General features: G+C 46.6%; 3 protein-coding genes, 1 long non-coding RNA gene and 1 pseudogene across 9 annotated transcripts; 2 read left to right on the forward strand and 3 right to left on the reverse strand.

Moving 5' to 3' along the window:
- Positions 1 to 6,328: 6,328 nt before the first annotated feature.
- On the reverse strand, positions 6,329 to 8,538 carry LOC308348599. Its single transcript, XR_013967359.1, has 3 exons — positions 8,358 to 8,538; positions 8,135 to 8,193; positions 6,329 to 6,657 (listed from the first exon to the last, which is right to left on the reverse strand). It is a non-coding gene; the product is annotated as an uncharacterized lncRNA (long non-coding RNA).
- An 18,357-nt stretch (positions 8,539 to 26,895) lies between these two features.
- Positions 26,896 to 89,102, forward strand: TMC2 (transmembrane channel like 2; the record flags this gene model as incomplete). The annotated part of the gene is made up of 20 exons (XM_080813612.1): positions 26,896 to 26,929; positions 27,446 to 27,493; positions 38,829 to 39,150; positions 42,369 to 42,521; positions 51,203 to 51,293; positions 53,362 to 53,443; positions 53,791 to 53,897; positions 55,980 to 56,078; positions 59,190 to 59,332; positions 61,410 to 61,557; positions 64,808 to 64,996; positions 67,797 to 67,976; positions 69,446 to 69,595; positions 71,649 to 71,777; positions 74,317 to 74,384; positions 75,188 to 75,427; positions 82,195 to 82,320; positions 85,163 to 85,241; positions 86,094 to 86,211; positions 88,885 to 89,102. The coding sequence occupies 20 exons, from the start codon at positions 26,896 to 26,898 to the stop codon at positions 89,100 to 89,102; spliced, it is 2,724 nt and encodes a 907-aa protein (XP_080669738.1).
- Positions 89,103 to 99,080: 9,978 nt separating this feature from the next.
- On the forward strand, positions 99,081 to 104,675 carry NOP56 (NOP56 ribonucleoprotein). 2 transcript variants are annotated; one of them, XM_080812708.1, is made up of 12 exons: positions 99,081 to 99,134; positions 99,297 to 99,386; positions 99,753 to 99,867; positions 100,776 to 100,937; positions 101,103 to 101,301; positions 101,661 to 101,848; positions 101,927 to 102,078; positions 102,253 to 102,353; positions 102,712 to 102,860; positions 103,093 to 103,214; positions 103,402 to 103,539; positions 104,214 to 104,675. In XM_080812708.1, exons 1-12 carry the CDS (start codon positions 99,132 to 99,134, stop codon positions 104,586 to 104,588), a joined length of 1,794 nt encoding a protein of 597 aa, XP_080668834.1. In that variant the 5' UTR covers positions 99,081 to 99,131; the 3' UTR covers positions 104,589 to 104,675. The 2 variants fall into 2 exon arrangements, with proteins under 2 accessions (XP_080668834.1, XP_080668835.1); XM_080812709.1 differs by having other exon boundaries at positions 103,700 to 104,417.
- Positions 104,668 to 110,100, reverse strand: IDH3B (isocitrate dehydrogenase (NAD(+)) 3 non-catalytic subunit beta). Of its 4 annotated transcripts, none has more exons than XR_013967354.1 (13): positions 110,022 to 110,093; positions 109,809 to 109,889; positions 109,602 to 109,700; positions 109,379 to 109,499; positions 107,193 to 107,253; positions 106,984 to 107,116; positions 106,746 to 106,879; positions 106,552 to 106,654; positions 106,309 to 106,455; positions 105,983 to 106,077; positions 105,796 to 105,856; positions 104,918 to 105,120; positions 104,669 to 104,802 (listed from the first exon to the last, which is right to left on the reverse strand). XR_013967354.1 is itself a non-coding variant. In XM_080812711.1 (12 exons), exons 1-12 carry the CDS (start codon positions 110,055 to 110,057, stop codon positions 104,722 to 104,724), a joined length of 1,152 nt encoding a protein of 383 aa, XP_080668837.1. In that variant the 5' UTR covers positions 110,058 to 110,100; the 3' UTR covers positions 104,668 to 104,721. The 4 variants fall into 4 exon arrangements, 2 of the variants coding, with proteins under 2 accessions (XP_080668837.1, XP_080668836.1); XR_013967355.1 differs by lacking the exon at positions 104,918 to 105,120 and adding an exon at positions 105,521 to 105,715; XM_080812711.1 differs by lacking the exon at positions 104,918 to 105,120 and having other exon boundaries at positions 104,668 to 104,802; positions 110,022 to 110,100.
- An 8,444-nt stretch (positions 110,101 to 118,544) lies between these two features.
- LOC308349071 (isoleucine--tRNA ligase, cytoplasmic-like) lies at positions 118,545 to 123,552 on the reverse strand (annotated as a pseudogene). Its single transcript has 2 exons — positions 123,545 to 123,552; positions 118,545 to 119,356 (listed from the first exon to the last, which is right to left on the reverse strand). The product of its transcript is annotated as an isoleucine--tRNA ligase, cytoplasmic-like (transcript).
- Between the last annotated feature and the right edge of the window lie 6,620 nt (positions 123,553 to 130,172).

A 130,172-nucleotide genomic window follows, 5' to 3' on the forward strand; every position in this document is an offset into this window, starting at 1 on the left:
GAAAGAAAGAAAGAAAGAAAGAAAGAAAGAAAGAAAGAAAGAAAGAAAGAAAGAAAAAGAGGCACCATGTGGTCCTATCATTGCTGTTTGCCCCCTTGTTTAAGAACCCCATGACTCAGATGAGCCTGTTCCTTTTGTCTGAATTCCAGAACCGACAGAGCTGAACCACACCTAAACTTAGACAACAGTTGGTATAAGAACATTTGCTATGACAAGCCACCAAAGTTTGAGATGGTTTGTTACCACAGAATTACTTAGTCTAAGCTAACTCAAAAACTCCCCCTAGGGGATGCCAGGGTGGCTCAGTCAGTCATTAAGCGTCTGCCTTTCCCTGGTGTGGGTGGGGGTGGGGGTCATGATCCTGGGGTCCTGGGATGGAGCCCCACAGTGGGTTCCCCCCTCCCCGGCTCAGCAGGAAGCCTGCCTCCCCCTCTCCTACCGCCCCTGCAGTTCCCTCTCTCACTGCTGCTTCTCTGTCAAATAAATAAATAAAATCTTTAAAAAAAAAAAAAAAAAAGCCCTAGGAAAGCTTTAAAGATTATTTCAGTGGAAATTGGCCCACTTATGTCTAGCAGTACCCATGAAGAAGAGACATCATAACATGAATAAGTGAAGAATGAGAGAAAAAGAAAAAGGCTGATTTTGGAAGAAAAACACTATGATCTCAACTTTTGGCAAGTCCAGGAATAAATTTGTGCTGTCTTTTAAAAAAAAAATTTTTTTTAAGATTTTATTTATTTATTTGACAGACAGAGATCACAAGTAGGCGGAGAGGCATGAGGGGTAGGGGTGGAGGAGTCTCCCCGAGTCCAATGCAGGGCTCGATCCCAGGACCCTGGGATCATGACCCGAGCTGAAGGCAGAGGCTTTAACCCACCGAGCCACCCAGGTGCCCCAATTTGTGCTGTCTTAACCTAATAGAAATATAAGCTAACTTGTGCTGTGTAATATAATAGAAATATAAAGATAAAGCAGAGGTGACAGAAAAAATGGGTTTATCATGTGATGGGCAAAATCATTAAAGTTCACAAACTGTTTAAGGGTGTGAATATAGACACAGAAAAAAAAAAAGACATATGTGACACTAAATGAGCCCACAAAAAGAGAAAGAAATAAGAGAAAAGCTCAGAAGAGCCCAGGCTGGAGAACTGTAGAATATTATGTGTTGAGCAAAATAAAGGAATCAAGGCTTTCAGTATTGAGAATAATCTAAACCAGGTCATTTCAACATTTTCCTCTGAACCCATAAAATGCATTAACATAGAGGAAGAGAATATTAGGGCAAGAGGAAAGGAAAAATAAAAATAAAGTCTAGTCAGGCTGACTAGCTAAGGCCAAATCGAAACACACAGAACCAGACTGAAATGGACGAAGCCATCCTTAGTTAGACAGAACTCAAAATAGATGGAATCAGATCAGAACACATGGGACAAGATGGAAATGGAACAACAAAAATGTGATTAATTCATATCGGGGAAATAGCTATGCCATTTGAAGGAAACGGCTGAAGAAACTTCTGCCTGAACTGGTTTATGTCTCCAAAAATGTGACTCTTCTCTCCATGATTTATCTAGAAATTTAGGAATATCCAATATGGCACGCTCTAATACGGTAGCCACTAATCACAAGAGTTTAGTTGAAAGGTGCGCTAGTCTGAATGAAGACATGCTCTCAGAGCACATTGAGATCATAGTGTTTTTCTTCCAAAATCAGCCTTTCTTCCTCTCATTCTTCACATATTCAGTGTAAAATACACACCAGATTTTCAAGACTTAGTACCAAAAAAATCAAATTAACTTTTCTATATTGATTACATGTTGAAATGATAAGATTTTTTGACATACTGTGTTAAAGAAAATGTTATTAAAATTAATTTCATCCATTTATTTTTACTTTGTAGCATGCAGTTACTAGGACATTTAAAATTCCCACCTGGCTCATAGGATATTCCTAGTGGACAGCGCTGACCTAGAACAAGGGGGCCCTCTGTTTCTGTCCACAACCTCAGAATGGTTTTTTAATTTTTAAATAGTTGGGGAAAAGTCAAAAGAATAACGATGGTGGAATTCAAAATTCAGGGTCCACAAATCAAGTCTTATTGGAACACAGCCTCACTCATTCATTTACATGTTGTCTGTGGCAATTTAGCACTCCAAGGGCCCACCCCAGAGCAGTTAGAGACCATATAGCACACAAAACCTAAAATGGTTACTATGTGGCCCTTCAGAGAAAACACTGGCCAACTCCTGATCCAGAGTAACATCCCAATTGAAAGTGTTTACCAATCTAGGTTTAAACAACCAATGTAAGCTTTTAAGTAAATGAAAAACAACAACAACAAAAAATGACTTATGAAACCCAAAAGCCATACAGGTTCTGATATGTAGTTATACCTTCTGCGCCAAAAGGCATTGTCTCCCTCCTCTCCCCCTTGCCAAATGTGCCCCCGAGCCTCACTGGCCACCTTGCAGTTCCTTATGCCTCACAGGCACATCCCTTCCAGAAGGTCTTAGCACCAACAAGTCCCTGCACCTGCAATCCTCTTTCCCCACATACCCAGAGTTCCGACTCCCTTACCACATTCTACCTTTGGTCACATGGTCCTTCCTCGTTGATTTCAAACCCCCAATTGCAAAACTCAGCCAGCCACCCACTCACACTCAACACTCCTTCATCCTGCTCTATTTTATTATGATCTTATACACTGTGGAGTTTATCACCTTCTAACATACCATGTTATGATATCCCTGCATGTGAAGCTTTTGGTTTGTTGTCTGTCACCACCTCCTAGAAAGTAAGCCCCCATGCACAGGGATGCCTATTTCCTTACTAATGTGTGCTAAGCATCTAGCACACTTTCTGGCACATAGCGGGGGGCCAATAAGTCTCTACTGAATGAATGAAGGAAAGGACACACCCTCACCCAATGAGAGCAGGCTCTCGTAATTCTCCAGCATCACTTCTTTGTAGACGCTCCTCTGCTCAGAGCTCAGCCTCTTCCATTCCGCATCCGTGAAGACCACAGCCACATCCCCGAATGTAACCAGTACCTATAAAAACAAGCGGTAAGTTAATGCACAGCAAAGCCACTGTTCACATTCCCAGTGTGAGGAGCGTTTCCGCCCTGGAGAGCCTGGACGTGTGAGAAGTTGAGCTCGTTCTCTTCAGAGTACACAGTTCTCTATGTCAGGTTCCTCTGGCCCCTCTACCCCCAGGTTTTGTGTTAAAATCTGAGGGGCGCACAGCTGATGCATAAAACCCATTCCTGGGGGGCACCTGGGTGGCTCAGTGGGTTAAGCCTCTGCCTTCGGCTCAGGTCATGATCTCGGGGTCCTGGGATCAAGCCCCGCATTGGGCTCTCTGCTCAGCAGGGAGCCTTCTTCCCCCTCTCTCTGCCTGCCTCTCTACCTACTTGTGATCTCTCTCTCTGTGTCAAATAAATAAAATCTTTAAAAAAAGGACGCCTGGGTGGCTCAGTTGGTTAAGTGGCTGCCTTCGGCTCAGGTCATGATCCCAGGGTCCTGGGATCGAGTCCCACATCGGGCTCCTTGCTCAGCAGGGAGCCTGCTTCTCCCTCTGCCTCTGCCTGCCTCTCTGTCTGCCTGCGTTCACTCTCTCTGACAAATAAATAAATAAAATCTTTAAAAAAAAAATCTTTAAAAAAAAAAACAAAAACCATTCCTGGCCCTCAGACACTTGGGATTTCACTGGAGAAATGATCTGCGACTCCATCAGCAGACCTCAAGCAATGTTCAGGAAAGTGACCTTGAGGATGCGTTCTGGAGGAATTCTGAGACGGAAGCACAGAGGAGGGGCTAGAGAAAGGAGAGAAGCACATGTACACGGGGCTTGTGCTGGGCATCAGAGGCTGGTGGAGATTCAGAGGAGAAAACGGAACAATCGTCAACTGCAGAGAAAAGACAGGGTCCACACTGAGCACTTGCGGGGGAGGCAGCTTACTAAATCTCTCTTTGCCTGGGATTTAAAAATAAAGCCCTGAACACTTCACTCGTCGGGTAGAGCAACATGTCATGTGTGCAAAACCGTTGGCAGGGGAATGGCAGGGGCATGGCAGGGGCATTTACAGATAATCTGCTCTGCTTTTAAAGCCTGACACTTTATCAAGGTATACTTTAAAATTCACTGCTTTAGAAAATTCACCCCTTTTAAGCACCGGCACTCCTTGCACAACTCTCAGTTGCCACGGTTTAGTTAAATAACATCAATCCCTGACCAAAATGGTTCAAATGTCAGTTACCGTGGTGTATTACCGGCGAATAAGTGCCTCAAGCAGTCTCTGCCGCTAGCTCTCCAGTCCGCCAATCATTGTGTAAGTGACAGGTGCGCGTCGTGGCCGGTAACCAGTGACATCACTTCTTCTGAAGTCTACCTTCCCTCAACACACTGCAGTCCCCTTTGCTATCACTAAGGCCACCGTCTCCATGTGGTCTATTTCTGGACTCTCTTCTGCTCCACTGGTCCACCTGTCTGTCCTTACACCCCACCCCACTGTGTCAATGACCAAGGCATCACGAGAGATCTTGGTATCTGATCAATTTCTCCAGCTTTGTTCTTCTTCAAGAATACCTTAGCAATGTGGGGGGCCTTTCCATATCAAAACAAACCATGATGAAAAATGAAGTACAAATACTACCGTAAATGAATCCCAGACATAATGTTGATCACCAGAAGCCAAACACAAAAGGGGACAGACTGCGTGATGACATTCGTTTAAAAAACAGGAAGTAGGAAAGTAATCTGCGATGTTAGAAGTCAGGAGTGAGTTATCCGTGGGGGAGACTCTCTGGAAGACTGGAAGGTTTACACGAGTGAAATGCTCTCTTTTGAGTGGCAGTGTTCTGTCTCTTGATCTGGGCTCTGGTTACACAGCCGTGCTCACTTCGGAGAATCTCAGTACATTTTTGAACTACTCGCTTTGTTATAGGACTATGACACCTCAATCAAATTAAAAACAAACAAAAATGCCTTAGCCTGGTCAGGTGAGAGTTCATGCTTTCCTAATATTTAAAGTACTTCTTTCCCAGAAAACTGCTTACAATTGCAATGTGTGCCCATGAGCCCTGGTATGTGATGAGGGCACTTTTTAGCTTACATGCCCGACCTCGAGAATAGTGGCAGCAGGTCAAAGGGCAAAAGGGGAAAAGGATGGGATCTACATACTTAAATACTCCATGAACTAAGTGTCCACAATTAAGATTTTTGTAACAAGAAATTCAGAGGTACTTAACTTGAAAATACTGGAGACACATTTGACCAGAATGTTCTTCCCTCCGAATGCTCCTGACATAGGGCCTGACGGGGACAGTAATGTTGGAGGCCACACACAGCGTGTCACCACTAACCGCAGACATTACAGACGGAAGCACTAAGAGGAATGAGGGGTTTGCAATGTGTCTCCCTCCTGAAACTCAGAACGGGGCGAAGACTCCATAGTCTGAAGTCTCTGTGAAGTGACTTCTTATCACCCAAGCAGTGGTGCTTTGGGATCACACGTTTGCCCAGCCTCCCTCAACTGTAAGTGTATTTTAACTGTCAATACTAGGCGGGGCGCCTGGGTGGCTCAGTCACAGTTAAGCACCTGTCTTCAGCTCAAGTCATGATCCTAGGGTCCTGGGATCGAGCCCGGAGTTGGGCTCCCTGCTCAGCGGGAAGCCTACTTCTCCCTCACCCACTCCCCCTATTTGTGTTCCCTCTCTTGCTGTGTCTTTCTCTGTCAAATAAATAGATAAATAAATAAATAATCTTTTAAAAAATCTAAAAAAAAAAAAAAAGAGAGAGAGAGAGAAAGAAAGAATGTAGCAGGTTGGTCTCATGGACAGCCAGCTTCCTCCTGACTGCTCACCACCAAAATTTCCATTGTTTTCCATGACTGAGGCTTCAACTTCCCTCTGCCCTGTTGCAAACAGAGTCAGTCCCCTGAGGGAGCACCAGGGGTGCTCAGTTCTTAGGCCTGCCTCTCCCCCTAGGCACCCAACAGCCCGTTTTTTTTCTTTTCTCCTCAGCTTGGCCCTCCTGGCCCAGGATCCCTGCCTTAGGAGCAAATTGCAGGAAATGCAAGAAGCCCTCCTGATTCTTGACCTCCTGTGCCCAGGACAGAGCTTCTACCCGGTGGAGGAAGAAGACCCCAGACCACTTGCCCACACTTGCCTGTAACACTGAGAACTGTGGGTGGCCTGCCCCTGCGGGGGAAACGTGAGGTCCCAGACTAAGAATGGGGGCGAGAGAGCCCATGTTTTTGGCTGCACCCATTGGAGTACAGGAGGAAGCAGGCCATGGGACAAATGCCACACACACTTGCTTTTCTTACTGAGATTCAGATTTTCTTGAATAAATGTTTCTCCGCTTGCTGTACATCCTTAGGACAATTTCCAGACTTTACATGGTAGTGCTTTTTGTCATTTTGGATGTTGTGCTGGGGAGAAGGTCCACGGAGCGCCTCACACCGCCGCTTCAGAAACGCTTCTGTGTCCTAGGAATTTGTCAATCCACTGCCGGGGGCTGGAGCCTGGTCTGAAAGCCTTAGGCCAGCATCTGGCCAACACCTTTGTTGTACCATCATGTAGCCATTCCAACCACGACCATAAAAATTACTGTTACAGCCATCATTGCTGGTCTTCACACATTTTTTCCAAAGACCTAAGAGGCTCGAGAACAAGAATGGTAGATTTACCTGCCTGTTGGTTGGGCCGGCAGAATCTCATCCCCATCCTCGTGAAAGAATACATTACATTTCTAGAAGAGAAGATTGCAGGATGGAAATTTGGATTGGGGGGTGAGACACTATTTCTGGGGAGAGCATTCGGTAGGAGAAATTCCTCAAATGATACAGGCCCAGTCCCAAGGACTGGAAAATATGCTCCCACATTTTGAGATGGGGATTTATGTAAGAGCAAGATGGCTATTCAATACATTAGAAGGTGCAGGAGCTGGAGAGGCAGAGAGAGCCGAGTCTAACTGCCAGCTCCACAATGTGGAAGACTAGTGTGGCTGTGCACAGATCACACACTCCTCTGGGCCAGACCTTCTCCCTCTGAAACAAAGAGCATGACCACCATCACCACACTCTTCCAGTTATTGTCAAGAATTGTGGAGAAAATGTTACCCTGTCTGAGACTTGTCTAAAATAATCCATGGAGGAAAGTGAGGCATAGAAACGACATAAGACTGGCCATTATAGGTGATTCTTGAAGCCGGATAATGGGACCTGAGGGCCTATTATTTACTCTGCTCGTACTTCTCTACATGTTCCAAAATTCCAGTGATAGATGAATGGATAAAGAAGATGTGGTGTGTAGATAAATGGCGGAATATTACGCAGCCATCAAAAAGAATGAAATCTTGCCATTTGCAATGACGTGGACGGAGCTAGAGAGTATTATGTTGAGCAAAATAAGGCAATCAGAGAAAGACAAACACCTTACGATTTTACTCCTGTGGAATTTAAGGAAAAAATCAGATGAACCCAGGGATGTGGGGGTGGGTGGGGGGGGAGAATAGAGGGAAACAAACCATAAGAGACTCTTAACTATATGGTGAGCCTGGATGATTTGGTCAGTTTAATGTCTGCCTCCAGCTGAGGTCATGGGGTCCTGGGATCAAGCCCCACGTCAGGCTCCCTGCTCAGCGAGGAGCCTGCTTCTCCCTCTGCCTGTCGCTCTCCCTGCTTGTGCCCCACTCCCCTGGCAAATAAATAAAATTAATTTTTTAAAAAGTTACTCTTAATATTAATCTTGGGTATATTTTTCTTTCTTTTTTTTTTAAGACTTTAGTTATTTATTTGACAGACAGAGATCACAGGTTCGCAGAGAGACAAGCAGAGAGAGGGAGGGAAGCAGGCTCCCTGCCGAGCAGGGAGTCCGACGCGGGGCTTGATCCCAGGACCCTGAAATCATGACCTGAGCCGAAGGCAGAGGCTTAACCCACTGAGCCATCCAGGTGCCCCAGGGTATATTTTTCAACAAAGAAAATCAAATACACAAATGACTAAGACAGTATCTGACACAGACGGGAACGACCGCCTTTCCCTTTTCAAGACAGAGAATATATGCTTATTCTCTGGGAAACAAGCCAGCATTTCAGGCAAAAAAAAAAAAGTAAAAGGAACCCAACTCACCAGCATTTGGGCCTTGCCCTCCTTACCCTGGAGCCAGTCAGTAGTGCCGGAAGGCAAACCTGGGGGAAAAGGAGCAGCTCTGAGGGGCCGGGCCGCCCATGCAGCTCACAGAGCAGCATCTCCTCTAGGCCTGGCAGGGAGAAAGGAGCCTCCGGGCACAGCTGTGCTCACTGAAACATTCTCGCTGAACCCCCGGTGCCTCCCCAGACCCACCAACTCCCACCTGCTGGGTGATTTTGAGTCTGTTCCTTCATGGTCTCCGTGTCTTCCCTGTCCTCCAGAGGCAAAACCTGCCCCCGGCCCAGCTCTCACGGGCAGAAGGACAGAGTCAGCCCAGTGTCTGCTGTGAAATTCAGCTAGAGGGGCCAGGTAGAAGTTACTTCCTCTCAAGATCAACTTCTGCCTCCCAGGGGTACTTCTTGGAGCCTGAAAGCTTGAAAGCCCATCTTGCTTCCAAGTCGGGACCTGTGTGACGGAGAGACCATTCAGTGTTGCCGGGAGCTTTACTGCGGGCCCTGAGCCCATGCCTCCTCTGCAGGGGCCCTGTCCTCTCACACCTCCTCGTTCAACATGGCGCCTCGGGCTACAGGGTCTCCTTGGATTTCTTCCCTTCATCCCTTGCCAGCCTGTATACCCTCCAAGGCTGTCCCCTGCCCCGCTTCCTTATCTCACGCAATGTACAATTCCTTCGACCCTCACCCTCAGACTCAAATTCCGTGTGTTGTGTCAGTCTCTGCTACATGGAGTCAGAGTCAGAGGGAAGACACAGCATAATGCCTGTGGAGAAAGAGGCCCAGAATGTCTCCTTCCAGACCAATCTGGGCATCCTGACTCCTCTGGCCCTAGGTCCCAGCTGCGTTCAATCCTGTGTCCCTGTCCTCTCAGGACTCGGGGTCTCAATGGAGACCTTCTTCCTTTAGGTCAGACTCCAGGCCTCACGATGACTCTGTGAGGGTAACCCCCACCTTCCTACCCACCTGGCCTTGTCAGAACTGTGCACTGGCATCTCCAGATGAACCCAAGTAAGAGTCCTTCACCCATGTGGCCCCAAAGGAGGCAGGTGGCCCTGGAGCTCAACCACCTTCAGAAGTACCTCAGACACCCTGTCCAGGATCTCAGCCCCAAGGACTGCAGTCATAGTGTTGCCAGGAACCCTTATGATGCTGGCTAGATTCCCCCAAGGAGCCCTTATGATTCATCCCCTAACTCCACAGGCAGAAGAAGAAGTCATTCCTTCTTCTGTCCAACCTGGGCATCTCACCTTACTCACAGTAGGTTGCAATTTTTCTCTTTATTTGACTATCTCTACCAGATTGAGAGCTTCTGGTAAGAAGAAATAACATCTCAGTCATTTTGCTAATCCTAATGACTAGGATGGAAGAGGCCTTTGTGGTAGATTTTACCATGGTTCCCAATTATTTATTTCTCTATAAAAAGCCTATACTTCCCTACCCCTGACATCAGGTTTGGTCGTGTGACTTGCCTTGGATGATGGGGTGTGACTGGAAGGAACAGTGCCACTTCTGAGCAATGCATGATTCCACCAACGCTCATGTTCTGAGAGAAGCATGTCCCCAAGAAGGGCTCAGGTTCTAATGTAAAAAGTCACAGTGCGGAGCTACAAAGCAACTGACAAAGGAGGAGGAATAAGACTGGGGTTAAAGTTAGATTGCTGTGGGGGCCACTGAGATCTGGGGGGGTCACATGTTACTGCACAACTTGGCCTAAGCTAGTAAATCTCTATAAATCTCTGTTCCTGGGGCGCCTGGGTGGCTCGATGGGTTGAGCCTCTGCCTTCGGCTCAGGTCATGATCTCAGGGTCCTGGGATGGAGCCCCACATCGGGCTCTCTGCTCAGCAGGGAGCCTGCTTCCCCCCTCTCTCTCTGCCTGCCTCTCTGCCTACTTGTGATCTCTGTCTGTCAAATAAATAAATAAAATCTTTAAAAAAAAAAATCTCTGTTCCTACTAATACTAACGTCTATAAAACAAGTACTATCCAGAGTTTGTGAATCATCACAACACAGCCAAGGGGCAGACACTGCTATTCTTTCCATCTCCACAAAGAGGGAAGCTAAGGCTCTAAGAGGTCAGCTGATGTATCCTTAAGACTGTAGCTATGAAGTGTTAAAGCCAAACCTAGAATCCAGAATTCTCATTCCAAAGCCCATCCCCTTCACCTCTGTCTATAGCAATGCCCAGCAAACAAAGGCCTCAATGAAAACACCGAGAGTAACCAGATATCCACAGGGTTCAGGGTTCACCTTAAAGAAGATAGGACCCTCACAGTGAAGGGGAGGAGGGGTCTGTATCAGTCAGGATGGGTCAAGTTATTCTGCTATGGTGAATACGCCCCCACAATCTCCGTAGCTTAAAGTAACAACAGTTTCCTTCTCCTTCCGGATCCCTGTCCATCATGTGTCATCTGCAACTGTGCTCCAAGCCATCTTCAGTCTGGGACCAACACAGCGGGAGCAGCGCCTGTTTGGAACATGATCAGGAGGACGGACAGAGGAAAATAAAAAACAGAGAACCATACTTACAAATTCGACCCAAAGTAATACCTGGGACCACAGCTCATTAGCGAATCAAGTCACACGGTCACTTCTGAGTTCAACAGGGTAGGGCCATATACTTAGAGGGAGAGGCCACACAGGAGCGATGCAAGATAGCCAATGACCAATGACATGGCTTTCTACTACAAGGTCAAGAAGATTCGCCCCCAGCCCCAGTCCCTGCTGTTGACTGGGACTTCGGTGTGCTAGGATCTATGGCTGTGCCCAGGACATAAAACTAAAGGACACGTGCTGGTCCCTGTGCCTGGTGCACCATGAAGAACAAGCAGGGATACTGACCAGGATGAGCGTAACTCAGCACAGAAAGACCGAGACTCTGCCGTGGGAGATCTAAAGCAGTGAACAGAACGCTGCTCTTCTGAGCCTAAGGTGGAGTCTGGACATCCAGGCAAGAAGCAGCGCTGCACAGGTAAAGGGGACAGTGCCATCAGGTGAGAGAGAGGGGGAGGGAGGGAGGAGAGATGGAAAAGACCAGAAGAAATGGGTGATTTCCTAGAAGAATAGAAATTGCCTAAAATCAGGTAAAAAAAAATGATAATGAAAATGAAAAACTGTTAACTGAAAAAGAAAACGAAAAGACAAAGACCTCTCCCAAAGGCATTGGCCTCAGACAATTAAACTGGCCAATTATAGCAAAACTTCAAGGAATAGGTCATTGTGTAAGAAAGATTAAGAGCCCCAAAGCATTAAAAGCATGCTTTCTGACTCATTCATCAAGGACACAAAAAGTAAGCAAGGGCACTCCAGAAAAAGCAAATCAAGGGTCAATTCTACTTCTAAAACTGGGTGCAAAAATCCTAAATAAAACGTTAGCAAACTGAATCCAGCTGTACCTTAAGGAAATAATAATACATCACCATCACCAAGTAGAATTTATCCCAGGACCTGGACAAGACAGTTTAACGTCAGAAAACCTACTATGGGGGCACCTGGGTGGCTCAGTTGGTTAAGCATCTGCCTTCGGCTCAGGTCATGATCCCAGGGTCCTGGGATCAAGCCCTTCATCGGGCTCCCTGCTCAGTGGGAAGCCTGTTTCTCCCTCTCCCACTCCCCCTGCTTGTGTTCCCTCTCTTGCTGTGCCTCTCTCTGTCAAGTAAATAAATAACATCTTTAAAATAAATGAATAAATAAAAGACACTTTAAAAAGACCCTTAAAAATCATAATTAGGTTTTTTGGGGTTTTTTAAGATAAAAAAGCTAAACTAGGGGTGCCTGGGTAGCTCAGTCCTTAAGCATCTGCCTTCTGCTGGGGTCATGATCCCGACGTCCCAGGATCAAGTCCCTTATCAGGCTCTCTGCTCAGTGGGACGTCTGCTTCTCCCTCTCCCACTCCCCCTGCTTGTGTTCCCTCTCTTGCTGTGTCTCTCTTTGTCAAATGAATAAATAAAATCTTTAAAAAAAAAGAAGAAGAAGAAGAAGAAAGCTAAACTATAAGGATGCATACTTAGGTCACTGACCTTAGTGAAATTCAGGAAAACGTTACTTTTGGAAGGGAGAGACAAAGGTGTTCATTGGAATCAAACAAATGGAGGAACACCTGGCAGGACCAACGAAGTTCTCCTTTTTGACCTGGGTCCTCACTTCCTTCTTAATCCACACTCTTTGGTGTGGATTTGTTTCCTGTGTTGTATTTTATAATAAAAAGGAAAGTATATAATGGCACAAAAAATAAAACTGTGGTTTAGTGCAGCAACAGACAGTAAATGGAACAGAATAGAGAGAGCAGGGGCACCTGGGTGGCTCAGTGGGTTAAAGCCTCTGCCTTCGGCTCAGGTCTTGATCTCAGGGTCCTGGGATCGAGCCCCACATCGGGCTCTCTGCTCAGCGGGGAGCCTGCTTCTGCTTCTTCCTCTCCCACTTCCCCTGCTTGTGTTCCTTCTCTCTCTGTGTCTTTCTGTCTAATAAATAAATAAAATCTTAAAAAACAAACAAACAAAAGAGTCAGATAAGCTTAACCAACTGAGGCACCCAAGTACTCCTGGAAACTTACATTTAAAAAGCATTTCCAGGGGCACCTGGGTGGCTCAGTGGGTTAAAGCCTCTGCCTTCCGCTCAGGTCATGATCCCAGGATCCTGGGATCGAGCACCACATCAGGCTCTCTGCTCGGCAGGGAGCCTGCTTCCTCCTCTCTCTCTGTCTGCCTTTCTGCCTGATTGTAATCTCTGTCTGTCAAATAATAAATAAAATCTTTTTTAAAAATTTAAAAAATAAAAGACATTTCCAAGGGCGCCTGGGTGGCTCAGTTGTTGGGCACCTGCCTTCAGCTCAGGTCATGATCCCAGGCTCCTGGGATCAAGCCCAAGGTTGGGCTCCCTGCTCAGCAGGAAGCCTGCTTCTCCCTCTCCCTCTCCCCTGGCTTGTGTTCCCTCTCTTGCTTTCTCTCTCTCTCTCTCTGTCAAATAAATAAATAAATAAAATCTTTACAAAAGGAGCGGGCACCTGGGTGGCTCAGTCGTTAGGCATCTACTTTTGGCTCAGGTGGTGATCTCAGGGTCCTGGGATCAAGCCCCACATCAGGCTCCCTGCTCAGCAGGAAGCCTGCTGCTCCCTCTCCCACTCCCCCTGCTTGTGGTCCCTCTCTTGGTGTGTCTCTCTCTGTCGAATAAATAAATAAAATCTTAAAAAAAAAAAAAAGAAATGTTAAAGGATCTCAGCTAAGAAGATACTCTTAAAAAAAAAGAAAAGAAAGCACTTCCAAAAGCATCGAGAACACAAATGCATAGGAATAAACTTACAGAGAAATGTTGCTGGGGCAAGGATGGCAGCAACCTGGTCTGGGATAATATTCTCCATAAAGGCCCCTTTCTATCAGTCCTGGGATCCCAGGGAACCAAGCAAGGCCTCTGAGTCTGACAGGACACTGCAGGACACAAGATGTCAGAATAATCAAAGGAAACACACCAGTGGTTTGGAGTTCAGAAAGCACTGCAGCCATGCCAAAGGTGAGAGGTCTGCACCGGCAAGTGGGCTCTCAGGAGCCCAGAAGTCTTTTCTTTCTCCACCCAGTCCTCTCTGGGCAAACAGGGATATAGGAGCGGGTGGCAAGGATGAAAAAAGAGACAGTGTGAGCTTCAGGACTGTCTCCTGGGCCCCAGATACCAGGCTAGAAATCCCCAAGTTCAAATGAGGGGTGCTCCTCTTCCTTTAAAGAAAAAAGAAAAAGAAAGCCTCAGATTGCTCAGAGAAGAATGTAGATAGCTTCTGAGGGACAAAGTCAGGTGTGGGCATCGGAACACGACTTGACCGGATATGCTCCTATTAAATAGGGAATTAATCATTTTTAATGCCTATGGGCCTCAAGTTGCAATATTATTAAGAATAGTTAACAATTACTAAACTTTTACTATACGCCAGAGACAATTCCAGGCACCGTACAAATTTTACCTCTCGAAGACTCCATAAGCTAGGTCTTGGGATACACTGAGGCAGTTATAAATCTTGCTCAAGTTGACAAAGCTAGAAAATTCCTAGGTTTGACTCTAGCTGTACTCTAGCCAGTTGGATCAATGGTAGTGTCAGCAGTGGTCTAGTCCTGTGGGAATGTAACAACTGTTATCCACACATAGGGTTGAGGGGATGTCTGTGAAACAAGACTGGCTGCCAATTAATAAATGTTTAATATAATGATAGGTCCACAGGTGTTCATTGTACCATTCTACCCATAGGTTAACAATTTGTCCTTAGCAAGAAACGTAAAATAAAACTGAAGTCCTGACACCTGAACCCAATCAGACGCCACAAGTGATCTGGATCTGCGGCCAACAGCCCTCAAAGGTCCCCACCCTACCTAATCCCACTAAGTCTCAAGCCAGTGGTTTGACCCCCAACACACAAGGGAAAAACAGAGAAGGGGGAATCAGCCAAACTCGCCACTCATTACAACCAAATCCAAGATCTTGGCCACAAAGCAGCATGCCAAGGCAAATCTTAGGACAACTGGTTCCAGGGAAGCAGACCTGCCCCCCAACCCCCACCCCGCCCCTGCTCAAAAGACTGCTTAGATGGGGCACCTGGGTGGCTCAGTGGGTTAAGCCTTTGCCTTTGGCTCAAGTCATGATCTCTGGGATGGAGTGCCGGGGATGGAGTCTCCCATGGGGCTCTCTGCTCAGCAGGGATACTGCTTCCCCTCTCTCTCTGCCTGTCTCTCTGGCTACTTGTGATCTCTCTCTCTCTCTGTGTGTGTCAAATAAATATGTAAAAAATCTTAAAAAAAAAAAAAAAACTGCTTAGATGCCAATCCCCAGCAGTGCAGTCCACCATCACTAGAGGATATCCGTCCCAGGACAAAACTTCCCCCACCCTAAAAACCCCCAGGGACTCCAGACACTCCGCCATAACCTCCTAAGTGTATTTCACCCACATCAAGCTCACCACCCACCCCCAACAAAATCAAGGCACAGCGGAGCCTGGGACGGTCCGCACAACCCCGATTATGGGCCCGGAGTAAGCCCCACCAAAAGCAACCAACCCAAAACTTGACCTTCACGATCAACTCTGGGTTTCCAAGCCTCACGGGGATAAAGACCCAAGTAAATGCTCCCTCGCCCAAGCACAACTGGGCATTCAGGGCCCGAGCCCCCCCACCAGGGCGATGTTTGCTGTTTGACCCTGGCTGAACTCATCCCTACTATCGAATAAACCCTGAGGTTTATCTGAGCCCGCCCCCATCCGGAAACCGTTTGGCCCAGAATATGCCCACCCCTTCAGAAATAAAAAGTTATGGAGTTCCAAGTCATTCGCCCCAGCCAGGAAAGGCAGTTCCGCGCAGCCCCCAGGAACTTAGGGATTCCGGGCTGGCTAAGGGTCCCTCGGTTCCCTCGCCCCAAACCTGCGCCCTCTCCTCCCAACATGGAAGTCCCAGCCCCCCATCCGCCGGCCTCAGCAGCCTCACTCCACACCTGCCGCAGTCTACCGGGGTCCCTGACCCTAGGCCCGCCCTTTGCCGACCCTCCTAACGCTACTGCTAGGACCTCGAGGTTGCCAAGGGCCGGGGCAGCCCTCGCTCACCGCAGCTGATGGAACCCGCCCCGCCTGCCCTTGGCCATGGCCCGTCCTCGCCAGAACTACATTTCCCAGAATCCCCGCAAGCACCGCCTCGCGTTAGCAGCCAATGTGGCCCCTCCTCAGCCGTCTTCATTTACTAGGACAATGGCTATTGTAATGACAGCCTACCCTTAAACCAGGTAGTGGTTTCTGTGTGAAATCGAGGCTCCCTCTGCCCCTTCTCTGGAAAGACTACACTCCCCAGAAACCTCTGCGGCGGCAGCTCCCTACACAACTTCTGGACTCTGATCTCCGTGGGAGGGCCAGGTCCTCCATTCCCAGGCAGTTCTGGATTGGCTTTCCGGGCTGAATTTTTGCATTTCAGTTTTGTTTTCCTCCCGTGACAGAACTAAATTCAATAGGCTTAGACTCTGCAACATACACAACACCCTCGTGAGTGCCATCATATGTAATAAATGGTACAGCAGCTTTGGAAGACAGCTTGCCAGTTATAAAACTAAACATACTCTCTAACCAAGTGACCCAGCAATTGTGGTCCTTGGCGATGAGATGTGGGCCAGGGCTACATCAAACCTAAGGTTGCTTTTTGCCTCTAGCAAAGCAGTACCATTAAGGCAGTTTTAAATTCCTTGAGGAATGTGACACTATGACTGTCTCAGGTGATGGGGTCTTAGAATATAGGTGAGGTTCGGTGGGGTGGGGTCCGGAGCCAACGACCAAGAGAGAATTCTTGAGACGTCTTTGGTGCAAAATGGTGGTTTATTAAAGCACGGGGACAGGACCCCAGGGCAGAAAGAGCTGCTGCCTTGGGGTTGTAAGGGGTGGTTGATTATATACTATGGGGCTGGGGGGGGGGTGATAAGGAAAAGGGAGGTTTTCAAAAGGATTTTCGTATGTTAAGAAGACTCAACAGGATACCAGAGGCCTTGCCACTGTCAAGTTAAAGTTGTTTTTCTCTCTAGCAAGGCATTAACAATAATATAGTTGGGAGCTTCTGAGAGGAACATTATACTCTGCCAGCTTCAAGTGTCTGTCAAAGGGCTGCAGGTGAAAGGTCCCCATAATGGGTCCGTGATCAAAGGAGCGAGACTGATACAAAGCGAAGGTCAAACAAAGCTTTATTTCGAGCCAAGCATTGAGAATCAAACCGACCAGCCAGGGCCATCTCTTACAAAGTGGCGACCCCTCCCTGCTTTACAGACTAACTTTTATAGAGCAAAGGCCATGTGGTTGGGCCTGGCCACACACAGGTGGCCAATGAGATAGTAACACACAGAGAAAGCTGCACAGTCATGCTAGGTCACACACGGGTGGCCAATTGAATTACAATTTACCCTGTAGATGTTTGAACTAGCCTATCACCTTGGTGAGAATTGGTGCCCAAAAGGCGGGACCCACACTCCTTAGCAGCTAGGGAGACAGTATGCGTGCCCCACTGAATGGATGTCTCCACCTGGCCTGACCCGCCCTTGTATTTGGGCTTTGTTACCTAGGACTGGTTTCCAGGACTTGCTTTTAAGTAAGTTCCCTGAGGAGGGGGCAGGGTCAGTTTAAGTTTTACTGCATAAACAACAAAATCACTGTTTAACCAGATGGAATCGCTCTGGCTAAATAGGCCCTTACGTAGGTTATAGGGACATTTAATTGTGACTGAAAATGATTGTCAGGGTCAAAGTAAGAGTCAGGTTTAGTGTGCAAGTCAGAGTCAGGGTCTGGGTCTAAACATGTTCTAACTCAGAATAAGAAATTTCATTTGAAATGTTCCTGGACCTGAGCCTGGACCTTAACTGAAAGTATGGTTTTCTGCCTGTTTTCAATTATTCTGCTTATTTTCATTTGGATTTTAGCTCAGTCACCATAGGAAGTTACCTTAGATATGAATGCACTTCCGTTTGGGAAGTGGGATGTAGCCTGTGGAGTAACAGGTGAACCCTAGGGCCAAAATGAGACTCAGACTCTCACCAGCAGGACATGTGGTGTGGTCTTTGCCTCTATAATGGAAAAGCAGGGTCTTAGCTTCTGGTGTGAGGAGTGGAATCTTCACTTCACTTCCCACAAATGGGAGATGGGGGCTTAGCTTCTGGAGCTGAAATCTGGGCTCAGTCTCTGGAGGGGGAAGCAGAGATGTAGATGCCGGTAGTCTCACTCAAAACCGTTTCTGTCTGGGGAAAAGAGGGGCCTTTATGCTAGACCTGAAGAGCTCCCCCTAGCAAGTGAGAGAAGCAGGAAATTTTGAGATGAATGTGTTCTGCTTGTTTGCACACATAAAGTTTTTTTTAAAATTTTATTTATTTATTTGACAGAGAGAGATCACAAGTAGGGATAGAGGCAGGCAGAGAGAGAAGGGGGAAGCAGGCTCCCCGCCAAGCAGAGAGCCCAGTGCAGGGCTTGATCCCAGGACCCTGAGATCATGACCTGAGCCAAAGGCAGAGGCTTAACCCACCGAGCCACCCAGGTGCCCCTGCACACATAAAGTTTACAAAGTACTTATGGGGGTGCCTGGGTGGCTCAGTGGGTTGGGCCTCTGCCTTTGGCTCAGGTCATGATCTCAGGGTCCTGGGATCAAGCCCCATCGGGCTCTCTGCTCAGTGGAGAACCTGCTTCCCCGCCTCTCTCTCTGCCTGCCTCTCTGCCTACTTGTGATCTCTCTCTCTGTCCAATAAATAAATAAAAAATCTTAAAAAAAAAAAAGTGCTTATGAAGCTTAAAAGATTTTTTTGAAATGATTGAATCGTTTTGAGCTTGATTTCACATAAACTCTTAGATACACTCTAAATTACTCTAAGAATGTCCTTGCAAGAATGCTTCAATGGGACTTGTGTTAATATTAACTTTTACATATGAATTATCTTTAAGGGGCAATAAGGAGTTTCATTGGAAATGAATGAGTGATTTGGAACTTGATTTCACCGAAAGTGCCTCGTATTGAATCTATTTACTCTAATTCCTCCTAACAAGGTAGATTAAGGAATGATGACATATTCCCTAATACTGCTGAGATTTATCTAAATTGGGTTTAACTCATTTTTATTTTCTCTTTGTCACCATCGGATGTTTCCTAAGAGAGAAATGTCTGATTCTTAGCTTGTTTACAGACCCATTGCTTGCTTATACACATAGTTTCATTTTATTTTCACTAACTCAACATGTTACTTTTAATTTACTTTACATATAACTGTGTGATGTAACACTGTTTTTACTTAACCTACTTGATTTGCTCGAATTTGCACTAAACTTCTGATGTGACAGTGTGTTTCTGAGCTTATCTGCACATAAAGAAATTTTTACATCGCACTTTAAAGCTCATACATTTGATCACAAATGCATGATTTTGAGCCCAATTTCACAGAGATGCAATGTATTCTAATTTCCCGTAGGAAGTTAGGTTTAGGAATACTACTTAGATTTATCTTAATTTGTTCTGACTTGCAATAAGATATTTAATTTGAGATGTGTCTTTCTGAGCTAATTTGCTAATGTGCCTTTCTGAGCTAACGTGCTCTAGCTCCTGATAAGAAGTCAATATAGCTTAGTCTTAATTTTAACATTAACTGCTTAATTACATTTATGTTTTCTCTAACTCACCATAAGAAGTGACTTTTTTTTTTTTTAATTAGAGAGAGAAAGCATAAGCAGGGGGAGTGGCAGGCAGAATGAGAAGCAGCTCTCACTATGCAAGGAGCCTGAAGCGGAACTCCGTCCCAGAACCCCAGGATCATGACCTGAGCCAAAGGCAGCCGCTCAACCGGCTGAGCCACCCAGGCATCCCAAGAAGTGACTTTTACCACAAAAACAAAACGTGATTCTGCCAGTCTGCATCAGACCTCCAACTTCCCAGCCAAAGCCTGTTCTGTGTTCTTATGTCACGACCGAAGCCATAGTAAAATGTTGATTTTATTTATTTATTTATTTATTTATTTATTTATTTATTTTTAAAGTAGGCTCCACTCCCAATGTGGAGCCCAGCATGGGGCTTGAACTCACTACCTTGAGATCAAGACTTGAACTGAGATCAAAAGTCAGACATTGGGGCACCTGGGTGCCTCAGTCATTAAGCGTCTACCTTCGGCTTCCTCTCCCTCTCCCTCAAGCCTTGAGCCCCGCCTTGAGCTGGCTGCTCCACAGGGAGCCTTATTCTGCCTCTCCAACTCCCCTTACTTGTGTTCTCTCTCTCACTGTCTCTCTCTCTCTCTGTCAAATAAATAAATAAACAACTACCAAAAAAAAAAAAAAAAAAAGCCAGACACTTAGCCGAACTGAGCCACCCAGGTGCCCCTAGAAAGTTGATTTTAGTCATCCACATAACTTGTTACTGTTCTGGGTTCTCCCTTTTGTTTTCCTATGAATTCTAAGGAAAGTATATTTGGGAAACCGGATTTCTTTGGAAATACCTAGTAATCTAGCCCAGAAATCATCAGCTGAAATAAATAATCATTGACTACAGCAGCCAATATTAATTTCAATCTCTACTAATGCCAGCTATTCTCTTATCTTGAGAAATTCTAATGTTAAGAATACAAAAAAGGAGGGGGGGGCTCCTGGCTGGCTCATTCAGAAGAGCATGCGACTTTTTATCTCAGGGTCATGAGTTCAAGCTCCATATTGGCTGTAGAGATTACTTAATAAAAACTTTAAAATAAATAAAAAGAAAAAGCTACTTTTGAGATCAAAGATCTGAGCCTCTTTTAAATTATACTGCTCAGAATCATCTAAAGTTGCCCTAACAAGAAATGCTGATCTTGGCAAACAATTGTGTGATTTTGAGGCTGTTTTCACACATGCCGGTTAGTATCTACCAGTGCCGCAGCTCGCTCGGTCCCTCCAGGCCCCTTCTGGAGGCTGGTTCTGGTCCTGGGTGCAGGTCTGTCCCCGCGGCGCGCCCCTGCCCCTGAACCCTGAGGTCTGCGCAATAGCCAAGTCCCGGCTTGGCCGACAGGGGGCGCCCGACGGCCCAGCCTGGACCCAGGCAGGCCTACAGCTTCCCCTCCCAGTTCTCACGTCGCGGGGGGGGGGGGGGTCGGGCGGGTGGTAGAGGGGCCGGATTGGCTGGAAGCCCCAGGTGCAGGGCGAGACCCCACCCGGCTGCCCCGCTGGGTCGACAGAGCCCTCCCCTCTCTGGTCCTTTCCTGGCCTGAGGCCGAGGCGGGGAAGATGGAAGGCGGTGGGGGGCCTTTAGGGAGCACTTTCCTTACAGCTGGTCAGGGAGGCCAACTTTCCCAATCTCCATTCAGAAGCTGAGTCCCTTGCTCAAAGTCCACCTGGATCCCTGCCGGCCGCCCCCAGTGCAACATCCAAAAAGTGAGGACTTAAGAGCGCTTACCCAAGTGACTAAGAGAGCTCAATGACGTCCCTGACAAACATATGCATCTCATCTGAAGTCCCTCGGCGTCCTTTCCTGCTTTCTTTGCCGTGGTCCATGCTCACCATGCAGCATTTCAGCCAACTGGTCCGGTGGTTTCCCGGGGATCTTAAAAGGGAGAATTTCCTGCTCAGTATAAGGACTTTTTCTCGACGTCAACCTGTGCATAATTACCCTGCCCGTCCTAGCTTATCAGACCAGCCTGTCTCGCTGGCAAGAGGGAGCTCTAGAAACGAAGTGGCAGAAGAAAACATCTGCAGGATGGGGGCATTCCTGTGGCACAAGTGGCCAGGAATCTTCAAGCTGTTAATTCCTCCCGGTTTAGGGTTTCCTGCCCTGGGCTCTGCTATAACCCCAACCAGTGACTGTCAAGTTGTGGATGAGAGTAGTTACACCCCAGAGCCTGGGCTTACTCTGCTCTGTGGAATAGAGTAGAAATTGCTCCCCTGCAGAGCCAAACGAGCTGGAGGAAGCAGAGCAGGCGCAGAGAGAGATAGAGCGAGTTTGACCCTTCTGCCACTGTAGCCACCATTCTGTGAAGTAGTTGCACACAGTAAAGGGCTTTGCGGCAGGTGCATAAAGGAGCAGAGGAAAAGGGGCGGGTCTGTGCCTCATAGAAGTGGGGCCCGCCATCCATCACGGGTCCACCTAATGGGGTTTGGAATATAGGTGTGGAGTCTGGAGCTGACAGCCAAAAAAGAATTCTTGAGATGTCTTTGGTGCAGAATGGTTTATTAAAGCACAGGGACAGGACCCCAGGCCAGAAAGCGCTGCTGCCTTGAGGTTGTGAGTGGTGGCTGATTATATACTATGGGGTTGGAGGAGGGGATAAGGAAAGGGAAGGTTTCAAAAGGATTTTCACACGTTAAAGAACACTCACAGGAGGGATGCCTGGGTGGCTCGGTGGGTTAAAGCCTCTGCCTTCAGCTCAGGTCATGATCCCAGGGCTCTCTGCCTGGTGGGGAGCCTGCTTCCCCCACCCCCCCACCCCCCCGCCTGCCTCTCTGCCTGCTTGTGGTCTCTGTCTGTCAAATAAATAAATAAATATCTTTAAAAAAAAAAAAAACTCACAGGATACCGGAGGCCTTACCTTTGTCAAGTTAAGGTTGTTTTTCCTTCTAATAAGGCAGTAACAGATATTTGGGATCTTCCTGGAGGAACATTACACTTGGCCCACTTCAAGTATCTGTCCTTGGGCTGCAGATTATTAGGACATTTAATTGTATCTACATTTCCTCCTGGAAGCTAGGTGATTAATAGAAATGCTTTGTTCTTGTAGATCACTAAGATATTTGTAAATGGAGGGAGACTCCCCTCCTGCAGGATTGTGATCTCTGTAAGTTTAACTATTTGTTTTTCCTTTCCTTAGCTTTAGGGCAGCCCAGGATGCTTGGAGGAATGTCATGTATATCCCACCTGATGGGGAGGAGGGTTGTGGGGTGTCAGCTTCTGCTTTGTCCTCAGCTTGCCTTCTGTTCCCTCATCCCACGCTCTGCAGCTGTGAGCCAAGTGATGGCCAAGTGCCGGTGGACAGGCATTCCAGAGACCCCTCTGAACTCCTCAGGGCGTCAAGATGTTCTGTCTGTAACCCTGTCATCTCCCTCTATGCCCAAAGGACCCTTGTAGGAATTGTAGCAGAATTACCTCCACCCATCAGTATATGTGCTGCCGAAGCGAGCACTACCTCCACCCATCAGGTGAAGAAAAGGAGGGTATAGAAATCTTCAGTACCTTGCTTATGACCTACACCTGGTAGAGGGCTGAAAGAGGATTTGTCACCATCTGTAAATGGGGTTTGGCTTTTGTCATTTAACACATTTGCTTGTGAGAGTTTTCTGGTGGTTAACCGCCCTTATGGCTATAGGCAGAAGTAACAGAGCCCCGGAATCCTGGATCCCAGCTCTCTTTCCCTGACTCTGTCTCCCGGGGTGGAGGCAGGAAGAAGCAGACACATAGAATCCGAGGCCCATAGGCCCCACCTGGCAGCGGTTTTCTTCACGGGCTGTGTAGGAGGTGTCTAGCTAGGGCTCTCTCTCTCTGGCTGGCTTTAACCTGGCAGGAATCACCCCTGCCCTGGGACAAATGTCTCTCAGATTACAAACACCCAGGTGTGAATCTCCCTTCCAAACTAAGAGCCCGAAATGGCAGAGACAACTCTCCCAGTTCCTTGCAAACAAGACCCTTCTGCCCCATCTTCAGTCCTCACTGAGAAAAGTCCAAGAATTGAAAAATACTCTGTTCAAAATATATGCCCCCAAATCTTGGAATGGGGTGGGGGGCATGTGGCCACTGGCCAGATCTTCTACAGCTTCTCTGCTCCCCCGCACCACACGCAAGCCCAGCGTGGGTCTTTGCGGCAGGTTAGCAGGTGGACGGCTGTGCCTGGCAGCCAATGCGCGCTCACACTATCCGGAAAGGGCATTACCGCCCGTCACCAGAGCCTCCACCGCATTGCTCTGCTTTACAGCATCCACAAGCAACACTGGAGATTTGATAAGCAGATACCCAAAGCTAATCCTATTTTTTAAATTAATTAATTTTTATTATTATTTATATTATATATAATAATATTGTTTTATTTTTAATTTAGTATTTATTTATATATTATATATTTTTATTTTTATTTATTTACTTATTTATTTTTTAAGATTTTACTTATTTATTTGACAGACAGAGATCACAAGTAGGCAGAGAGGCAGGCAGAGAGAGAGAGGGAAGCAGGGTGCCAGCTGAGCAGAGAGCCCTATGCAGGGCTCGATCCCAGGACCCTAAGATCATGACCTGAGCCGAAGGCAGAGGCTTAACCCCCTGAGCCACCCAGGCGTTCCTTATTTATTTATTTATTTTTTCGATGAGAGAGAGAAAGCAACAAGATGGCTCAAGAAGCTTCCCAATTAACAAAGCCTTTTGAGACAAAATCACCACTGGATTTAGACGCCCTGCAACTTTTAGTTGAAATTGTGCATTATTTTTGTGGTTGTCATACTGGATTTGAGGGTTTTATTTCCCGATGAAATATTAGGAGCCGCTCCAATATCACTACCCTTCAGAACAATGTTTATTTATTTTTTTAATTTTTAAAAACTTTTTTGCTTTTATTGTTTATTTTTTTATTTTTTTCTACTTTTACATTTTTTTAATTTTTAAAAAAGATTTTATTTATTATTTGACAGAGAGAGAGCACAAGTAGACAGAGCAGCAGGCAGAGGAAGAAGAAGGCTCCCTGCTCAGGGAGCCAGATGCGGGGCTCGATCCCAGGACCCCGGGATCATGACCTGAGCTGAAGGCAGCCACTTAACTGACTGAGCCACCCAGGCACCCCCTGGGTCATATTTTTAAATGTCGAATGGCCAGTGTGCTGCAGCGGCCTTCAGAGTTGTGTTCCAGGCAGAAAGGACAGTAGAAGCAAAAGCGAAAGGAAAGCATAGTCCCAGCCCCAGAGCAAGGTGCATTGGTAGGTTGGAATGAGACTGAAATGCAGAGGCAGAAGGGAGCTGGAGAGGCCCGGAGCTCTTGGCGTGGGGGGTGGGGGAGTGCTTAACTGGCAGGGTAGGGAGTCTGAGGCTGTGGGGTTCCGGGGCATGGTGTTAATGCGGGTCAAAATGTGGTCAGACTTCTGTTTGGGGGCTCCCCCCGCTGCCATGCAGGAGAGAGGTGGAAGGGGCAGGGCCAGAAGCCCGGGGGCCCAGGTAGGAGGTAAACGCAGGGATCTTTCGAGGGAAGGATGTGGTGTGGTCCAGATTTTTCCTGAGAGGTGAAGTGTGTGGAGGATAGAACCCTGGCCTAGGAGTGAGAGCCGTCACCAGTGCTGGTCTCTGTTCCTGGGGACTTTGGGGACATGTTACTTATCTTAACCTCAGGTTCCTCATCTGTTTGAAAAAAAAAAAAAAAGGAAGAAGAAGAAGAAGAAGGTAAAGGAGGAGGAGGAGAAAACGAGACTATGAGCTTCAGGTGGTTGCGGTGATACATCAGTAGTTTAAAGGGCTTGGCAAATGCCTGACAGAAAGGAAACGAGAAACGTTTCAGAGAGATCCCAGCGCCATACAACACACGTGCGACATGAATAAGAGTTATGAAATATTAATGTCATCTCTTTCTGTCACTCCTTGAGCGAGTGGCTCAAACCCAGGTCCCTGTGCCTCACAAGCGCTGGCTTCCCCACCCCCTGCTGCTGCCACCCTGTGGTGGGGGGTGAGGGGGGACTTGGAGATGAGGACAGACTCCCCTTCCTCCTTTCCTCAGGGCAGGATGATAGCCGAGGCGGTGTTTACCTCAGGAGTATTGATGTGAGTGGTGAGCCACCAATAAAGCAGAATACTCAGTGTTTTTCTTGACTCCCAAACTTGGACTTTGAATTCTCGAGCAAGAGTTGTCACAGGCTTTGTTGGGAGAGAGGGGACATTTCCGAATTTCCAGCTTTCCCCTTGAGACGCCAAGGCCTCCCTCGCGCAGCAGAGACAGCAGAAATAGCCTCCCCCCTGCAAGGCAGAGGTCTCTGCTTTAGTCACTGGTGATTCCCCCATGCCTAGAACTGAGTCAAGCCCTCGTGGGTGCTTGCCATGCTCTGTGGGAAGCAGAGAAGTGGTGTTTTCGCTCGTGTAGACGGGCCAGGTGCTGGCCTACAAGGGCATTTCCCTCAGGCGGTGAAGGTGGTGTAGAAAGCCTTCGTTGCAACTTTTGTATCAACATGGACGGGACTGGAAGAGATTATGCTGAATGAAATAAGTCAAGCAGAGAGAGTCAATTATCATATGGTTTCACTTATTTGTGGAGCATAAGGAATAACACAGAGGACATGGGGAGATGGAGAGGAGAAGGGAGTTGGGGGAAATTGGAGGCGGAGACAAACCATGAGAGACTGTGGACTCTGAGAAACAATCTGAAGGTTTTGGAGGGGAGAAGGGTGGGAGGTTGGGTGAGCCTGGTGGTGGGTATTATGGAGGGCACGTATTGCATGGAGTATTGGGTGTGGTGCATAAACAATGAATTCTGGAACACTGAAAAGAAATCTTAAAAATAAATAAAAATTTAAAAAAAAGAAAGAAAGAAAGCCTTCCTCCTCAGAAAATAGAGAACCAGGAAGGGCTGTCAAAGGAGGCGGGCAGGTGAGCGGGGAGCACCTTCAGCTAGGGGAGGGGAGGATGGCAGGTTGCTACAGTGGGCACAGCCAGATTTGCCCTTTGGGGAGACGGGCAACAGTGGGAAGAGCGAAGTAAGAGACAGGTGGCAGGACGGGGAGCAGCTCATCAGAGGAGACCCAGGACTCGGCATCAGGACACCGGGTGTAGATTCCTCGGGCACTGCCCAGACCTACTGATTTGAATGCCCCATGTCAGTCCTGGGAATCTGTATTTTAAACAGAAGCCCCCGTGATTGATTTTCACCAATATCCTAGGATTTCCCTGGTGCCTTGTCCCAACTAGGGACTCAAGGTAGAGGGAAAGAGCCCTAGGAATGTTCCTCACATCTCCCGGGGCAGGTGGCGTCATGGCTGGGAGGTGAGCTGCCAGCTCCCAGCCCCTCCAGGGCCCCTCCGTGTGTAAGTGATGCCTGAAACGTGAGGCCACGCTACCTCTTTGCTGGGGAACCTGAGCGGAGGAGTGTGTGGCCGGATTGAAGGGCTGGGAACTCCCCGCCTCTTGCCCGCCTCTCTCCCAACCTTCCCCCTCCTCGGGTTCAGTCTCTAACAAGCCCAGGAGCCCTGGCAGCTGGTGGGGCCCAGAAAGAGAGCCTGGCCACCATGAGGGAGGAAAGGCATCCCCAGCTGAAGGTGTGTGTGGACCAGCAAGCCGTGTGAGCAGCGCGCGGAGAGCCCTGCTGACCATGAGCCACCAGCTGAAGGGCCGAGGGGAAGAAGGTGAGTGGTCCTCATCTCTGAGGGGGGTACCCACTGGGTTCCTGGGCAGCAGTAGGGGACCAGGCAAAGCAGAGGGGGACTCTCGAGGCACAGGGACCGGGCTTGAGTCCAGGGCCTGCCACTTGCTCCCTGAGTGACCCCAGTCTGCTTAGCCAGCATCTCTTGGCCTCAGCACCCATCCTGGGGTCGAGTGGCGGTGACCCTCAGAGCACACAGGGACCTTCAGCCTCCTGCTCTCTCCGTTAAAATCACCTTTCCTCAGCAATCCCCGCAGCAGACTTGTCTGTCTGTCTGTCTGTCTGTCTGGGGCAGCAGGATGTGGGACGTTCTGACCTCATGTCTGCTGCAGGGTGTCAGAGCTACATCAGGACTGGGGATGCTGGTTAGTAAAATAGTCAGGGCCAGGTCCTGGTCTGAGGCAGCAGCCCCCAGCTGAGGGTTCCCACTGTGAAACGGGGTGACCCAGGCAGGGGGACTCCCAGAAGTCAGCCACTCCTCATGCGCCATCTCTTCCAGCAGACGGTGGAGCCAGAAGGCGGGCGAGGAGCGGCTCTCCGGGCACAGGTGAGGCGGGATGGCGCTTGAGGTGGTGTGTGTGTGAGATGGGGTGGTGTATTCCCGGTCCAGCCACCATCCAGAGTTCTCTTCCATCCTCCTTCCTCTCTCCCTTCTTCTGTCCCTCCCTCCCTCACATGTAAGGAGTCCTGGGGGTGGGTGGTTCAACCTGGGGGGGAGGCCCAGAGAGGGCCTGCCCACAGCCCATAGTTGAGCGACACTGAGTTGAGCCTCGGGAAGCAGTGACCGTTCATTGGCCTGGGGGGCAGGGAAGCTTGTGGGGCCAGGACACACACCCAGGCCACAGGACTCCAGACGGTACACTCTTCACCTCCGCAAAGCACCAGCAGGAGGGGGGCTAGGCCACCTTCCCATTAGGAATGTGGCCACGGCTCTTCTGTGAGGCAGAGAGGGATTTACCTCTCTGAGGTAAAGTGGGGAGACCCCACACAGTGGGCCCACCTGCTCCAGGAGGAGCTAGAGGAAGTCACATGCAGGAGACAAGACCCTCCACCGCCATGAGGTAGGCAGGAGCCATGCCCATAGGTCAGGCTATCCTACACTTCAAGTCCTGAGACAGGATGGAGATAGGACGCCATTTTCTCCTTCTTGAATCACAGGCGGGTCCGGCACACCCGCCAGAAGTGAGGAAGGAGACTCTCAGGAAAGAATGGACTTCCGGGTTGGGGGTGGAAGAGAGTCCCCCTGGACAATTCCGAGGGGGAGGGACTTGTCCAGCCCCCACTCAGGTACACTGAGGTATGCGGGGGAGCTGACGAGGATCAGCCCTCCTCTGCCAAGCCCTTCCCTCTTGTCATCCACTGCTCCCCCACTGCCAGGGGCCTGAGTCCCTGCTGAGGCAGGTCTGTGACAGACGGGGAGACCCAGGAGCAAGACTGGTGGGGAAGCCAGGATCCTGGGCAGGAAGAAGGCCCACAGGGAGGCACCACTGGCATCTCAATACCCCTTCCTACCCCCAGAGCTGCCCCTCAGTCATGTCTGTCCTCCCCACCGCACCCACCATCCCGTCATTCTTTCCCTCCAGACATGGGGACGAGAGTTCAAAAGTGTGCCTGAGTGTGACTGGATGAGAAAACCCTTCCTCATGGGAGGGTTGGTGCTCTTGGTGACAGTTGTCCAGACATAGGACGCTCAGATCTGGTTCTCCACATTCCATTCTCCTTATAGTCCTCCAGTTGCTGTCCCTTCTGGACCCAACCTTGCTCCCCTCTGCCCCAGCCAAAGATGCTACTCTTGGGGGGTCACCTGTGGGCACATGGTCCTTTAAGCAGGACTGAAATGGAAAGTCATTCTGCCTAAAATACAAACCTTTTCTTCCTGAAATATGCCACTCAGAGCCCCACCCTTAAAGAAAAAAGAATTTTCATTTCAGGGGTCCAGATGGTCAGGAAATACAGCAAAGTTAAATATTGGGAATCCACTAAATGAACTGAAATCCAATTACATAAAGATTTCCATTTTTTTAAAAGATTTTATTTATTTATTTGACAGACAGATCACAAGTAGGCAGAGAGGCAGGCAGAGAGAGACGGGAGGAAGCAGGCTCCCTGCTGAGCAGAGAGCCCTATGCAGGGCTCGATCCCAGGACGCTGGATGCTGGACGCTGGGATCATGACCTGAGCCGAAGGCAGCGGCTTTAACCCACTGAGCCACCCAGGTGCCCCAAGATTTCCATTTTAAATCTCTTCTGGAGTCACCCCTGAGGGGACCTGATAGCTTATTCCTTCAGCTTATGGTCTACAAGGAGAAAAAAAAAAGTCTGAGAATACAAAGTTATTTTTCAAAATAATTACAATTTGTTATTCTACTAGTTGACAGAAAGGGTCAGAACTCTTCCTCCCTCCAGATCATTTGCTAAATGTACTTAACAGGTTAAAATCACCAAGTTGGAGGGCGAGCCAGATTCACTGGGTCTTCCAGCTTCTCCTCAGCCTATTCGAACCTTAGGTCATGTGCATACGCATGAGGAGGCCTATGACGTGTGAGGGAGAGTATGCTGGGCTTGGAGGTCTTCCTAATGGAGCAGCTGCTTTTCTGGCTCCTAAATTATTCATTACATGGAGTCCATGGAAAACTGGCTGCAAAGAAAAAAAAAAAAAAACTAAAAAAATAGCTCATTTTCTGTTGCTCTCCAAGTTCCATATGAATTTCATTCAGATGGGAAATAAGATTAAAACGGAAATCACAGCCTATAAAAAATGCATGAACCCCCAACTTCTACCTACAGTGTTTAAAAGAACGCCTGGTACAGCTCATTACCAAAAAGAAGACTATTTGTTAGTTGATTGAGAACACACAGTGCTCAGAAGAAGACGCAGACAGATGTTGACATTCTTACTCAGTTCTTCCAAGCAATATGGTGCTGGTAGTGTATGCGGGCCTAGAAGATCCTTCTCCTTCACCACTGGCACGTGCTCTTTGCTCTTCTGTCCTCTCTCTCAATTCTAGAACTTTCCTAGGGGTCATGGCAGCAGTGACACACACTTTCTCACACTTGCTCCTGGGTCTTTGGAGGGAGTGCGTTTGTTTCTGTCTCCATCCCTCCTCCAAGATGGGAGCTGAAACCTCCAGAGCCATGGGGAAGAACATCTAGAGGACAAACCCACCTCTCATTGGCTGATACTGACCAGCTGCCTAACTTGGATGAGTTCTCATTATACTCAAATAATCCTGCTTTACATTTTCTGACTGAGACCAGGGCTGGTGTGGGCCAAGAAAACCTGTCCCCACCCCTCCCCCCACACACAATCACTTCTCTTTCCATCCACAAACAGCACTTGCTGCTTTTCAATGTGCTTGCGACCAGTTAGCTCAAGCAGTAATTGCCCCAATGAGAACCGAGCCCCAGAGATTGTTAATGGTGGAGTCAGACCCTTGCTTGGTGTCCTTTTGTGCAATCACAGTGGGTGAAGCAGCCACAGCAAACACACTTGCACTTGTGGGGGGAAGGGGGCATTTCTCTGCAGTGACTGGGAGCTGGCGTCCATGTTCCACGACAGCCTCTGCCTTGTTGTTAGCATGATCCTTGGGTGCAGACCACATCCTGCAAAACAGGCTGCACTATCACACCCTCACCCTCCAGATTTCAACCCAGCTGCCCCACAAGTATAGCTCTCTGGACGACCACCCCGTAGCACACTCGCCATCCCCAGCGACCAGATCCCACCTGAGACTCAGCTCTATCTCCGACCTCTTGCATTTCCACTGGGGCCCCTCAGTCCCCTGTTTCCTCTGCCTAGAATCCCCTCACCCTGCTAGCACCACCCTCCTCCCCTTCTTCTCTTGGCAAAATCCTGTTCATCCGCAGCAATCAGAGTAAACATCTGTTCCAATTATACCCTGTCCCACTCTCTCTGTATTCCCATGGCTTTTTTTTTTTTATCCACCATTTGTTCCCTTTTTTTTTCCCTAAAGATTTTATTTATTTATTTGACAGACAGAGATCACAATTAGGCAGAGAGGCAGGCAGAGAGAGGAAGGGATACAGGTTCCCCGCCGAGCAGAGAGCCCGATGTGGGGCTCCATCCCAGGACCCTGGGATCATGACCTGAGGCGAAGGCAGAGGCTTTTCAACCCACTGAGCCACCCAGGTGCCCCTGTTCCCTTTTTTTAAAAACAAAAATATGTTTATCTGAGTTATTGTCAAAAACTGGCTTCCTAAGTATCACCAACCCATCTTATCGATAATACAAAGCTGCCTTGTTGCTTACAGTAGGCAAGGTCTCAGAAAGGGGAAGGTAAGGTCGGAATTTCTTGAGAATTGAGAGTTTGATTTAAGGCAGGACTTCCAAAGTGGGGGGCTTGACTGGGATTGGGTAAGAATTACTGTACAACAGTCCACAATAAACAGCAAGGCCAGGGTTTTGAGGCAAAGCATTCAAGGAAACTTAGGGTGCAAATTGTCTGTGATGCTTTCCATTGAAGAGCTGATGAGTCTTTGGGGAAATCCTGCAATGGCCAGTCAAGCCACTTGCCTGGGCAGGAGACTTCTAGAAAAATAAAGTCATGCCAATGAAGACAGAGATATAGCACAAAGTCCATCTTAATGAAGACACGATGGTGTAGGTTGGGTTCTCCATGTCTAGGATGAATGTGGGATAGATGGTTTCAGTTCTCAGTTGGTCTTTGGGTCATTATTTAGCCCAGACTGAAGAATGCCAATCTAGATCTTCACCACTGTTTGAGGAATCCTAATTGAATGTCAGTTAGGATAACTGTTTGGAATTCCAGATTTCCGGGGTAAATTGTTCCAACCTGCGTGTGAAGTTTTCCAGCTCTTTCTTCTGGATGACCCTTTGCTAAATCATTTGACACACAGCAGCTGTACAACAGCATTGAAAACTCTGGGGATCACCCGTCTGAACGCTGGTACACAGACAAATGCGAAGAGGATTATGACCGGACTTTTTATGGTTCCATTTTCCGCCAGGAGCCAAGAATGTCCAGACTAAATAAAAGAACAAAACTCCTGCCCAATCAGAAAAGTCCATAGAACCAAAGGCCAACATATATCTAAAGCAGCTCTGTTCTAGGGGCACCTGACTGGCTCAGTGGGAGGAACCTGGGACTCTTGATCCCAGGGTCATGAGTTTAAGCCCCACATTGGGTGTAGAGATTACTTAAATAAATAAAACTTGAAAAAATAAGGCAGCTCCATTCTAAGTCATCACCTGTCCAATTTCATAAACCTCTCAGGATATGTGTTCTCGGTGGTATTGTCCACCTACCTGCTATTCTCTTAATCATAACATATAAGATTCACTTCACTCTCCAGACCTCTTATAATGTGCGGAAATACAAGTCCTGAATTTCACAATTCTCCTAGAGTAGTTAGGGTTCTTGAATCAGGGCACAATTTTTCTCCTTCCATTAAACTGTCTAGTTATCCAGTTTTCCTAAAGGACAAACTAATGGGCCAAAATAGATCCTGGGAGATGTCACAGGCAATCCTGAGAGTAGGTATTAACATATTAATGTTAATTAATTATTCAGTATTAATTATTACTTTTTACCAAAGTAATAATTTCCTGTCTGACTTGTGAGTAACTGTAGACTTCTGTACCATATCCAATACCAGTCATTGGGGGCCACAGAGTGATCTGGTTTTGGCCAAAATACTCCTTTGCAAAGGAGTATTGTAAAGGAACGCTGTAATCTTTTGGCACTGTTCATCAAGAGTAGTTTGGTGTAGCGAATTTTCTAGTATGGAGATCATTAGGTGGGACTAAAGGAAAAGAAGAGTAACATGTCTTACTTGTAGATCTGTGAAAGTGAGACATGTCCAAAAATATACCATAGGTTCCCTGATCTCCTCCCAAATTCTCTTTCAGTGAAAGTTCAAAGTTGGGACATCTTTGTCAATTTTTGACAAATACATCTCTGTATTTGACAATACATCTCTGAAGTATTGCTTCAGAGAGTCAAGACCCTCCTAGGAAGTGATGGCAGTTTTGGATTTCTCACCAGCTGGCCTGCTGTGGAATTTCTCATCTAATACGTCGCCCAAAGGTGGAGTCCAGTTACTCAGGAAACCAACTGATCTCTTATAAGAAACTGGGACCAAAGAAAGCTGACTGGGAAATAAGTACTTTAGTCAGTTCATTAATGAATTGTAACTGGGTATTGGATTCATCCCAAGGAGCAATTAAGGATGCAAACAGCAATATTAGAAATAGAGGCTTATGAGTAACACAATTAAAAATAACCTTAAGTTAGTGCAGGATAGAATTAGGTTAAAGAATAGAAAACAGAGGAATACAGGTTACAAAGTGACAATCTGTGGTCTTGTTCCAATGGATTTTGAGCACAGCTTTCTATATCCAAAGGCTGTCTGCTTTAACCCTCAAACCAAGGTCACTAGTAGGGATGGATGGTCTTCCAGTAATTTGAGGATGGTGATGTCTTTTCAGTTGAAGGACATGAATCCAAGAATCAATCCCTTGACAGTTATACTACTGTGCTAGTTAGCAGTACCCACTAGAGTCCTTCCAGTCAGGGTTCCAAGACAGTCCGGTGGTTGAAGACAAAAACGCTGGTCTACAGTTGAGGTTTCAAGGAACTTTGAGGGTACAACATGTAACATCCGTGTGAGAGAGACTTAAAATGGCAATGGTAACTTATTACTGATAACTTTCAAAAGTGAAACGTTATTCATAGCAATAGTGAAACCGACCAGGAAATTTGGTCATTCCTATAGGATGCAAAACAAACATTAATAAGTCAGTCTGAAAGTTTTGGGCAAAATGTTTTTAATGATTAAACATGTTTTTACAGACAAGGAACATTATTTCTGACTTACAAAGATGGTTTAACCTAGTCTTTACAGAGAAAAATATCTTGAGGTATAATGTATAATTAGATAAAGACATATACGCAATATAACAAAAATATAACAAACATATAAGAAAAAGAGATCAAGAATATTAAGTAAAGAGATTCAGTGAGTCCAGAGTAGGTCCTAAGCATGTGTGGTTTTTTTTGAGAGAAAGAGTGAGCGAGGGGAGAGGCAGAGGGAGAGAGAGAGAGAGAGATTGGTTCTCAAAGAGGCTTCATGCTCAGTGCAGAGGCTGACATGGGGCTCAATCCCAGGACCCCGAGATCATGACCTGAGCCAAAATCAAGAGCCACACACTTAACGGACTGAGCCACCCAGGCTCCCCTGAGCATGTATATTTTAATAAAACTCCATAGGTAAATCTGATCTGTATTTCCAGCTAAAAAGCACTGACCTAAAAGATGCCAGATTCAAATTAAAGACTTGATACCAAGTAAACATTTTAAATGATAACTGAACTTTGATTATTACACTGTTGCCTAACATTAGGCAAAGCACCTTCAGGACTCTGATTAATGGAAACAGGTCATGGACAGCAAGGGCAATGACAAATCTCTAGGAACTGCCCACAGAGCATTCAGTTGCTGAAATATTTAAACATTCGACCTAAACCAACTTAACCTAGAAAAGGCTGAGCGTCTCTTCTGATCTGACAGCTCTTCTCATGAAATTCCAACAGTAACATCAAATAATCCTGATTGTTTCTGGTACCTCTCTTTTTCATAAGGTGGAAGATGAAGTTTTTGTGATTTTCCAGGACCTTCCGGGAAATCTCAAAGATAGTTTTAGACACAAAAGATATCCTAAAAGTTATTTTACTTTATTTTACACTTAGGAGTCAGTCTTGGAAAGAAGAAATCAAAAGTTGTCAGATATGAACACTTAAGATCATGGGGGGACACCTGGGTGGCTCCATCAGTTAGGCATCTGCCTTTGGCTCAGGTCATGATCTCAGGGTCCTGGGAATGAGTCCTGCATTGGGCTCCTTGCTCAGAAGGGAGGCTGCTTCTCCTTCTGCCTGCTGTCCCCCTGCTTGTGCTCTCTCTCTCTTTCTCTGTGTCAAATAAATAAATAAAGCTTTAAAAAATGTTAAAAAAAAAAAAAAAGATAGGATTGTGGGTGCCTTAGAAACAATATTTGGCTACTCATTTGTTTTATAGGCCAGAATGTAGTCTGTCCTGGTGAATGTTCCATGTGGGCTCAAGTAGAAGGTGTATTCTGCTGTGGTTGGATTAAGTGTTCTAGAAACATCAATTAGATCCAGTTGCTTGACCGTGCTTTCCATTTAACTATGTCCTTATTGACTTTGTGCCTGCTGGATCTCTTGATTACTGACAGAGGGGCCTGGACTCTCCAGCTGTAATTATGGATTTGCCCATTTCTCCCTGCAGTTCTACCAGCTATCGGTGTTCTGTTGTTAGGCGTATGCATATTAAGAAATGTTATGCCTTTCTGGAGAACTGATCTCTTTATCATTATGCAATGTGATGCTCTACGTTTTCCGTGATAATTTTCCCTGCTCTAAAATCTGCTTCGTCTGAAATTAGTACAGTTACTCCAGCTTTCTTTTGGTTCATGTTAGCATGGCATATTCTCCTCCACCCTTTCCCTTGTCATCTGAATTTTTCTTCCTATTTAAAGTGGATTTCTTGTAGACAATTTCTTTTTGGGCCTTTTTTGCTCTCAACTCTGACAATCTCTTTCTTTAACTGGTGTAGTTAGACCGTTGCTGTTAAAGTGATTGTTGATATAGTTGGATTAATATTTGCCATAGTTGATGCTGTTTTCTAATCATTGCCCTTGTTCTTTGTTCCTATTTTTGTCTTCCACTCTCCTACCTCTTGTGGTTTTGACTGAGCATTTCATATGATTCCAGCTTTTTAGCATATCAGTTATAGTTCTTTTTTTTTTTCACTTTTCTTAGTGTTTTCACTAGAGTTGGCAGTATCAGTTTACAATTAATCCAAGTCCACTTCCAAAGAACACCATGCCATTCCATGGGTAGTGCAAGTGCATTATAACAGCCTGCTCCCAGTTCCTTCTTCGTGGCCCTTGAACACCATTGCCATTCATTTCACTTTTCCATAAGCTACAGTCATCCAATACATTTTTGCTAGCATTATTTTAAACAAACTCTTATCTATTGGATCAGTTAAGAATAAGATCTCAGGATGACTGAATGGCTCAGTCTGTTAAGCATCTGCCTTCGGCTCCGGTCATGATCCAAGGGTCCTGGGATGAAGTCCCACATCAGGCTCTTTGTGCAGCTGGGAGCTTGCTTCTCCCTCTGCCTCTCTCCCTGCTTGTGCTCTTTCTCTCTCACTGTCTCTTTCCATCAAATAAATTAATTAATTAAAATCTTTTTAAAAAAAAAGTTCTCAGATCTCAGCTTAAAAGTTTCTTCCTTTGGGGGCGGCTGGGTGGCTCAGTTGATCAAACATCTGACATTTGATTTCAGCTCAGGTCATGATCTCAGGGTGGTGGGATCAAGCCCTGCCACATCGGGCGTGGAGCCTGCTTAAGAGTCTCTCTCTCCCTTTCCCTCTGCCTCTCCCCTTGCCTTGCTTGAAGTCTGGGTCAAGCCCACCCTTGTGCTTCTTGAATCATAGAACCGATCACATTGCCTCTCCACTAACTCAAAACGTGCTGAGGGGCAGAATCTTGTCAGTCTCATTTGCTGCTCTGGCCTCCGTAGCATCTAATCAATGATCAATAAATGTTTTGGTTTGGGTGAGTGAATTAGCGAATAAAAGGCCTTTGAGTTCTTGGCCAGCCCAGTTGGCCAGGCAGCCAGGCACCTTGTCCATATGAATGTGTCACCAATATCCTAGTTTGAAACCCAGAAAGAGAACTTGGACCAGTTTCTCCCTGAACCTCAATGCAAATCCCATTCACAAATCTAGCACGCTCCAGCTTCCATCACACTTGGACAGATGTTATCTCGATTGGATTTCCCTACCACACTTTGAGATAGGTGCCTATGGACCGGTCTGGTTCCCTGGAAGCAGAGCCTGAGATAGGGATTCTTGAGCATGTAATTTTATCAAGGGTGGCTCTCCGGAGGTAAGAAGTGAGGGAAGTAGGGCAGGGCAAGAGAAGGACAAGAGAAGCAAGGATGTGGCCCAGGTGGAGTCTAGCCAAGGCCTGATCCTGTAGGAAGCTCAAGAGTATGAATGAGCCACAGACTTGCCCAGCCTTGAGGCAGAGGACTGGATTTTGTGCCTCTGTATCAGTTAGTAATTAGCTATGGGCTGACTCAAGGAGAGGAGTGGTCTGTAAATTTCCAGGCATTTTCCAGCAAGATAGTTCCCATCAACCAAGAAGGGAGAACCTGTGAGCTGTTAGAGCCACCACACACGGCAGCTAGGGGAGGACGCAGTGGCCAGGTAATGGGAATCTGCGTAGACCACCACCGGCACTTACTAGATTACCTACAAGAAAGCTGACTCGGAAACAATAAGCAACCTGCCCAGAGTTACCCAGACAAAAACCATCAGAACCAGACGTCAAGCCCAGACGTCCAGACTCTGAATCCCCAGATCCAGCCCCACTTACCATGGACTAATTCTGGTTGCTGTTTGACCAGCTGGCTTGCTTCTCAGAGTATAAAATCTCAAGGGTCAGAGAAGCAGAGAGGAAAGGTCTCTGGGGCCACCGCAGTGAACGCACAACTTTGAGGGGCTAGATAAGGAGGAGGGTAGAGTTGAGAATTTGGGAACCTGGGACTCCACATTCCCAGACTCTATCGCTGCTGCTGGGAATGGCAGGTGGCAAACTTCTCCTCTGCTTTGCCCCAAGTTGGGCCTTTGGCAATGCAGCTGGGGAAATCTGCCTGCCCGTGGCAGAAAAGGCTGAATGGGGGCCCATGTGGACAATGGGAACAAGTGCCCTACAGAAGACTGTTTCCAGGCACTGCCCACTCGGACGCAAGGGCTCAGAACACAAGAGTGGCAAGGCAGGCTGGAGACAGGAGGGGAGGGAGCCTTTGTTGAGTATTTCCCACAGGCCAGAACTTTTACTCCTGTTTTTAGTTAGCACCCTGCCCCCAACCAAGTAAGGAAATGGGAGCTCCTAGAGCCGTTATACAGATGAGGAAACTGAGGTGCAGAAAAGTAATGTGTCTGTGGTCACAGAGATAAAAGATGGTAGAAATGATCTTTTCAGCAAACCAGTCTAGCTCGAAACCTGTGTTTTTCCTATAAGCAAAAAATATTTTATTTCTGGGTAAAAGTATCAGGGTAATGACATCCCTCCTCAGATGTCAGTCACTGTCCTGTGTTCATTAAGAAGCTAATAGGGTAAGTATGAACATTGCCCATGTTAGAGATGAGCTGAGACTCAGAGAGGTCAAGTGACTTGCTCAAAGACACCCAGCTAGTAAGTGGGAGAGAGGTTGGCTATTAATACCAGAACTGTATAATTTCCCTGCATTTGATTTGTAAATGCTTATACAAAGAGTTGTAGTTAACATAGTCGTTGGGCAAACTGTTGAGGAGATTTCATACTGTCGATTCTGTTCAACCAGGCTATTTGTCAATGCCTCGAAGTCATGGTTTACACACACACACACACACACACACACACACACACACACACGCAAGAGGAGCTCATCAGGCAGCAGCCCCTGGAGAAAGGAACCCCCCCAGCCCTTCCTGTGCCAGTGGTCCTGCCTTGCAAACAGAGACCCGTGCTTGGCTGGCCCCAGGGGTCAGGAGATGACTCAGTTCTGACCCCAAGGAGCTACACCCAAAAAGAGGAAAGGCATGTGCCTAGATTTCTACCTAAGGTTTAGGCAAGAGCGTGGAAATGCCAGCGGGTCAGAAGAGGGAGACATTAATTCTCATCCCAAACCAGAGTTTCTGGAAGAGGTGGCCTTTGGAGCCAACAAGCTCCAGAAAGCATCTTGGACATCTGATTCCTCACAGGCTGGGGCACTTTCCTGCAGTGGAGGCCAGTGAGGCCAGAACTGTCCATTTCCTCTCCCTGCAGGTGACAGGTCCGGGAGGAGACCCTCACGGAAGCAGGCTCCCAGAGCCGAGGGTGCTGCAGCAGGCAGGCGTGGAGCTCAACCTGGCCAGAAGGAGCGGGCTGGGGGCAGCCCAAGGCCGGGCTCTCCCCGGAGGAAGCAGGCAGAGCGCAAGAGACACGGAGAGGAGCTGGGGGAGCAGGGGCGGAGCTCCACAGAGAGGACCTGTGAGGGGAGGAGGAAGAGAGATGGGAGGGCTTCCTTCAAGGAGCAGAGAGCTCCCCCAAAGAAGGAAAAGGAGGTGCCAAGAAAGGAGGAGATGTGGAAGCGGCCAAAGAAACACAGGTATGTTGTGATTCTGATTCAGGTGCAGTCTTTGATTGGCACCCTCCTCTGCTTTGGCCTTCCATCCTGCCCTGATGAAGGGCTGAGGTCCCCTCCCCCGGTATAAGGGGGCTGTTTCTGTTTGTCCCTCCCTTGTCCACTGCCCTGCCTTCCCCATCTGGGGCAGAAATGGGATGAGGGTCTTGGTCATTCCAGGCAGATTGGCCCCTGGGCACTCTCAGAGCCAATGCCCCCTGTCTGGCAGGTGTGAGTGGAAGCACTGGCGGGGGTGGGGAGGGTCGGGGTGTGTGACATGGCAGCCAGGTGGCACAAGATCCCAAGTCTCCTGAATTTCAGCTGGTGACTCACCACAGCTCCAGAAGAGGCACTGAGAGAAACTAACAAAATTGGATGCAGCAGTCATCATAGGACTTAAGCACGCCATCTCCCCAGTCTGGACCTGTGTCCTCTTCTGTGATGTGTGGCATTGATCTAGAGGACCATCGGGGATTCCAACAGCCCTGAAACTTGGGATTTGGGGGGAGGGGGTATTTGTTTTGTTTCCTTTGTCTCATTAGCACCGGCACACGGGGGTCTGTGGACTAAACCAGCTTACAGAATCAGCAAGTCAGGATTTGGTTCATTCTTTGCTACAAATTTTGATGGAACATCAACTTCTCCTGTCCTCCCTTTTTGACTTTACTCACTTCTTGGGAGGTTTTAAGAATCCCTCTTGATAATGGCTGGGGAGGCTTTAGAAATAGTTGAAGGAATCGGGGTTATGGTGAAAATGGTGTTCCTTCCCACAGGACTCTAGGCTCTTCCACCAGACCTCTCCACCTTTACAGAGGGAACTGGGACCCTCAAAAGAGCCCACTGATTTCTTCTGTCACCATGCCAGCCATTCCTGGCTTGATTGGGGCTTTTTTCTACTGTCTGATGGTCTTTGGACATCAGCTAAAGGGGTAAAGGTGCCCTTAGCAATTTAAAGAGAATTTAAAGCACGCAGATTGGGCCCTGGAGTGTCCTGAACTTTACAGGGAGGCTGCCCTCCCTCTACCCGGAAACAGACCCCCAGTGTCTGGATGGCAGATGCAAAGTAAGGGGTACAGACAGGGGCTCATTCATGTCATTCTCAGCTGAGTGCTGCGACAGGCACAGAGAGACAGAAAAGACTCAGTCCTGTTCCCCAGATGCTGACAGTCTGGCAGGGGAGAGAGGCCTTGGGCAGCAGTCATCACAAGACAAGGCAGAAAGCAATATGATCTGAGAAAGGATTTAACAAAATGCCTTCCTGGGGGATGCTGGGACATCGGGGTTCCTCCATGGAAAAGGTCAGCTTTTCGGCCGGTCATGGAAGCCCAGGTGACATTTGAACAAGCAATGACTGAAGTCCCCCCACCCCCAGGTTAAGGGAACCCCTGTGGAAAAACTCAAAGGCAGGTAATCATGGGGTGTGCCTGAGGTGTGGCAAGACACTCCTGTGCCAGAGTGTTCCCAGAGTGAAGTGTCGGGCCCCTCCTCTCACCTCTGTCCTCTTCTGAGCTCCTCAGAAATTAAGACTCATAGGGTCTCCTGTAAATTGTTCTCTAAGTCGAGCCCACATCCTGGTGTTTCCATTTATGGAACTTGCTAAGAAGCAGCTGGGGCATAGCCTTTTCCTGTGCCTCCCTCACCTCGGGGTGGCGGGGGGTGGGGGTGGGGCTGCTGTCCCTCCCAGAGTCACCGTGTCTGCGAGTGAAGGACGGTGTGAGAAGCACACACAAGAACTAGGATTTTGTGGCAGCTGAACACATCATCTTGTCTGTGAGATGCTGAGGCTCCTCACATGGGGAGAAGGGTTCCTCACCTGGGGAGAAGGATTCCGGCTGGATGCTCCCTCTCCCCCTCTGCTGTCCAGTACCATCTCTGTCAGCCCCATGCTGAGCCCTTGAACTGTGGCCCACGCAGACCAAGACACTGAATTTCTAATTTCCTTTCATTCTAATTCAGTGTTATTACTACCGAGTTAACACAAGAGTTAGTGAATTTACTTAACCCGGAGAGACAGCTGTAGCTTTGAAATCAATTTAACTTTGAAGCCGGCGCATTTCAAATCTCTGAAAACTAAAAGGCAAACTGCTTTTGTCAATGCAGATGCAAATGTCAAAGGGAAATGGCATTTGGCTACTCCAGTCATTTGTTGGGAAACTTCTAAGTATGTCTGAAACAACCTGGGTATGTAAATCTACCTTTTCAACTACAAATTTTATAAAATCCAGATATGGTTGAAATATGTTCAAGGAAAATTTAATGTCTGAATTGATATGCACAGTAGTTGTGGGATGAACACCAGATTTTGAAGACAGTACAAGAAGAATATAAAATTTCTCATTAATAATTTTTTATAATGGTTACATGTTAAAATAACAATTTTTGACATATTGGAGTCAATGAAATGTATTATTAAAACTAGCTTGCCCATCTCCTTTTGCCATTTTTTTTTACATTTTATTTATTTATTTGACAGAGAGAGAGATCACAAGTAGGCAGAGAGGCAGGCAGAGAGATGGGGGGAAGCAGGCTCCCCACCGAGCAGAGAGCCTGATGTGGGGCTCAATCCCAGGACCCTGAGATCACCAACCTGCTCCGAAGGCAGAGGCTCAACCCACTGAGCCACCCAGGTGCCCCTGCCATTTTTTTTTTAAGAGATTTTTCTTATTTATTTGAGAGAGAGAGAGAGACTGAGAAAGAGTGAGCATGAGCGGGGTGAGAGGCAGAGGGAGAAGCAGACTCCCTGTTGATCAAGGAGCCCGATGGGGGGCTCAATCCCAGGACCCTGGGACCATGACCTGAGCCAAAGGCAGATGCTTAACGAATGAGCCCCCCAGGCGCCCCTTGCCATTTTAATATGGTTACTAGAAAATTTAAAATTACAACACTTGGCTTAGGTTACGTTTCTGTTGAGCAGCACTGTGCTCGAGTGTGGTGGGTGGAGAGGACTCAGAGAAATGGAGTCGGGGGAGGCAACCCTCCTGGTGTTTAGGGCTTCAGGACAGAGCATGGCCTCTTCTGATGGGCGGTGGGAGTCACTGAGGGCTTCTGAGCAGGCGCAGGCCTCTGAGGGGTGATCAGCGCTGGGAAGGCCAGGGAACACAGCCCACCTGCCTTGCCTGTGGGTTCCTCTCCATTCCACAGAGCACCTGAAGACACTTGCCAGCTTTTCACTCTCCCCTCTCTGCCCCGGCTCTGCCTTCCAGATCAGCCTCCTTGGCCTCCCGCGCCTCTGGAGGGGAGTCTCTCTCAGAGGAGGAACTGGCCCGTATCCTGGAGCAGGTAGAAGACAAGAAGCAGCTCATAGCCACCATGCGGAACAAGCCCTGGCCCATGGCGAAAAAGCTCAGGGAGCTCAGGTGAGCGAGTGGTGGTCAACCAGGGCCTCTGGAAGTCCAGAGGGCTCAGGTCCTTCCCATGGGCCCCAAGCGCCTTCCCCCTGTTGGCCACAAGAGGACTTGACAGGAAGGGGGGTTCACTCTCCCACTCTGCTTTGGTCCCTCCGCTCCCCAGCACAAGAACAGTGCCTGAGTGGGATCTGTTAGAGACCAGACAAACAGGAGTAGTTACTGCTAACAGAGGGCCTGCGGTTGGCCAGCACCAAGCAGGGTCTGGGGGGGTGAGATGAGGATCATGGTGCTCTGGCCTAGAGCCAACCCTGCCACTCTGCCTGATGTCCCTTCTGTCCCATACCCCTTCACCTTCATGGCGAAGGTTCCTGAGCCTTCCTCACAACCCAACAGACATGCCTTCCTTGGGGGGTTCTCTGTGACCCTCCTCCGCCTCTGCAAGGTCAGAACTCCCTTCGTGTTCCTTAGGCACCCAGAACCTCTCCATGCGTAGCACACTCCGACTTACGTGTGGGGAGCAGGGACTGGGTCTGTCTCAGCTACTCCCGCAGCCTGAGGGCCTGATCCCGGGCCAAGCTCACCATCATGCTCTGGGAATATTGTTCAGGCCTCCTCAGGCCCCAGCCCCTGACTCCTGTTTCCAGCTGGCCCTTCTCTGGCTTCCCTACAAAGGCCAGCACGCCAAACACGTTATGAGCCTCATGTCTCATAAGGGCGAGAGTCACATTGCTTAACTTCTGGTTTTCTACTTTAAAACAAAACAAAACAAAACAAAAACCCCATCTGACGTTACCATTTCCCCCCACAAGTGCTCTCTTGGCTTTGATGCTGCAGGGCTGGGCAGGGAATGCTCCCTCTCCCCTTCCCTCTTTGTGAAGCCCTTTTCCCTGGCTCCTCTCACACGTGTGTTTCCCAGCAGCTCAAGTCAAATGCCTCATCCTCTATTGGGTAGAACAATCTGGAAGCTGTATTTGGACACATTGGGATTCATGGTTTGCCCCTCTGAGAGGCACCGCCCAGATGCTAGTTGCACAGACACAGGTCGGGCTTCTGGTGAATAGAGTTTACTCTGTGCCAGCAAATGACCACATGTGTCCTACACAGTTGCAGGAAGAAAGGTGTCCCTGCGGTGCCCACCGGCCAGTGTGTCCCAACAGGACCTCTGGGGATGATGGGAGTGCTCTAAATCCATACTAATACTCCTGTCGCCAGCTACAGGTGGCCAGTAAGCTCTTGAAGAGTAGTGAGTATGACTGAGAAATGGATTTGGGGGTTTTAATTTATTTAAATTAAATCATCCCCTGTGGCTGGTGGCTACAGTTCCAGTGGCAGGGACAGCTCTCAGCAGTGGCTGTCTTCCTACTCAGCCTCTTTTCCTGATACTCTTCTCCCTAGTCCCTCAGGGCCAGGTTCTTCTTCCTTCAGGGGGGCACAGAACAGCCATCTGTCACCCTCACAGGACCTCACCCCCACTCAGGTGTCACCTGAACACATCTTTTATTAACAGTGGAAAAAGAGCAACCGAGGTGCTTATGGAAATGAGATCTCCAGGTGGCTGGAAGTCACGGGGACTGGGACATTTCCTGAGGGCTGTCTAGCTGCCTGGAGGAGAAATGTGACATCTCCTCCAGCCAGAGGACAGAGCTCCTGCTCTTGGGATGGGTGACAAATGGCTAAAGTCTGGGAAGCCGAACAGGCCCATGTGTTTCTCCCTGGAGCAGAGATCCTCAGCCAATGCTGGCCTCCTTCCCTCTTCCCTCTCCCAAGACTCCTTATCCCAGGCTCAAGTCCAAGGCCAGAGAGCTTCCGAGTCCCGAAGCAAGCTGGTGCCTCTGCCTCGATCTTTGCTTTCTGCCAGCCCACCTGGCTAATTCCCACATATCCTGCAAGACTGGGGCCAAGTGTCCCCTCTGCAGGGACGCTCCCATCCTTTCTCAGCAGTAATGAAGAGTTCCTACCCAGTCTTGGATGCCAAAAGGGGCCAAATGAGGAGTATGGACTGCCGTCTGGAAGGAATGAGACAACATCCTTTCCTTTTTACCCACTGAAGCAGTGTCAGAGGATGCCTGCTAAAGCAGAAGATTTAAACAAGATCCAGAGTCTTATAATATCCAAAGTGCCCAGGCTTCAACTGAAAATCACTCATCATACCAAAACTAGGATGATCTCCAGCTGAATTATAAAGGCAACTAAAGATGGTAACACCAAGATGACATAGATGCTAAATTTTTAAAGAAACCATCAAAAAAGTGTTTCACTGAGCAATTATGAGGACATGAAACTAATGAAGAAGTAGAAAGTCTAAGAAAAGAAATAGAAGATGTAAAGAAAAGCAACTAGAAATTTTAGAAGTAAAAAATAGAACAACTGAAATTTTAAAAAAATGAATGAGTGGGCTCAACAGCAGAATGGAGAACACAAAGAATCAACAAAATTGAAGGTAGAATAAGAAAAATTACCCAATCTAAACAATACAGAGAAAATAATCTGGGGGGAAAAATGAACAGAACCTCAGGGACATGTGGGACTATAATAAATGCTCTAACATTAGAGTTTCTTCCCTATCTCTTGCCCTGGATATGAGAGGGCCAGGGGGAGGAGTCCCAGAAAAGACAAGAGAGAGGGTGGGGCTGAAAAAACCTTCAAAGAAATAATGACTAAAAATTTTCAAATTTGGCAAAACTTACAGACTCAAGAAAATGAAAGAAACCCTACATGGAATGAACCCAAAGTAATCCATGTCAAGACACATCACAGTCAAACCTCTTACCAGCAGTCAGAGAGAAACAATGCATTACCTATAGGGGAAAACAATTAGAATGAAAGCAAATTTCTTATCAGAAGCCCTGGGGGACAGAGGAAGGTGACACAATTTTTCAAGTGCTAAATAAAAGAATTGTCAGCCCAGAATTCTATAGCCACCAAAAATATCCTTTAAGAAGAAGAAGAAATTGGAACACCTGACTTTGCTCAAGTTGTGATCTGAGGGTCCTGGGATCAAGCCCTGCCTCGAGCCCCAGATTCAGTGGTGAATCTGCTTACCCCTCCATGCCTCCCCCTGCTCACGTTCTCTCTCTCTCTCTCTCTCTCTCTCTCTCTCTCAAATAAATAAATAAAATATATTTTTTTAAGTAAAAAGAAATCAAGACATTCTCAGATGAAGGAAACATAAAAGAATTTGTTACCAGCAAACCAACCCTAAAAGAATGGCTAAATTCTCTAAATAAAAAAGAAATGATAAAACAAAGACTCTTGGAACATCAGGAAGGAAGAACATGGTAAGAGCTAAAATATTGGAAACTGTCATAGATTTTCCTTCTTCCTGTGAGTATTTAAAATTATGTTTAACAGTTGGAGAAAAAATTATAACAACATCTAATGTGGTTCTCAATGAATGTAGAGAAAATATTTAAGACAATTATAAATGAAAGGATAAAGGGACATAAGGAACACACACACACATCTTACGTTACATATTACATTATATAGTAATATGTAGTAATACTTAGAGCAACTACTGAAAAGACCATACAAAGAGATAACACCGAAAAGCATCAGAGATAAACCAAAATGGAATCCTAAAAAATGTTGAAGTAACTTTCAGGAAAAAGGATTAGAGAAATGAAAAACAGAAAGAATAAACAAACAAACAAAAAAAGTAAAACAGTAGGTTTAAATCTTTTTTTTAAGATTTTATTTATTAATTTGACAGAGAGAGAGAGAGAGATCACAAGTAGGCAGAGAGGCAGGCAGAGAGAGAGAGGGAAGCAGGCTCCCTGCTGAGCAGAGAGCCCGATGCGGGGCTCGATTCCAGGACCCTGAGATCGTGACCTGAGCCAAAGGTAGAGGTTTAACCCACTGAGCCACCCACGTGCCCCATTTAGGTTTAAATCTTAACATATCACTAACTACATTCAATGTAAGTGGTCTAAATACACCAGTTAAGAGACAGACTGGCAGAGTAATTTTAAAAATGACTTAACTGCATACAGTCTGTAAGAAACTCACTTTATTTTTTTTTAAGATTTTATTTTTTTATTTGACAGAGATAGACACAGGGAGAGAGGGAACAAAAGCAGGGGAAATGGGAGAGGGAGAAGCAGGCTCCCCACTGAGGAGGGAGCCTGATGCAGGGCTTGATCCCAGGACCCTGGGATCATGACCCAAGCTGAAGGCAGACACCTAACCAACTGAGCCACCCAGGCACCCCAAGAAATTCACTTTAAAAGTGATGATATATATAGGTTGAGAGTATAAAGATGACCAAAAAATATATGCCATGCAAATGTTAACCAAAATAAAGTAGTAGATGAGGCAGTATAAATATCAAATAAAGTCAACTTCAGAGTAAAGGAAATTAACAGGGACAGAAAGGAATATTATAGAGTGATAAAAGTGTCAATCCATTAAGACAAAGACATAGCAAACCTAAATGTGTGAGCACCAAGTGGTTTGGGTTCTGCATGTGTAGAACACATCTAGGGATGTGTAAACTTAGCAGTTTAAAAGAGTAATGAACATTTACTGCCTTCTATGGGCTGGAAGTTCAGGAGCAGCTTAACTAGGCAGTTCCATCTTGGAGTCTCTCATAAGGGTGGGTCAGGGTGTTGGACAGGGCTGCTGTCATCTGAAGGCTTGACCGGGCCTGGTGGTTGTTAGAAATAGGCCTCAGTTTCTCTCCATAGGCTGCTTGAATTTTCTCATGACATGGCAGCTGGCTTCCCTCAGAAGAGGAGGAAGTCACAATTACCCTTTATTGTCCTAGTCTCAGAAGTCATAAACAGTCACTTCTACCACTTTCTGTTCATTGGAGACAAGTCACTAAGTCTGGCCCACATTCAAGGGGAGGAGAATTCAGTTCTCCATTTTATTTATTTATTTATTTATTTGTTTGTTTATTTATTTATTTGAGAGAGAGAGAGAGAGAGTACAAGGGAGGAGCAGAGGGAGAAGGACAAGCAGACTCCACACTGAGTGAGAAGCCTGATACGGGGCTCAGCCCCATGACCCGGAGATCATGACCTGAGCCAAAATCATAAGTCGGACATTTAACCAACTGAGAACCCCAGGAACCCCCAGTTCTTCATTTTAAAGGGAAGAATAATAATTTGCTACTATATTTTAAACCATCACCCATGGAAGCCAGGCATGCTTAGTTAACCTCCACTGCCCTCGGACACAGATCCTCACCTGGCCCATCCAAATTTCTACTTAGTGTGAGCTCAGCATTTATTTGATTCTTGTCTCCACAATTAAAAATGGAAATTGCCGGGACGCCTGGGTGGCTCAGTTGGTTGGGCAGCTGCCTTCGGCTCAGGTCATGATCCCAGAGTGCTGGGATCGAGTCCCACATCGGGCTCCTTGCTTGGCAGGGAGCCTGCTTCTCCCTCTGCCTCTGCCTGCCTCTCTGTCTGCCTGTGCTCATTCTCTCTGACAAATAAATAAAATCTTTAAAAAAAAAAAAAAAAAAAAGGAAATTGCCTGGGGACAAAGGGAGGCCCCAAAGCAGCATGGCCCAGACCACCTTCAACCTCTGGCCACCCCCAGATCCTAGCTACTGCCTTTTGACCATCAGGGCTTCCCTCCTACTTCCTTGAGATCCACACCCCTAAACTCTTCCTCAAAACAACAGATCCCGGGGCGCCTGGGTGGCTCAGTGGGTTAAAGCCTCTGCCTTTGGCTCAGGTAATGATCCCAGGGTCCTGGGATCGAGCCCCGCATCAGGCTCTCTGCTCCGTGGAGAGCCCGCTTTCTCCTCTCTCTCTGCCTGCCTCTCTGCCTACTTGTGATCTCTGACTGTCAAATAAATAAATAAAATCTTTAAAAAAAAAAAAAAACAGATCCCTCCTCTCTTTGCCTTTTCACTGCACTTACCACATACCATCTGGTCTGAGAAAAAAAGGGAGACAAGTTTGCGGGAAGTTCCCTCTTCAAAGGACACTTGGTGACAAGGAAGGAACAGAAGCAAGATTTGCAACAATTGAGAAATATGGGGCAGGAGCCAATGTTTCCATAAACCAAATCCTCTCTGGTAAGGAAGAACGGGACAGTCTGGATTATAAGTAACATGTTTAAAAAGGAGTTTTCTGCAAAAAATTAGCTGTTACTATTTACGTATCTTCACTATATCCAGAAAAGCTCGCTGTGTCACCAAAATTCTTAAACCAGGTGGGCTCTTCATAGTGAACAATCGTCGGGGTTTGCACCCACTGCCGGGTATGGCCTTCTGATCTCCTGAGCGCTGTCTGGGGGTCTAGACACAGAGTCTGGATCTCAAGGAGAAGTATTTGCTGCCAGGCCCAACAGCTCAGGAACATGAGCTGGCTCTTACTTTGGGAAGTCTCACTTGAAGTCCCCAAATCTTAAAAGCTGGCACATTTAAGGATTTATTTATTTATTCTAGAGCAAGAGACTGGGGAGAAGGGCAGAGGGAGAAAATCTCCAAGCAGACTCCCCATTGAGCACGGAGTCCAACCAGTTGGGGCTCGATCCCATTGCCCACGAGATCATGACTTGAGCTGAAACCGAGAGTCGGAAGCTCAACTGATGGAGCCACCCAGGCGCCCCAAAAGCTGGTGCATTTAAACTCACAAACTCCAAGTGCTTAGGAGCCTCTGCTCACTTGTCAAATACAGGAAGAGAACAAAAATACAAATTTCATGAAAGCATGTTTTTGTGTTGTGCCTAGTTGGTAGCCACAGATAGCTAACTGCCAGGACATGTCCTGCCTGGGGGGAAACAGGGAGCTGATCCCATTAAGGAGCCTTAATCCCCTACAGACCAGCTTTTGACCTCCTGGGGCTCAGGGCTCTGGAACTAGACAGTCAGCCTCATTAATATGGAGACATTGGAATAAAACCAGCTTCAGGATTAACCTGAGGTTAGAATGTGACTTTGGCTTTGATCTGCCTGCAGTCGCTCTTTGGAGGTGGGATAGGGATTGTGTACCATACAGCGAGGGCTGTAGCAATAGCTGCCAAACACACAGCTCCACGCCGCCTCCCCGCCCCTGGGGCCACCCTGAAATGGACTTCATTCCTCATTCATTTGTGGTGCTCTATCCAGGAGCTGATGAAAAACTGGCTTTCTGGGGTCTACGAAGGAGGGGGCCTGATTTGCAGCATTTGCTGATTTCCACCATCTATATACTCTCGCCGTGGCCAGTTTCAAGCTACCAACAGATTAACAGCTGGGTTCGCCAAGTTCCTGAATATTTAACATCGGGTTCTCAGGAGCCGGTTCTCACCGGCCCCAGCACACCCCCCAGAATACCTAATAGACAAACTGATCCATGTTGTTCTCATCCAACCTTCCTGGGTTATGCAGTCCCTCATTCAACATTCATGCAGTCCACAAATGTCTCCTGAATGCTGTATTCATTCTCCTTTTCTTTACTGAAGTATAATTGACATATAATATTATATTCATTTCAGGTGTGCAACAGCATGATTCTACATATGCATACACCACGCAATGCTCACCACTATAAGCCTAGCTACCATCTGTCACCATACAACGTTATTAGTATTATTGGTTATCTTCCCTAGGCTATACTTTGCCTCCCCATGACTTAGTTATTTTATAACTGGAATTTTTTTAAATTTAATTTTATTTTTTCAGTGTTCCAAGATTCATTGTTTATGCACCACACCCAGTGCTCCATGCAATATGTGCCCTCCTTAATACCCACCACCAGGCTCAACCAACCCCCACCCTCCTCCCCTCCAAAACCCTGTTTGTTTCTCAGAGTCCGCAGTCTCTCATGCTTTGTCTCCCTCTCTGATTTCCCCCAACTCACTTTTCCTTTCCATTTCCTAATGTCCTTCACATTATTCCCTATGCTCTACAAGTAAGTGAAACCATATGATAATTGACTTTCTCTGCTTGACTTATTTCACTCAGCATAATCTCCTCCAGTCCTGTCCATTATAACTGGAATTTTTTACCGTTTCATCACCTTCACCTGTTTTGCCATGTCTGTTTCTATTGCTGCTACAACACACTGCCACAGTGTAACTGTTTGAGCTCCTACTCCCCTATCTACTGGCTCACAACGCTGCTGGCCACAAGTCCAGCAGGACACGGCTGCATTCTCTCTCTGCACAGGGTCTCACCTGGCTAAAATCAAGGTATTAGCGGGGCTGAGGTTCCCATGTGGAGCTAGAGGTCTTCTTCCAAGTTTGCTGGGTTTTGGCAGAAATCGCTTCCTTCTCTTGCTTACCATGTGGCTTCCTCTCCAGGGGCCCCAGCAACAAAGGGTGGAAAATTCTCTTGCTTCTAATTTCTCTGACTTTTCCTTTTGCTACGTCTCTCTCTCTGACTCTCTGCCTTCTTCTTCTATGTTTAGGGGCTCATGTGATTCTTCTAGGCCTTTCCCAAGAATCCAGGATAATCTATTTTAAATTCCAGAATTTTAATTTTATCTGCCAAGTCCCTTTTGCCATTCATAGGTGTGCCACCAGGGGGGCTACCCTCGTGGGGGCCCAAATTCTGCCTATGGGTGCCTACCACGTACTAAGCACTCTTCTTAGCATTTGGGAAACTTCGATGAATGAAACAGACAAAGAGTCCTGCCTTCACAGAGCTTATATTCTAACTAGGAGTATAAAAACCCTTCAGATTTCTTTTGGTTTGGTATTAATTGCAGTTCTTCCTCTACCCCCTACCTTTTTTTTTTTTTCCCTAACCAGGGAGGCCCAAGAGTTTGTGGAGAAGTATGAAGGAGCCTTGGGGAAGGGGAAAGGCAAGCGACTCTATGCCTGTAGGATGCTGGTCGCTAAGGTGGGTAGTACAGAGACAGCCAAACCCTCGGAAGCGTTTGCCCAGCCTCTGAACCTGGGTGACCATCACAGGCACTTGCCCAGCCTCTCCATTTCTGTCTAGCTCCCCCAGAATCCCCCCTGGGAGATCCAGCTGACCAGCCGATTTGTTTAGGAATGGAGACCATTTGTTGTCAGTTTCTCTACATTTATCTGTAAGGGCTTCAGTGTATCTGAGATTCATTTCCTCTCCAGTGAAGAGCTATAAACTCACAAAACTGATGAGGTGAAAGCACTGAGATCTTATTTCCTAAGCCCCAAATCCGGACACACAGTTTGATGCCCACAGCCCCAAGGGACTGTCAGATGGTGGCCAAGTGATCAGCTAACTGGCAGGCTGTCCCTAGGGGCCTCCCTTGGCAATGTTCATTACCTGTCTTGGCCCTCAGCCTTGCAAGTCTATATTCTGTACTGATATTATCAGCACCCGACAGGGGATCCATCCCTTGGGGTGGGGGGGATCACATTAATAAAGCTTCTGAGACTGATAGGTAAAACCAGGTGCTGGATTATTAATTTACGAGAAGAAATAACCATGAGAGAACTTGGAATATGAAGAATTCACATCAGCAGCGCCTTTTTTTTTTTTTTTTTGGATAGTAGAGTTACTTTATGTTGGTAGCTAACTATAATCCCAATTCCAATCTATTCACTTACAACCACAAATCATTACCATAGAAATCAAAATACAGCCCAGGTGATGGGCAGTTTTCCTTATAGACAGACTTAAATAGAAAGCCAAATAAACCACTAAAGATGAATTTTGAGCGTGGAATCAGGGCTAGGGAAGGTAAATAAAGCAGTGGGACAAGAATGCCCGATGCTAGTCTCCATACCCCTTCCTGTTGTAGGGATTGCTTTGTCATTGTTATCAACCAGGCTTTTGCTTACACACTCCTCTTCTCTATTGCACCTGTGACCACCGTCCTTTTCGACAGGTGCTTCCTTCCTTGTATAGCAATCATCCCATCAGGATACATTCAAAGCCTACAGGTCTGGAAACGCATCTGATCCCTTCAGATAAATGTTCCTTTTGAGCCTTTAGTGACTTTACATGGGAAACCCCACTTCCTTTACAAACAGTCCTTAGGAGGCCTTTGTTATAATAGAAACTGATCCTAGGGTCTTCTCCCCACTACCTCTTTGTCTGCTGTTTTCTATGAGTTGTTGTTTTTTTAATTCCAAATAGATGTATTTCCAGGGAGGACGGTGTTGGAAGAGCAACCCCCCTTGAGAGTTGACAAATTTTCACCCAGTCAGCAGACAGACAGCTACTCAGGTTTCTAGCTGGTACCAACTCTGAATGTTGGTGCTGAGAACAGACCTTGGAAAGAAGCAAAACACCTTTCTAACTCCTTTCAGAAAAACAGAAACAAGAACCAAAAAAACAGGCTGTTGTTCTCACCAAGAGAAGAATGGAAGCCACGGGTTGAGGTCCTACCAATTCCAGCGCCATGAAGGTTGAGCAAAGTTCTTATCAGATTTATGCACTTGGCTGTCTGCCAAATGTGGACATAAGCCTTGTGAGATTTTTTTCCCCTTTGAATGTTTAAGAATTTAAAAAAAAAAAAAAGTTGTGCCAGAGGTTGCTAACCCAATTTGATCCCCCATATCAGAAGTATATACAGAATTCCTAAGTTCACATATACACTGTCCAAACATGAAATTTTTTTTAAGATTTTATTTATTTATTTGACAGAGAGAGAAATCACAAGTAGGCACAGAGGCAGGCAGAGAGAGGAGGAGGCAGGCTCCCAGCTGAGCAAAGAGCCCGATGCGGGGCTCGATCCCAGGACCCTGAGATCATGACCTGAGCCGAAGGCAGAGGCCCAACCCACTGAGCCACCCAGGCACCCCCAAATATGAAATTTTATCAGCAAACACAAGGCACTGTGCTGCGCTGGCTTCTCTCATGCCCCACTCTTGACTTTGGTGTTGACATGTCAGCATCAACATGTCCCTGCAGTGTGTTCCTCCAGGCCCCAAGGCAGGATGTTAATGAACTGAGTGTATTACCTATTTAATTTCAGAAGTGGGTCAAGTTTAAGAGAGACTTCCATAACTTCAAGACTCAATGTATACCCTGGGAAATGAAGATCAAGGACATTGAAAGTGAGTATTTTGGTGTAACTGTGTTGAGCTGGTTTCCTAAAGAGTTTTCCAAAGGCTTGGATTGTTTTCTTGACCAGCTGATCAGGTTATTCCACAGGACCTGTGGTATTAGAAAACAGGATAGCCTTTGAGCGAGTCAGACCCAGATTTAAATCCTGTTTCTTCATTTTCTGATTGCAGGAGCACAGGTAAATTGGTTAGCCCCTCAGAGCCCCCAGCTTATTTATCTGGAACATCCGTTCCACAGACCGACATGAAAACGGAATCCATCACACACATATAGAGCTCGGTCATGCTATCTTCCTCCTTCCACAACATTTAAACCCTGCTGCCTTTCCTTATGCCAGGTCACTTTGGTTCTTCTGTGGCATCATATTTCATCTTTCTCCGATGGATGTATGGAGTTAACCTCGTCCTTTTTGGCTTAATATTTGGTCTAGTTATCATCCCAGAGGTAAGACAAGAGCTTCCTAGATCTCTAGAGAGTGTGGAGGCTTATCATGACCACCATCCTCATTTATATTAATCAAATACTCTCCGTTTTACAAAAAATCAGTCATTCATTTTAAGTTCTCTACTCCCATCCATTGCCCAGATAGCTTAGGACAAAAACAGAACCAAAATACTTGTGTTCCTTTTTTTTTTTTTTTCAGAGTGTTCAGCTTTATTGAGGGCATGGGATGTCTGTGGATAAGGTCTGGAATCAGCCTGGAAGGGCAGTGACCTGATGGGCAGCCAGGGATGGCATTTCCATGATTTGGGTTTTCTCGAAAGTGTGACTCTCAACTCCACCCACCCAATGCCTTTGAGTACAAACATGGTGTCATAAGAGGGATGATTGTAGTAGGGCTTGCCTTCATGCTCAGCAAGGCCCCCTGACATCAGCGTCTTTCCACATTTCTCACACGTTGTCCCTCAAGGCTGATGCCAGTCCTTCCCCCAGAGAGCTCACCTGCTCAGCTATGTGGCCCCATGGCCCACCCAGGGTCTCAGCTTGTCCCTGTGACCCATGGGTGGGGAGGGGCACCTCCAGTCTCCTAGGCCAATCCAACCAAACAAATGAGGGGGGGTTCAAGGTACTTGTGTTTCTAAATTAAGACGTGGACCCTACATTTTTCTGTCTTTTGTTTTACTTTAAGATTAGTGGAGAATTAACATCTTAGTAAGTTTTTTTCTTTACCCTGAAATAAAAGAGAGAGAGAATGCGTTGTATCATAATTTACTTAAAAAAACAAACAAACCTGTATTTAAATTGTATTCCTCACTATTCTCCCAGATATAATCTTATATGGATGTATGTGCATCCCTACCTATAGATGAGTAACTGAGAGACAGGAAAGGAATAAGCAACTTGTGTGAAGTCACACAGTAAGTTTGTAGTAAATGAGATCCCAGGTCTCCAGAGTGTTGGCCTGGGATCTTTTCCAAGGGAAATCTGACAAATTAGAAGACTTCTGGGCAGAACACCGTCAAGCATTACAGGACCAAAATACAACTGAATACACAGGAGGATATGTTCTTGGAAGGGAAAACTTAATATTGTAAAATAAAGTCAATCCCTCCTAAACCAATATGTAAACTTCATACAATTCTGATTTTTTTAGAATTAAGGATGGAAATACAGGAATATATATTAGGTTAGTAATAACATAACTATGTACATATAAAGAACTAGCAATATTCTAATATCCACCAACAGGTGATTTGTTAAGTAAATTTATGGTAGATAAATGGGATTAAATATTCTGAAGTCATTTTATTCAGAGACATACCATATGCCATAGAGAATTTGTCATAAAATAATATTAAGCTAAATAACCAGACTAAAATATAGATAAAACTCAGAAACAACCGTAAGGAAATCTATGATTATCTAACAATCATTATCTTTGGGATATGGTGGTGATAGGGATTTTTTTAAAAGATGTATTTATTATCGGGGTACCTGGATGGCTCAGTGGGTTAAGCCTCTGCCTTCAGCTCAGGTCCCGATCTCAGGGTCCTGGGATAGAGCCCCTCATTGTCCTCTCTGCTCAGCAGGGGGCCTGCTTCCCCCTCTCTCTCTGCCTACTTGTGATCTCTCTCTCTGTCAAATAAATAAATAAAATCTTTAAAAAAAAAGATGTATTAATTATTTATTTATTTGAGAGTGAGCAAGCACAAGCAGGAGGGGGCAGAGGGAAAGGGAGAGAGAATCTCAAGCAGACTCCATGATGAGCGCAGAGCTGGATTTGGGGCTCCATCTCAGGACCCTGAGATCACGACCTGAGCCAAAACCAAGAGTAAGATGTTTAAGTGACTAAGCCACCCAGGCGCTCCAGTGATGGGGAATTTTTTTAAATGCTCTTCTGTACTTTTTCACATTTTCTACAATGAGTATGTGATAGTTCTATACCAGGAAAGGGATTAATATTCTCTAAAGAAGAAAGCGGGTGTGTCCTGCTCTGAGAAGGGAGATATTTAACCCAGTATATTAATGTCTCCATGTGTTTGTATTTTCTCCACTCATCATGCTGTCGTTCTGTCCCTACACAAGGTACTGATGGGCGTGCCCTATGGCAGCATTCCCAGGAAGACAGTGCCTCGGGCTGAGGAAGAAAAAGCCATGGATTTTTCTGTCCTTTGGGATTTTGAGGTAGCAACAGTAACATGCCAATGCACTTCTACTATGTGATTGTAAGACCTAAAGTTTGCATGGATAAGTGTGAAATATTGCATTTAGTCATTGGAAAACCAGTGCTTAACTCAAATGAGATCCCCACTATGCAAAATGAGCTAGCCAACCCTGTCCTCCTAAGACCCTTTCATAGGTCCTTCCTGCAGCCATACACGGCTCCTTTCTCTCCCTGCCAGACCCATGTAAGTGATCCTACAGGACAGATTTCTCTTCCCATACCCACAGGAAGACTCCAGGGCTATCGCCAGCTCAGCCATTCCCAAGCTTCACATGGCATCCTCAAATTCAACATCTATCCGGCCAAACCCACATTGCGTTTTCCCATCTCCTTTATTGGAACCACCATTCCACCCAATCATTCAAGTGTGAGACCTGAAAGTCATCCTACACTTTTCCCTCTTCCTCACTACCACCTCTCCCCCACCCCCCACACACAATCAACCAACCACTAACTCTATCTTAATTCAGTCCCCCTTTCTCTATCCCTCTTACCTCTTCTTTGGATAATGTCCCCACCATACCAGGACCATTTCAGAATCTTCTACCTCTGCTTCCTGCTTTGACTTGGCTCCTAAAATCTCCATTTGCTCTGCTGTCAGAGTGATCTTTCTGAAAGGCGAACCTGACCCTGCCACTCCCCTACCTTGGATATTCATTTATTCCCATTCCTAAATGGAATAAAATCCAGTGTTTTAAATCAGGTTTACAAAAGAACTGTTCATCACTTGGCTGCTTCCTCCCTTTCCAGCTCCATTTCTGTCTCAGACCTCATACTTTAATTTCCAATATTTATCAAATTTGGGGGAAGTCCCTGAATGCATCACATACTAGTGCCTCCCTACTTTTGCTCAGGACATGGCCTGAAATACCCCTTCCTCCTTTTGAGTCTCCTCACCTCTATGCCTTTGTGGAGCTCTGTCTGCAACTCCAAAGAGATCCTGAGGCTGGGAGTTTCAGGCAACAGGTCATCATCGCTGCTGCCATCCTTCATGCTCATAGTCAGGTTCAAGTTCAGGTCAGGTTCTACTTCTCAGGTATGTGTGGTAGTGTGTTGGAGTATTTTTCCAAGTCATTCAGAATAAGGGTGTTCCAAACAATTACTACATTTCTATACTACTAAGTATTATATACTACTACTACTGTGTACTACCACTAAGGGTTTCCTTTATTCTTTATTTCACTCAAGGACCCCTAAGGAAACATCCTAGCTGCCCAAAACAAACTAAATTTGTTCAACAATAATCCTCTGTTTTGTTGTTGCTGTTGTTGTTGTTGTTACCAATGGTAAATTTTTTTTAATGTGTTTTTAAAAAATAATCTCTACACCCAGCATGGGGCTCAAACTCACAACCCCAAGATCAAGAGTTGTGTGCCCCACCAACTGAGCCAGGCAGGTGCCCCTAAAATTGTATTTTTCAAGCTAAAATTAAAGCTTTGGAAAACTTATACCCATCACCATCACAGTGGCAGTTTCTCAATTGTTAAATGCTTTTCTGATGAGATCAATGAAGATATTAACAAATATGATTTTTTAACATTGTGTACAAAGTGCCTCAACATTTGGCAGATTTTTATAGCTCAGGGAACCATTATTTTCCACTTGACCAATGACCTTACAGAATTATGGGTGGGTAAAACATCCCACATCTTGATAGTACAAGATAGAGCAATTAAGCTTTAAAAACTTTAAATCTTGAGATAATTTTAGACTTACAGAAGAGTTCCATAAATAGTACAGAGACCCCCCCCCCCACAAAAAATAGTATAGAGTTCTCATATACCTTTCACCTGGCTTCACTTTATGATAACATCTTATCTACCCATAGAACAATTTTCAAAACTAAGAAATTAACCTTGGTACAATATTATTAACTAAAGTGTAGAACTTACTTGGATTTCACCAATTTTTTCACTAGTATTCCTTTTCTATTCCAGGACCGAATTCAAAATCTCACATTGTATTTGTCCTATCTCCTTAGTCTCCTCCAAATCTATGACAATTCTCTTTCAGTGCCCTTGACACTTTTGAGGAATATTCCTCAGTTGTTTTGGAAAATGTCCCTCAATTTGGGTTTATTTGATGTTCCCTCATGATTGTAGTGAGATCATACATTATTGGGAAGGCTGCCACAGAGGTAATGTGCCCTTCTCAGGGTGACAAATTGGGGTTACATCATGTTGATACGTGTTATGATTGGCAACACTGTGACCACTTGGGTAAAGTAGCGTCTGTCAGGATTCCCTATGGCAAAGTTAGTATTTTTCTCCTTTCAGTTACTCAGTATTTTGGGGAGTGCGATGGAGTTTAATGTAACAAGGTATGAAAAGCTTACTATGTGATTCGGGTTCCACATTACAACTAATATTTAAGTGATGACTATTTATTTATTGAGTTTAGGTATCATATCAAAGAAGAAACAACCTTAAGTATATGAAAAGATTATTAAGATTTGCCTCCCCTTTCTGAATACATACCTGTATGAGACCAGAATAATCTCGTTTAACTTCAGCAAAGACATAAAAGAAATGCTAAAATTCCAAGCTAGTATCATACCTTAAAAGTGTACTGATTATACCTAAAGCCAATTATAGCTAAAACCAAAACAAAACTAAACTTGAGGTTTAGATTAGACTGTAAGCCCTGTAAAGGTATGGTTTTCTTTGTAAGTTTCTTACTGAGAAAGTTCACAAACTCCAGCCTACTTTCAGAGTGTGACATTAAGACCCTGGAAATGTGAGGGGAAAGAATTTGGAGCTCTTCGTTCATGTGTGCACACAGGCACACACACATATTGTATTGCAATGTTAGCAACGCTGTCCTCCTTGTTCTGTATCTGTATGCATTCTGTGTAATGGAGAACAAAGAGAATGAAGGGGAGATGCAGAGACATGGATAGACACTGGAGAAATTGGGGGAATTTGAAGGAAGAATAAGGACGCCCAGAATTCCTCCTTTCACCCCTCAGATTCCCATTAAACCCTGAGAAAGAAATCCCAGGTAGAATGAAAGTGTCTGGAGACCATCTGCACTAAGCTTACAAACCCAGAACATTTGGACCTATCCCACAGGGTTACATCAAGTATTCTGCTCTCTTCTACGGCTACTACAACAACCAGAGGACTATTGGGTGGCTGAGGTACAGGTTGCCCATGGCATACTTTATGGTGGGGGTCAGCGTGTTCGGCTATAGCCTGATGATTGTCATTAGATCGTAAGTATGACTGTCTCTTTTACAGGATTTTCATTTTCTTCACACAAACAACCCACTCCCATGGCCACTCTGTGCCTCCTTACCTTCTTATGGGGATTTAGAGAGAAAACAAGGAGACATATAAGGCAGATATGGATTGTCATATGTAATATAAAAGATATAAACAGGGTAATAAGGGAAGTTTTCAGAAATGGGATAAAAACACCTTTACATGATGCTGAGAACTGCCAGTCACCTTGAAAGTCTGGGGCACAGCGTTTTACATACAGGAAGAGCATATGCAAGGGCCCTGAGGCAGCAAATACCTTAGTGAGTTCCAAAACCTGTCAAAAGGCCAGTGTGGTTTGAGAGAGAGCATGTACCTGGTAAGGTAAGGCTGAAGAAGTCTTCAAGGTCTGTTTTCACTTTCCCCAGAGCTCAGCTTCCTCAGAAAAACTCTTCTGCTCCTCTGTAACTCTAGCTTGCATGTGAGTACTGAGCTCCACATTTGTAAAGATATCAATAAAAAACATGGAGGAACATATGCGATGCAATTAACCATGGTGTCCTCTCTGGTCCCCACTCTATCTGTCTCTGTGGTCAGAAATGACTTTTTTTTTTTTTAAGATTTTATTTATTTATTTGACAGAGAGAGAGAGAGAGAGAGAGAACACAAGCAGGGGGAGTAGGAATGGAAGAAGCAATTTAGGACTTGATCCCAGAACCCTGGGATCTTGACCTGAGCCAAAGGCAGACACTTAACAACTGAGCCACCCAGGCACCCAGAAATGACATTCTAATATGTCTGTGCCTCTTAATTTATGTTCTCTGAGGAAAAATTCTCAAAATTCTCAAAAAATTGCCGCCTTCTAAGCCAGGGGACCCCAACCAGCAAAGGCTGACGTAGGGTGGGGGTCACAGTCTCCTGCACAAACCTGACTACTGGGCCCCATCCACCCTTCAACATTCCTCCTGGAAGAGCACAAGGAGCTGTGTCTGCAGGAGAGGAGTAGAGCAGGTGTTAAAAACTCCAAAAAGGGGGCGCCTGGGTGGCTCAGTGGGTTAAAGCCTCTGCTTTCGGCTCAGGTCATGATCTCAGGTTCCTGGGATCGAGCCCCGCGTCGGGCTCTCTGCTCAGCAGGGAGCCTGCTTCCTCCTCTCTCTGCCTGCCTCGCTGCCTACTTGTGATCTCTGTCTGTCAAATAAATAAATAAAATCTTTAAAAAAAAAAAAAAAAAAAAACTCCAAAAAGTCAGTTGTTAGCCCAGTATGGCTTTCTGTCACGTCCTCTTAAGGGGAAATGCTGCTGTTCACGAGGGACTGCCCAGCACAATAGTGACCATTTGGTGATGGGTGGCTGCCCAGCCAGATCTATCAGGGGAGATGGGCTTGCTTTTATTCTTAGCGCTTGTGTTTGTTGCAATGTTCCCTGTTATTATCCCAGATGAGTATAGGGACATAGAAGGTTTTCCTGATGAACCAAAAACCTAAGTCAACTAAGCCCATGAAATAGCAAATCCCAAAAGCTGACCCATAAGATAAAGAGGCACAGATTCTATCGTACACACATTGTATCTGAGAGAGGATCTGCTTGGAATTCTGATTCCCACAGCAAGGTTGAGGCTAGGTAAGATAAAATGGGTGGGTAACGAGGCAGGTCCAAGGGACTTTCAACCAAGTTTGCTTAAGAGAAGGATGTACCTGTCACTAGTTTCCATAACAATTACTTCAGGGATTGTTGGGTTTTATGTTAGAAAATAAATATCTTTCCTGCTCAAGAAGATACGTGAATTAGAAGGGGATATTCTGGTTTGAGAATTGAGTTCCCACAAAGAGTTCCCAAACAACATTGGCAGATGAGTCAAGCCACAGGAAGTCAAATGTCAGGGTAGAAAACATGGTTCAATGGTTCATTGTCCAGATGATACCATGTGTGCTTGCTGTGGACCCTGAATCTGGGGGGAAGGCACCCTGGGTATAATTAGTTCAATTTGAATCATCTTGGCTCTTTCCCCTCATTGCATGTCTACTACCTGTGCCCCAGCCCAGCTGAGGCCAAGGTTCCCCTGGGCTAACAGCAGTGGTATGCACCCTACAGGATGGCCAGCAATACCCAGGGCAGTGCGAGTGAGGGGGAGAGTGCTAACTTCACATTCAGCTTCAAGATGTTCACCAGCTGGGATTACCTGATTGGGAATTCAGAGACAGCCGACAATAAATATGCCTCCATCACCACCAGCTTCAAGGTAGGTGTCCCAGGGTTGTTCCCACTTCCTCGAGGAATTCTGGGTCCCTTTGCTCATTAGGAGACTTCACCAAGTTGGGGCATGATAGATAAGATCCCCAAGTAAGTTGTAGAAGGGGCTTTACCAAAGGTGTGAGCCGAGGTCTCAAGTCTTCAAGAAAGAATGCCTGTGACTGGTACCCACATCTGTTTCCTAATATGGCAGAGAATCATGGTTGCTGGGACCTAGTCCTGACTGCTTCCTTGTGGAACTCTTTTCTGCCAGAGAAACTGGAAGGACTCATTTGGGGCTGCACTTCTCAACCTTTGATGCATGTTTGAATCACCTAAGCAGCTTTAAAAATCTTTTGGGCCCAAACCCCCAGAGATTCTAGTATAATTGGTCAGGGGCTGGGGGGGTTCCTGGCATTAAATTCTTTAAAGGCTCCCTGAGTGATTAGAAACCCCAGAAAGGGTCCTACTTAATTATCTCATAAATTTGTTCACAAAAGACATGTGAAGTGGCCTATACATCTCTATTTTATAGAATAAAAGCAAACCTAGGGGTAAACAAATGAATGAAAACAGAAGCTAGTATGTTGAAGAGCAGCACATCTTATTTTTTCCCTCCATGTCTATAAAAACCATTCGGAGTTCTTATAGTTCAATATGTCTCCCATCTGATCACACTTTCTTTCCCCCAGGACCTGCCAAAGGTCAGATTTACAACACGCTTAATTGCCTTGTCTTCTTCCCTCTCCTCTTTTCTGGCCCTTCCTGGCAGCTACCCCCTCACCAATGCCTACAAATGGCAGGTACACCCACCAGGGGCAGAGCTTGAGCTGAGCACCTCACTGCATGGGTTTCATGAGCCCACAGTCCTGACAGCTTGGCAGTGGGTAGTGCAGAGAGCTGACTGGGCTCTCCTCCCTTCTCCTTCTGCCAGCAGTTGGGGGCGGGGGAGGCACTGGTGGAGCACCCAAGGGCAGAAGAGGGGTCAACGGAGGCTTTGCCTCTTCCTCCAGACCTACCCAAGAGAGAAAAAGGTCAGTGCCTATGTATGAAGCCCTTTGAACATCTGGCAAGGTGAAGGCTTTTTCTCTGAGTCTATTAAAACCAGAGATAATAATTTTATATAACAGAGCATATATGAAAACTGCTGAACTAATGTATATTAACTGCTTGATAAGTTAGTTAAACCTGGACCTGAATACAGTAACTGTTCATTGATAGAAAAGTCTCCTTCCCAGTACTTTGGTAATCAGGAGACCTCATTTACTGTCTTGGGTCCACCATGAACTATTTCTGTCTTCATAGAGAGTTACTAATGCAGGATGAAAAGTCTACAATAAAAAATCTAGGGGTGCCTGGTGGCTCAGTCAGTTAAGTAGGCAGAGAGGCAGGCAGAGAGAGCGGGGGAAGCAGGCTCCCTGACGAGCAGAGAGCCCGATGTGGGGCTCGATCCCAGGACGCTGGGATCATGACCTGAGCGGAAGGCAGAGGCTTTAACCCACTGAGCCACCCAGGCACCCCTAAGTATCTGATTCTTGATCTCAACTCATGTCTTGATCTCAGAGTCATGAGTTCAAGCCCTGCATTGGATTCCATGCTGGGCATGAAGCCTACTTAAAATTAAAATTAAAATTAAAATTAAAATTAAAATTAAAATTAAAATTAAAATTAAAATTAAATATATATATGACTATTATATTTTTATATACAACAGCAAACAAGAAAATAACTTTAATCCCATTTACAATAAAATTACATAAAATTCTTAAGAATAGAATTAACAACAACAAATATAAGGCATTTCTGAAAGAAATTAAGAAACCCTAAATAAAGGGGGATATACCATGTTCATAGATTAGACAGGGATCAACAAATTATTGTCCAGGGGCAAATCCAACCTGCTGCCTACTTTTGTAAATAAGATTTTATAGAAACAAATCAATGCCTATTTATTCCCATATTGTCAGTGGTTGTTTCATGTGTTATGGGGTAGTTGAGTAGTTGTGAAAGAGACCACAAAGCTTGCAAAGCCAAAACTATTTACTATATGGCTCTTTAAAAAGAAAAAAAAAGATTTTAGGGGTGCCTCAGTGGCTCAGTCATTGGGCGTCTGCCTTCCGTTCAGGTTATGATCCTGAGGTCCTGGTATTGAGCCCCACATTAGGCTTCCTGCTCTCCCTCTCCCACTCCCCCCTGCCTGTGTTCCCTCTCTCATCGTGTCTCTCTATGTCAAATAAATAGATAAATAAATAAATAAATAAATAAAATCTTAAAAAAATAATTAAAATTTAAAAAGATTTCTTTTATTTATTTGAGAAAGAGAGTACAAGTTGGCGGAGGGAGAGGGACAAGCAGACACTGCAATGAACATTTAGCCTGATGCAGTGCTCAGTCTCACAACCCTGAGATCATGACCCAAGCTGAAATCAGGAGTTTGACACAACCGACTGAGCCACCCAGGCGCCCCTACTAATAGGGCTATTAGTAGAAAATGTTTGCTGGCCCCTGGTTTAGAAGACTCAGTATTGTTAACATGTCATTTTAATCTATTTGCTCTATAGTTTTAAAACAATCCCAGTCAGACAGTTGCTGAGATCTCTCTGGGCCAAGTATCTATGACATGGGTGATAATAGAAATTACTACATTGTTATTGGGATTATGAGGGTGATACAAAACAGGTCTTTAGCACCACAACTGGCATACAGTAGGTATTCAATAAATCTAAGCTTTTGTTATCATGTGTACCAAAATGGGAATAACAACAAGGTATATCTTCTTAAAGAAAACAATTCTTGAGGCGCCTAAGTGGCTCAGTTGGTTGAGCACTGGACTTTTCATTTTGGCTCAGGTCATGGTCTTGGGGTCATGGGATTGGGCCACTTGTTGGGTCCCACGTGCGGCTCCATGCTGAGTGAGGAGTCTGCTTGAAATTCTCTCTCTCCCTTTCCCTTAGCCCCTCCTCCCCCACTTGTGTGCTCTTTCTCTCTCTTTCTCAAAAAATAGATAAATAAATAGATAAAAAAAAGATAAAAAAATAAATAGATAAATAGATAAAAAAATAAATAAATCTAGAAAGAAAGGAAGGAAGGAAGGAAGGAAGGAAGGAAGGAAGGAAGGAAGGAAATTCTCCATAGGGCAACAGTGCTCTGCAGCACCTCCTCTGTATTATTTCATTTATGATAATATACTAAGTAGTCATTTCAGGAACCCAATTGGGTCCTAGCCTGTCCTTACTCACATCTTGTTTCCACACATTAAGGAATCAATAGTGGATGAACAAGAGAGTAACAAAGAAGAAAATATCCATCTGACAAGATTTCTCCGGGTCCTGGCCAATTTTCTTATCATCTGCTGTTTGTGTGGAAGTGGGTACCTCATTTACTTTGTGGTGAAACGATCCCAGGAATTCTCCAAAATGCAGAATGTCAGCTGGTATGAAAGAAATGAGGTAAAAAGGCCATCTCTGTAGAAGTGAATGCTGAGGGCAAACATGGAAAATTATACTGGTTCCTATGCAATTCAGCTGAATTATTGAAAATCTGGATTATAAGACATATTTTTTAAAGATTTTATTTATTCATTTGACAGAGAGAGACACAGCAAGAGAGGGCACACAAGCAGGGGGAGTAGGAGAGGGAGAAGCAGGCATCCTACAGAGCAGGGAGCACAATGTGGGACTCAATCCCAGTACGCTGGGATCTTGACCTGAGCCAAAGGCAGACACCCAATGACTGAGCCACCCTATAGGACATATTTAAAAAGTGAAATCACATCCCTTTCCAGTTAAGTAGCATGAACATTTGAAAAAAGAGTCATGTCTTATTAGTCTCTTATAGGTTATTAAATCTGGATTATAATTAGCATGTCCGTCAACTGAATAATAAGTTGTCTTAGCACCAACTATTAAAAAGGTGATCCTTTCTTCATATCTCTATAGTGCCATACATCATAAATCAAGTATCAAGTTAAATCAAGTATCTGTTAATGTATGAGTGTGATTCTGGGGCTCTCTATTCTATACCACTGGTTTATTTACCTGTGCCTGCCCTAAGAAATACACTGATAAACTATGCCTTTAAAGTATGTCTTGATATCTGGTAAAGTGAGTTCTCTCATCAAGATCCACAATAAAATTCATTAAAGTTTCATTGTGGTTATATTGAGTCCATAAATCTCTTTTGGGAACTTAACATCTTTAGTAGTTGGCAAACTGGCTACAAGTTTTTCCCCTTCTTATATTCCTAGATTTCTTTGCAATATGATTTTCTAGCTCCTCTCATGAAGGGTAGAATCTGTTTCCCCACCCTTGGAATCCAGCTAGGTTAGCCATGTGAATTGCTTTAACAATGAGACAATAACAACCATGGTATAAGTAGACTTGAAAAATGCTTGTGTTTTGGAACTTACCCTCTTGCAAACCCTAAGATATCCACCATGTGAACAGTTCCAGACTAGGCTGTTGAATGATGAGAGACATATGGCCCAGTTATCTCATCACTCTACATGATAGCCAGTCAACTAGCAGACATATGAATGAAGTCATCAACCTTCTGACCGTAGATATATGAATGAATCTACATGAGACCAGCAAAAGAACCACCTACCTAAGCCCAGAGAAAAAATACTGATCTACAGAATCATGAGCTAGATAAATTAAATAATAAAAAAGAATCTATCTCTTCCCATGAAGCAAAAAAGGATAGAAAAATAAATGTGCAATGGGTAGAACAAATATAAAGCATAAAATCAGATAGAATTAATGTCAGTAATTACAATAAATATAAATGGATTAAAGCTATGGTTTAAAAGCAATAATGAGGCACCTGTGTGGTTCAAGTGGTTAAGTGTCTGCCTTTGGCTCAGGTCATGATCCCAGGATACTGGGATCAAGCCCCACATTGGGATCCCTGTTCAGTGGGGATCTGCTTCTCCCTCTCCCTCTGTGCTCTCTCTTTCTTTCACTCTCTCTCTCTCTCTAGTGAATAAATAAATTCTTTTCTTAAAATAAAGGCAATAATCAGAATGAATGTTTTTAAGCTACATGCTATTTACAATTAACTTACCTAAAACATCAGATCACTAAGGTACGAGAGGGATACAAGATGCCTGAGATGGATTCTGCCCTTAAGCAGATTGCAGTTTCCTTAGGAAGCAGACTTGACAAGAATAAACCAAAGCACGAACAGCAGTGGGCAGGAATAGTGATCAACTAAGATGTTTTGGTTTATAGATGTGTGCCAGGTGGAGAGTTCTATGTGAGCTGGAGAGGCAGGAGGACTTTGTGGGAAAGGCAGGAATTAGGCTATGCATTAAACACACATGTGAAGAAGGGCAGTTGTGGATGTGGTACAGTGATGCACCACAGTGATGGCTGTCCAGGTGGGAAACACTGTATGAACAGGTGTGAAGGTGATAAGTAGCCAAGCCAACAGTCAGTGTGATAGAGTATAAGGGAGTCAGAACCAGACCAGAACTGCACTTTCGTCAGCAGTTCAAAGATTTACTCTCTACTAGATGAGCAGTTTTAGTTGAAAAAAAAAACAAAAACAAAAAAACGTTCCACCGTGGTCAGATTCAGTTATACAAGTCAGGATTCTCCCAAAATTGGAGCCAAGTTTAGTGCTTACCAGACTCCAGGCTAGCAGACTTATGTCCACAATCTCATCTGACTCTCACAATAAAAAACTGTCATTCTCACTTTACACATGAAGAAACAAAAAACTCAGAGAAGTTATGTAACTTGTCCTAAGTTACAAACCCAGTAAGGGATAGAGCTGGAGCTCAAACCCAGAGAACTGACTCCAGATGCCATACTCTTTACCACGTCCCTCTGCTGTTAGTTCCCTTCTGTGATCTCAGCTTCCTGTCTTCCATGCTCCTGAGATAAGAGCTACCACAGTGACTCTTGCCCAGCTCATGACTTTTACCGAACACAAAGAACTGTTCCATATGTTAACCCATTTATTTCTCAAAGAAAATTTGCCATTTTTATCAATACTAATAGCAACAATCATGATGGCATCCAGTCACAGAGCAATTATGTTGTCTGGGACATAGACTGATAGTTCCAGGCATGTTGGCAGCTTAGCCACAGTCACACAGTAAGTTGTGGAGTCCTGAGGGCATCTCCGGAGGCATAAGAGGGGGCAAGAGGGAGAGGGAGATGCATGGCCCTAGGGAGTACAGAGATGGTGGCCAAACAAATGATACAGAAGACCCAAGTAATCCAGGCTTTCCTGATTTCTCAGGTAGAAATTGTGATGTCCCTGCTTGGTATGTTTTGTCCCCCTTTGTTTGAAACCATTGCTGCTCTGGAGAATTATCACCCACGCATTGGACTAAAATGGCAGCTGGGACGCATCTTTGCACTCTTCTTGGGGAACCTCTACACGTTTCTCTTGGCCCTGATGGATGATGTTCATCTCAAGGTAAAGACCACAAACTCCTCTAATCCCTGGTGCCCATGAGATTTCCTTTTTCAACTATATTTTCCTCATGTATAATCCCTATTAATTAAAGAAATTTTGGAAAATTGAGAAAAGTAAAATGAAGAATCCTATTACCCAAATACAACCATTGTTAATATTTTGTTGCAGGTCATTACTGTCTTTTTCTTAGGTAGTCTTTTTACATCATATACACGTCATTTGGTATCCTTAATAGTTTATCTGCAGCCTTTCCTATATTGCATCATAGCTGCCATAAATATTTACCAGCCAAGTAAGTGCCTATTGACATGACATCTCATGGTTGACCCCACCTTCCATCACTGCTCACTAGATGGTCATGGAGCACCCACTATATCAGGCCTTGAGGGTACCGCAGACAGCAAGACACAGTCCTGTTCCAAGGATATTTATATCTAGGCTGGGAAACAGACTCATTCAGTACAGCATATTGTGGCATGTGCGCCAGTGGGGGCAAGCCCAGGGAAGCATGACAGTCCATAGGAGGGACTCCAGAATTCCCCACCCAACCTGGGGAGTCTTACCAGACATTGGAAAAAGCAGAGGGAACAGCTGGTGCAAACAAGGAACTGTAGGATGGCAAAGAATAGAATGGAGGGAAGAAGGGGACAATGAACCCAAGGAAAGGGTCAGATGTTGAGGGTCCTCTTCCCCATCTCTTCCTCCTCATTACTGAGCTGTATGAACTTTTACCTGAGTTTAATAGAAAACTACTGGAAGATTCTAAGCATGGAAATAACTTGCCTACCCCTCCACCTTCATCTCTGGCTTTCATCCTACCCCAGTGAACTCTTCCACTCTCTTGAACCTCACATTTCCTCCATGGGACAGAATTTTCTCTTGCCTGTCTCTCCACCCTTCTCCCCATGTTTAACTCATTGACTAATCCTCCCTGAGGTTTTGCCTCAGATGTCATTGCTTCCAGTAAGTTCTCTGTGGCCCCATGGTCCGAAGTGGATTTCCTTGGTCCCTGAGGAATATTTCCCATAGCTCTTATCACCCTATTCTATAATTGTCTGTTCACCTCTGTCACCTCCAGGCTGTGAACTTTCTGAGGCTTCCCCCACTCTTGTGTCACCTCTACCTTACATGCCTAGAATAGACCCTGAAAAACATTACCCTCAAAAGAAGAATGAATGACTGGATGAGGGATGGTTAGATGGATGGTTGGATGGATGGATGGATGGATGGACGGATGGACAGACAGATAGTAACTTAGAAAAAATCTCAAGGAAAAGACCCAAGGACTTCAGCCAAATGCCCCCTCTCCTCTATAGACTGAAAGGCTGGGGAGGGCATTTCTGTAGAGACCCCTGAGGGGAAGGGCAGAGGCTAGGTGGTAGACTGGTGGCATATTCTAGCTTTAATTGTTGTTCCCTTGGAAACATCCCTGGCTCCTTCCAACCGCACACTTCCATCTTCCATTCTAGCTTTCTAATGAAGAGACAATAAAGAACATCACTCACTGGACTCTGTTTAACTATTACAATGCCTCGGGTTGGAATGAGAGTGTCCCCCGGCCACCCTTGCACCCTGCAGATGTGCCCCGGGGTTCTTGCTGGGAGACAGCCGTGGGCATTGTGAGTAATTATGCTGTCCTGCGAAAGTGATCCCTGTTCTCAGTTCTTTGTTATTTCTTTCTGGATGTTTCTATTTTTAAGCCACCAAAATGTCAAGCCAGTATTTCCTAGGAGACTTTTACCTTTTCTCCTTCCCATTTTTTTTTTCAGCATCCCACATACTTTTCTGCATGCTCCATTCATTGGTCTAATACCACTTGGATTCATTTAGAGTCTTACTGCAGATTTTACTGAAAGCCTGAGGTTCTCCATCTCAAAATAAGGAATAAATACTCCTAAAAACTGGGGGCAGGATTTGTGTCCATATATGCATCTGTGCATTTTTGTAAAGAGAATTAATGGTTTTCATTAGTCCCAAATATTAACAACTATCATTTCACCTTATGCACTGTCACCACCATTCCTGTAGCTTGCATAGTATGGACTTCAAAGGCTAATGTTCTTTACCTTCCTGGGCAGAAACTTGAAGTATTTTCAGGTAACACAGGGATCAGCTGCCCTCTCTTCCTCAACTCCATCTCCTGCCCAGGGTTTTCTTTCCTATGCCACCACACTGAGATGCAGAGTTTATACTTCTTCATGGGTTCCCTGAAGAGCCCAATCACATAGAGCATTAGACAGCAGTGTTTTTAACTGAGGATGGTGAAGTACAATGAAGGAAGGGATGTATCACATAATCCAACAAACATTGCCTATAAATCCACCAGTAGATATTCTCCTGTAGCAGTTTCCTTCCCATGGGGTCCCAGGAGCCTTTTTTCCCCAGTTCCTCCATGGAGGGCTTAGACTCACCATTTCTTAACTCTTCTAGTCCAGATTCCCCCCATATTCTTGAAATCCTCCTCCTTTGTACATTCATGTACAAAGCAATCCAGCTTCCCAAGCTCCTGCATTTCTAAAACCATCACAGGGTATAACAAAGAAAGAGTCTTCAAGTCAATAAAACCCACCTTCCTTAGAAGGCAAAAGAGAGTCCATTACCTACATGGTTCCTCTGGAATACTCTGCAATAGAATTTCTCACATCCTGTCTCATGCCCTTGGAAGACGTCTCTCTTGCCCTCCTCCCTGAATGCCCATCACTGTTCCCAACACTGGTTAAAGCTTGTCTCTTTCTGAACTTGTCAGTAATGATGGGTTTGAGCTGTTACATCCTGCTCACCTGTATCCTTCACCACCTCCACCCCAGGTCCCAGAACATCACCTTGCACAGAAGTGGAGACCTGATACATGTTGATTGTCTGTTACTTAGGAGCATTAACTTGAATTCTTAGTGAGGAATAATCCTGAAAACTCATCAGCTGTTCATCCAGCAAACATTCATTAATCATCTGGAAGGATACAAAAATGAATAAAGCAGACCCTGTGCCCCCAAGGAACTCCAAGGCTATTAGACAGATGTCTTAAAGGTTGTGATGATGCCTGGTAGATCTTTTCCGATTTTTTAAATTAATAAATTTATATACAATCTATAAAGCAGAGAAAAACTTTGCTTTTGGCTCTTCTGCTATGTGCCTCATGAAAAAACCTGCATTATTATCTCTGTATAACAAGCCAAAAATCCAATTAGCAGGAGATGAAGAATGCTGGCTCTTGTCCCCAGGGACGATGGTCAGATTCAGTCTTAGCTGGGGGCAGCTACATTTCAGAGGAGGTGCAGGAAGCAAGGAGGGAGCCTTCAGATCCTCTGTCTGTGCAATAGTGCTGATAACTGCCATACACTAGGCATTGCCAACGTCCCAGGCAATTTGCATGCATAATCACTAAGCTTCCCAATAACCCTGCAAGGTTGATATCACTATCAACTTTGAGAGGCTCAGAGACTATTCCAAAAGCAAAAGATGATTGGTAACTTGTAGAGCTGGGAACTAAAAATAAGGATTTTCCAAAGCTTGGGGTCCTTTTTCTGTACCGCCTCCGTGTCACCAAGAACCCACAGGTCACAGAAAAGATTCAAGTGGGTAGGGGAGACTTTGCGTGGCTGCAGTCAGCTGGGAGAAATGGACAAGGTTTGACCCTGACCATGCCTTTTTTTCCTGTGCTGCCCCTTGCAGGAATTTATGAGGCTGACGGTGTCTGACATGCTGGTAACGTACATCACCATCCTGCTGGGGGACTTCCTGCGGGCTTGTTTTGTCCGGTTCATGAACTACTGTTGGTGCTGGGACCTGGAGGCTGGATTTGTAGGTCACCGTTTCATGAACATCCCACAGAGAAGGGTCTCGACCATCCTATCTGATATAGTCAGATGCGTTCTTGGGCATTTATTTGGATAATTGATGCCAGCCTCTGCTCTGCAAAATAGTGAAGCATTTCATCTGTATTTCCTTTAAGTGACCTATTTGCCTTCTGAGAGGAAACTCCACTTTTTCCCCACGTAATTAACAATATGACCTTCCTATCTTTCGCTTGGCCTTGGGAAAGATAGATCACGTGCTTTGGTACTGAGCAGACAGTAGTAGAGAAATGCCAAAGTGGCATCAACTCTCATCAGGGAAGGCAAAGACCACCATCCTTTGGAGTCCACACCAAGCAAGGTATAGGAATGGTAACAGAAGTGGATAAGACAAAATGGCAGTTTCTTTTGTTTTTTTTTTTTAAGATTTTATTTATTTATTTGAGAGAGAGAACAAGAGCGAGCATGAGGGATGAGGAGAGGGAGAAGCAGACTCCCTGCTGAACAGGGAGCCTAAAGCAGGGCTTGATCCCAGGACCCTGAGATCATGACCTGAGCCAAAGGCAGACACTTAACCAACTGAGCCACCCAGGCGGCCTAGAAATGGTCGTTCTTAATTTTTGAGACTGTAATGAAATCCTGGGGTGGGAGAGGGCAGGTGAGCGTGAATGTTTCAGAAAGTCTTGGAACAAACCAAGAACATAGTAACCATTGGTGCTATCTTCTGGATTATGCTTTGATAAACCTCTTTGCACTCATTCCCTCCACCTGAGATCCTCTTTTTCCTCCCCTACCTGGGAAACGGCTCCTTCTAAATGTGTGTCATCTCCTCTCCGTAGTGACCTTCTGTGATAAGGCAGAATGTCTGGCTTCCTCTGTCCTGTGTGTGTCTCTTCCACAACACCTCACTCGCTGTCCCTATAAGTCACCGTTGTTGGGGGGTGGGAGGGGCACAACTCCTTAACTGATGTCCATATCTTGTTTACCCGTATCATCTTCATCATGACCTACAGTAAGGTACCTGGCCTAGGTAAGGGCTCCAGTACAGGTTTCTGTCATATTTTTTTTTCTTTTAGTCGCCAGCCACAATTTTGCACAAGCCTACTCAACTTCTCTTCACAGTGAGGAAAACTTCATAATCTCGTCCGAGAACAAGGGTGAAAGAACCTCATGCTCAAAGAAGATGCCATCTTTAATAGGACAAAAGGAAACTGCTAAGATGTCATTGCTCTCAAATTAATTTATAAGTTTAACAAGATCCCCAAGTAATACTAAATTTCATTTTAAAAATAAGCATGTAGAAATAGACAGGAACAGTTTTAAGACAGCAAAATGAAAGGGACTATACCTACCATTATGTTAAAACATATTACGAAGCTATAATAATTAAAACTAGTATTAGGGAACAGCCAAAGTTATCAATGGAACAGAATAGAAAATCCAGAAATACAATCTATATGAAATAATCTATGTGGAAATTTAGTTTAAGATAAAGGCAGTCTTTCAACCCAGTGGGAAAGGATTTTGTAACAAAGGGTGGAGACAACTGGTTGACCACTGGAGGAAGGGACTATATCTCTCACCCATTTCACCTACATACATAAATTGTAGGTAGATCAAAGTTTTCATCGTCAAAAAATTAAATTATAAATGTCTAAAAGAAAGCATATATAAAGTTACAATCTTGGGGTGAGGACAATTTTTCTAACCAGGACACAAAACATAGCAGATGAGAAGTTTTCAAAAATATTTTTAAACGTTTCATTTTAAGGTCCCAAGACTAAACCCTCATGTATTTGGAAAATGCACATTTCCTCTTCCTCCTTTGATCCATACCTGACCCTCCTTTTTCTCCCAATTTCTTCCTCTTCCTCATCTCTGTCTCTCTTGACTTCCATTTCCAGAGGACAAATGGGGAAGTCGGTTTAAGCATGCTGCCTGAGGACCCCTCACTCCCCAGTGCTCACACAATCTGCAGTCTTTCAAATAGTTGACAAATCTCCAAAATTCTGAAAATCAGAGTCTGGCTGAGCTCTTTCCTTTGCACAAACTACTCTCAGACTAGAGGAAAATGAGAAGGAGAAAAGACAGTTGGAGGAGTGGTTTAATTATTGTGTTTGCTTGTTTGCTTTTAAAACTATCATTTGACCCCCCCATTTAATTATTTGCATTTGGTTACCTATTAGATTTATTCCTTGATTTTAATTTTAAGGCAAATTTCTGATTAGAGCATTGATAAAATGTTCTTGTTGGGGCCAGGGTCCTCCCAAGAATACACAGTTGGCCTGCAGGCCCTAAAAGGTTAAAAACTCTCACTTTTTTAATGGAAAAAGTCATTGGAAAAACTTTCAACTTTGAGAATTTCAAAACTTTCCTTGAAACGTGGAAAATGTGTTAAAGAAACAGAACCATGAATCCAAGGCTCCTCTCAGATCACCAGAGCAGGCTCTTTGGGATGGAGTGTCTCTGGCTTAGCCAATTGGCTGGTCATGGAGGCTGGCTAATGCCTAACAACTTCCTTTCTCTCTGTCTGCCTCCCCCTGCAGCCGTCATATGCTGAGTTTGATATTAGTGGAAATGTACTTGGTTTGATCTTCAACCAAGGAATGATCTGGTGAGCTATGCGTTTTGTTTGGGGACCACCTCATCAGGGAAGTCAGAAAACTGGAATCCCAACTAGCTGGGGGAAGAGGTTAGACAAATCCTCCAGCCTCTCTGAACTGTTTCCTTTCAGATGACAAATAGAGGACAGGACCAGATGAGAACCAGGACCATATCCAGCCTACTCATGGGCTACCACGGACAAAGAGGAAAGGAGAGGAACAGAGGAAGACTGAAGGGGAATGAGAAAGAGAAAGGAAAAAAGGACGAAGTAGAGAAGGGAGGAAGGAGGAGTCAAAAGGGAGACAGGAGGAGAAACAGAGGAGGAAATGGAAGAGAAAAGAGGGAGAAAATAGGTAGGAGAGGAGGAGGAAAGGAGGCAAGCGTCCTCCTCCTCTGAGGCGGGGGTTAGAGGAAAAGGCTGAGTAATTTCAACCAAAGACTTTTAAGAGGCTGAGGACTCACTGAAAGCCAGCGTCCCATTCTCTTTATTTAAGAACTTCAGATACTTTTCTGAGCAGCACTATTGTTTTAGGGGAACCACAGAGAAAGAGACAGGAGGCCAAATAATTTGTTAGGTGCCTCGTGGTCAGAACCCAAGCCAGTGGTGCTTGGAGATCTCCCTCTCCTGAGGAATGGGTGGCTATGGCTTGGCAATAAATGTCCGGCTTAAATGGGAGACCACTGCCTTCAGAACCTGTGGGGAAGGCAGTGAAGCGTCATGCTCCTAACCCATCTATCCCATTTCCTCCTGTCATCCTTCCTTGGCCTCACCTGCTGGGGGGCCAACTGGGTATGCGGTTTCCGCCCTTCCAGGATGGGCTCCTTCTACGCTCCGGGACTGGTAGGCATCAACGTGCTGCGCTTGCTGACCTCCATGTACTTCCAGTGCTGGGCAGTGATGAGCAGCAATGTGCCCCACGAACGCGTGTTCAAAGCCTCCCGATCCAACAACTTCTACATGGGCCTCCTGCTACTGGTACTCTTCCTCAGCCTCCTGCCAGTGGCTTACACCATCATGTCCCTCCCGCCCTCCTTCGACTGCGGACCATTCAGGTGCATAGTCCCGGTTGCATGGGAGCAGCTCCTCCCCCAGAGCAATCTGTTCAGGGAGCCCTGGCTCAGAAGTCCTCTTCTAGCATCTCATCAGCCTGCAAAAGGCCATGGAGCTCTGTGCAAATCATCAGAGCTGTTCGATGGCGTTTTCTGCAAGGATGGACATGCTCTATCTCTGCGTGATCCAATATGGTAGCTCCCTGCCACGTGTGGCTCTTGAACGTTGGAGTGACGACCAAGAAACTGAATTTCTTTATTTCATTACAATTCACTGTAATTTAAATAACCTCCCACGGCTGATGGCTACCATATTGGACAGTGCAGCTCTGACCTTTTAACATGTGGATAGTCTACTGCTCTGGATTACCTTACCATAGGATGAGTAAGGGGGGGTGGGGGGAAATAGTCTGAAGATGAAATAACCATACATTTATAAGTGCCATTCACATGGGAAGCAGCAACTGAGACTTTTGACTGGGTCCCCATGCCCTGCAGAGCATTTGTCAGCACTGTGGGTTCAGGGTATGAGTCAGACCAGTTTAGGAGACTGGGCATTGTGTAAAGAATGTATAAGTAATGAGATAAGGAGATACATTGAGAAATAATATGCATCTGATGCTCTCTTTCCAAGCATAAGACCCTCTGAAAATAAAGCCATCTCTCTACTCCATAAGAAGGAGTTCTGTGGTTCAAGCAGTTTGGAACATGCTGACCATTTTATCTGCCACCTTCTCACTTAAAAATGCTTGGGGCACACTCTTTATTAATGGATCAGAAGAATCATGCAATAAGATAATGTGTGCAAGCCAGCATTTCTGTCCTTCTTGACCACAGACTCTTCATGGAACACTCGTCCAGGGCCGGGAGTGGGGTGAGGTGGGTGAGGCACCGATTCTGAGCTTGCATGACACTACGAGTGAGTAGCTCCTTCCGTTGTGCATCCCAGGGCCTGACCCAGCTCACTCTGGTCCTGGCTCTGGGCCTACCATAGTGAATCAACACATGGGGAAATGCTGCCCTGGTACTTTTCCATCTAGAAGGGACTTATGTAGCTAAAGCCCTGTGGTGTGTACCTCCCCCACCCGCCGTGAGTGCTGTGATGCTCAGAGGCATTAGTGACGTGCTCGTGGCAGAGTGAGATCTGGCTGCACAGAGGTTCGGGTGGAAGGAATGGGGTTGTGGGGTGACTAGATCTAGAGAAGAAGAATTTGCTGAGCTGTAGAAGGCCTGGGATGCCAGGCTGAAGGGAGAGCCACATGATAGGAATGGTAGAACCCTCTCTTGACGTCTTCCTAAGCAAGGTTTGGAGGGCTGAGCTCTAGATACAAATGCCAGTGCTCCTTTGTTCAGGCTGCCTACCTGCCGCCAGAAAGGAGGCCGATGGGCAGGCCTAAGCCATGCCTGGCCCTTGCCCTCTGCCCCACCCTTGCTTCGTCTGCTACCCTGAGAGGCCCTGACCGCCTATAGCCAGAGAGCAGGGAAATGAACCTGAAAACGGAACTCAGAAGGAAACATGGCTGCCACTGCCTTCCTGTCACCCTTCTCATCAAAACTCACCAACAGTTAGTTCATTCCTCAGATACTTCAACAGCTGTTCTCTCTCTCACTTGCTTCAGGTGTTTTGTCAAAGGCCATCTTCTCAGTGAGAACTTCCCTGGAGAGCCTAACTAAAATGTCACACATACACTCTTCTTATCATTGTTTCTGCTTATTGTATCTCCTGATCAACATCCAACAGTCCAAGTTTTTTGCTTGTTTATCATGTTTATTGTCTATCTCCTTCACCAGGACATAAGCCCCAGGAGCGTGTGATTTTTGCTTCCTTTCTCACTGCCTTATATCCAGTGTCTAGAAGAGAATGCCTAGTTTATGGTCAGTGTTCAAACTAGACCCTTCACATCACAAAAATTCACTTTTACCTGGAGGGACTTGGGGTTTCAACCAGATCCAAACAGACAACATCAACGGGTGAGACATAGAGTTTTTGTAAACACAGTTTCATTGGAGCACAGCCACACCCATTTGCTTACATATAATCTGTCACCACAGATTTCTCACTACAACAGCTCAATGGAGTCATGTCAACAGAGACCATCTGGTTCACAAAGCCTAAAATTTTTATTATTAGCTGTTCCCAGAAGAAAAAATTCTCAACCCCCTAACTCTAGAGTCAGCTCAGTCAGTTGCTAGCTGGGTCATCTCGAGAAGTTACTCAACTCCCTCCACCACAAGTTGATTGCCTATAACATGGAAATAATTGTCGTGCTTCTGTCCTAGTGTTGTTATGAGGATTTAGTGTGTTATTTGCAAAACACTTAAAGGAGGGTGCTAATTTCCATGGTAAGGTGTATATACAAGTTTGTGAAGCCTGAGCCCTGCCCAAGTTGGGGGTAGTTGGTACACCTAACAAGGCTATGAGGTGGGAAGCATCATCTACACCAGGGCTCAGCTACCTTTTTCTGGCAAGAGCCTGACAATAAATATGTTCAGCTCGGAAATCAGGAGAAAAAAATCAAGAATATTATGTAAATACTTCTATAATTAGAGAAACAAATGGCCACAAAGTTTATATTATTGACAAAACTCAAGATATTTTTATAAATATATATATATAAAATATATATATAAATATATAAACTCAAGATATATATATAATATATATATAAAAAATATATATATATTATATATATAAATATATAAACTCAAGATAATTTTTGTAATATAGGTCTACCAATGAAAAGAATGGAGTTCTTGAGGGGAAGGCAATGATAATATCTCACATAACAGGGGCTCAAAGTTACTGTCCCTTGTCATCAACGTCAGTTTTACTTCTTAGAGAGCAGTACAGTCCATCATTGTACCAGACATGACAACACATCTCCTACCCTAGAAGAAAAATTCCCATAAAGCTTTACTTTTGCTAAGCCATTGAACTGCTATGCATTGGGCAAGCCAGAATCCTCAGTTTCCATTTCTGACAAAATGTACAGTTCGGAAAATGATTAACTTATGAGAGCAGATGAAATTCACTATTGACATTATTGATTGATTGCAGTAGCACATGATAGATTCACATATTTTCTGCAAATTACCCACTGATGAATAAGACAGTGAATAACCATAGTCTGTCCACACCTAAAATTTCACAAGCTTCATAAATTTGTCCAGCTAAGCCTTCTTCTGCCCTATATATATTTTGACCATTGTCAACTGTAGCACGTCATAGCAAATCCCACATCAGTTGTACCAAATTCCATTCCATTCAGTTGTACTGAATTAACGTATTCTCAACTTCTTTGAGAAAATTTCATCCATATTTGTTCCACATGGTGTATTCATAGAAATCAGTTCTTCAGTCCCTTCAAACTTGGCATTCATTCCTCAGTTAAACAACTGAACAGCATCAGTAACATCTACTGACTCATCAAGAGCCAAAGAAAACCACATGACATCATTTACCTCTCTTGGAATACACACTTGTTCTAAATGTCCTCAACTCTTCAAGCAGCTGCTTTTGCTGGAAATTCTCCAAGTCTTAAGCAAGTTTATTTCCTCCAGATACACTTCTTCAGCTCCTGCTATCAAATACAATTTAATCACTTCACCAATGGTCAGTGAGGAACGTGATTTGGGGAAGTGGAGGAAAGGGGAGTCCTTGCTATATAGACAACAGAAAGCTTAGCTGAATGATGTCCTACAGGTATATGGAAATCTGAATCTGCAAATAATGAACTTGGATGTTTGGCTAGGGAGATTTCTAAGCAAAGTATTGAAGGTGCAACCTGGTTTTGTCCTGCTGCTTCTACTAAAATGTGAGAGGAAAGAGACAAATTGAGAAAAGAACTGATAAGCCAAAAGGAACCAGAACCTGATGATTTGGGAAATTCTCAGCCTGTCCAGATTGCAAAAGACACTGCAAAGCGATTTACTGTCAGGAAAGCATGCTCTAAAGAAAAAAAAAAAAAAACAAGGGGCAGGCTGAGCAACTTTTGCGAGTGCCTCTGAGGGATCAAAAAACCTAAATATTCATTCACACAGAGGATTTTTTTAAGCTTGTGACTGGGATCCTCTCAACCATCTCAGCAGAAGGCAAGCATAGAGATAGAATTCTCCAGTAAAGATCTGTGTGGGACCCTCTTGTCTAATGGACTGAATTCCCACGACATACATGGAAGACCCACCAGATATTTAAGAATGTCATATGAGCAGTAACACTGCCATCTTTTACTGTTATCTTAGGGCTGACACACCAGTGTATTTTGGGAGTAAATAACTCATTTTCTAGTTTTATGGGTCCATAGAGAGATGAATTTTGCCCCAAGATGGATCATACCCAAGGTCTCACCTATATGTAATTTAGATGGTGAGATTTGGGACTTTTGCGCTGATGATATTTAGATGAGATTTTGGACTGTGGGTTGATGCTCTAATGGGTTGCAACTTTGGGGGATACATGGATGGCGATGAACGTATTTTGCAGGTGAGATGAACATGAATCTTCAAAGACTAGAGAGCATAAGGTGGTGGACTGAATAATGGCTCCTGAAGATATTTGCTTCTCATCCCTGGAACCTGTGGACCTTACTTTACACAGCAAAGTGACCTTCGCCAATGTGATTAAGTTAAGGATCTTGAGGTGGAGAGATTATCCTGGATTATCCAGATGAGCCCTAAGTCACAAGTGTCCTTATAAGAGGGAGGCGCAGGGATATTTGACTACAGAAGAACAGAAAGTGATGTCACCATGGAAGGAGAGGTGTTACCAGCTTTGAAAATGGAGGAAGGGGCCATGAGCCAAGGAATGCCAGGAATAAAGCATGAGATGCTGGGAAAAAAGCGAGGAAACAGATTCTCCTCTAGCACCTCCCTCTGAAGGGGGTGCAGCCCTGCCAACACCTTGGTGTCAACCCAGTGAATACTTAACTGTGACTTAAAAGCATAACAGGTGAAATTCACTTTTCTTGTTTTTACATGACAGGTACGCACAAATAAGAATAAAAAATGAATTAATTAAATGTCATAATATGATACGCATGGCACTTAAAAGCGCTAAGCGTTGAGATGGCCATGAATGGTCTCTGACACAACTATTTCTTGTCGGCCATTAGAGCACAAAAACGACTACAGACCATATATAAAGAAACAGGCATGGCTGTGTTCCAATAATATTTTACTTAGTGATGCTAAAGTTTGAATTTCCTACTTCAATTTTTATATATCACAAAATATTCTTCTTTTTTTCCCCCCCCAACCACCGAAATACATGAAAACCATTCTTTGTTTTCAGGCCATAGGAAAACAAGTCATAAGCCAAATCTGGCCCATGGGCCATTATTTGATCAATCCTTTGATCAATACTTTACAGAAGAGAAAGATGAAGCTTCTGGCTGCAACATATTGGAGGGCACTTACCATTTGATGACCCCATACATAGTGTTTTATATAAAGTTGTATCTACACCTTCTAAACAATTCTCTGAGGCAAATACAATTATTCTATTCATAATACCATATTATACTGTATCATCATTATGCTATATTATACAGATGAGGAAACTAGGGCAGAGAAATTTTCAGTATCTTGGCCAAAGATATCAAATCTCTACAGCACTGTCCGATAGAACTTTCTATGTGATGAAAAAAAATTCCATATCTACTCTTCAAAAATAGTAGCTACTAGTTCCATGACTACTGAGCATACTTGAAATGTGAGACTAAAAAACTGAATTTTTAATTTTACTTAATTTTAATTAACTTTTAAATCAATTTTTATTTTATTCTTTTTTTTTTTTAATAGCTACACTGAACAACACAGCTCTAATGGGGAGAGTGAGGGAACTGAGAGAAACAGGCAGATAGAGAATAAGTAAATTATCCCATGTGTCCCACAGCTAATAGATGAAGGAGCAAGGATTTGAACCAGATTTCAAGCCCTAAAGTCCATTTCTTGGCCCTGAAAAGATTAACCATCGCCAGCAAGGGACCGTAGTCTCTGGGCAGGCATTTGTGGAAGTCATTCTGCATAATAGTTCTTGGGTATTTGAAAAAAATCAAAATTACCACTGTGACCTGTCCAGGAGCCTGTCCTAGGTGATCCAATCTCCTGAAACTCATCTGAAGACAAATTGTAGATATTTCTGAGCGGCCCCATGAGGTTGTCTCCCACATTAGCCTCTGGAGAACTCTTTCCTTCCCTGGGGGCCCAAAGGGAGCTCCATGTTGATCTTAAAACCATCTGGCAGGCAATTTTCTCCCAGGAGAGTAGAGTATAAAACCCATGTTCATCTTGCTGAGGAAGATGTCAGACCCAGGAGACCCATGCAGGTTGAGAAGTTCTGAGGTTCCAAGGACATGACGTTGGCCGGGGGGCTGACCAGCTATAAGACAGAGCCAAATGGCAGCCCCTCGTGGGGCATGTTTGTTTTTTTTTAAAGATTTTATTTATTTATTTGACAGACAGAGATCACAAGTAGGCAGAGAGGTAGGCAGAGAGAGGAGGAAGCAGGCTCCCAGGGAGCCTGATGCAGGGCTCAATCCCAGGACCCTGGGATCATGACCTGAGCTGAAGGCAGAGGCTTTAACCCACTGAGCCACCCAGGCGCCCCTCGTGGGGCATGTTTTAAGTGCAGTCCCTTTGGAGCAGAGCTCTGGTTCTTCTGGGAAAGCAGTGGTGAGTGGCAGCTTGGGACCCACGGGGACACGGACACAGCTGTGTTCGCCACACAAGCTTCATATAGTGAGCTGTCATGTGTTCTCTCTTCTTCACAGTGGGAAAAACAGAATGTATGATGTCATCCAAGAGACGATTGAAAATGATTTTCCAACCTTCCTGGGCAAGATCTTTGCTTTCCTCGCCAACCCGGGCCTGATCATCCCAGCCATCCTGCTGATGTTGTAAGTTAGGGGCTCTGCCTCCTGGCAACCTTCCCCTTACACTTGAGACTTCCCAGACAGGTCCTTTTCCCCCCATCCCCAACCCTCTTCCTTAATCTGCATTTCCCAGAAGCAGATCCTGAGACAAAGATGCAAAGGCAAATAGTTCACTGGGGAGCGAGGGAAGGAAGTGAGATGGGGAAGGGGACAGCAAGGTCATTACCACTGGGATGACTTTAATCCTGCTGGGGAACACTGGGAAAGAGTGGGTCGCAGATTTATCTGGCTCAAGGGTCAGGGGTGGGGCATCTGTAGACCAGCACCCACCGCTCACTGGTGGGTTGGACTGGGAAATCTAAAAGGGGAGCAGGGTGGGTTAGTTCCCTGGCAGTCTGGGTCAGCTGCATTCCTGGGTCGAAGGGTTTCTGCAGGGGAAGGAAGGGAAGCTCCAGGCACAGAGGTGAAGGAACTGCTAGTCGTAAGTCTTTCAGGGAGCACACGGAAAGACGGGGCCCAAGGAATATGGATGGCCACTGCCAGTATCTGTAACACTCTTCTAAACACCCCTTAGAAATATCAAAGACATCTGGGCTCTGGGTCTCTGAGAAAGCAGAGGGTCTGATTTAGCCTGTCCCTGGGTGCACTGGAACCTTTGGCTCATTCCCCACTCTCCCTCCCACCAAAGACTGAGAAATCCGAGAGAATGGTGAGTAGGTTGGATGATCTCTGGGCCCCCAACACCAGCCCCAGGCCTAGGGCAGAAGAGGCAAATAACACACATTCAAGGAAGTAGCAAGGGAAGAAAGAAAAGAAGAAGGTGGGAAGTGAGACTCCTGAATTTGAATTATGGTCATCGAAAATGTACTAGTGAAAATATTAGGGTGTTTTTTCTTTACAAAAAACCCATTTTGGCATGCGTTTTTTTTTAATTGTGAAATATTCCTAACATACAGAAAAGTACAGACAACATGAACAGGATCACAAGAGTAAACAGATGTTACTAGTTTGCATTATTTGCACCAATCTGTCCTTCACAAGAAATAAAATATTACAGACACACTTCAAGCCCTCTCCCAACCCAGCTCTCTTCTTCCCTCCCCAAAAGTAACCACTGTAGGAATTCATTGTGATCATTTCCACATGTAGTTGGGTGTTTTCATGCCACAGGTGTGCTGTCCTTTTCTGGGCTTTAAATTTTTTCAGGAATGGTTCACTTTCTCACTCAACATTATGTTTGGGGAATGTATCCATGTGGATCCAGGAGCTCTACTCCTCTAAGAACGGCTCTACTCTGCTCTGCAGTGTGATTAAACCACAGTTTCTCTGTCCCTCTGCAGAGAGGTGGTTAGGTTTCCAACTTTTTTGCTATTGCAAATGTGGTCCTTGTGCAGATGTGTGAGGGCTTCTCTTGGACAGACCTCTGGAAGTAGAAGTGCAGAGTCATAGGTATGTGTTTCCCCAATCCTTCTAGAGAGTGCTAAATTGTTCCCCCAAATAGGTGTATTTCCTTACATCTTTGACTGGAACATCTTCTGCTCCTAGTTGTGGCCTAAGAACGGACTGGCATGATAGTGACCACCTGTACTACCCCCTTGAATGCCTGAGGAAATTCTGGAACCCAGACCTGACCACTTGCAGGCAGCAAAGGGAAATGCTGAATTTGGGAATGGAGGGACACAGCCACCCATGAGCATTTCCTCCTCTCCGACCTCCAGTTCCTCCCTAATAGATGGGTGGTTAGTTAGGAGAGAAGGTGAGGTCTGGCCTTCAGGGTAGGAGCCTTACAAAATAGGTCCTGCTGCCTCCCACTGTCCTCCCTGACTCCCCCTGAGTCTCTGCTGCCGGGGGCTCATGTGATAGCCTCTGACCCACACTCTGCCCTAAACACAACGGGATTCCTCCTCTCTGGCTGAAGAGAGCTCATGGACTCAATGAATTGTCTCTGGGTGGCCCCGCCCTGAGAGGAAGGCTTAGAAGACCCAAGCTGGAGCAGCTAAGACTTGAAATCTATGGAGAAAAATGACAAAGAAGGATGAACCTCAAAAGATCCCAAGTAACGGGATGGTGAGGCACCCAATCCATGTGGTACCTTGGCTTTTGTGGCCCCTCCCCTCTCAGGTGGTGCACCTGGGTCACAGCCCTTGACCTTAGGTCCTGTGAAAGGGAAGCTTCAAAGGACACCCAATGGGAGCTGGACTCTGAAAACTAGCCCAGGACCAGACATCCCCATCAGTGCTCCCTAAGCAGGGACCTCCAGGCCTTCTGCACTTGTGCTTCTAGGCAAACTTGGAGCAGGCACCTAGCACCCAGACCTTCCTCTCTTAGCCCTTGATGACTGGAGAAGGAGCTTTGGCTTTAAATGTTGGCTCCAACAAGTACTGATAGGTGGGGTAACCTTCCACAAAGTACTTAACCTCTCTGAGTTCTAGGAGACTGATTTAGAAAGATGGGAGACATCCTTTCAACTTCATGGGGTTTCCGTGAAAACCGCAGATATAGAGTGGGACACGCATGACACAGAGCCTGACCCAGGGCAGCTCCCCAGGAAGTATAAGCAGCTTCTTCTGCTTTCAAGAACCCCTGCTCCTCCCCCACCTATTCAGATTTCCAAGAAGAATGATTCCCTTAGCCAACATTTACTGAGAACTCTGAGAGCTTAAAATGTGTATGGCATTTCCACTTTTAATAAAATAGAAAATAGGGTGTCCAGAACCTTCTCCTCATTAAGTCGGGAGCTTAATCTCCCCACCCTGCCCAGAGGCAACATACTCCAGGAAGCCTGCTTTGATTCCTCCAGAAGGGGTCCAGCTCCTGTCATTTTCCAAGACTGCCTTATCACAGGAGGCTCACTTTTCTCTTGCAGCCTGGCCATCTACTACCTGAACTCAGTTTCCAAAAGCCTTTCCCGAGCTAATGCCCAGCTGAGAAAGAAAATTCAAGCAGTAAGTCTGTCGGGAGTTTTCATTTGAAAAGATGTCATGATTTTGGTTTTTGCTAATTTGCTCTGTGAGCCCAGTTGTATTAGCTAAATGGCTTCCTTCCAAACCAGATCCCAAAGTATCTGTGTTATAGGAAGCCTTGTAAGATTGAACAACATGCATTTCTATTTTGAGGTTATTCGGGGGGCACACAATAATGATGGCTTAAATTTGGAGAGGTTGTTAAAGAACAGGAGAAATTCAATGGACTCAAGCAATGTTCATACATAGTAAAACCAGTACCCCCAGTAATATGTATAGATTAAAACTAATACCATAAATACTAGAGAAAATATTGTCAGAATGACATAGTGCTTGTGCACACAGCCTAAGAGGTCTCTTAAGCCCCCGGCTGCACACAGACAGCCTCTCTCCCCACCAGCTGAGTTCTGACTGCTCTCTTGTCTCTCCCAGGACCCAACCCGTCCCAAAAGCGGTGAAGGGCAGACCCCACCCGACTCTAAGCCCTCCTTGCTCCTTGCTCCCTCTTCTGGAACCAATCTCATCTGCCTCGCAGCCAGCTCCCCCTCTGCATCTCCCTCTGTTAACCTCACTGTCCTCCTGCCCAGATACAGAGAACCTTGAAATGTAGGATTGGCAGGGTTTCTGTCCTCCCCTGGCCAGATGTCCCTTCAAATGCAGTGCAAAGCTAAATCTTGGGCTCCCCTGTCCAACCAGCGGCAAGAACCAAGACCTGGCAATTTAAGGTAGTTACCAAAAACCGAAGATGGAGCCCTTGTCCCCTAGACCTCGCCATCGTGGGCTCTGATCCTCAAACGCCCATTTCCCTGAGAACCATTCATTCTTTTCCTGCAGCTCCGTGAAGTTGAGAAGAGCCACAAATCTGTCAAAGGCAGAACCACAGCCCAAGATTCAGAGAACACAGCTAAAGACACCTCCAAAAATACCACCCAGCTCCAACTCACCAAAGAAGGTAAATTCTATTTCATGACGATTCCTTCTTCATGGGGCCACATGGGAGTGTGTATAGAACATCAGCTGAGAAATCAGATGGAACTGGGATGAAGTCAGAATTCTGATAATTAGCTGTGCGAAGTTGGGCACATTAAGCTAAGAATGGGTCATAGGTCCTACCTCATGTGATGGGGAGAATGAGATGAGATTCTGCAAGAGGCGAGCTTCACAGAGGCTTGGCACACAGAGATAGAACCCATGACTGTGAGCTGGGAGGGGCGTCTGTGACATGGAGAAGCATCTCCACTTCTCCCCTGGGGCTATCTCCCTCACCTCTACCCACCAAGTCTCTCACTGCATTTTCTACGGTGACTCTTGACTTTCGCCACAAGTGAGCCTTCTTTTCTGAAACGATTTCGTCTTCTTCACTTTCTCTCTTGAGTCTGAAAGTCCCCCTCCGATATCCTCTTTCTATCTGGCTCTTTAACTCAATGGAGGGGCACTGCTGGTGTCCTACCCAGATGCCTCTAAAATGCCCTGAGGGTTGGCTGACAGGGGGTCACAGTCACCTGGGGATGGAGGAGGTATTTGTTCTCTATGTTGTCTTGAATGTTTCCTTTAGAAGGAAAAACAGATTTGAATCAGGCAGCTGCTACTCCTACTGGAACCAATTTGTATTCTCTTAAAAAAAGAGAAACACTGGAATATCTAGAATGAAAGGATGAGAAATGACCACATGTGTTCCAAAGAAAGTGACATAGGACTTCAATAGGGATTGGTCACAGACCATCTCCACCTTGAGAGAGGAAATGTCAAACCAAAAGAGACCATTTCCTAGGTGACCCCATGTCTGAAAGCTTGTCCCTATTGTAAAATTAAACCACATCAGCGTGCTGTGATTTTGACCTCTGATGCCGGAAGTGAATAAGATGCACAAGAAATGGCTGACAGTTCAGGAGTTCGAATTTTTAATGCAGAAATTGTATTATTTATTTGATGACTTTATGACATATAAGACCACAAAAAACAGAAACAAAGAATTTAAACCGCACAGCATTATCTCCCTGCAAGGCGAATGTCCTCTGTTGGCGCATTTTTCATTCTTGAGGTCCAACCGTGACGGAAGTGGCTGTGGAAGCAGGTCAGGAAACTTTTGCATCCCTGGCAAACCCTGCGTTGGTATTGGAATACTTGTCAGTATCAGTATTGACATTGGAATAGTAATGAATTACTACTGAATGGTTGGTAGCAAGTAAACAGGTGGATGTTGCAGAAAGGATACTAGAAGTCTGTGTCACAATAGAACCTGTCCCTAGAGATTCTCCCAAAATAAATGGAAGGCATTTCGAAGATACAGACCTTCTTGTTGCTCAGATCGGCTAGCAGTCTTTCAATGCTCTCCAAGACAGGTTCAGGGTTGAAACGTAGACGAGCGACTGGCTAGCAGCTTATCGTGACACTGAAGAAAATAGTTGAAATCACCTAATTGTCCCACATAGGGCAGGAAATGGAGTACATGCAATGTTATACTGTAGTATCACCAACAAAAATGAGAAAATGGAATGGACCTATTTGAACACCGATAGGCTTAAATATGGAAGGAAAACAATAGGTGTACAAAATGTTTTCTATGAGAAACCGAGGAACTTACACTGGTTTGACAGTGGTCGGCTCACGACCCCACAGCCCCAATGTGCCCATCTCCCTGACACATTTCTTCCCCGCCTTGCTCTACTAGGCTGCTACTTTGAAGTTTGCCCCTCTCCAAATGTGAGTTTTTAGTACGGATCCAACGTTCTTTTGATTTTGTACTGCTTACCTCGGTACTGCAGTGTTTGATTTTTTTAAATTAGTGTGATCTGAACACATCAGTGGGACTAGGCCATGGGGGAAAGCCTGGGAAGATGGCCACCAGTGGCCTCCATGGCTGCCCTCACTTAGCTTCACTTCTCTAAGTAGTCGCTAGAATGATACCAGTTACTATAACAAATAGGCCCAAACAAGTAATGAATGACTCAAGCACAACGAAAGTTGACTTCTCACTCAACGTAAAGTCTAAATTGTGTGTTTCCACTTGACAGCGACTTTCTTCTCAAGGGATGCTGCTGCAAGGATGCTGGCTCCTTCCACCTGGTGACTCCACCTACCCCAGACAGGCGCAAGGGGGAGGAGCAGGGAGGAAGTGGGGCACGTCAAAGCCTGGACTTCAGTCACAGGCCACATTCACCCACCAGGGAAACCTAGTCCATTTCTGTGTCGCAGGAACTGAGTTGGTGAAGAGCCAGCCAGTAATCACCCTGAGGCCAGAGTTAGGGGAAGGGAAGGAGACAAGTAAACGGGAGCGCTGGAAGCTGGATATGATTCCATGCAGGTCACACAGCCCCTGCCAGCATCATATGTTCCTGTTGTCCCAGGTTTGTACTCCAGAAAACCAAGGCTCAGAGAGTCCAGCATAAGGCCAGTGTTCAAAACCTAGCTCTCCAGCCCCAGACCATATTCTTCCAACAAATCTGTTTATGCCAAGGCCAGGCCAAGGTGCCCCCAGACACCCAGGGCCATCTGACCATTCTCACTTCACAAATGGGACTGATACACACACACAGCAGGGCAGCTCCAGAGGGCTCCTGTTGGATACCAGGAAACTGAAACAGATTCCCCCACATCCTCATTCTTATCTTGGTTCCTTTTCCAGGTACCACATCTCACCCTGCCAGCCAAAACCAGACCCCAGACAAGAAGGTCCAGGATCCTGGGACCTCCAGTTCTGCCAGCGGGACCACACTGCCTGCCTCCGGGCACCTCTCTGGAGCTCGGCTTACTGGTATCAGACCAGATTCTGGCCCTGCTCGGCCTCAGACTCATCCTTGGAGGTCAGCCTCTGGAAAGAGTGCTCAGAGACCTTCCCACTGACAGCTGGGACTCACACAAGCACCATTCTTGGGCTGATCCATCAGCCCCACCAGCTCATACACCTAAAAAGATATTCTCTGTTCCTCTCTCTCTCTCTCTACACACACACACACACACACACACACACACACACATGTTCTCTCACCTGTCATTGTGGGAATTTCAATTATTTACTCTCAGGCACTCATTGGCTACCGCAATGGGAGGACAATGGTTTCGTCCACTCTGCAGGGAAGCTGATTCTCTCCTCACTCCCCATAAACTGCCGTTGCCAGTATCTTGGTTCAGGCAGCTCTGGACCTTACACTCACTGTGGTTCCCTCAGCTCCAGAATTTGGGTGGAGGGGGCGGGGCCACAATCACCACCATAGACTTTTTTTTCATGGCCGCCATTTTGGGACACCGGTTTCTGCTAACCTTACTAACTGGGAGGAAGATGTGAGACATAGCAGCCCCCATTCCTGACCATCACCTCTATCCAAAGGAGATGAGGTGGTTTAAATGAAAGGTACAAGAAGCCACTGAATATAAAGATAGTGAACCAAAGTCCAACCATGGTGAATAGGAAGATGATTGTCCCCCAGAACCCAGGCTGAGGGGAGCTGACCCCATTAAGCAGCAAAAATGCATGGGAGCCTTCTAGCAGTAAGGCAAGGAGCAAGTCTTTCTTCTAACTAGAGACAACGTAGATTGCTCACGGCAGAAAAGTCCTTCTCAAGCACCAAATCTGAAAAGGAATTTGATAGTCTGCTTACTGTGTAAGGAATGTTGAAGATGGTTTCTCTGAGGAGTTTGGCAAATGGTGCAATGCAGAGCCTTGTCTCCGGGGATTCTATGTTGAACTAGTGTCATGGTTCCATTCTAGGCAGAATGTCTCCTGGGGGGCACAAGCCAGGGAGGTCAGACCATTGAGAGGGCCTTGACAACGAGGACAAAGGCTCAGCAGCATGTGAGTCACAGTGTAAGACTCTGAAGTTGCCGGAGTCCTGTGGGTGGTTTCCTCCTCTCCTCTGCCCCATGTTCCCATACCCCACGGATGCAATATAACTTCAAGATCTTCTCATGCCATGTCTCTGAGTGTTCTAAAGGGAGTCTTCTCCCCTGCCCACTGCCCAACCATGGCCCCAGGGGTTCTCAGGAGAATCTCCCACACCCTGGAAGTCAGGCAAAGTCCTGGTGGGGAGATAGATATTTTACAGAGACTTCATAAGCTATGAATTAAAGTATTTCCCAGGTTCCCTCCCAATTCCTTCCCCTTCCCAACCCAGCACCAGCACTTCACACATAACCTAGAATGGAATGGGAATGGGGACGTGTGACCAGGAGAAACAGATCAGTCCTTTTGCCCCCGTGCATCTCCAGGTGAAGATGTTTCATGGGTCTCTTATCCGTGAAACTCAGGTCAAACCCCCTGACTCAGGTCAAATCCCAAATTATGCTGCTCTTATGCCTTCTCCTGAGAGGACACACGTTGGCCCTGAGCTTACGTGCCTGACACTCTGACACCAGGATCCAGGCAATCTAATCCAACCAAGCAGGACTGGGAGGCCCAAAAATGGCCACCACATGACACCTGGCCTTCAAGACTACCTGCCTGGGTAATGCGACCCCCTAGGGAGGGACAGTGATTACTGTCAGGCTTCCGATGGCTACCAATATCTCTGAACACCTACTATAAACACAAAACATGATCCTGTCCTGGTGATGCACAATTTTATGTGAGAGAATGTCTTTGTTGTCTATTTCTGCACAACAGATTATCCCCCAAACTTAAGGGCTTGAAGAAAGAAACACTGATCATCTCACACAGTTTCTGTGGGTCAACAACTTGGGAGTGGCTTTGCCGGGCAGTTCTGGTTCTGGGTACAGCTCAAGATCTCAGGTGGGGCTACCAGCCCTGGAAGAGTGGACTGGGACTGAGAGATCTGTTCTCGGGCTGGTTCATACACATGGCTGTGGACGGGAGGATTCACTCCTTGCTGGCTGTTAACAGGAGCCTTTGATTACTGCCCACGTGGACCTCTCCGCAGGGCTGCTGGGGTGTCCTCACAACTCAGCGGCTGGTGTCCCCCAGAGCTAGTGATGAGAGAGAGAGCGAGAACAAAGAGGAAGCCATGTGCCTTTTATAACCAGTCTCAGAAGTTATACCATCAATCCTACCGCTTTCTATCCATTAGAACTCAGTCACCAAGTCTAGCTTCCACTCAAGGAAAGGAGATTAGGCTCCTTCTCTAGAAGGGGCTTATCCAAGAATTTGTGGAAATAATTTAACAGGAGGTTTCCTAATTTAAATAGTTGCAAGACCACTCTCAAGACAACTCAAAGATTTTTCAGGAGATGTCCATCAGAGAATTAGCTCATGGTGGATCCCAGGACCCTCAAGCAACAGGAAACTTTCAGTGAGTTGGGAAACAGGCAGAGGAAGAAGGCATGGGTAAGAGAGGAAGGGTGTTGCTCTGGCTTTAGAGCGGGGACGTGTTATTAGAAAGCAGTCCCATCATCTCTGCATTCTTGGGTTTGACCCGCCAGCTCATTCTATCTTAACACTTAGCTTCAGCCTATCCAGGAGCCATCAGGCATGAACATCACTCTTTCTTCTTTCCTCTCTCCCTCCTTCCTTCTCTCCTACCCCCCCACCTCTCTTTCTTTCCTCAGCTCACCTAAGAATGATTTAACAATAAATTTAACAATTTATCCAGAGAACTACAACCGTTGTCTTACTGATATCATCCAAGTTTATACATTTCGTATTGGGGGGAAATGAAAGAGACACTGGATTTTTCTCTGTCAGAATGCCCATAAAGAACAACAATTCCACTGTACACAGACTCACATAGATAGAAACACACCTTGGGTGAAGGTCAAAGGAGACACCTGACTGTCATACTCACAGAAACTGGAGAGTGAGGCACCAGCCAGTAAGGGGAGCTGGGCCAGGCACCAGCACAGTCTGCTATGCTGGTGACCCTCCGTTTAGTAAACTCCCTTCAGATATGCTTCAGATATGCTCTATAGAGCTCCACCCAATAATATATATTATATATATATATCATATTATATATAATAATATAATTCCTGTAAGGGATTATAAGAAGCAAACATGCAGAAAGGGACACTTGTCTCCTTTGACCATGGCAGAAAGTGGGGAGAAAGTCTCCCTTGAAAATTTATATCCACAAGGCAACCCTCACACAGAGGACCTAAATCCCCACACCACCTGTGTGCTTCAAAAACCTCAAATGGAAGATTTTAATTTAAAGTACTCTTAGAGGGGCGCCTGGGTGGCTCAGTGGGTTAAAGCCTCTGCCTTCAGCTCAGGTCATGATCCCAGAGTCCTGGGATTGAGCCCCTCATCAGGGGCTCAATCAAGGAGCTCAGCAAGGAGCCTGCTTCCCCCTCTCTCTCTGCTCAGCAAGGAGCCTGCTTCCCCCTCTCTCTCTGCCTGCCTCTCTGCCTACTTGTGATCTCTGTCTGTCAAATAAATAAATAAAACCTTTTAAAAAAAATAAATAAAGTACTCTTAGATTAACAGTCCCTCCCAGAAAGAGGGGGAGGAAAGCAAAGCAACAAAAAACAACACAGCGAAGAGAAAGTGTGTAAAATGATAGAAAAAGAATATATCAGGAATCAAAATAAATGGAAACGGACTAAGTTCGGCAGATCAAAGACAGAGAGGATCAGATGAATATTTTATAATCCCATGCACTGTTTCCAAGAGATACAATTAAAACCTACAGACAGAGTCACTAGGGATTTTATCCCTTTTTGTTCCTAGGAAACAAAACTAAAACACAATCTTCAAGGGCAAAATCCCCAGGTGTGTGAGTGTTGTCCAATTTTGTAAGTTAGGCTTCTTTTTGAGTGTTGAGGATTGCTAATTAAAGACAGTTCTCTGCAGCATAATTCTCTGATGCAGTATTAGTTTGGAAAATGCAAAAAAAAGGCCCAAGATTGTGGTTGGCATTGGTGAGGGATACAGAGCATACAGACATCTTTATCACTGAACCACGTCTGGGTGATGAGCCATGTAAACCTCACCCCCCAAATTCTCTTATGAAGATTCTACGAGTGGACACAGGTAAGACTAGTGTCAAGCCCCATGCTCTGTGCTCATAAGTAAGAGATATGATCACAGGCACGGGTAAGATCAAACATTCCTCAGGCTTAGATTCTGAATGCCAACAGCACTGGCTGAACGAAACATTTACCCTACAATCCCAATTACACTGGGCTTCACAAGCTGCACCCAAAAAGACAAGGACCGTCCTTGGATGCTTTTCATTCTTCTGTGTCTATGGGAATAATTATTGTATATATGTGTAACTCATTACTGTTGCAGAGGTTTTTTCCATGATTGAGAAATGGGCCAAGGAATTCCTAGAAGTCTTTCAAATTCTATGGGAGGGTTTTCCACTCTAGAAATGAGTGTAGAGTGTCGCCATCTTGTGGTTCTTTCACACAATTTCCTTTCCCGAAGCTCTCTCTACAGCCTGGAATTTAAACAGCCCATTCCATTTCCGTAGGTGCCCATTAGCGTTGCCACGAGTAAAAACTCTGGGTTAATTTACACCAAGATGACAAAGTGAGCCACAGGCTGGTCTAAATGAAAGAGGACTAGATGCTATAGAGTATGATCCTTCCCGGTGAGTGGACAGTTCCATCTACACGGAGAAAGAAAAGGCCCCAGGTGCCACATGACTTTCAAGCTTGAACCCAGAACACGCCCAGGAAACCCTCAACCCTTCAGACCTGCTGCCCATGCAGGACACTTTTTCAGCTGGAACTTTCTGGGAAATCTGTCTTGCATCTCACCTCCAAACTAGTCTCCAATCAAACTTTGTGCGATGGAAAGCAAGAGTCTCATCTGACCCAAGCCACCCATCCTGGCTTTCCTTCAAGTCTTCTTGGGTTCTGGGTCTTACATACTAGATCCTCCAGTCTTTCGTCCAACTACTAACCAGGATGAATCTTACATTTCTAGCAATTCCTTCTTTCATTGCTGGCTTTTGCTTCCACTCTCATTCCATCCTAGATCTCTAGATGACCTACACGTTCTTCCGTGACTACCTAGAACTACCCTTAGAGCTGTGAAGTCTTCCCCAGGAACACTGGCCCAAGTGGTCTTCCGGTCAGCCTCCCACACTACTGTACCTCAGTACTTGCTCACGTCCAGTGTCCCAGGATCAGAAAGTCCCTGGAGTCAGAGGTCACAGGTTAGTATCATCATTGTGTATATTACTCTCCCGGAACTCTGCATTGCTGACTCCCTTGCTTAAGATCTTGGCTCAGTGTTGCCTCTTCGCTGAGCACCTGGGTAACACCACGCCACCTTCCGGAACACATCAGCGCCTGATGCGCTATGTATTTACTTGATGGTTTTATCTTCAAGAATGTGAACTCCGTGATGGCGGTGACTTACTTGGTTTGTTGACTACTGTATCCCCAGCACCTAGCTTTCTAGGTGGCATGCATGCGTACCTGGGATGTTACAGGCTCACAAAAACCCTTCCTTTTTTTTAAGATTTTTAAGATTTTATTTATTTATTATTTTATTTATTTATTTATTTATTTGACAGAGAGAGAGACAGAGAGAGAGCACAGGGAGGAGGAGTGGCAGGCAGAGGGAGAGGGAGAAACAGACTCTCCACAAAGCAGGAAGCTGAACGCAGGACTTGATCCCAGGACCCCGGGATCATGACCTGAGCCAAAGGTAGATGCTCAGCGACTGAGCCACCCAGGTGCCCCAAAATCTTTCTTCTTTTTTTTTTTAATGGTAGAATTAACTGATTCTGTAGCTTTGTGAATACCCAGATCCCTCAACCTGACTCCTGAACATCCTGATTCCTCACCTGTAAAGGATGCTGGATCACACAATGTCCAAGGTGCTCACTAATTCAAAACTTACCTATGTTCCCAGGGGACCAAAAAAGACTAGCTGGATTCAGTTGTTTAGTTTGGTTCTGAGAAGATGAGTGGAGGCAGCTTTGGGCTCATTTCTCTGCTCCCTCCTCCCAGCCGCTGTCACCACTCCATCTTCATGTCTGTGAGGGGTCTGCAGACTAAAAGGAGGGCCCTGGGCCTCAGGCACATATAATGATGCCAGCTGTTGGGGCCACATGGGAACCTGTAAGACTGAGCTGGAACGATACAATCGGGGTAGTAAATCTGAGGTTAGGAAGCTCACCAGCTTGGGGCACCCCAAACTTTTTCATCAATAGCATCTTGATTCCTTACCCAAAAGATAAGCAATGTCCTTCGCAAGGCAAAATCAGACGCTACCAAGCAATGATGGGTGGCCGAGGTTTTTCAAAGAAAAGGAGATGGAAATAATGCTTAGAAAGCAGCAACGAGAAGCAAGGAGGACAACAAACAACGTGTGGTTCATAACAGCATGCATAGCAGAAACCAGAATTCCCGTGGAAGTGAATTAGAAGGAAAATATGCACAGGAAAATTTGCAGACTATCACTAAAGCAGTATTTTGAGGGCAATGTAGATGTAAGAAGAGAAGTTTAAATTAATGAGCCAAAGGAGGTACAAATAATCGGCAAGCTTACGTATTTTCCAGGTTCCAGCAACGTTTCATCAGAGGGACAGACGATGAACCGTCCACCTACTACCACCGGCAGTAGAAAAATGGAATGCATCCCTGTTTTACCATGTGAAACTAAACCGTGCTAGAGGTGATCTGTCTACATGGTTAAGTTAGTGGCTGAAGTGGTAGAATTAAGTTATGGCAGCGGGGTGTATAAAAAAATGCAGTTATAGTAGATTCTATGGGAGGCAATGGGAGAAGTGGGGCTCACCTGAGAACAGGTGCAAGGAAATATCATCAGGCTATTTTTAACCAAGGTACAAAAGAAGAAGATGAAAGACCACCAACTTTTGTTGAGACCCTACTATCTGCCCAGTACTACCCCGTGTCATACCCGACCCCTAGGAGATGGTCAGTAAAATGTTTGTTGAAGGGATAAATGACCACGCTCAGTGTTCATTCTGCAGAAGAAATGAAAGCTCAGGAAGGTGATTCACGTAGGTCACATTGTAAGTAGTAGGACTGGGGTCTGAACCCAGGTTTATGGTCAGATTCATATTTATTACAGCTTAACAAATCATCCCAAAGTTTAGTGGCTGAAAACCACAATGTATTATTTCTCACAATTCTGTGCATAGGTGGGGCTCAACTAGGTAGTTCTTCTGCTGGTCCTGTTTCTGGTTGCTCACGTGGCTGCAGTCAGATGTCGGCAAGGGCTGGGAACACACAAAATGGCTTTATACATGTCTCCTTTCTTGGAACAGCTGCAAGGCTGGGCTTAGTTGAGCCGCTGGGAAAGCTGGACCTGTTCATGAAGCATCAGGGCCTTTCCTCCTCTATGTGGTCTTTCCAGCAGAGTAGCTGAATTTCTCATGAGGTAACTCAAGGACCCCAAGAATGCAAAAGGCTGAGGCTTGGAAAGGGCACAGAATCACTCCTGCCATGTTCTATTGCCAAAAATGCATCACAGACCCAGCCCATGAGGTCATTGAATCACTGGGGGTCATTTTTGGACACTAGTTACCACAGGTGATTCTGAGATACCAAGCCCTTAATCTTCCTATGACTTCATGCCATGATGAGCACCTGCAAACTGAACATGATTGGGTTTAAGAAGATCATCCCGGTGGGGCGCCTGGGTGGCTCGGTGGGTTAAAGCCTCTGTCTTCAGCTCAGGTCATGATCCCAGACTCTTGGGATCAGCTCAGGTCATGATCCCAGAGTCTTGGGATCGAGCCCCGCATCCGGCTCTCTGCTCATCAGGGAGCCTGCTTCTTCCTCTCTCTCTGCCTACTTGTGATCTCTGTCTGTCAAATACATAAAATCTTTAAAAAAAAAAAAAAAAAAGATCATCCTGGCAATAAAGACGAGAGTGGCTTGGAGAAGGGGAAACCAAAAGTTTTGCAAAAGTCTGCTTTGGTGGTGAAGAACAGAACCTCAGTAGTTATGAACCCAGCCCAAAGGGAAGGAAGGTATGGTTTCTAATATCGCACGCTGTAGAAATGCCCATTGCGGATAGTATCATGAAGTATTGGGGAGATAGCTTAGTACAAGAGGTGGAAGTGAGGAACCCAAAAGAATATTTTCAGTGTTTACCCCACATCCCATCTAATCATGCGTTTGTATCTCACCAGTGGAAGTGCAGTTTTCTTCCATCATTTCTGAGTTAGCATCTGTCCCAGTACAGCTCCTATGTAACCAGAGGACTCAACTCTTTCCCAAGCATGACTGTGGCTAACTTCCAGCTCCGTGACTCTCCTTGTATTTAATCCACAGAAATGTATGTTTATGTAACATACATATCCTATTAAATTTGTATGTGTACACGTGTGTTTTACATACATGTGTTTAGCTAAAGCAAAAAGTTTTACAGATCAATGTGGTATGTAACATACTCTTATTTCTATTCTCTTTCATCCTATTTTTCTTAATGCTGGCAAAGAATGTCTAAATTAATTCTGCAATCCATTAATGGATTCTGACTTGTTCTTTGAAAACTCCTACTTTAGTAGATAAGCATCTGAAACCCCAGGAATATTTAGCATTAAGTACAGAAATAATGAAAAAAAAATCAGTCACAGAATTAATATTTCCCATTACATTTTGGGATCATCTGCTTAATTTGGTATTTATAATTTAAGAGAATTTAACATACTGATGTATGTAACAGATTATTTTTGCAATTCTACTTTAAAGTGTGAGAGAATAATTGATTCATACCCATGACCATATTTAAATATATGTAACAATTCCATCACGTTTTAAGCAATATTGAGATTATGAGACTTTAAGATTCACTGTACTAAGTTTTAAGACTGAGCTTGCTACTTGGATTTTGTTTACCAAGTAACTGAATTGTTTAAGAAGAAAATATGTTAAATGTATAAATGCACTTCAGTTATAAGACTATACAGAATAAAAATCCCCTTAATGACTTTATAAGGGGCGCCTGGATGGCTCAGTCATTTAAGTGGTTGCCTTCTGCTCAGGTGACGATCCTAGGGTCCTGGGATAGTGACCTGCCTTGGGCTTCCGGTTCAGCAGGGAGTCTGCTTCTCCCTGTTACTTTCCCCCTGACTTGTGCTCCTTACCGGTACATACACCACTTTAGGATAAACAAGTTTGGGGTTTACCATTCTAATATTAATTATTAAAGCAAAGGTAATTTCAAAATAATCGCCAAAATGCACAGAACCCGCCGTCGAGGACATGAAAGGAGCTCCAGTTCATTTGGAGCTAAGTGAGGGTTCCACGGGGCGAGCAACACGTGGTCCTTCAAAAGGAGCTGGTTCTTCTTGTAGAGGAACCAGAAACCGACTTAGGAAGCGGTGAGATCGTTATTCTTTTCTACTTTATCGCCTGTGATAAACATTAAAAAAATAAAATACAACCGAAAAGCTCGAAGCCGGGCACAAGAAACCGTTTCCTCCCAGTCTGCGCCGATGCGCCCCAGGCCCCGCTTCGGTCGGCGGGAGCAGGGTGGGTCCCGAGTGGGAATCGGGGACGCAGGGGTCCCGGAGGCTGGGGGGCGCAGGGATTAGCCCCCGGCCCCAGGTCACCCCCGCCGCGGAAAGCGGGCTCCGCAAGCTTCTGCACAGGAATGGTGGCCGCGACCCGCGCGGGGCCTGCCGCCCGGCGACTACCGAGCTCCGCCATCCAAAATTTCTACGACTGAAGACCCGAGGGGTTGTAATATTATCCGGGAAAGCACCCCCAAGAAACCCCATGCGGCTTGCAGGGCCAGGCACCAGCTCGCGCGTCCCCGGCAACCACGCCGGCCGGCGCCACAGCAAAAGCCGGAAGGCCACCCGCGCGCCCGCGCTCCCCCTCCCGCGCTCCGGACGATACCACCGCGGCGGACCCCTCCGAAGGCCCGCAAAGGTATCGTCCCCGGCCTGTCATTGGCCGGCGGCGCTGGGGGCGTGGCCTCCGGAGCCCCGTTCCGCGCGCCAGAGCCCGCTCGCCGCATTGCGAGCCGGGCCGGGAGCGGGCGCCATGGTGAGGAGTGGTTGTGGCTGCGGTTGTGATGAAGGCCGAGCTTTGGGGCTGGGTGCGGGCGGGAGCCCGGTCCGAGGCCGGGGCCAGAGCCAGAGCCTGCCCTGGGAAACGGCGGGCGAACGCAGGGACCGCGCTGACGCTCGCGCCCCGGCTCTCTTGCAGGTGCTGCTGCACGTGCTGTTCGAGCACGCGGTCGGCTACGCGCTGCTGGCGCTGAAGGAGGTGGAGGAGATCAGCTTGCTGCTGCCGCAGGTGGGTGAAGCGGCGGGCTCACTGGCCGCGCCGCAGCCCCTCGGGCCCCCGTGCCCCAGCATGCACCGCGCCCTCCCACGTGGCCGGCCGCGCATCAGGGGTTGCACTGGGCCCGAAAGCCCCAGAGCCGGGGGTCCATACCCGCTTTCGCGACTAGGGTCGCGTTAGGAACATTTAGAAGTGAGCCCCCCGGACTCCACCCCGTACGGTGAAGCGGACCGGGATTTAGGGCCTGCCTATAATCGGCTCATTTACGAAGCGTGCGGTTGCTTGGTACCTGTGACCAGGGCTGGAAACCGCTGCTTTACTGCGCCCTAGAGGCAAGAGCGAGGGAAGAAAACCGCTCATGCTCTCTTCTCCCCCAAGGTAGAGGAGTGCGTGCTCAACCTGGGCAAGTTCCATAACATCGTTCGTCTCGTGGCCTTTTGTCCCTTTGCCTCGTCCCAGGTTGCCTTGGAAAATGCCAACGCCGTGTCCGAAGGTGAGTCGGCTACAACCAAGTATTTTAGAGAGATGAGCGGAGGTTCAGTTGCTGCTGCTTTTATCCTCATGGGGAGTTTGTGATAGCATTTTCATCTCCTTGGCTCATTTGTTCTAAATCTGATGCATGTTGGGCAGTATTTGGTGGGTACAGGATGTGGCTTAAAACAGCCCAAGGTGAGCGCCTGGGTGGCTCAGTTGTTAAAGCCTCTGCCTTCGGCTCAGGTCATGATCCCGGGGGTTCTGGAATTGAGCCCCACATCTGGATCCCTGGGGGGGAAGCCTGCTTCTCCCTCTCCCACTCCCCCTGCTTGTGTTCCCTGTCTCATGTCTCTTTCTGTCAAATAAATAAATAAAATCTTTTTTTAAAAACAAACAAAAAACAGAGCCCAAGGTCTGGGGAATATGGTATACTAAATATTTGAGGTGCACAATCCAGGCCTAGGCTTTGTGAGTGATAATTAAGTGAAATCTGGTAGGGAGGCGTGGTTTAATGCTGAAGGTGGTTCTTTGGTCATTGTTGAAGTAATTGGAAAAGGCAATTTTAGTACAGAAGAGCCAAGAAAAAGGTTTGGCCCCAGAAGGCAAATCAAATACTAAATACTTGTCTCCATAGTGCCCCTGGGGATGTTTAAGGTTTCGTTCTGTTAGTCCTGTAAATCCTGTGGTTGATGCAGGCTTTGCAATGATGACTTGAGTCTGTCAATCCCCTGAGTGCAGTCACTGATGTCTCCACGTCTCTGAGCAAAGCCTGAAGCAAGGAAGGATATAGGCATGCCATCTCCGCATGCTCTGTGGGACCAGTGTAGAATCCGTTTGTCACTTAATCAGCGGTTAAGGGGCGAGGATTCCTTATATGATTTAAGCATTGTTCAGCATGTTAGTGGGAGCTCTGTTCTTTGCCTTGAGGTGTTGTTCATGAGGACCTCCGCCTGCTCTTGGAGACTCACCTGCCATCGAAAAAGAAGAAAGTGCTCCTGGGGGTTGGAGACCCCAAGATCGGTGCTGCTATACAAGAGGAGTTAGGGTACAACTGCCAGACTGGAGGCGTGATAGCTGAGATCCTGCGAGGTGGGACCACCTGTTAGCATTCTTGACAGCTTTGAGGAGGGCGATCTGCAAACTTAATTAGGGTGCTTAAGGTTGCTTTTGGGAAGCCTCTCTGCTTGGCTGGCACCCATGGGTGCCAGAGGTGGCTTAGAGCCTTCTCTAGCTCATTGTCTTGCCCTCCTCCAGGGGTTCGTCTGCATTTCCACAACCTGGTGAAGGGTCTAACAGATCTGTCTGCTTGTAAGGCCCAGTTGGGGCTGGGACACAGCTATTCTCGTGCCAAAGTTAAGTTTAATGTGAACCGGGTGGATAATATGATTATCCAGTCCATCAGCCTCCTGGACCAGCTGGATAAGGACATCAATACTTTCTCCATGCGTGTCAGGTAAAGTGCCCAAGCAAGCCCTGAGGAATGGGGTCTTTGCCCTGTGGTTTAGCAAATTTGGAATGCTAAAATCAGGACTGGCTCCTGTGGGTAGAACAACATGGGGTGGGGCGAGCCTCCCGGTGCTTACCACAGGCTGTGTTCTTACACTGACTGTACAGAAAGAGGAGGCAGAGTAAATCCACCCATATACACCCCAGCCCAGGCTCTTTGCCTGGACTGTATTGTGAATGGGGGGACATGGAGTTGAGGTTTTGTACTGGTCTTGATCCCTTTTCTCTGGGTAAAGAATAGCTATGGAGAGGGCTGAGGCTTTGAGACCTACCCTCTCGGCTGGGAGTGATTGTGGCCCTTTGCAGGGAGTGGTACGGGTATCACTTTCCTGAGCTGGTGAAGATCATCAACGACAACGCTACATACTGCCGCCTTGCTCAGTTCATCGGCAACCGGAGGGAGCTGAACGAAGAGAAGCTGGAGAAGCTGGAAGAGCTGACGATGGATGGGGCCAAGGCTAAGGCTATTCTGGATGCTTCGCGATCCTCCATGGGTCAGTACAGCCCTGGTGGCCAAGATAAGTTTGGGGTTGTGAGTATCTGGTCCCGCGTTCACACTGGGTGTCCCTTAGGCATGGACATATCGGCCATCGACTTGATAAACATCGAGAGCTTCTCCAGCCGTGTGGTGTCTTTGTCAGAGTACCGCCAGAGCCTGCATACTTACCTGCGGTCCAAGATGAGCCAAGTGGCCCCCAGCCTCTCGGCCCTGATTGGGGAAGCGGTGCGTCACAGGGAGCAGAAAACAGGGCGAAGGAGTGTTACCACATAGGTCCATACTGCTGTGTTTCCTGACCCTCTGTTATGTTCCCCAGCTGTACCTGATGGGGTGAAGCAGAATTAGGCAGTTGGTAGATGGGCAGTTCCAGCTTCTCTAATTCCTTGAATCCTTTTCCAGGTAGGTGCACGTCTCATTGCTCATGCTGGCAGCCTCACCAACCTGGCCAAGTATCCAGCGTCCACAGTGCAGATCCTTGGGGCTGAAAAGGCCCTGTTCAGGTACCAGTGAGGGCACCTGCCCACACTCAGGTGCCACTTCTGGTGCCCACTGCTTATTTGGGGATCACGGTGATGGCTGACCAGGGCTCCCTGACCTGTACAGACCTCTGCTATGGGGGTGATGGCCAGTCCTGGTGTCTGAGTGATTCCCAGGGCCCAGCAAAGGGACCAGATTTCCAGGTCAGCGACATTGGATGCCTTCCCTCTGCTTCTGGGAGCTGTGGGTTGGCGTGAGGTGGGGTCACCAGCCTAAGGCTCGCTCTGGACACCGAGGGTACAGGGGAGGGGAGGAGCTGCCTTGGCTAGCAGGGTTGGAATTTCTGATCTTAAAACTCCCCACTAAATATTCTTCTCCCAGAGCCCTGAAGACAAGGGGTAACACCCCAAAATATGGACTCATTTTCCACTCCACCTTCATTGGCCGAGCAGCTGCCAAGAACAAAGGCCGCATCTCCCGATACCTGGCAAACAAATGCAGTATTGCCTCACGAATTGATTGCTTCTCTGGTATGGGTGGGGGGGGCTTGGAGGAGAAGGGGCTGGGAGGGAGGGAAGGCTGACTACCTAGCAGCTTCTACAATGATGGCAGTATTTTTCGTCAACAGCAGTTCACCTAGTGAGTGTTGATACCTTGGGTCTGAGTGAAGCTGAGGGTAGAGGGGAAACCGGGCGGGGAGCAGCTGGCCCTTTAGGGGCTGACAAGCTTTGTTTATCCACACATACACACACACACATCTAGAGGTGCCCACAAGTGTATTTGGGGAGAAGCTTCGAGAGCAAGTTGAGGAGCGGCTGTCGTTCTATGAGACAGGAGAGATTCCACGAAAGAATCTGGATGTCATGAAGGAGGCAATGGTTCAGGTCAGTTTGGACTTTGCTGGGTTGGGGGAGGACCAGAGCTGGCCGTTGGAAGTGATGAGCTGGTTCAGCCTGACCTCGTAGAGTGGAGGCAAAAAACTGATTTAATGAGCCTGATCCAGGGAGGCCAGAAGGGAGGCCTGGAAAGCCTGCAGTCTTCGGGGCCTCTTCAGCACCTTTCTTTGGCCAGGCAGAGGAAGCGGCTGCTGAGATGGCTAGGAAGCTGGAGAAGCAGGAGAAGAAACGGCTGAAGAAGGAGAAGAAACGGCTGGCTGCCCTGGCACTCGCGTCTTCAGAGAACAGCAGCAGTACCCCAGAGGAGTGTGAGGTCAGTAGGCAGGCTGGCCCTCAGCCCAGGGCTAACACCCTGGATGTAGGGTTCTTGACAGCAGAACAAAGGATGTACTACCTCAAGCCATGGTCTTGGGTCCAGGCTTTTGGACTGAAAGAAGGACCTGAAACATCTCAACTACCTCTTGATTCTATAGGAAGGAGATAGGTGCTGAGAGAACTGGCTCAGGAGCCCAGAGAGCTGGTTGTAGCACACCGGGTCCCTGGGCAAGTGTTCTGTCCTCGGCTGCCTCCCAGGAGTCCTCAACCGGGGGTAGTGTAAATCCCTGCTCTGCGCGTTCTCAGCCGTGTGTCCGGAGGCGGTGCCATTTCCTAGTGGGGCTTGGGGCAGGGGTCTCCACCCCTGGGATTTTTCATGGAGTGCCCAGTTTGTCAAGTAGTTTTTCAGGGTCCCCTTTGCAACATGGCATGATGGTTCTGTTGTGGGTTTCTCTAGAAGGTATTTCACGGGCTTAGGTGACCCATTCTCCTTTTCTAAGTGGGAGTCACCTTTGGGGAGGATTTCCAATGTCTGTTAAACCATCCCAGAAACACTGGGCGATTTTCACATCACTTCCACGTCTTTATGCCCCAACTACTTAGTTGCAGTTTTAATAGGCGTGTGTGTGTTCATACGATGAATGATGGTTTCATACCCATTTCATTCTTTAGGAGACAAATGAAAGACCCAAAAAGAAGAAAAAGCAAAAACCCCAGGAGACTCCACAGGAGAATGGAATGGAAGACCCATCTGTCCCTGTCTCCAAACCCAAGAAAAAGAAATCTTTTTCCAAGGAGGAGCTGGTTAGTAGTGATCTTGAAGAGACAGCTGGCAGTGTAAGTCTTCCCAAGAGGAAGAAATCTGCCCCCAAAGAGGAACCAGTTAGTGATGCTGAAGAGGCAGGAACCAGGAGCATCCCCAAGAAAAAGAGGAAATTCTCTTCCAAGGAGGAGCCACTCAGCAGTGGGCCTGAAGAAGCTGCTGGCAGCAAGAGCAGCAGCTCCAAGAAAAAGAAAAAGCTCCAGAAGCTAGCCCAGGAAGACTAGGTCGGACGTTTCCTGGTGGGAGGCATAGCCCCCATGCCCTTTCCCGACTCACCCTTATATCCCAATAAAAAACAACTTCACAAGAGTCAATAATATGTTTTTATTGAACACCTTACATGGGTATGGGTGGGACCTATGGTTGAGGCAGAGCACCAATGACCGCCTCAGTGAAGTCCTGGCAGGTGGCATAGCCACCCATGTCAGAAGTTCGAACCTGTAGGGGAGAATTGGCATCATCCCTGTGGCCTAGGCCCCATCCCTAACCTCTCCCCCGCCCCCCACCCCCACCCGATAACACCATTCCCTAAGGAAGCCAGCCCCAGGACAACCTAGGCTCTGCCCAGATGATTATAGTCTAAAGGTTTAAGAACTCTTCTCTGGTCCACTGTACTGAAGGGAGGTGTAGGTAGTATGGTCCTTGTGAGGTTGGAGGGAATAAAAGGGTCTAGCCCCCATGGGGGTGCAGGTGGCCGATGACAGACTTGATGAAGTCGGTTGTGGTGCTGTAGCCGCCCATGTCTCGAGTCCGCACCTACAGCCACCACCGGCAACAGCCGTGGGGAAGAAGAGAAGAGAGCCCATGAAGGGGGGATAGGGGGCAATGTGATGGAAATGGAATCCAAGAAAGGATGGCAAGGCCAGGAAGAAGATGCAGTGCGGCAGTCGCAAGGAGGCGGCCAGATGTGCGGAGGGCCAGAGCCCCTCTCGGAGCTGTGCTGCAGCCGGGGCAGGATGGGAGGGAGGCTGAGCATGATGTGAGATGGAGAATGCGAATCAGAGACAGGACAAGGATGCCTTGGAGAAAATCAGACCAGGTGCGGGGAAAGGCGGCCAGGGATGCAGACGGGGACAGGCTTCCAGGTGTGAAGGTGCCACCTGGGCCTCATCCTGCCTGCTATGTCCCTCTGCTCCTCCATCCCCTGGGCTCTCACCCCGGATAAAGAGCTGCAAGTGTTGCCTTCAGATGGCCATAAAAGAGCCAACGGATGGAGCAGGAAAGAGGGAATAGCAGACGGTAACCAAGAGGCAAAGGAGAGCCAGAGGATGAAACAGCCAGGAGAAGGGAGGTGAAGAACAGCCCTGAGAGCCACAGGGGAAGATCAGAGAGCAGAAGATGTTCTGGGGACCTGGAGGGAAAGGAGGCCCCAATTCAGGTTCCCCAAAGAGGAGTGCCAAGGCCCTGAAACCCACAGCCTCTCTAACTCACCTTGCCAACTTTGATCACCTTCTTCACCGCATCCGCAATCATGTTGGAGTGATACTCGAGACTGTCAATGTGGACAGGAAGAAACTGAGATTCTCCCCACAGCATTCCCAATCTCCTCCACTGTGCTCCCCCTTAACAACACCCTGCCTCCTGCCCCAGCCCTCCATGACCTTCTCGAGATACCCACTTCAGATGCCGCAGCATGTTGGAAGCAGAAAGCAGCATGGCTGTGGGGTTGGCGATGTTCCTGCCCACTGCCTGGGCAAACGGGTGCCGGGCTCCCTGTGGACAGAGGGCAGACTAGAGTCACTGGGGGCAGACGTTATGCAGAGTCTGAGGTCAGGGAAAGGCATGAGGGAAGAGAGAACAGGCCAAGGACACTGAGAAGAGGCATGGGGCAGGGGACAGAGCACAGCAGTCACTTAGGAGGGGAGCACGTTGGGAGGCAGCTATCAAGGGACCTCAAGTAAGAGGCATGCAGAGAGAGCTGGGGGAAGTGGGGACCTCACTCACCGTCTCAAAGACTGCGTACTCTGCACTGTAGCTCTCACCAGGGACCACACCAGCTCCCCCAACCAAGCCAGCAGCCAGATTGTCGATAATGTTCCCATAGAGATTGGGCATCACTAGCACATCAAACTGGTAAGGATTCTGCACCAGCTAGGGGGCAAAATGTGTGGTATGGACAAGAGAAGTAAGTTCTACTCCCGGCCCCTCCCCGGCACCATGAGAACAGAGACATGGGGAGGACATTACCTGCATGCAGCAGTTGTCTATGATCATTGTCTCAAACTTGATTTTGGGGTACAATTCAGCAACTTCCTCACAGCACTGCAGGAACAATCCATCCCCAAGTTTCCTGTCAGTGAGGACAAAGGGAACAAATTCAGTCAAGAGTGCAATGGGCTACCTTCCCGGGAGCCTATCCCATGCAAAGCCATGTCCCTCACATGATGTTGGCCTTGTGGACAGCCGTGACCTTGCCCCGCCCCTTCTTGGTGGCATAGTCAAAGGCAAACTTTGCAATCCGCTGAGATTTGGTTCGAGTGACAATCTTCAAGCACTCAATCACACCTCTCGCACTCTGTGTAAGAAGAGAGAAGCAGCCAGGTGACCCTGAAAAGAAGGGAAGGAGCTATGCCACTCTCCCACCTTCACCCCTGGCCTCCCCAATTTCTAGGGCCTCACCTCATGTTCCAGGGAGCTGTATTCTCCTTCTGTCTGCTCTCGAATGATCACCAGATCTAGATTGTTGTGTCGAGTCTTGTACCCAGGAAGTGATTTCACATGGACTACATTGGCAAACAAGTCCAACTTACGCCTGCGGGGGGGGCAGAGCCATTAGCACCATGTCTGGTGCTCCAGGACTCCTCTGACCCATGGCCCCCACCACCTACCTCAGCCGCATATCGTAGGAGGCTAGCTCGCCCTTATATTCCATCGGGGTATGAATCTTTCCTGCATAAACAAAGGGGTCAGGGTCGGGCACAAACCAAGCCCAAGGGAAGCCAGATCAGTGTCTGATCCTCTCAGTGACAAGATGCAACCCAGACTCCTCTCCCACTCCCAAATCTGTGACTTTTAAGTGCCTCTGGAGGCAAAGAAAAATGCAGTTAAAACCAGTGTTTTACAAGACAAAACCAGAGAGGGAGACAAACCATAAGAGATTCTTAATCTCGGGAAACAAACAGAGTTGCTGGAGTGGAGGGGAGTGGGAGGGATGGGGTGGCTGGGAGATGGACATGGGGGAGGGTATGTGCTATGGTGAGTGCTGTGAACTGTGTAAGACTGATGAATCACAGACCTGTACCCCTGAAACAATACATTATATGTTAATTAAAAAACAAAACAGGGGCACCTGGGTGGCTCAGTGGGTTAAAGCCTCTGCCTTCGGCTCAGGTCATGATCTCAGGGTCCTGGGATAGAGCCCCGCATCGGGCTCTCTGCTTGGCAGGGAGCCTGTTTCCTCCTCTCTCTCTCTGCCTGCCTCTCTGCCTACTTGTGATCTCTGTCTATCAAATAAATAAAATCTTTTAAAAAAAAGGGGGGGGGGTTATTTTTAGTTACTATATTTAATTTGCATTGAAACTTCAAGGTGACCTAAAAGGAGGACAGAAAACATTTTCATGTGATCAAAGAGCCTGGGTTTAATACGCTAAGAAACAAAGCTAAGGAACCTATGACCTTTCTGATGTATGCCTGTCACCTACTTGATATTTTTTCAACTGATACTTACTGAATATTGACCATGTGTCAGGTACTAGGGATTTCAGCCAAAAAACACAATACCCAATTCCTGTCCTCAAGGGGCAAACAATACATCGGGGAAGACAAATAATACGAAACACATGATAAATACCATGGGCGAGGTATTAACGTCGTGCACAGAAACCCCGAGTAGAAATTCCCTCTGGTAACATCTAGAAATGTCATAGAACAGCTGGCATTTCAGCCAAGGTTTTAGTTAAGTGAGTACAGTAGGTTGAATAGTGACCCCAAAATGATATGTCCATTACCATTTACCCTAACTCCTGGATCTTATTTGTGACCTTATTTGGGAATATATAATGTGACCTTATTTGGGAAAATAGGGTTTGTAGACGTAATTAAGGATCTTGAGATGAAATCAACTTGAATTAGGGTACCCTAAATCCAGTAAGTCTTTCAACAGGAAAACAAAGAGAAACAGATACACAGATACAGAGAGGGAAAAGCCATATGATGACTGAGGCAGAGATCATAGTGCTGCATCTCGAAGTCAAGAAAGAAACACCAGGAGACACCAGAAGCTAGAAGAGGCAAAGCAGCATTCTCCCTGAAGCCTTCAGAGGAAGCCCGTCCAAAAACTTAATTTTGGGATTCTGGCCTCCAGAACTGTGAGAACAGATTTGTTATTTTAGGCCCCTAGCTTTGAGGTAATTTGTACAGTAATCCTAGGAAACTGTAATACAGTAAGTGAGAACTAGTCTAACAGGTAGCATCTGAGAAAGAACATTCTGGGCAGAAGTAATGACAAAGTCAATATAGTCAAGATAGTACACATATTTGGAAACTAACGGTCCAGTGTGACCAAAGCACAAAACAAGTGTTATGGAAACAAAGGCAAAAGAGGTGAGAGTCAGCTTATGAAAAACTTACTTTCCTATGCTAAGGCTGGGCCTGACAAAGTCATGTTGGTCTTTCCAAAAGAAGAGATGCAGATGGAGGACTGTAGGGGCAGGACCAGAAGCCCCCAAAACAAACAACAAACAAACAAACAAATGAAATTAAAGCAAAGCAGCAGAGGGGAAGACACAAGAAAAGAGGCAGTGAGAAGCGGCATTCTAGAAACACAATGAACAAGATTTGATGACCCATGACGGAGCCCACTGACAGACTTCAAACCGTTGATGCCTTCCTGCAAAGGCAGCTCACATGATCTCTCAACTCCTGAGTTAACAAACAGAAGAAACAAACGGCCACGAAATGGTGATGGGAGCTTGGGGCACTTAATGTGTTAGCATGTGCGGAAAGAAGCTTAAAGAATATTTGCTCACATGACTTTAAGGGGCACATGGGTGGCGTACCAAGGGAGCACACATACCAATGATGGCCACCTTGTTTTCCTTCATGGAACTCAACACCTGCTCCAGCTTCTCTTCAGATGCCATATTCTGCACCTCGCTCAGGTGATGCTCCTGGAACTCCACTGGGACAGAGGCAGCCTTTGGGGACACGTACCCAAAATCTCTGGGTCAGGATCGAGTAAGCAGTCCTTTCCAACCCACGCCATAGTCCGTGCTGGGTGATTCCCCCAGGGCACTCACCTTGAACACCTCCTTGACAGCGTGCATCAGTTCGGGCCCCACGCCGTCTCCTGGCAGCATAGTCACGGGAAAGGCTCCCTCCACCCTCGTGTCCTCAGCCTGGAAGCAGTGCCGTCAGAGCTAGAGCTGCGGCGAGGGCACAGACTCCCGGGGAGAGGGAATGAGGGGTCAGGGGAGTGGGCAGGCAGGAGTCGGACCTGCCCTTACCTGGCTCCGCGAGGCGGCGTGCGCCACGGCCGAGGTGCACAGGCTCCTCCATGCCCCGGGGTTCGGGGCGGCGACCAGAGCCTGCAACACAGACGCACACGACTGTGAGGTCGGGTATGGGAGTCCCAGCTACCGAGTACCGCAGTGAACCCGGTACAATCCCGCCGCTCCCCCGCCCGCCCGCCCTCGGCCCGACCTGACCCCAGGCCTCACTCGGGTCAAACAGCGGACACCTATGCGAGCTGCCATGTTTTCAGCAGGAAGTCCAGGGAAGTGACGCCGGAAGCCGGCGTGGGTCGGCACCCCGACTTCCGGTCCGCGGAACACGACCGTGAGGGGCAGTGGGCGGTTCCCTCTTCCTTCCACCAGCGCCACCTGTCCTTTGCTGCGTCTCTGGCTCCTTCCTGGTCTTCTGCTTACCCCTTGCCCTGGAGCCTGACGGGACACACAAGCGCTTTGTCTCTTGCTTGGTTTTCAGGCTCCATATTTATGTTGAAGCTAACACTGAAGAAGAATATGCGATTTCATGCGAGTACCTGAGTTCAACGGGTTGAGAAACAACAAGGAATCTGGCTTTTCTTCATGTTTTTGTGTCTATGTCTTTGTTTCTCTCTTAGTCAGTACTCGCTGAACATTCGTGTATGAGGCACTAAAAGAGTACATGAACACAATACAGCCCATGGGGGAAGGTGTCTGTCCGGTTTCTCCTGCCGTCTCCTAGCCGGCACAGTTACTCTGTATTAATCAAGTTTCTTGGTTTTTTCCTATGTGACCTTGTTCTTTGCTCTGATAGTGTGTCCCAGGCCTCAACTACCCTGGGCAGGACCATTAACTGGAGACAGAAATTAAGTCAAGCATGTAAGTGTGACCAAAGGGGAATTTTAAACTGATTTTTTTTAAGATTTTATTTTTTTAATTTTTTTATTATTTTTTAAAGATTTTTTTTAATTTATTAGACAGAGATCACAAGTAGGCAGAGAGGCAGGCAGAGAGAGAGAGGAGGAAGCAGGCTCCCTGCTGAGCAGAGAGTCTGATGTGGGGCTCGATCCCAGGACCCTGGGATTATGACCTGAGCCAAAGGTAGAGGCTTTAACCCACATAGCCACCCAGGCGCCCCTTAAGATTTTATTTTTAAACAACCTCTACACCCAACAGGGAGCTGGAACTCACAACCCTGAGATCAAGAGACAGATGCTCTACTGAGCCAGCCAGGGGCTCCCAGACTGATTTTAAAAATTCCATTTACTTTCCATTTACAGGTGACCTGCCTAAAACCAAAATGGCAAGGGAGGATTTGCCTAAACCAGTATTCTAAAAGTGTGATTTTTGGATCTCCTGTCCAAGTGGACCAGGGGCATTTGTTTAAAAAGCAGACTTAGGGGGCACCTGAGTGGCTCAGTGGGTTAAAGCCTCTGCCTTCGGCTCAGGTCATGATCCCAGGGTCCTGGGATCAAGCCCCACATCAGGCTCTCTGCTCAGTGGGGAGCCTGCTTCCCCTCCTCTCTCTCTGCGTGTCTGCCTACTTGTGATCTCTATCTGTCCAATAAATAATTAAAAATCTTTTAAAATTTTTCTAAAAAAAAAAAAAGCAGACTTAGGAATTCTACCCCAGACTTGCAGAATCTGAGTCTCAAGATTGGGGACCCGAGGAAATACATTTTTAACAGGTACCTCCAGATGATACACACTGAAAGCCACACACTAGTTAGGTTCTCTGTAATTTATATACCTCATCCATCTGGAAAAAGTGCAGGGCATTCTGGCAGCCCAAGGGAGGAAATGTAGTCGTTCTAATCTTAGGGATCAAATACAGACTTTGTACCTCTTTCTCTACATTCCTTTAGACAGAGCATTCTCTACAGTAATGGGATGAAAAGATTTATAGATTTAAAGATTAGATAATGGTTAAGATTCTTGAACAAATGAAAAGTGCTGTGTAGATATAAGGCTGCCATAAATATAATAGTTAATATAACTTATTAATGTATACTACTACTATAACCTATTCCTCCATCTCCATTCATTTATTCCATGAAACAAATCAAAACTAGAGAGAATCAGGGACACCTGGGTGGCTCAGTTGCTTGAGTTACCAACTCTTGATCTTGGGGTCACGAGGTCAAGCCCCAAGTTGTACTCTAGGCTGGGCATGGAATCTACTTAAAAACAAATAAGCAAATAAACAAACAAACAAAACAACAACAACAAAAAAACTAGAGCGTATCAGCACCTTGTTCCCATAGACTCCCTAGTCCCAACTTCCACGCTGCTATCGCTATTCACCACCATTTTTCTCCTCCAAATATCACTCTGATAAAGAAAAAGTGAGAGATTTACTCTTCTTAAAAATCTGTATTTTCTGTTACTTTGGGAAATTTAGGGTGGGAAAGAAGAAAGAAATGCAATCTTGATTCAATCTCTGGTGATAATCTAATTTTCTTTTTTTTTAATAGCTGAATGCTTTGTTTTTTAAGATTTTATTTATTTGAGAGAGAGAGCGCACAGAGGGAGAGGGAGAGGGAGAAGCAAACTCCCCACTGAGCAGGGAACCCTATGCGGAGCTCTATCCCAAGACCGTGAGATCATGACCTGATCCAAAGCCAGACACTTAAATAACTGAGCCATCCAGGTACCCTGATAATCTAATTTTCATCCCAGAAAACATTAATTTTCTTGAAGATAACTACAACATTATTTTCATTCCTAAATTCTGCCCAGCCTGACATTCAAGCAATACCTAAGACATCCTGCTCTTAATTGAGCCCAGCCTGACTTTCAAATATCTGCTACCTGATATGACACCATGTGGCTGGCCCTGGGTGAAAAGGACTGATGAAGGATACCAAGTGATTCAAGTTGAGAAGATGAGACCATCATTGTCTGAAAGCCATGTGTCTTCCCTGTGAGCTTGGTGGGCTCTCCTGGCCTTCCCAGTTCCCAGGAAGGCATCTCTCACTGATACTGCCTGAGAATGGAGAAGTTTAGTCAAGACCCTTGAAAAGTTCCTCAAACAGTCTCTTGGGCAGGGGTGGGATTATTTAACTGATAAACAATCTGTTTAACTGTTAAGAACCATGTGGTGTGAGGCTGAGTGAATCGAATGCCAGTTTCCTAGGCCTACAAATCCTCTAGTATGGGACTCTCAACCTGGAGTCTACAGAGCTTACAGCCATCCATGAATACAAGTCAGTATCATGAACTTGGATGGGGAAAATCCAAAAATCACATCTTTATTCTTACTCAACTCCAACTGAAATTTAGCATTTCCTTTCATTACGAAGGTAGAATGAAATTGTGCTACCTGTAGTACCCTTGACTTTGTCACAAGCAGAAATTACATTTCATTCCACATTTCACTTAGGCCCTTCATGGCCTAACCTCCCCAGCATGTCTGGCTCTCAGAGGCTCCATTTGTCCACAGCCAACCCACCAGAGAAGGGGGTAGCTGTGACCAGTTAACAACTAACACCCGAAGCAGGTGAGGAACTGGATGCACCAGCTGGCGGAGGGTCTGAACAAGGCAGCTCCTGCCCTGTGGAGGTGAGAATGAACATGATTCTCTGGGGCACGATTAGGAGAGCAGGCATGTTTGAGGAGTTGATGTACAGTGAGGAGTGGTGAGTAAAGTTGGTGCAAGTCTCGGGACTGAGAGAGTGGAAAGGAGTTTATGAGTAATACCAAGGACTCTGTTGGGATGGTGATGTGAATTTATCATGTCTGTGATTTCATGGAGAAAGCTAACTCTTGGGTTCATCCAGAAATACTATTTTGTCGGGCTCCCTGCTCAGTGGGAAGCCTGCTTCTGCCTCTCTCTCTCTGCTGCTCCCCCCCAACTCATGCTCTCTCTCTCTTTCTCTCTCGCTCACTCTGCTGTCTCTCTCTCTCTCTCAAATAAATAAATAAAATCTTAAAAAAAGAAAAGAAGGGGCACCTAGGTGGCTCAGTTGTTGGGCGTCTGCCTTCAGCTCAGGTCATGGTCCCGGGGTCCTGGGATCGAGCCCCACATCGGGCTCCCCGCTTGGCGGGAAGCCGGCTTCTCCCTCTCCCACTCCCCCTGCTTCTGTTCCCTCTGTCGCTGTGTCTTTCTCTGTCAAATAAATAAATAAAAATCTTAAAAAAAAAGAAAAGAAAAGAACATCTGTGTTTGGACCCAACTGTCAGAGCTTTAATGTAACAATCTGGGATGGGGCCCAGATACTGATGTTCTTCAAAAGCTCCCTGGATTATTCTAAAAGTGGACCAGAGTTGAGAACCAGTGGCTTACATTCCTCGTGGCCCTGCACTTGGGGCTAGGCAGGTGTCTCAGTTAGGATTAGATTCAGGTGCAGGGAATGATGCACAACATAACCATGGCCCAAATAAGGGAGGGGATTACCTCTGGCTGATATAAAAATTCAGCACTAGTGGTTCAGAGCAAGGTCGGCCCCCTGTGGTGTCAGAGGCTCAGATGCCTTATGTTGTTACCCTTCCTAGCAAGGCCTCCATTCCCAAGTTCATTCAAGAGCTAAGACTGTTACTCCAACTCCAGCCGTCATGTCTGTATTCTGGCCAGCAAGAAAGACCCGGAAGAAGAGCAGAGGCCCCCAGCCCGTTAATGACACTGAAATGTCCCACAGCATCTCTGTATCCTCTGTGATAAAGAAACATGTCAGTCTTTGTCTTTGAAGCTCTGGCTTTTGTTTCGGAAGGCCTCCTCTAAAGATGATAAAGATATTCTTCGATTTCTTTTTTATCTGAGAGAAAGTTTATTGTTCTGATTTACTGAGACTTAAAATATTCCATCAAGAAAATCCAGGTAGCTGAAATATCTCAGGGCACCTATGGCTGGCTCAGTCAGTAGAGCAAGTGACTCTTGATGTCAGGGTTGTGAGTTGGAGCCCCACATTGGGTGTAGAGATGACTTACAAATAAAATTTAAAGAAAGAAAGAAACTGGGGTGCCTGGGTGGCTCAGTCAGTTGAGCCTCTCCCTTCGGCTCAGGTCATGATCCCTGGGTCCTGGGATCGAGCCTGGCATTGGGCTCCCTGTTTGGTGGGGAGTCTGCTTCTCCCTTTCCCTCTCCCTGCTCATGCTCTCTCTCTCTCTCACTCTCTCTCAAATAAAATCTTTTGAAAAAATAATTTTAAATAAATAAAAATCTTTAAAAAGAAATATTTAACACTGCCCATTCCTTCAAGAGGTCTGAAATAAGTTTTAAAAGGCCACAGAAGGTATACCACACACTCTGCCACTTAAATCACTTCTGCCATCTACATTTGAAGAATTCAAGTGTAGACGTAAACCCTGCAGTGCTCAGGTAATACTGTAGCCTCCCCACAACATGACTGGGTAGGTATTTGGGGTTAAGTGTGAATGTTACTGGGAGGTTCCAAGTCACATGATGGGTCAATCCCATTTCAATTTTAGACCAAAAGCATCACATGATACATGCCCCTGAAGGGGCTGTGTTCAGTGTATGTGTGTAAGGGACAGGTATGTGCCGGGGGAGGTTGCCTGAAACGCGTTAATAATGAAAGTCAGAAGTCTGCTGTTGTCAGGAATATAGAAACATACGTCTTCAGGTTCAAAGTCTTCGTGGGGATTTCTTCATAATTTCATCTGTGAGTCTCATTCAGAAACAGTTTTAGCTTCCTGCTCAGAAAGCTGAATGCCTTGGCAGCGTCATACAGAAGACCTTGGGGGCTGCAAATCAAGTCTACCCAAGTGGGGTTTCCAGTAGGAGAGTACCCACTGTTCCTATGAAACGCTCTCCCATGCCTGTTCAGGAGCTGCAGTTTGAGCACTGGCAGAGATCAGTGCCTGGCCCTCCACACGGCGCGGGCAGACCCTGCTGCCATCCTAAAGCTTTTTCCGGTGAGACTCCGTAAGTCGGTTTGGTTTCATATTTCTCTTTCACCATGGAGGACAGCCAGCTCTGTATGTTTTCCACCAAAATAATAGTAACAACACTTCAGCTTTAAAAGATGTAACCTTGGGACGCCTGGGTGGCTCAGAGGGTTAAGCCTCTGCCTTCGGCTCAGGTCATGATCCCAGCGTCCTGGGATCGAGTCCCACATCGGGCTCCTTGCTCGGCAGGGAGCCTGCTTCTCCCTCTGCCTCTGCCTACCACTCTGTCTGCCTGTGCTCGCTCTCTCTCTCTCTCTAACAAATAAATAAATTAAAAAAAAAATTTAAAAAAAAAAATAAAATAAAATAAAAGATGTAACCTACTATTGCTTTTTGGATTTTTCCAGAAGCAATCCTCCCACCTTGCTTGCTGTCATTTGTACCAATGTTATGATGGACGTACAAACAAGCAGGGCCAGGCAGGGATGATCTCCTGGTGAGTGTAATGTTCAAGTCAGACCCCTTTAACTGTGTTTGTTTAAACATTTTATTTATTTACTTAAGAGAGAGAGAACAAGCAGGGGGAGGAACAGAGGGAGAGGGGCAAGCAGACTCGATGCTTAGCATGGAGCCTGATGTAGGGCTTGATCCCAGGACCCTGAGATCATGACCTGAGCCAAAATTAGGAGTCGGATGCCCAATGAACCAAGCCACCCAAGTGCCCCTAATTTTTTTTTCTTGAATAAGGACTTTATCTGATGTTGGAACTGGATACGGTTTCAAGGGAGCCTTTATGGTGGCAAGTATGAACTCCATGTGGCTTTCAGTAACATTCAGATACTTCCCTGCAGACTTTGCTTCATAATAAACTATTATTTCATCAGTTACAACCAGACTGCACTTTCTGTGAAGTTTCTGGTTGTGAGCTACTCCTTCATCCATGTAAGAGAACCGAAGCCTGAGCATCCGAGGGTCATCCCTCCTGTTGTCTGATCAAAGGTGTACATGAGACGAACGTCCTCTTCGTGCAGTTCATGCCTTCTGCAACAATGGTTCCTCTCCTGGAAGCCCTCCAGCAACTCATCCCTCGGCTGCTTGATGGACACATCACAGCCTTCAAGTTTCCCTTCAGAGGCTTCCCCCAGGACCATGGGATCAGGATCTGCCCTTAGGGGAATGTCACACATGTAGATAGTATAACTTTTCAAACATTCAATTCCTCAGTGATAGACTTCTCCAAAGACTTGGTCTCAGTAAGAGCTTCTGGATCCTGAGGGGATAATCACAATTTCTTTCAAAGGATACTTTATCAGAATGGTTTTGGAGTCTCAAATCACTCACCCACATTCAATCAGACTACATCCAAGACACTGCACCCTCCATTTTCTTGTCAATCAGCTCCTCTCAAACATCGGGCAGCATGAGGTAGTGGACGCTGAGTATGTCTGTCCTGGACAGAAATAGGGTCAGTCAGCATCTTTGGATTCCAGGACATCAGTTCAGTAGGAAAAGGTGTATAAGGGGCCGTAAGTCTGCACAGGGAAGACAGGACACTGAACAAGGTTTCCAGGGCCATAACATAGTCCTCTACCCTGTTTGCACCCTTTTGTCTTCTCCGGTTCCTCCTGACATACCAGTTGGTCAGGACATCCATGAACTTGATCAGGCAAAGCACAACAGTATAGAGCCTGTAAGCTGTCATTTCGGTCTCAAAGAACCCAATAAGTGACTGTGTGAAGGACAGGACCCTCTGGTCTGTGAGGCTGGCACTTTCTTAAGCCATGTTCTGGTTGTAGAAGAATTCCATTTCTTCCTTATTCTGCAACTTCAGGGCGTTCTGGATGAAGAAGCAGTAGGCACTGTACCAAGGGAGCAGCACGTCCTTCAAGATATCACACACACCCTCCTCCTTAAGGCTGAGGCTTCCTGCTCTCACCACAGGGGAGTTAATAAGATACAATCTGAAGGCATCGGCACCATATTTATGGGTGATTGAAAGTGGATCCAGATAATTCTGGATCCACTCGCCAGGATGAGCCTGTTCACAATCACATTCCTAAAAGACTCTGTCCTAAGAGAGCAATGGCTAGCACCACCAGACTGTAAAACTATCCTCTGGTCTGGTCAGTGTCTCAGCATCCTCAAACTCCCTCTTCTTTTCAAATGATAATGAAGTTGAGCATAGGGCATGCTGCCACTCTTGAACCAGCAGTCAAACTCTTTAGAGATGCGGTGCAACAATTTTCACAGCAGGTGGGGATGGTCAGATGGTCAATGCTCTCTCTGTGCAGATTAGAGATCTTTGTTCCCGACAGTTCTTCAAGTTCTGCCATTGACCCAATGCGTACTGCCTCCTCAAAGTCATCACTGACCCACAATGGGATAGGGGTGCCCCACTACCTGTTTCTGGAAATTTCCCAGTCACATGCATTCTTCAGCAAATTTCCTAAACACTTTTCTCATACAAACCCTGGGACCCAGGAACGCAGGTCATTAATTCCTCAGCAACCAGTCTAACCAACTTCTCCACCAGCTAGGCCGTGCTTTGTAAATGAGGGGAGTGACCGACCTCCAGCAAGAAGGGTAGCTGTGAGTGAAGGTACTGGCAACAAGAAGTCGGCCTCCTTTTTTCAGGGTCCTGATGATGTTTTGATGTTTCTGTCAGCATCCCTCAAATGCTGTCCTGTGAAATCAGTCACTTCTGATGTCTAACAACCTTAAGCATCCATAGGGTGAACGGGGGAAGTCTCTCCAGATGATGCTGAAGTCCACACAGACCCAATAATCATCAGCACCAAAGTAAAGAGCCTGGTGGACCACTCCAGGGCCCTTCGCCTCCTGCACATGGCCATCAGCGAGCCCAGTAAAAGCACCATTCTCCTTACCTGGACAAAATAGTGAAACAGGGGCCTATATTTCTTGCTCTTTGAGATAGGTGCCAGGAAGTCTTTCAAGGATCTCATAGTCACTCTCCATCTTATGGAGGGCTCATAAACTGGCTTCTGTGAAAATCAGTAATTTTCCTCTGAAAAACATCTTTAATCTTCATATACTCCGTATCTGGATTAACACAGAGGACAAGGTTACTAAGATGTCTAGGGAGTGGTTATCTAAGCAACCAAAGATACAGTTTCATCTTCCTCCAAAAGGAAAGTTACAAACATTGAAGGATCTTGAACATCCTTGTATTTCTGGTGAGATTCAAAGTTGGAAAGTGGAATGTTGCGTGTGGTAGAGAAGGACATACCTCTACCCACAAGGCCTTTCTATCCACAGCTCTATCCACAAAGCCTTTGTTGTAGAGTTGTTTGAAGACCCACTAGACAGATTCCATGAATTGTGGATACAGAGTGTTGTAGTCATTGTCAAGTTCAATACACTGGCCAACCCTCCTAACAGCGGACTTCCAGGATATCCCTTCACAGATTGCTTGGCACTGATTGTTATGCTCTACAATCCCCGTTTTGACTATGTCCTCTGGTCCTCTGGTTCCCAGTATCTTAACAATATCATGTTCCCCACGTAAGCCACAAAAATCCCATCCAAATCTTCTGTCAGAATGAGACCCACTCTGGTGAGCATATCTGGTAACTATATCTTTCATTGTCCCTGCAAGTGTATGTTCATAGTGAAGCAGTCCAGTTGCAAAAGGAGGCCCATAATAAAATGTAGATCTGGGCCCATGTTTTGACTGCTTTAACCATTCCCAAAAACAGGGGCACCTGGGTGGCTCAGTCAAGTAGGCCTCCGACTTTTGATTTCAGCTTGGGTCATGATCTCAGACTGATGGGATGGAGCCCCAAGTTGGGCTCCATGCATGGAGGGGAGTCTGCTTGAGGTTCTCTCTGTCTCTCTCCCTATGCCCTTCCCACCCTCCGCTCTCTTTCTCAAATAAAGAAATCATGTTAAAAAATTAAAAAGAGACAGGCATGGCCTGGAAATGGACACAGGGTAGGAGCTATGGGGAGAGCTTGGAGTGTCCCTGCACATTCTTGATGGGTATCCAAGATTGTGAGGTCCCTAACTGTTCTTTGTGCCATTTCTCAGGCTTGTGCTCACAGAGTAGCTTTGAGGAATGTGGTAATACCTTCCTCTAGGACAAAGAGCAAGCTTGATTATTTTCTGCTATAAAAGATGTGGGTCCCCCAGGCTCAGTGTTCTCAGATGCAACACAAACCTACTGCATACACAGCATCCACTGAGGCCCTCCACGTTGCCCCTGTGGAACTTTGGGGGGAAAGGGAGGCGATGTAAACTCTGCTTATGCTGCTTGCTGTGCCCTGAGTAATAAAGTCCTTAGTCTCATCTTGGCCAGCATCCAGGAAACTGTAAGAGGCCAATTAATCACTGATCCACAGGAGAAATTCAAATGCCAGACCATGATGGTTTTGGCAGTGAGGATGTGTTGCTAAAGGAGACACGGCCTTTCTGGAAGAGGAAGGACCCTGTGGACCAGGCCAAGGGTTACGAAGAGACTCCCTGGCATATGTTAGTGAATCCTCTTCCCGCAGTGGTGGGTGGCAGGGTGAGGGGGGCTCCAGTGAGGGCCTCCCAGTGGCCTACCTGTTAATGAGATGAAGCAGGGAGAGATAGGATTGAAACAAACCCCCGGGACGGCGCTTTGGTTCTGGCTTACTCTCATCTGCGCAGGAGGTGGAAGGGATGTCATGACGGTGGGGTGACAGTATGGCTCTGGCTGCTGAGTCAAAGGACTCAAAAGCTGAAATAAATGGTATCGGTCGGTATGTTTGACACAGAACCTAACGTGAACCAAAAGCATTACACATGTATTTGGGTGAGCCATTCAAACCCAAGTGACCAAAAAACTTTGCTTGCTGACAAGGACCTGCTCTGTCCCTCTGTGCACCCCGATCCCTCTCCCCCCTCAGCTGCTTTGATGAAAAAGTGGAGTATGCTGGGAACTTCATGGAGGGATGGGCTCAGACGTTTGTAGCTCTGTAGGACCTGTCACCTTACCAAGCCTGTCACCACCTTACCATGTCCTGTGGATAGATGCAGCTGGGATGGCTGAAGGGACCAAGGAATGCAGTGTGGGACTGGGACAAAATGACCCCGGGCTCAGGGGCTCTCTGGGCTGACACTAGAGGTACATGGCCAGTGGTATGTCAACTCTACAGCCAGAAGGGAAGAGAAAAGAAAAGCCTACCGGCTGTCCCCACTGCTGTCCCATGGGCTAACCTTCCCCACCCCCAGCACCCTCTGTTCTCCTCCATCCCTCCTCCACACCCCTGCATCCCCCCAAAAGCCCCCCAACCTCCCCACCCCTCTGCCTTGGAATAGCATGATTTCCCAATGCCTGGGTGGGTTCAATCAGTTAAGTGTCTGCCTTTGGCTCAGGTCCTGATCCCAGAGTTCTGGGATCCAGTCCGGCATCCAGGTCCTTTCTGGGTGGGGAGTCCGCTTCTCCCTTTACCTGCTGCTCTCCCTGCTTGTGTACTCTCTCTCTCTGACAAATAAATAAAATCTTTTTAAAAAGAAGGGACGTGGATAGCATGATCTCCTATCTCCTGGCACTGTTGCTACAGCTCCTGATTGGCACACACTAAACTCCTTGGTCTGTTTTTCCCTAAGTTTAAAAAAAAAATCACCCAACTTCAACGGCTGGGCTCTGAGCAACGTTTGCAGTAGGGAAGGGAAATTAAAGCCGCCCTGTAGCTGGGATCTTTGGGCCAATGCTCTGCGTTGGGGATGCCACTGCTGAAAATATAATTGGTATTGGTGCTTGTTCAGGCTTGTGCTGTGAGCGCCCCTAAGTGTCAGCGCATTTGCCCATTCGGAGGCTGCTTCTTGTCCACAAGTGATTCCTGAGCACTCGAAATGGAACAAACTACAGGATTCCAAGAGGAGAAAGGTGAACGGGAAAATAGCCTCTTTGGCTGCAATTACGTAAAGGCCATTTCCAGGCACAACAGCGCCACCAGCCGGACACAGTCGTGAAGTACATCGCTTTAAAAAAAAAACAACAACAATGGAAAAAACCTTACTACTACCTTGTTACTGATCCATACTGGTCCTGTCACTTTACACCTGACGTCCCCCATTCTGGCATAGGTCAGCTTGGATTTGGCGGCTATCAAGAGAAGAGCACAAAAGGCCTTAACGGTCCAATGGAAATGCTTCATTCAAGAGCACAGCTGACCTGTCCCTAACATAATCCGAATTGTACATGGAAGGGTGGTGGCAATCCCTTTGGGGAGAACTCCCTTCCTCACTTCATCACCTGAAGCATCACTTGCTAGCTCAGTGGGGCCCTCGATTCACAGAGGGTCCCCCAAGTGCCTGCCTGGTTCGCTAGTGGTTTGGCTTCGCTCACCCCTGATGATGTCCACACTCAACCCCAGCACCAGCACAGCAGAATCAAAGGAGCCATGTTCATTCTGCTCAATGTGCAGAACTCAAGGCAGTGCTGATAGCTCTCGCCGATAGTTCCCCTGATGAAACGTGGCCCACTTTTACTGCCTTGTGTCTTGTCGTCAATGACCTAGCAGTCCCGTGGGGGAGACCGGCAGATCAAAGACATTTCTCACAGGAGCTGTGAACTGGAAACAGATCTATCTGCCAATCACACACCCCAGGTTGTTCACGGAGATGCCCAGGATAAGGACCCTTCTCTAGTATGACCTGCGGAATTCAGGCTGCCAACCCAGCCTGCACTGGCCATACACCTGCCACCATTGCCTAGACCTGTCATTGCACCAGACATGGCAATACAGTCACAATTGTGGACAGGGCACAAAATAGAGAACTGTCTGTTTCCATTGCAGAGGCCACTATAAAACTTGTGATGCCTCCCAGAAGTTAGACTGCTTGTCTCACTGTAAAAAAGCCATATCGCATGGGGCATTGCTCCTGTCTGCTCCTGGATGACTGACTACCTCTGAATGGGGGTCCATTTTCAGGTGATCATGTTCCTACCTTAATCTGACCAGGAGACTGGCCACATTTCTGTGGCCCTCGTAACTGAACCAAGTGAAGTTTTGGCTTTTCACTCTGTCTACAGCCTAACGGTGATGCACCCTTTGTTGCAAAAGCCACCCAACAAGGGACCCATAGTCAAGGTATCTGATGGCCATGCCATGCGCCTTGCCATCTGCAGGCATTCCATATTATTGGGCATTGGAATGCCTGCCTCAAAAATTACTCACAAGCCTCTGACCACCTCCCTCCTCTCCTTCTGGTCCACACACTTCAGTGAGACTGTGTGGTCACTGAGCATAGTTGTCCCCAGACAAGAATCATCCCTCAGCCATTTCTCCAGTAATGATCACGACAAAAGGGAGGGTTATATAGCCCTTTTCTGAAGACCTGGGATGCAGACTAGTCCTGGGAATAGTGCTTCCTTTTGTCCCCCAACAACCACCCCAGGCCAGCCTAGTTGGTACAGCCTCTGGTTGTCAGTCTGGCAGAGGGGATCTGGGGGATTCAAACTTCACTCTGGTTTAGCCCCCTGGATTCTCCAGTGGCTTTACACAAGCCTAGGTCATAAAGGTAATGATGACGTGGTTGAGGACACTGCTTGCCAGGTCCCCCTATGTGGGCCCACAGAGGCCAAGGTCAGAGATATAAGGGGTCTCTGTGCATTTGGTTCCACTCACACCTGACCCCGCCAGATAACAGGTCAGGGTACAGTAGGGAAAGCCTGGAGAAAAGGCGAAGTGCTAGCTACTGGAATGGACACTGGTCCCACAGGTACAAAGGCCCAGGGGTACCCCAGATGCCAGGAGGTGCAGGGAGGAAAGGGTGACTGACCTTCTCTGTGTCCCTCCAGTCCAGCCCTGCAACCTGGCAAAACCACCACCTGGTTTATACGAGTTACGTTTCAGCGGTCAGCCTGACCCCTTCTGGTTTTGGCGTCCTGTGTCCACGTGCTATGGAAACAGGAAACTCACATCCCCATGGCTGGTCCTGGACTATTCGGTTGTGCCCTTTGCCAATGATAGCAGCTCCTGAATGCCAAACCTCCCCTCCCCTGACCTTGGACAAACGCGCCATCCAGCACAACCTTGTTGCGGTCTGATGGGTACAGATGAACACGCTTTTCCTGTCGCCCGAGTGTTCTTGGGTCATATATGGCAACCGAGGCTGCACCGATTTGGTGACACTGCCCACAGGGCTTAACCAATCTGCACAATGGAGATACCAATCAGAATTCACCGCAAATCTTGAACTGCAGTGATGTGTGTGGAAGCATGCATTTGTATGTGGGCCGTGGAATGGCTCTCTGTTAGGGATGGGGATTACTTTTTGGCCCATATACTGCCTCCCATCATTATTGGCAGTGACATCAAAAGTTGGCAGATTAATCTAAAACTCAGTTGTGAGAATTGTAATGGATCGTAACCTGGGTTTAGACTATATCCCAACCATCTGAAAGACCTACTGATCCCCTTGGGTCCCCCTTGGGACTCGTTCACCGGTGACTGAGTCTGGAACACTAGATGGCCAGGTTGAAGCCAATACTCAAGGTTGGCCTCATCTTGATGTTTCAAGTTCTATAGATAGTAGACTTAATTAAATTCTGTATGAGACAAATTGAGCAGCTTTGGTCCCAGGCTCTGTGATCAGATTAATCAGCGTGGCGGATGGCGTGGCATACTCATGTGAATATTCAAGTCAGCCAAGAATGTGCACAGCCGATTGTTGGGAGAGGCAAACCACATCAGCCCTGTGCATCACTGTACATTTGTGCTGAGCATGCCAGGAATATAAGGCCCTGACCGTTGTGCCTGGGGTAGGTCTCGGGGTTGTGTGTGCAGCAAGCAACCTTGAGGTTGCTTCAAGGACAAAGAGCTTGCTTATTGATTTCTACAAAAGGGGCGGCTTCCCCATTCTCATGCCCACCACATGCACAGCGCCCAGAGGGCTCCCCTGTGTGGCCCCTGGAGGACTCAGAGGCCAAGGCAACTGATGCTGACATGATGCTTTCACTACTTGCTGTGCTGTGAGTAATAAAGCTCATTGTCTCAGATCCAGGAATCGTATGTCTTCAGCCAGCATCCATTAACAAGTCAACATTCACATCCAGGAACAGGTTAACTTATTAGCTTGAAAGTAGGGCAAGGTCAAATTCCAAACACTTACATGGTCAGTGCTAAAAAGGGCCTCAGGAGAAGGGCTGTCCTTGGGTGTTGGCACTGTCTGCTTGGCATGCCAGGACAAAATACCACGGACGAGGGGCTTACATCACAGACAGTTGTGGTCTTATGTGCTGGAGGCTGGGAAGTCCAAGCTCAAGGCGCTAGCCAACCCATTTCCTGGTGAGGACACTCTGCCTGACTTGCAGCTGGCCACATTCTCACGGTGTCCTCCCGTGGTAGGGAAAGAGATCTCCCTTCCACTCCTCACAAGGGCACCAACCCTATGAGATTAGTGCCCCATCCTTGTGATGTCATTTAACATTTACCACCACCTCCCAGGGCCTAGCTCCAAATACAGTCACATTGGGGGCTAGGACTCAGCACAGGAATTTCAGGGGGACATAAATATTCAGTCCATAACCAGTGTCATTCAGGTGTCAGTTAAGACTAGAGAGGAGAGAAGCACTGAAACAAATGTTGAGGACAGGAGGAAGTGGACTAATTATGGAGAAGGGATTCCGAGGGGTATGGCCGATGTTTTGGGAGGTGAAGAAGTAGTGGAGGCTGAGTCAGGGCCAAGGAGAAGCAGAGCATCATGGGACTAAGTATGAGACCAGGAGGTCCAACCTCTGGAATCCACGGTTTGATAGATGAGTGACAGAAACAGGCATGAGAAGCATGAAAACAAACAAAAACTTTTATTGAGTTAAAGTTATTAAAAGTCAGCACTAGGAATACTACACAGAAGCAGGAAGACTCTTACACATGACAACATGGATAAACTTTCACAGATCTAACAATGAATAAAAGCCAGATACAAAAAACTCCACAGTGCATGATACCATTTAGACGAACTCCCAGAATGGAGAAAACTCATTTAAGGGGCACGCGCTGACAAGAAGGAGGAACCAGAAAGGCTGCTGGGATGTGGCAAAGGGCTTGTATCTTAATCCAGACAGGGGCTATATGGGCATATGTGTGCAAAAGCTTTATCGAGGTACATATGTGATATGACTGCGTTATACCTTAATTTTTAAAAATCAGCATTTTTTGAAAATATTTTTTTAAATTGGGCATTGGGTCAAATCGATTATCTACATACATTTCACCCAACCTGAAGCAATCTCACCAGTAAAAAGAAAGGCCCACATACAGCCTGACCCAGAATAGGGGGTCCCTTGGTCCACCACTCTTGTTCAAGTGGTGAGGGACTTCTATCACTGGGCCCACACGGGGTGTGCTAGTTTTGGTTCGTATGGGCTCTGGAGAAACTACTGTGTGCATCTCTTCCCCACATGTCCAGTCACATCACATTACTTGTTTGAAATGAGCCGTAGCAGAAACATAGCTCATGAAAATCAGCAAATACGGGGTGCCTGGGGGCTCAGTCATTAAGCATCTGCCTTCAGCTCAGGTCATGATCCCAGGGTCCTGGGATCTCGCCCCACAGCGGGCTCCCTGCTCAGCAGAACACCTGCTTCTCCCTCTCCCACGCCCCCTGCTTCTGTTCCCTCTCTGGCTGTGCCTCTCTCTGTCAAATAATAAAGATACAAAAATCTTAAGGAAAAAAAGGAAAATCAGCCAATGTTACAAATCAGGTTTATTTTTTTTGAGAGGTGGTTGTTAAACACTTAACCATCACACCAATGGACCCTCACCACCCCAAGCTTACCCAGGAAGTAAATGAAGCTGAAGATAATTAGGCAAGAATATTTAATTATATTACCTATACCTACTTGAGTCTCTAGACCCCAAGTCCTTTTCACCCTGTGGTGTTTTCCAAGGACCTGGCTCCAACGGGCCAAGTGGCCACTGAAGGTTAAAAAGCAGAGGCCTTGATGCTTTCTACCCCAGGAGTGGGTATGGGTGACGGGGCAGAGCAGGGCTGGGAGACAGGGGGAAGGCGTGCTAAGCTCGTCTATTTGGGGCACCCTGTGTGACCCCCCCATACCTAATTAGTCGTGAGTTCCTGACCTCTGCCTCCCAGACAAATAGTCATCACTCAAGGATTTGTGCACCAGACACTGTTCTGAACACTATGGACACCAGAGAAGAGACAGAAATCCCCAGCAGCAAGAGCTACAGGTTGGTGAGTGACAGTCCTTTCTCATGAAAGCATCTCTCTCCTCTGTTCCTCTCATTCCCCCTTGACCTGCCTTTGTTGAAGGTTTTCATTATCTCTTACCTGAATGGTTCCTACCCAACTCCAGGTCCTGTGGGAGGTTGGGGGTTCAGGGGAGCCTAAAGCTCATAAAACCAGAGAGGGTATGGCTCTTTCAGAAGAAAAAGACAAACTTTTGAATACATAATTATATATAACCATGGGAACACACTGCAAGGAGATTTCAAAGGGCCTTGGAAGGGGTCTGTGACGATGAGGTCCCTGAAGCTTAAGCCTCCTGGAGAACTGGCCTTTGCCAGGCCCTCTCCCTACTTCACCCAGAACAAGGCAAAAAATGGGCCCCTCCCACCCTCCTCTACTCTCCTCACCCCTTACCCTACTCTTACTTCCAACATGATGCTTGCTTTCCTGCTGACCATCCCACAACCATAAGAAAAGGAATTTGCTCTTGTCCCATGTGTAAATATAACATACATATTATATTTACATGCTGAAATAGTTCCCTTCCTCTTCCTCAATGAGCATGAGACTGGTTGTCTTTGAGATGGTTTGTGATCAGTAGAGGTGTGGACAACCAGGAAAATGGAAGGGACATTCAGTCTTTTCTTTCTTCCAGCCTAGAAACTGGAGATGGGAGCTCTACTCTTTTGCCCAAGTGTTGACTCCCATTGTGTATTATTCAACACTGAGTAATTCAGCCTAAATTTGGGAGTGGGAGGGACCCCAAGGCAAAAGTAACACATGTAGTGTGGGTCTTTCCCATAACAACAGGGGAAGTCAACTGGGAGGAAGGCTGAAAGCTGGAGCATACCCACCCAGAAACCTTCTGAGATGGCCCCAGACATTTTCGTTTTCCTCCTGGAACATGTGGACAACCGTATTTAGTGGATGCTTTAAAATTTTTATTCTGTCTTCACGTTAATGCCTATCAAGAAAACTTGACCTTGAAGTGGATCCAAGTAACTGACGCTCTGGGACCTCCAGGGGGCGCTATGGCCCAACACACAGCCTGGCCGGGAGCCTTCTGCCTAATACACCACCTTAGATCTGTTTTCTGTCGTGTTGCATCCGTGTTTGGAGAGAGTGAGTGAGTTCTGCTGGTTTTCTAAAACACTGTTTGGGGTCGCCTGGGCGGCTCAGTCGGTTAAGCATCTGCCTTTGGCTCAGGTCATGATCCCAGGGGTCCTGGGATTGAGTCCTTCATTGAGCCCCTCATCAGGCTCCTTGCTTGGCAGGGAGTCTGTTTCTCCCTCTCCCTCTGCTGTCCCCCCACCCCCTGCGTGTACGCGTGAGCTCACTCTCTCTCTCTCTCTCTCTCTCTCTCTCTCTCTTTCTCAAATAAATAGATAAATAAAATCTTCAAAATACTGTTTTAAGGCCCAGGCTTCCAGGAAAAATGCCATGCTCCTCCACATCACCTGTGATGCTGCAGGTGCTAAAGGCTTCCACCTCGAAGCAGGTACAGAAAATGCATTCAGCTCCCACTGACCTTTACATGCACTGTCTTGATCTCAGGCTCGGGCCCTTCTTCCGAGCTACCCCAGTCCTTGCCCCTGCATTTCTAACAGCCCAGGTCATTCACTCTGGATAACACCGAGTGTTCACAAGTTTTTCACTGCCACACTGTGATGCCCAGAAAACACAAAACATAAAAATGCACGCAGAGCTCCAAGAACCAGCCTTGCTGGGTCTAAAGTAGAGATACTTACCTCCAACCACAGGGACTGACTCAGAATTTGCTCATCGGACTTCTACCTGCTGGCCCAATTGATGTCCTCATCACTCAGAAGGCTTGCCCCTTGGTTCAGTGGCTCTAACCCGGAAAGCCTTTCTCTGGGGCTCCAGACCCTAGGAAGCCACCAACACCATCCTGGCTGATTTCTTTCTAGTCCGTGTGGTTAATAGAGAACAAAAAACTGTCCAAGTAAAGAAACCTTCCAAGCTGACTTTAGCTCAGTGCCACTAACTCCTCTTTCTGCCCCAAGTCTACTTTGGGGAGAATCTTCCAGAACCACGAAGATCTGCAACAACAAAGCCCTTCCACCATCATGAAAAGGAATGCGGACTCTGCAGCCTCCCAGAGAAGAAAGGCGGGGCAATAGTGAGGACACCGCCCCCCCCACTCCCCCTGAGAGAGAACAGCCTGGTGAAAGGGCTGGTGTTTCCAAACCTGTGTTTGGGAAAGAGTAAGATCTTCAGCATCAGGCAAGAAAGGAAATGGAGGGAAGACTGGCAAGAGACAGGTGGATCAGGCATCAAAGGGCTTAGACCGTCCCTAAACTGGTCCCTAAATGTCTACTTGGGGAGCCACTAGAGACATTTGTAAGTTTCTAAGCAAGTGACGGCAGGAGGATAGAGGGTGATTGGGGTGGGCAGCTGGAAACAGGGGGCTAGTATCAGATGAGCTCCTGCCCCTAAGCCTGATGGCTATCAGGAGAAGGTGCCATGGGCAGACACAGGGAGGAGGACGGGAGGAAGAGCTGGTTTGCAAGACCAAGCAACCTCATTTCTGGTCCCAGGGGATAGAGCTATTGTGTTAGGGACCCTCCATGGAGGTAGGTGCTTCCTCGAGAGTCGAGGCCAGCTCTGTGCTCACCAGGACTGGCAGAAGCAGGATGGAGGCCCACACTCGGAGATCATGTCCCCAAGACGGCCTCTGAGGCTGTGGACCAGCATGAGCTCTCTGGGGGGAGAAGGGAGAAGGGAGCATGGCCCAGCAGCTTGGGGCACTCACAGGAGCAAGAGAGGCAGAGAGCTCTTGTCCTCAGGATGGCTTTCCCTGGGGTGTGTGTGGGAAGGAGGAGGGCTGGAGAGCCCAGGGCTGCAGGGAGTCAGAGGGCCTGAGGCCTGAGTGCAGTGCACACAGCGGCAGAGCTGGAAGGGAGCCAGACCATTAGGGCTCTGGGAGTGGCTTGATGGGGGCTGGCAGGGCATCCTTGGTGGAGTGCTCCTGGGGACTCTCAGAAATAGGAGGGGCACAAGTCTAAGGAGGAGGCGGGGACAAGGGGAGGGTTCTTTTAAGAATGGGGAGGTCTGAGCTGAGGAAAGGAAGACCAAGACACAAACAGATCAGATGGGGCAACGTCAGGAGATGCAGAAGCTGGGACTTAGTAAAGAGGTCCCTGAGCCTGCATGTTTAGTGGGGGTCCAAGGAAAGAATAGAATGGGCGATGAGACTGAGAATGGATGGAAACCACGAACGGCTGAGAGAGACAGCGGAATCTTGCCACCGTTCCCCGGACCCTCTCCATTAAGTAAGAGGTAGGCTGTCTGCTGGAAATTTCGAGAGCCAGAGGTATGTTTAAGGGTTGGAGAGAG

Source organism: Martes martes, assembly GCF_963455335.1.
Source record: "Martes martes genome assembly, chromosome: 9".
NCBI lineage: Eukaryota > Metazoa > Chordata > Mammalia > Carnivora > Mustelidae > Martes > Martes martes.

Bases quoted from the DNA above. Each gene is read 5' to 3' on its own strand.
- NOP56 (XM_080812708.1), top strand. The intron at 103,215-103,401 runs GTCAGTTTGGAC...TTCTTTGGCCAG, and splicing joins TGAAGGAGGCAATGGTTCAG to GCAGAGGAAGCGGCTGCTGA. The intron at 103,540-104,213 runs GTCAGTAGGCAG...TTCATTCTTTAG, and splicing joins GTACCCCAGAGGAGTGTGAG to GAGACAAATGAAAGACCCAA.
- IDH3B (XM_080812710.1), bottom strand. From the start codon at position 110,057: ATGGCAGCTCGCATAGGTGTCCGCTGTTTGACCCGA. The intron at 109,701-109,808 runs GTAAGGGCAGGT...CACTGCTTCCAG, and splicing joins ACGCCGCCTCGCGGAGCCAG to GCTGAGGACACGAGGGTGGA. The intron at 105,121-105,795 runs GTGAGTTAGAGA...TGGTGGCTGTAG, and splicing joins AGGTGATCAAAGTTGGCAAG to GTGCGGACTCGAGACATGGG.